This window comes from Ranitomeya variabilis, chromosome 5, assembly GCF_051348905.1.
Source record: "Ranitomeya variabilis isolate aRanVar5 chromosome 5, aRanVar5.hap1, whole genome shotgun sequence".
NCBI lineage: Eukaryota > Metazoa > Chordata > Amphibia > Anura > Dendrobatidae > Ranitomeya > Ranitomeya variabilis.
This window is the reverse complement of record NC_135236.1, coordinates 682,598,620-682,720,515: the sequence shown is the minus strand read 5'-3', so window position 1 is coordinate 682,720,515 and position 121,896 is coordinate 682,598,620. Positions and strand designations below refer to the sequence as shown.

The window sequence follows — 121,896 nt, the reverse complement described above, 5'->3', positions numbered from 1 at the left end:
ACAATCTATCAGGAGGGAGATTTGTGCTGCTGGGGAGTTTCCATTCACTGACTGGAAGCAGAGATCTTACAGGAGGTGAAAGCTGCAGAACTGTCTGCCCTCTCCTGTGTAGGGGGTGGGCATAGGTGAGCTGGGGGCGGGGCCAGGACTGACAGGTGAGCTGGGGGCGGAGCCAGGACTGACAGGTGAGCTGGGGGCGGGGCCAGGACGCACCGGTGTCCCCTCCAGCTCCGCAGTCACATCGTCAGTGCAGGGATCAGTATGAAGATCACCGTCCTCCTCCTCCTCCAGTTCTGCTACATCCAGGAGTCCTGGGCAGGTGAGATGATTACTGATATCTGGTAACCCCTGTAATCTGTGGTACAAAACCGACAAGAACTAAATAATCCAGATCCAAGGTCTGCTGTACGACTGGCGAGTATACACTACCTGCAATATCAAGGTGATATTGTAATCTGACACAACGCAGACCCCAAATCTGATACATTATACCAATGTAATCTGATCTATTCTGCTCCTATAATCTGGGGTATCGCCCCCCATAATCTGATCTATTCTGCTCCTATAATCTGGTGTATCGCACCCCTGTAATCTGATCTATTCTACTCCTATAATCTGGCGTATCGCACTGCTGTAATCTGATCTATTCTGCTCCTATAATCTGGGGTATCGCACCCCTGTAATCTGATCTATTCTGCTCCTATAATCTGACGTATCGCACCCCTGTAATCTGATCTATTCTGCTCCTATAATCTGGGGTATCGCCCCCCATAATCTGATCTATTCTGCTCCTATAATCTGGGGTATCGCACCCCTGTAATCTGATCTATTCTGCTCCTATAATCTGGGGTATCGCCCCCCATAATCTGATCTATTCTGCTCCTATAATCTGGGGTATCGCACCCCTGTAATCTGATCTATTCTACTCCTATAATCTGACGTATCGCACCCCTGTAATCTGATCAATTCTACTCCTATAATCTGACGTATCGCACCCCTGTAATCTGATCTATTCTACTCCTATAATCTGGCGTATCGCACCGCTGTAATCTGATCTATTCTACTCTTATAATCTGCAATATCGCACCCCATAATCTGATATATTTTGCTCCTATAATTGGCGTATCGCACCCCTGTAATCTGATCTATTCTACTTCTATATATCTGGGGTATCGCCCCCCATAATCTGATCTATTCTACTCCTATAATCTGGGGTATCGCACCCCTGTAATCTGATCTATTCTACTCCTATAATCTGACGTATCGCACCCCATAATCTGATCTATTCTACTCCTATAATCTGACGTATCGCACCCCTGTAATCTGATCAATTCTACTCCTATAATCTGACGTATCGCACCCCTGTAATCTGATCTATTCTACTCCTATAATCTGGCGTATCGCACCGCTGTAATCTGATCTATTCTGCTCCTATAATCTGCAATATCGCACCCTATAATCTGCAATATCGCACCCCATAATCTGATCTCTTCTGCCCCTATAATCTGCAATATCGCACCCCATAATCTGATATATTTTGCTCCTATAATTGGCGTATCGCACCCCAGTAATCTGATCTATTCTACTCCTATAATCTGGGGTACAGCACCACTGTAATCTAATCTATTCTGCTCCTATAATCTGGAATATCGCACCCCTGTAATCTGATTTATTCTGCCCCTATAATCTGGAATATCGCACCCCTGTAATCTGATTTATTCTGCTCCTATTATCTGGCATACCGCACCCCTGTAATCTGGACCATTCTGCTCCTATAATCTGGCATAACGCACCTCTGTAATCTCGTGTGTTCTATTCCTCTGCAATGTTTCACTTTTTAATATTGTATAAAATGGCCATCTTACTGTATGGAGCACTGTGGGCACATTATACTGTATGGAGCACTGTGGGCACATTATACTGTATGGAGCACTGTGTGGCCATTATACTGTATGGAGCACTGTGGGCGCATTATACTGTATGGAGCACTGTGGGTGCATTATACTGTATGGAGCACTGTGGGCGCATCATCCTGTATGCAATACTGTGGGCGCATCATCCTGTATGCAATACTGTGGGCACATCATACTGTATGGAGCACTGTGGGCACATCATACTGTAGGGAGCACTGTGGGCGCATCATACTGTATGGAGCACTGTGGGCGCATTATACTGTATGGAGCACTGTGGGCGCATCATCCTGTATGCAATACTGTGGGCACATTATACTGTATGGAGCACTGTGGGCACATCATCCTGTATGGAGCACTGTGGGCACATCATCCTGTATGGAGCACTGTGGGGTAGTGATGAGCGAGTGTACTTGTTGCTCGGGTTTTCCCGAGCACGCTCAGGTGATCTCCGAGTATTTGTTAGTGTTTGGAGATTAAGTTTTCATTGCGGCAGCTGAATGATTTATAGCTACTACCCAGCCTGAGTACATGTGGGGGTTGCCTGGTTGCTAGGGAATCCTCACATGTAATCAAACTGTCCAGTAGCTGTAAATCATTCAGCTGCGGTGATGAAAACGTTTGGAGATATCCAAACACTAACAAATGCTCGATCACCCGAGCATGCTCGGGAAAACCCGAGCAACGAGTACACTCGCTCATCACTACTGTGGGGCCATTATACTGTATGGAGCACTGTGGGCACATTATACTGTATGGAGCACTGTGGGGCCATTATACTGTATGGAGTGCTGTGGGCACATTATACTGTATGGAGCACTGTGAGGCCATAATACTGCATGGAGCACTGTGGGCACATTATACTGTATGGACCACTGTGGGCACATTATACTGTATGGATCACTGTGGGCACATTATACTGTATGGAGCACTGTGGGCATATTATACTGTATGGAGCACTGTGGGGCCATAATACTGTATGGAGAACTGTGGGCACATTATACTGTATGGAGCACTGTGGGCACATTATACTGTATGGAGCACTGTGGGCACATTATACTGTATGGAGCACTGTGGGGAAATAATACTGTATGGAGAACTGTGGGCACATTATACTGTATGGAGAACTGTGGGCACATTATACTGTATGGAGAACTGTGGGCACATTATACTGTATGGATCACTGTGGGCACATTATGCTGTATGGAGCACTGTGGGGCCATTATACTATATGGATCACTGTGGGCACATTATACTGTATGGAGGACTATGTGGTGATTACAGTTGGAGAATCACACTGTGATGGGGTCACCATTCTTTGTCGGGAGGGACTGGGGGTTACAGTAGGGTCATCATACTGTGAGTGTGAAGGAATTCCCAGTGGGGTTGTCATACTGTGTTTGGGGACTTTTATTTGCAATTAATATGTATTTTATGGGAAAACTTCTTTAAAGTGCCCTTGTCAGCAGGATTGTGCACAGTACACATGCGATTATGCTGCAGCGCAGGGGCCACGGCCGGCGCCGCCTGCAGGAGGATTTTTTTTAAAGTCTGTACATATATTAATTATGTAAATTAGGGGGTGGGTCAATGAGGGATCAGTGACCTGTCAGCAGTCTGCATTATGAATACCTAATCAGAGCACCATATAAAGCCCCTCCCACAGCCCCGCCCCGGAGCACGAGCATATCATTAACTCAAAACTGAAAATACAGATTACACAAGAACCACGGATTTCAGTGCCAGGTATCAGTGTAAGGCCGGGATCACACATGTGAGAAATACGGCCGAGTCTCGCATGTTAATACCCGGCATTGCCATTGTCACTCAGGAGCGGAGCGTGCAGCTGCATGTATTCCTATGCGGCCGCACGCTCCGCTCCTGAGTGACAGCGGCAATGCCGGGTATTAACATGCGAGACTCGGCCGTATTTCTCACATGTGTGATCCCGGCCTTATCAGTATAACGGCACCAACTGACACTGCCTGTAGTCACTGAGCACAATCCTGCTGACAGGGGCACTGTTAAGTTTGTTTCCATATGAAAAATGTCATCATTATATTTGATTAGTGAAAACTTCCTCAATTTTAAACATTTTTTTTTTTATAAATATGAAGGTTTGTCGCCACTTTGTCCAAACTTTCAATTTTGACCCGGTGTGTATTAACATCTCAACTCTAATCTGAAAGTGTACCCCATAATCTTACACACTCCACACTAATCCTAAGGGACCCCCTTACTCTATGCCGTCTCCATCCAGGATGGCTCCGATACAATGTATCCAGCAATATTAACCTGTGGGTAACAGTCTCTTCTCTTCTTGTTTCAGCCTCAAATGATACAGTGGAAAGTTTGCTGCAGTGTCCAGGTGAGCGGCTCCATAATCACTCATAGAAATATTCCAAACCCGGCTGCATCTGCTGCAGAACATCTTTACGCCACACAGGAATACAAAAGTGATAGATCCTTTCTCAGGTCAAATCCAAAGAACCCGATGATGTGCAGAAATCACCTATAGTCACCACCAATACAGCAGTATACAGGGAGCCCCCCTTAGTGGTGGCTGCAGACAGGAGCTTATCATGTATCTCTGTATACAGGGAGCTCCCCCTAGTGGTGGCTGCAGACAGGAGCTTATCATGTATCTCTGTATACAGGGAGCTCCCCCTAGTGGTGGCTGCAGACAGGATCTTATCATGTATCTCTGTATACAGGGAGCTCCCCCTAGTGGTGGCTGCAGACAGGATCTTATGTATCTCTGTATACAGGGAGCTCCCCCTAGTGGTGGCTGCAGACAGGATCTTATCATGTATCTCTGTATACAGGGAGCTCCCCCTAGTGGTGACTGCAGACAGGATCTTATCACGTATCTCTGTATACAGGGAGCTCCCCTAGTGGTGGCTACAGACAGGATCTTATCACGTATCTCTGTATACAGGGAGCTCCCCCTAGTGGTGACTGCAGACAGGATCTTATCATGTATCTCTGTATACAGGGAGCTCCCCCTAGTGGTGGCTGCAGACAGGATCTTATCATCTCTGTATACAGGGAGCTCCCCCTAGTGGTGACTGCAGACAGGATCTTATCATGTATCTCTGTATACAGGGAGCTCCCCCTAGTGGTGGCTACAGACAGGATCTTATCACGTATCTCTGTATACAGGGAGCTCCCCCTAGTGGTGGCTGCAGACAGAATCTTATCACGTATCTCTGTATACAGGGAGCTCCCCCTAGTGGTGACTGCAGACAGGATTTTATCATGTATCTCTGTATACAGGGAGCTCCCCCTAGTGGTGGCTGCAGACAGGATTTTATCATGTATCTCTGTATACAGGGAGCTCCCCCTAGTGGTGACTGCAGACAGGATTTTATCATGTATCTCTGTATACAGGGAGCTCCCCCTAGTGGTGGCTGCAGACAGGATATTATCATGTATCTCTGTATACAGGGAGCTCCCCCTAGTGGTGACTGCAGACAGGATTTTATCATGTATCTCTGTATACAGGGAGCTCCCCCTAGTGGTGGCTGCAGACAGGATCTTATCATGTATCTCTGTATACAGGGAGCTCCCCATAGTGGTGGCTGCAGACAGGATCTTATCTATCTCTGTATACAGGGAGCTCCTCCTAGTGGTGGCTGCAGACAGGATCTTATCATGTATCTCTGTATACAGGGAGCTCCCCCTAGTGGTGACTGCAGACAGAATATTATCATGTACCTCTGTATACAGGGAGCTCCCCCTGGTGGTGGCTGCAGACAGGATCTTATCATGTATCTCTGTATACAGGGAGCTCCCCCTAGTGGTGACTGCAGACAGGATCTTATCATGTATCTCTGTACACAGGGAGCTCCCCCTAGTGTTGGCTGCAGACAGGATCTTATCATGTATCTCTGTACACAGGGAGCTCCCCCTAGTGGTGGCTGCAGACAGGATCTTATCATGTATCTCTGTATACAGGGAGCTCCCCCTAGTGGTGGCTGCAGACAGGATCTTATCATGTATCTCTGTATACAGGGAGCTCCCCCTAGTGGTGGCTGCAGACAGGATCTTATCATGTATCTCTGTATACAGGGAGCTCCCCCTAGTGGTGGCTGCAGACAGGATCTTATCATGTATCTCTGTATACAGGGAGATCCCCCTAGTGGTGGCTGCAGACAGGATCTTATCATGTATCTCTGTATACAGGGAGCTCCCCCTAGTGGTGACTGCAGATAGGATCTTATCATGTATCTCTGTATACAGGGAGCTCCCCCTAGTGGTGACTGCAGACAGAATATTATCATGTACCTCTGTATACAGGGAGCTCCCTCTGGTGGTGGCTGCAGACAGGATCTTATCATGTATCTCTGTATACAAGGAGCTCCCCCTAGTGTTGGCTGCAGACAGGATCTTATCATGTATCTGTGTATACAGGGAGCTCCCCCTAGTGGTGGCTGCAGACAGGATCTTATCATGTATCTCTGTATACAGGGAGCTCCCCCTAGTGGTGACTGCAGACAGGATCTTATCATGTATCTCTGTACACAGGGAGCTCCCCCTAGTGGTGACTGCAGACAGGATCTTATCATGTATCTCTGTATACAGGGAGCTCCCCCTAGTGGTGGCTGCAGACAGGATCTTATCATGTATCTCTGTATACAGGGAGCTCCCCCTAGTGGTGGCTGCAGACCGGATCTTATGTATCTCTGTATATAGGGAGCTCCACCTAGTGGTGACTGTAGATAGGATCTTATCATGTATCTCTGTATACAGGGAGCTCTCCCTAGTGGTGATTGCAGACAGGATCTTATCATGTATCTCTGTATACAGGGAGCTTCCCCTAGTGGTGACTGCACAGGATCTTATCATGTGTCTCTGTATACAGGGAGCTCCCCCTAGTGGTGGCTGCAGACCAGATCTTATTATGCATCTCTGTATACATTGAGCTCCCCCTAGTGGTGGCTGCAGGCAGGATCTTATCATGTATCTCTGTGTACAGGGAGCTCCCCCTAGTGGTGACTGCAGACAGGATCTTATCATGTATCTCTGTATACAGGGAGCTCCCCCTAGTGGTGGCTGCAGACAGGATCTTATCATGTATCTCTGTATACAGGAAGCTCCCCCTAGTGGTGGCTGCAGACAGAATCTTATGTATCGCTGTATACAGTGGGTATGGAAAGTATTCATACCCCTTTAAATTTTTCACTCTGTTTCATTGCAGCCATTTGGTAAATTCAAAAAAGGTCAATTTGTATGAAATTGCACTCTGGAAGAGGTTTTCATCCAGGATATCTCTGTACTTGGCCGTATTCATGTTTCCTTCAATGACAACCAGTCGTCCTGTCCCTGCAGCTGAAAAACACCCCCATAGCATGATGCTGCCACCACCATGCTTCACTGTGGGGATTGTATTGGGAAGGTGATGAGCAGTGCCTGGTTTTCTCCACACATACCGCTTAGAATTATCACCAAAAAGGTCTATCTTCGTCTCATCAGAGCAGAGAATCTTATTTCTCATAGTCTGGGAGTCCTTCATGTGTTTTTTAGCAAACTCTATGCGGCTTTCATATGTCCTGCACTGAGGAGAGGCTTCCGTTGGGCCTCTCTGCCATAAAGACCTGACTGGTGGAGGGCTGCAGTGATAATTGACTTTGTGGAACTTTCTCCCATCCCCCTACTACATCTCTGGAGCTCAGCCACAGTGATCTTGGGGTTCTTCTTTACCTCTCTCACCAAGGCTCTTCTCCCACGATTGCTCAGTTTGGCTGGATGGCCAGGTCTAGGAAGACTTCTGGTGATCCCAAACTTCTTCCATGTAATGATTATGGAGGCTGTGCTCTTAGGAACCTTGAGTCCTGCAGAAATTCTGTCATAACCTTGGCCACATCTGTGCCACAATTCTGTCTCTGAGCTCCTTTGGCCTCATGATTCTCATTTGGTCTGACATGCACTGTGAGGTCTTATATAGACAGGTGTGCGCCTTATATCAAGTCCTATCAGTGTAATTACACACAGCTGGACTCCAATGAAGGAGTAGAACCATCTCAAGAAGGAGCACAAGGAAATGGACAGCATGGGACTTACATATGAGGGTCTGAGCAAAGGGTCTGAAGACTTATGACCATGTGATAGTTCAGATTTTCTTGTTTATTAAATATGCAAAAATTTCTACATTTCTGTTTTTTTTTTTCAGTCACGATGTGGTGCAGAGTGTACATTAATGAGAAAAAAATGAACTTTTGTGAATTTACCAAATGGCTGCAATGAAACAGAGTGAAGACTGTAAAGGGGTGTGAATACTTTCCGCACCCACTGTTTATATCACGTTTGTATTTGCAGGGACATATTCCTTGTTATGATGGTTATCTCATCCTGTTATACCGCCAGTGTATTGTAAGCGGCTGTTATAACCTGCCATGCGGTGGATCTGACCTCAGAGCAGAATTTAATATGTCTTTCACCCTCCTCACAGCGGACAGTACGTTCTGTGACGTGGCGAGCCGCTGCTGCATGCCCGGGATGGATAGCTATGGCTGGATCGCGGCCGCCGTGGGCTGGAGTCTGTGGGTTTTCACCATCATCCTCATGTGCGTTGGTAAAGTCATGGACCTGAGGCCGAACGAGCCCAAATACGAACACGTCCAGGGATGAGACAAGACCTCCACACGGACAAAAGATCCATAAACATGGCGTCCAGAGGAAACCATCAATAATAAGACTGTGAAGTACACACGTCAGCCCGGCAACCCTGACACCTGGCCAAGAAAAATGGCGGCCACATATCAGGCCTTGTACATGAAAACAGCCTGGAACAAGGCCTCGTCTCCTACGGCGACCAATCAGATTTCAGCTTTAATATTTTTCACAGCAGGTTAGAACATGAAAGCTGTGATTTGATTGGTCTGTTTCAGCTACAGTTGTGATTTGATTGGTTCTGCTGGTATCATGTGGGAGAAAATAACTGAAATGGACCAATCAAAATCCATCTTTCTACCCTCCTCTGGAAAAATGAAAGTAGAACTGTGGTTGCTATGAGATGCAGCCTAATATTTGTTACCACAGCATCAGCCATAGCAGTGAGAAAGGCGGCCATATTGTGAGGTGAAATAGGAGGCACAACGCCCCCAAACCTCAGAGCTGTAAGGTTGCCGCCATCTTGTATGTAACAAGGAAATAAAATCTTCCATCATTTACTTCTGGAATTCCTTTATTGATATCATGCACCAGTGACACAACCACCAAATACCGGCCACGAGCCCCCGTTACTGGACCCCCACACTACGTGCACACAGTGAAGAAAAAAAAAAAAAGACTAACGTTACAAAAATGAACATAAAAAAATCCCCCCCCAAAAAACCCTGAGGTCACAGCAAATGTCCCCCCCAGACTGGTCCCGCCAGCCCCCCCGACAAAACAACAATACAAAGATGTCTATACACGGCCACGTTCACGGGGCCCACGACTCCCCACAGGTACGCCAGGGGCCCCGCGCACACAAAGGGCCACAGATTAACCCCTTCACGGTCCGGGAGACCGGCACACTGGACCGTGACGAGGGCGACAACATGAAACGGTGCGGACGATAGAACAACGTCTGGGAAATGGTCACCGTCCGCTTTATGCTTTGTTCAGTTTTGCAAAAAGTTTTCTGATTTTCCACAAAATTTCCAGTAAGTTTTTTTTTTATTTGCTGATTGGTGTTGTCCTCCTGGCGACGACGCAGACGAGGTCAGACGCCGGACGCCGCTGCGAGGAGGCGGTGTATATTGCTGCGCGGAAATAGCACCTTATATTAACCCCTCAATGCTGGACGGGTCATCAACATGGGGGAAAGAACCAGGAACAGGCGAGATCATGCGACTGTCGAACCAGTGCCCCAACGTTGTCCCCAGCACCCCCTACAGGCCACACGGGGGCCCTGCACCCCCCACAGATACCACTGTAACCCACCTGGAGCCACTAAGTAGCTGCTGACCCCACAGGTTCTGCAGCTGATTTCTCCACTAATCGCCCCTCTTACTACTAAAACATGTCCCCTCCTTTTATTATTCGGCCTCCGTCCTCTCCTCTCGTTACTCAGCCTCCATCCTCTCCTATCTTGTTACTCGGCCTCCGTCCTCGCCTCTCTTGTTACATGGCCTCCGTCCTCTCCTCACTTGTTACTCAGCTTCCATCCTCACCTTTGTTACACGGCTTCCGTCCTCTCCTTTGTTACTCAGCCTCCGTCCTCCCCTCTCTTGTTATTCGGCCTCAGTCCTCTCTTCTCTTACTCAGCCTCAGTCCTCTCCTCTCGTTACTCGGCCTCAGTCCTCTCCTCTCATTACTCGGCCTCAGTCCTCTCCTTTGTTACTCAGCCTCCATCCTCTCCTCTCTTGTTACTCGGCCTCAGTCCTCTCCTCTCGTTACTCGGCCTCCATCCTCCCCTCTCTTGTTATTCGGCCTCAGTCCTCTCCTCTCTTGTTACTCGGCCTCCGTCCTCCCCTCTCTTGTTATTCGGCCTCAGTCCTCTCCTCTCGTTACTCGGCCTCAGTCCTCTCCTCTCGTTACTCGGCCTCAGTCCTCTCCTCTCGTTACTCGGCCTCAGTCCTCTCCTCTCGTTACTCGGCCTCAGTCCTCTCCTCTCGTTACTCGGCCTCAGTCCTCTCCTCTCGTTACTCGGCCTCAGTCCTCTCCTCTCGTTACTCGGCCTCAGTCCTCTCCTCTCGTTACTCGGCCTCAGTCCTCTCCTCTCGTTACTCGGCCTCAGTCCTCTCCTCTCGTTACTCGGCCTCAGTCCTCTCCTCTCGTTACTCGGCCTCAGTCCTCTCCTCTCATTACTCGGCCTCAGTCCTCTCCTCTCGTTACTCGGCCTCAGTCCTCTCCTCTCGTTACTCGGCCTCAGTCCTCTCCTCTCGTTATTCAGCCTCAGTTCCCTCTTTTCGTTACTCAGCCTCAGTCCTCTCCTCGTTACTCTGCCTCTGTCCTCCCCTCTCTTGTTACTCAGCCTCAGTCCTCTCTTCTCGTTACTCAGCCTCAGTCCTCTCCTCTCGTTACTCAGCCTCAGTCCTCTCCTTTGTTACTCAACCCTCTTCCTCCCCTCTCTTGTTACTTAGTGTCCGTTCTCTCCTCTCGTTATTCGGCCTCAGTCCTCTCTTCTCATTACTTGGCCTCAGTCTTCTCTCGTTACTCGACCCCTGTCCTCTCCTCTCGTTACTCAGCCTCTGTCCTCTCCTTTGTTACTCAGCCTCAGTCCTCTCCTCCTGTTACTCGGCCTCAGTCCTCTCCTTTGTTACTCAACCCTCGTCCTCCCCTCTCTTGTTACTTAGTCTCCGTTCTCTCCTCTCGTTATTCGGCCTCAGTCCTCTCTCGTTACTCGACCCCTGTCCTCTCCACTCGTTACTCAGCCTCTGTCCTCTCCTTTGTTACTCAGCCTCAGTCCTCTCCTCTTGTTACTCAACTCCAGTCCTCTCCTCATTACTCAGCCTCTGTCCTCTCCTCCTGTTACTCGGCCTCAGTCCTCTCCTCTCGTTACTCGGCCTCAGTCCTCTCCTCCCATTTTAGTCCTAAGCCTGTTCTTTTGTTTCCCAGTCCTATAGTCTCTTCTCCTCATTAATTGTTCAGTCTTATTTCTCGTCACTTGGTCCCTTTTCTCATTACTCAGCTCCACTCGGTTATCACTGCTGTCCCGTTCTCTCCTATTTTCTACGCTCCTATCCCCTCATTAATCAGCACATATTCTCTTCTCTCGTTAATGGGTCCCGTAGCCCACTCTTGCTGCTTGGCCCCCATCCCCTCATTACTCGGCTCCGGTCTCTTCCATCCTCTCTTCTTGGGACTGTCCTATTTTCTCCTCTTGTTGCTCAGCCTCCATTGTCTCGGTCCTTGTCCTGTTCTCTCCTCATCTTTCTTGACCCCGGTCTCTTCCCATCCTCTCTTCTCTGCCGGTCCTGTTCTCTCCTCGCTGCTCAGCCCCAGTCCTCTCATCTGCTTGTTGAACACATTCCCTCCTCTCATTTTTCGGCCTTCACTCCATCCACTCCTCTCATTGATTGGTCCCCGTCCCATCCTCTCTTCTTGGCCTTTCCCATCCTCTCGTTTCGCAGCCCCCGTCCCATCCTTTTGTTGCTACGCCCCTGTTGAAGCCCCCCCATCATCATGTTGCTCGACCTGTACCTTTTTTTCTCTCTCGTTTATGTCCACTCCTATCTTTGCTTGGCCACCATCATGTCCGCCCTCCCATCTCATCCTCTTTTTGGCCTGTCCCGCTCTCTCCTCTTGTTGTTCGACTCCCATTCCCTTAGCCCTTGTCACGTTGTTAATCGTCCACAATCCCTTTTCTTTTCTACACCCGTCAAAGCCTCTCCTCTTGATGCTCGGCCCATGTCCCAGCTTCTCCTCTCATTGCTTGACCACCCTCCCATCCTTATGTTGCTCGACCTGTGCCCTCCTTTCTTCTCAGCCTTTGTTTCTCCCACTCCTATCATTGCTTAACCTCCTTCCCGTCCCCATGACACTAGATCACCCCGTCCCATCACCTTCTCTCCTCTTGTTGCTGGGCCTCTGTCCTCTCAACCCTTGTTTCGTCCTCTCCTCGGCCCTGTCCCATCCCCTCTTCTCGGCCTGTCCCAGTCTCTCTTCTTGTTGCTATGCCTCCATCCTCTCTTCTCCTTGCTAGGCCCTGTCTCATCCCATCCTCTCTACTTGGCCTGTTCCGTTCCCTCCTCTCGTTGCCAAGATCCCATCCTGTTCTGTTTTCGGCCTGTCCATTCTCTCCTCTTGGCCTATCCCATTCTCTCCTCTCGTTTGTCGCCCCACGTCCCATCCTGTCTTTGCTAGGTCTCCATCGAATTATCTCAATGTTCGGACCCCGTCGAATAGTCTCCTGATGATGCTCGGCATCCATCCCAGCCTCTCCCCTCATTGCTCGGCCTCCCTCCCATCCTCAATTTGCTCGCCTGTCCCCTTTGCTTTCTTGGTCTTCGTTTTGCCACTTCTATAATTGCTTAAGACACATTCTGTCCATTCCTCTTGTTGCTTGGCCCCGTCCCCTCCTCTTTTCTGCCTGTCCTGCTGTCTCTTTTGCTTGTTAGACCATTGTCCCCTCATGTCGTTGCTTGGACCCGGTCCCATTCCCTCTTCTCGTCCTGTTCCTTTCTCCTCTCATCTCGTTGCTTGGACCCCGTCCTGTTCTCCCTTCATCTCGTTGCTTGGTCCCTGTCCCCTCATCTCGTTGCTTGGACCCCATTCCATTCTCTCTTCTTTGCATGTCCCTTTCTCCTCTCATTTCGTTGCTTGGACCCCGTCCTGTTCTCCCCTTATCTCGTTGCTCAGTCCCCGTCCCCTCATCTCGTTGCTTGGACCCGGTCCCATTCCCTCTTCTCGGCCTGTCCCTTTCTCCTTTCATCTCGTTGCTTGGACCCCATCCTGTTCTCCACTCATCTTGTTGCTTGAACACTGTCCCATTCCCTCTTCTCGGCCTGTCCCTTTCTCCCCTCATCTAGTTGCTTGGACCCCATCCTGTTCTCCCCTAATGTCGTTGCTCGGTCCCCGTCCCCTTATCTTGTTGCTTTGACCCCGTCCCATTCTCTTTTCTCAGCCTGTCCTGTTCTCATCTCATTGCTTAGAACCGTCACTTTCTCCTCTCATCTTGCTGCTTGGACCCATCCCTTTCCCTCTTCTCGGCCTGTCCCTTTCTCCTCATCTCGTTGCTTGGACCCCGTCCCGTTCTCTCACTTCAGCACTTGGCCCCCACCCCTTCCTTTTGTAGCTCGGCCCCCCGTCCTCTATTCTCATTTTTTGGCCCGTCTTGTTCTTTCTTCTCTCAACCTTGTCCTGTTTACAGATGAAACATTCCAGTCACAACCACAAACACGTCCCTCCTGGACCGGCACAATCTGACCTGTTCCACCCATGAAAACCTGCTGGATCCCTAACCCCCGCCCTCATCACCTGCCGCTGTTTCTAATGACCCTTCACTCTCTCCAATGAAGACCCTCACGCTGCTACTGACTGCTCGCATACACTGCTGCCCGATGATGCGCTGCTCTCATTTCTCACTATTTCGGACACTCCTCGCACCCCTCCACTATGGCTTCCATAGGAAGCGGACACTTAGCCGGTGGTGTGCAGACCCTATCAGCTGTGGTAGGTGGGGGCGACCACCTGTTTCTGAGAGAGGCGCAGCAGTTCTTCCCGGATGGCCTTGATGAGTGAGGCGGAAGAGTGTCCAGGGTGGACGTCCTCAGCTGAGCTGGAGGGGTAACAGATGGAAGGGGGCAGATGAGAGCCCGGCTGGCGATTGGGGCCCCTGTTCACAGAGAACATCTGAGGGCCACTGTAGTCTTGGGCTCCATGTGTGTGACCCTATAACATAAATAAATCCCGAATTAAAGAGACAGCTAAGGCACAGCAGGGAGCCACCATCACACGGTGGACCCCCGTTTATGGATCGGGTCACTTACTGCTTCCCTGTGCGCTGCATTTCTTGGTGTCTCTTCTTCGTGACTGTAGTACGAGGGCCACACGGGGCCAGAAAATCCCTGTACAGACCGACTCGGAACCAACTCTGTGGACTGAGCCCCCATGCGACTCGCGATGCCCACCTGCGTCAACTGGTGAATCTGTGCGGGGCCTGAAAAGTGACACTTAAAGGTAATGTTAAAGGAGCCACTAGATATAATATCAGAGCCGCAGGGGCAGGAAGGCCACTGCACTTACCATCAGCCGCACCCTGGCCTGAAATGGCTGATAACAGGGAGTAATAGACAGTGGCTGTACTCACCAGAATTGCTTCCCAGGGGCCGCGGTCTGGCTACGGAGGTCAAGTCCTCGGGGTACATCCGGCCGGGATACTGACCTTCTGCCTGCTGAGACTCCGTGGCTGTTTCAGCCGGAGGCAGGAAGCCGGAACCGAACCCTGGGCTTCTACAGGAAGAAGACGGTTCAGGAGTCAGCGTCCATGACAGGGAAACGGCGGCACTAGGAAAATACTGCGCTCACAGGTGACGGGAATACATGCCACCGCACAGCCTCCCGCCACTAGCCGCACAGCCTCCCACCGCCAACTGCACAGCCTCCAGCCACAAGCCGCTGCCAACTGCACAGCCTCCCACCACCGCCAACCGCACAGCCTCCCGCCACAAGCCACACAGGCTCCCACCGCCTCCGACCACACAGCCTCCCACCAGAGCGCACAGCCTCCCTCTGCCAACTGCACAGCCTCCCGACCACCAACTGCACAGCCTCCCGCCACAGACCGAACATCCTCCCATACTGAGGACCCTCCTCTAACTGCATGCCCTCCCCTGAACACAGACCCTCCTCTGAGTACAGGACCTCCCACCCCCCCGCCAAACACACAGCCTCCCACCGCTGCCGACCACACAGCGACCCACCAGAGCGCACAGCCTCCCGACCGCAGCCTCCCACCGCCGCCGACCACACAGCAACCCACCAGATCGCACCGCCGCCGACCACACAGCGACCCACCAGAGCGCACAGCCTCCCACCAGAGCGCACAGCCTCCCACCACAGAGCGCACAGCCTCCCGAGCGCACAGCCTCCCACCAGAGCGCACAGCCACCAGAGCGCACAGCCTCCCACCAGAGCGCACAGCCTCCCAGCAGAGCGCACAGCCTCCCAGCAGAGCGCACAGCCTCCCACCACAGAGCGCACAGCCTCCCACCACAGAGCGCACAGCCTCCCGAACACACAGCCTCCCACCGCTGCCGACCACACAGCGACCCACCAGAGCGCACAGCCTCCCGACCGCAGCCTCCCACCGCCGCCGACCACACAGCAACCCACCAGAGCGCACAGCCTCCCACCAGAGCGCACAGCCTCCCACCACAGAGCGCACAGCCTCCCGAGCGCACAGCCTCCCACCAGAGCGCACAGCCTCCCGACTCACAGCCTCCCACCAGAGCGCACAGCCTCCCACCAGAGCGCACAGCCTCCCAGCAGAGCGCACAGCCTCCCACCACAGAGCGCACAGCCTCCCGAGCGCACAGCCTCCCGAGCGCACAGCCTCCCACCACAGAGCGCAGAGCCTCCCGAGCGCACAGCCTCCTGAGTGCACAGCCTCCCACCACAGAGCGCAGAGCCTCCCGAGCGCACTGATGGGAGCAGTTTTTGCTCGGATCATGGTGGACTCCGAGGTGTTACTCCACGGTCGGGGGAGGGGACGGCTGTGACAATCTTGGTTCCCACCTCTGCAGTCAGTGGGCCGTGACCGCTGCACCGACCATTAAACCCAACGACCATTAAACCCAACACCAAGAGCACGGATGGAAAATTCCAACCACAGGTCCAAGCCAGCGGCTTTCTGGGTAACTGAAGGAGTGCCAGCTCTGACCTGGAGAGTTTGTTACAATGTGTCGGTGCAGCTGGACCCTTGGACATGAGGGAGGCTTCTGCACTGACGCATTGCAACAAGCTGATCAGCTGTGCGAGCGAGACACGGACTGTTTCCATTTACTGACAGTAAACGGGATTCAAGACAGAAGGAACCGAGAAACTTCCACAACTTTACAGAAAGCAATGACGGAGCCGCAGCGCCCCCCCTGGACAGCGCGATCATTACCTTGTCATAAGGCTGGGAGCAGTGGGCTGCGGACCCCCGAAATCAAGGAATCTCTGAAAAGGAATAGAGATCTCCATGTTATACATCACCAATGCTCCGATCCTCCAGAGCTGCACTCACTATTCTGCTGTTACATCGTGTCTTATCCTCCAGTCACCTCCAGAGCTGCACTTACTATTCTGCTGTTACATCGTGTCTTATCCTCCAGTCACCTCCAGAGCTGCACTCACTATTCTGCTGTTACATCGTGTCTTATCCTCCAGTCACCTCCAGAGCTGCACTTACTATTCTGCTGTTACATCGTGTCTTATCCTCCAGTCACCTCCAGAGCTGCGGTCACTATTCTGCTGTTACATCATGTCTTATCCTCCAGTCACCTCCAGAGCTGTGGTCACTATTCTGCTGTTACATCATGTCTTATCCTCCAGTCACCCCCAGAGCTGCACTCACTATTCTGCTGTTACATCATGTCTTATCCTCCAGAGCTGCACTCACTATACTGCCGTTACATCATGTCTTATCCTTCAGTCACCTCCAGAGCTGCAAACACTATTCTGCTGTTAAATCATGTCTTATACTCCAGTCACCTCCAGAGCTGTAGTCATTATTCTACTGTTACATCATGTCTAATCCTCCAGTCCCCTCTAGATCTGCAGTCCCTTGATTCCTTCATGTCCCTGATGATGTCACAAGGGGTTCCCTGGGATCTCCCCATTTCCCTGGTGATGTTGCAGGAGGTTCCCTTGATTCCTCATGACTTCTCAGGGGATTTCCCCATATTTCTGGTGATGTCACAAGGGTGATCCCCGGGATCCCCCCCCCATGTCCCTGGTGATGTCACGGAGGTGCTCCCCGGGATCCTCCCATGTCTGGTGATGTCACAGGGGTGCTCCCCGGGATCCCCCCATGTCTGGTGATATCACAGAGGTGCTCCCCGGGATCCCCCCAATGTCCCTGGTGATGTCACAGAACACCCGGGATCCCCCCCATGTCTGGTGATGTCACAGGGGTGCTCCCCGGGATCTCCCCATGTCTGGTGATGTCACAGGGGTGCTCCCCGGGATCCCCCCATGTCTGGTGATGTCACAGGGGTGCTCCCCGGGATCCCCCCATGTCTGGTGATGTCACAGGGGTGTTCCCCGGATTCCCCATGTCTGGTGATGTCACAGGGGTGCTCCCCGGAATCCCCCATGTCTGGTGATGTCACAGGGGTGCTCCCCGGGATCCTCCCATGTCTGGTGATGTCACAGGGGTGCTCCCCGGAATCCCCCATGTCTGATGATGTCACAGAGGTGCTCCCCGGGATCCTCCCATGTCTGGTGATGTCACAGGGGTGCTCCCCGGAATCCCCCATGTCTGGTGATGTCACAGGGGTGCTCCCCGGGATCCCCCCATGTCCCTGGTGATGTCACAGGGGTGCTCCCCAGGATCCCCCTATGTCCGTGGTGATGTCACAGAACACCCGGGATCCCCCCCATGTCTGGTGATGTCACAGGGGTGCTCCCCGGGATCCCCCCCATGTCTGGTGATGTCACAGGGGTGCTCCCCGGGATCCCCCCTTGTCTGGTGATGTCACAGGGGTGCTCCCCGGGATCCCCCCATGTCTGGTGATGTCACAGGGGTGCTCCCCCCATGTCTGGTGATGTCACAGGGGTGCTCCCCGGGATCCCCCCATGTCCCTGGTGATGTCACAGGGGTGCTCCCCAGGATCCCCCCCATGTCTGGTGATGTCACAGGGGTGCTCCCCGGGATCCCCCCATGTCCCTGGTGATGTCACAGGGGTGCTCCCCAGGATCCCCCTATGTCCCTGGTGATGTCACAGAACACCCGGGATCCCCCCCATGTCTGGTGATGTCACAGGGGTGCTCCCCGGGATCCCCCCATGTCTGGTGATGTCACAGGGGTGCTCCCCGGGATCCCCCCCATGTCTGGTGATGTCACAGGGGTGCTCCCCGGGATCCCCCCCATGTCTGGTGATGTCACAGGGGTGCTCCCCGGGATCCCCCCATGTCTGGTGATGTCACAGGGGTGCTCCCCGGGATCCCCCCCATGTCTGGTAATGTCACAGGGGTGCTCCCCGGGATCCCCTCATGTCTGGTGATGTCACAGGGGTGCTCCCCGGGATCCCCCCATGTCTGGTGATGTCACAGGGGTGCTCCCCGGGATCCCCCCATGTCTGGTGATGTCACAGGGGTGCTCCCCGGGATCCCCCCCATGTCTGGTGATGTCACAGGGGTGCTCCCCGGGATCCCCCCATGTCTGGTGATGTCACAGGGGTGCTCCCCGGGATCCCCCCCATGTCTGGTAATGTCACAGGGGTGCTCCCCGGGATCCCCCCAATGTCCCTGGTGATGTCACAGAACACCCGGGATCCCCCCCATGTCTGGTGATGTCACAGGGGTGCTCCCCGGGATCCCCCCATGTCCCTGGTGATGTCACAGGGGTGCTCCCCAGGATCCCCCTATGTCCCTGGTGATGTCACAGAACACCCGGGATCCCCCCCATGTCTGGTGATGTCACAGGGGTGCTCCCCGGGATCCCCCCCATGTCTGGTGATGTCACAGGGGTGCTCCCCGGGATCCCCCCCATGTCTGGTGATGTCACAGGGGTGCTCCCCGGGATCCCCCCCATGTCTGGTGATGTCACAGGGGTGATCCCCGGGATCCCCCCCATGTCTGGTGATGTCACAGGGGTGCTCCCCGGGATCCCCCCCATGTCTGGTAATGTCACAGGGGTGCTCCCCGGGATCCCCCCATGTCTGGTGATGTCACAGGGGTGCTCCCCGGGATCCCCCCATGTCTGGTGATGTCACAGGGGTGCTCCCCGGGATCCCCCCATGTCTGGTGATGTCACAGGGGTGCTCCCCGGGATCCCCCCCATGTCTGGTGATGTCACAGGGGTGCTCCCCGGGATCCCCCCATGTCTGGTGATGTCACAGGGGTGCTCCCCGGGATCCTCCCATGTCTCTGGTTTTGCTTCCAGTAGTGACTCACGTTATAGTGGGAGGACTGGTGAGAGGGGTACGGCCAAGGTGCAGACTCCTGACCGCTCCGAGCGGAGGAGCTGTTCCCCACATGCTGTCCTGAAGTGTTTCCAGACTGCAGCGCCCCGGGCCCTTGGCTGCTCGGGGCCACCAATGCGAAGGCGTCATCCAGCAGAGACTGCATAGTCTGCCGCACCTCTTCAATGGACGGCTGAGGGGCCACGTACGGAGCCGGGAGGTGCGGAGCCGGGAGGTGCGGAGCCGGGAGGTACGGAGCCGGGAGGCGCGGGGGGGAGCCGGGATACTGGCCCAGCTCTGACACCGGGGTGGGGTTATCGGAGGGGAGGTCAGGGTCAGACTGGAGAAAGACAAGCAAGTGTAATCTGTTATCAGCCAGACACACGGTGACAGCATATTGTTCTCTGTTATCAGCCAGACACAGTGACAGCATATTGTTCTCTGTTATCAGCCAGACACACGGTGACAGCATATTGTTCTCTGTTATCAGCCAGACACACGGTGACAGCATATTGTTCTCTGTTATCAGCCACATACACGGTGACAGCATATTGTTCTCTGTTATCGGCCAGACACACGGTGACCGCATATTGTTCTCTGTTATCAGCCAGACACACGGTGACAGCATATTGTTCTCTGTTATCGGCCAGACACAGTGACAGCATATTGTTCTCTGTTATCAGCCACATACACGGTGACAGCATATTGTTCTCTGTTATCAGCCAGACACAGTGACAGCATATTGTTCTCTGTTATCAGCCACATACACGGTGACAGCATATTGTTCTCTGTTATCGGCCAGACACACGGTGACAGCATATTGTTCTCTGTTATCAGCCACATACACGGTGACAGCATATTGTTCTCTGTTATCGGCCAGACACACGGTGACAGCATATTGTTCTCTGTTATCAGCCAGACACACGGTGACAGCATATTGTTCTCTGTTATCAGCCAGACACAGTGACAGCATATTGTTCTCTGTTATCGGCCACATACACGGTGACAGCATATTGTTCTCTGTTATCAGCCAGACACACGGTGACAGCATATTGTTCTCTGTTATCAGCCAGACACACGGTGACAGCATATTGTTCTCTGTTATCAGCCAGACACACGGTGACAGCATATTGTTCTCTGTTATCAGCCAGACACAGTGACAGCATATTGTTCTCTGTTATCAGCCAGACACACGGTGACAGCATATTGTAATCTGTTATCAGCCAGACACACGGTGACAGCATATTGTTCTCTGTTATCAGCCAGACACACGGTGACAGCATATTGTTCTCTGTTATCAGCCACATACACGGTGACAGCATATTGTTCTCTGTTATCAGCCAGACACACAGTGACTGCATATTGTTCTCTGTTATCAGCCAGACACAGTGACAGCATACTGTTCTCTGTTATCAGCCAGACACAGTGACAGCATATTGTTCTCTGTTATCAGCCAGACACAGTGACAGCATATTGTTCTCTGTTATCAGCCAGACACACGGTGACAGCATATTGTTCTCTGTTATCAGCCACATACACGGTGACAGCATATTGTTCTCTGTTATCGGCCAGACACACGGTGACAGCATATTGTTCTCTGTTATCAGCCACATACACGGTGACAGCATATTGTTCTCTGTTATCAGCCACATACACGGTGACAGCATATTGTTCTCTGTTATCAGCCAGACACACGGTGACAGCATATTGTTCTCTGTTATCAGCCAGACACAGTGACAGCATATTGTTCTCTGTTATCAGCCAGACACACGGTGACAGCATACTGTTCTCTGTTATCAGCCACATACACGGTGACAGCATATTGTTCTCTGTTATCAGCCACATACACGGTGACAGCATATTGTTCTCTGTTATCAGCCAGACACACGGTGACAGCATATTGTTCTCTGTTATCAGCCAGACACAGTGACAGCATATTGTTCTCTGTTATCGGCCACATACACGGTGACAGCATATTGTTCTCTGTTATCAGCCAGACACACGGTGACAGCATATTGTTCTCTGTTATCAGCCAGACACACGGTGACAGCATATTGTTCTCTGTTATCGGCCACATACACGGTGACAGCATATTGTTCTCTGTTATCAGCCAGACACACGGTGACAGCATATTGTTCTCTGTTATCAGCCAGACACACGGTGACAGCATATTGTTCTCTGTTATCGGCCACATACACGGTGACAGCATATTGTTCTCTGTTATCAGCCACATACACGGTGACAGCATATTGTTCTCTGTTATCGGCCACATACACGGTGACAGCATATTGTTCTCTGTTATCGGCCACATACACGGTGACAGCATATTGTTCTCTGTTATCAGCCACATACACGGTGACAGCATATTGTTCTCTGTTATCAGCCAGACACACGGTGACAGCATATTGTTCTCTGTTATCAGCCAGACACACGGTGACAGCATATTGTTCTCTGTTATCAGCCACATACACGGTGACAGCATATTGTTCTCTGTTATCAGCCAGACACACGGTGACAGCATATTGTTCTCTGTTATCAGCCAGACACACGGTGACAGCATATTGTTCTCTGTTATCAGCCAGACACACGGTGACAGCATATTGTTCTCTGTTATCAGCCACATACACGGTGACAGCATATTGTTCTCTGTTATCAGCCAGACACACGGTGACAGCATATTGTTCTCTGTTATCGGCCAGACACACGGTGACAGCATATTGTTCTCTGTTATCAGCCACATACACGGTGACAGCATATTGTTCTCTGTTATCAGCCAGACACACGGTGACAGCATATTGTTCTCTGTTATCAGCCAGACACACGGTGACAGCATATTGTTCTCTGTTATCAGCCACATACACGGTGACAGCATATTGTTCTCTGTTATCAGCCAGACACACGGTGACAGCATATTGTTCTCTGTTATCAGCCACATACACGGTGACAGCATATTGTTCTCTGTTATCAGCCACATACACGGTGACAGCATATTGTTCTCTGTTATCAGCCAGACACACGGTGACAGCATACTGTTCTCTGTTATCAGCCAGACACACGGTGACAGCATATTATTCTCTGTTATCAGCCAGACACACGGTGACAGAATATTGTTCTGTTATCAGCCACAGTGACAGCATATTGTTCTCTGTTATCAGCCAGACACACGGTGACAGCCACTGAAACAGCTGACACTACATTACAATATGAAGCTCACTGCAGTCGTGTGTTCTCTGTTATCAGCCAGTGAGGTAGTGCCACACTGCACGCTAACAGAATGACCTCCACATCTGTGGGTGATAACAGAGAACAACAGATTATATCCCGGCCATTCACTCACCACATAGGCGGAGTTACTGACGCCGGGGGGCCTCTTGTAGGTTCCCTCGCTGTCTGTGGTAATTAGGCGGTCTCGGTCTGCATCCGGGGGGCTCGAGGACCCCTGCTGCTTACGACGTGGTTTTGGTGACCGTCTGGATCGTGAACTGGAAATTAAAAACACCCCATGCATAATCATTACCACCTGCTGCTCTGTCCCTTCCCCATGCTTTACACTGCAGCTCTGCTCCACAAGACAATGTCTACATCTCAGCTGGAAACATCATCAGTGCCTCGGGGAGGAGCCTCGGCTGGGGGAGGAGCCTCAGCTGGGGGAGGAGCCTCGGCTGGGGGGAGGAGCCCAAATAAAAGCATGAGCCTCAACCGAGAAGGGGGGTTAGGGGCCTGACCGAGAGGGAGGTGGGGGAGGGCGGAGCCTGAACGAGGGGGGCTGGGAGGAGCTTTAACGAGGGGGGCTGGGGGAGGGAAGAGCATGAATAAGAGGAGGGAAAGGGAGGAGCCTTAACAAGAGGGGGGAAGGGAGGAGCCTGAATGAGGGGAGGAGCCTGAATAAGAGGGGGATTAGCCTCAATGAGAGGGAGAAGCCAGAACAAGGGGGGAGACTGAAAGAGAGGGGGAGGGCGAGGAGCCCAAATCTAAGCATGAACCTCTACCATCCAGAAAACCTTAACCGGGGAGGTGAGAAGAGCCTAAACGAGGGGGATAGCAAGGAGTGTGAATGAGAGGGGGAACGGGAGAAGCCTGAACGAGTGGGGGGAGGGGGGGAGGAGCCTGAATGAGTGGGTGGGGGTAGTCTGAATGTAGGGGGGGGGGGGTGTAACTGGGTGGGCAAGGGAGAAAGAAGAGGGTCTAAACAGAAGGCGTGAAAAGGAACAACAAGTGTTTGGGGCTGTTCGCATGTTCGCGGCCTCAGCAGGTGGAGGACGTCAGTGTCACCTCTTGCGCGGCTCTATGAACACCGTTGGGACGCCCAGCACGGGGTCCAGGATCTTATCGAACTGCATCTGTGCCCTGCGGTACATGCGCTGCCGCTCCTTGGTGTCCGTCATTCCCACCACGTCCACCAGCGGGAACTCGTAGTGCCCCTTCCTCTTGGCGCGCAGCCGGATCTTATTGCGGTGATGCTCGATCTCCGACTTGTGCCGTAACGTGGTCTGAATCTGCGCAGAACGGAGAGAGGAGACGTCAGGGGCCCCAGGCGCCACAACTACAGGGCGGCCGTCTCTTGCGCCATGGCTCCCCACTCTGTCAGCTGCAGAGCGTCGCTCCTCTCGGTTTACCTTATTTGCCTCCACTTCCCGCTCCGCCGTGGACAGCCCGTGCATGGGCAGAGCCGCCATCGGCTGCATGGCGATGAGCTGAATCTTGCTGGGCAGCCGCCGGCTGGCCTCGGAGGAACGCGACATGCGATCGACGTGTTCAAAGATGGACGCTGAGGAGTGGTGCTCGGGCCCGCTGCCCAACGCCGGGATCTCTGCCAGAAATGGCGTTACATGTACAGGACGTTACCGGATATCCAGTGATCTCACAAGACCCAACCCACTAAACTTACCCCCTTTACCGGTGGGTCGCAGTCTGGTTTCCTGCGGTGGAGCGGAGGGTCTTGGACCCTCCTCTCCGGACTCCTTCCCGCTGGATGGTTCGCTGGCAGTGGATCCTGCGTCGGAGGGGGTGACCCTACTGGATGAGAAATATCAAAACCATCTGACATCCTGGAGCCCCCCCGAGCAGCCTGAAGCCCCCCCGAGCAGCCTGGAGCCCCCCCCCCCGAGCAGCCTGAAGCCCCCCCCCCCCGAGCAGCCTGACACTCCTCACCTGCTGCGATGGCGACCGATCTTGTTGGGTTTAGTGGAGCACTTGGACCTGGGGGTCGGGATGTCGCCATTTTCAGAGGGGGTGGAATCTTTGAGAGGCCCGTGCAGCACCGGAGGGGGCGGCTCATGCACCACCAGGACCTCATCTTTATTGTGCTGCCCCAGGTGCTGCTTGGCAAAGTCAAAGCCTTTAACGTTGGGAGCCTGGAGCTGCTGACAATCAGTCATGTGATCAGCAAGGACAGAGGCGACCACAGACATTGGGGTGGGACCAGGGACCCCACTCTCACCTTCTGTCTCTGCTGTAAGTTGCTTATGGTGTCGGGCTGGAAGTCCAGCTTGTCCGTGCGGCACAGCTTCCAGTACAAGATGACGATGATGACGGTCACCACCAGCACCGGCACAGCCACCCCAACGATGATCCACAGGTTCTGCGCCTGCCGATCCGCCTCTGCCGGCTGGTTAAGAGCTGCAGAGACAGAGGAGACCTGAGTCCTGGGCGCAGGCAGCTCAGCGCTGCCGGCGCCATCACTAACCCGTCACTCACGTTGTGCCACCACGCCCTGTAGGCGATACCCCAGGATGATGGCCGCTCGCTGGATGTTCACCTCGTTAATCAGACTGGAGGCCTTGTCAGCAGCCAGGCGCACGCCGTACTGATCCTCGATGAAGTACACCAGCTGCACCGGGTCATCCTGACCATCGAGACGGGAGACATTGACCACCTGCGGGAAATAGAGAGTGTGATGAGGGTCAAGCTCCGCCCCCGACGGTGACATCACTGATACCACAATGTCAGCCCCACCCCCTACTGGTGACATCACTCGTATTATGTCACAGCCCCGCCTCCTACTGGTGACATCACTGATGTATTATGTCACAGCCCCACCCCCTACTGGTGACATCACTCGTATTATGTCACAGCCCCGCCTCCTACTGGTGACATCAATGATATAACAATGCCACAGCCCCACCCCTAGTGGTGACATCACTCATATGTCAAAGCCCTGCCTTCATTGGCTGTAAGCCATAATCATCAACATTAACAGAAATAAACCCATGAAATAGATCACTCTGTGTAATGACTCTATAGAACATAGGAGATTCACTTTTTGTATTGAACTGAAATAAATTCACTTTTGGATGATATTTTAATTTAGTGAGAAGCTCCTGCATGTCACAGCCCCGCCCCCCTACTGGTGACATCACTGAGGTATGTCACAGTCCCGCCCCTGAGGATGAAGTCATTCATATAATGTTGTCAGTCTCGCCCCTGCTGATGTTGTCATTCATATAATGTTGTCGCAGTCCCGCCCCTGCTGATGACGTCATTCATATGTTGTTAGTCCCGCCCCTGCTGATGTTGTCATTCATATAATGTTGTCGCAGTCCCGCCCCTGCTGAAGACATCATTCATATAATGTTGTCGCAGTCCCGCCCCTGCTGATGACGTCATTCATATAATGTGGTCACAGTCTCGCCCCTGCTGGTGACGTCATTCATGTTTGCAGTCTCGCCCCTGCTGATGACATCATTCGTATAATGTTGTCACAGTCCCACCCCTGCTGATGTCATCCATATAATCTTGGCACAGTCTCGCCCCTGCTGATGACATCATTCATATGTTGTTACAGTCACGCCCCTGCTGAGGACGTCATTCATATAATGTTGTTACAATCCCACCCCTGCTGATGACGTCATTCATGTTTGCAGTCCCGCCCCTGCTGATGACATTCATATGTTGTCACAGTTCCGCCCCTGCTGACGTCATTCATATGTTGTTACAGTCACGCCCCTGCTGATGACATCATTCATATGTTGTTACAGTCCCACCCCTGCTGATGTCGTCATTCATATGTTTGCAATCCCGCCCCTGCTGATATTCATATAATGTTGTTAGTCCCACCCCTGCTGATGTTATTCATATAATGTTGGCACAGTCCCGCCCCTGCTGATGACGTCATTCATATGTTGTCACAGTCCTGCCCCTGCTGACATCATTCATATAATGTTGTCACAGTCCCACCCCTGCTGATGACATTCATATGTTGGCACAGTCCCACCCCTGCTGATGACATTCATATGTTGGCACAGTCCCGCCCCTGCTGATGACATCATTCACATAATGTTGTTAGTCCCACCCCTGCTGATGATGTTATTCATATAATGTTGGCACAGTCCCACCCCTGCTGATGTCATCATTCATGTTGGCACAGTCCCACCCCTGCTGACGTCATTCATATGTTGGCACAGTCCTGTCCCTGCTGATGACGTCACTCATATAATGTTGGTAGTGTCCCGCCCCTGCTGACATCATTCATATGTTGTCACAGTCCCGCCCCTGCTGACATCATTCATATAATGTTGGCACAGTCCCGCCTCTGCTGATGACGTCACTCATATAATGTTGGCACAGTCCCGCCCCGGCTGATGACGTCACTCATATAATGTTGGTACAGTCCCGCCCCTGCTGACGGCATCATTCATATGTTGTCACAGTCCCGCCCCTGCTGATGACATCACTCATATAATGTTGGCACAGTCCCGCCCCTGCTGATGACATCACTCATATAATGTTGGCACAGTCCCGCCCCTGCTGATGACGTCACTCATATAATGTTGGTACAGTCCCGCCCCTGCTGACGACATCATTCATATGTTGTCACAGTCCCGCCCCTGCTGACATCATTCATATAATGTTGGCACAGTCCCGCCCCTGCTGATGTCATCATTCATATACTGTTACAGTCCCGCCCCTGCTGATGACATCACTGGCTTTCCGCTCACCTGTACTGTGGTGCTCCCAGCGTAGCTCGCCCTCTTCCACCGGCGTTTTTGTGATGTGGCCTCGCTGATGATCTGGGCGAGTTTCCGCTCCATCTCGGTCTGGAACATCTCGTCCTGCAGCCGCTGCTCCTGGACTCCGAGCAGAACTGACAAGAAGAGAGAGATGAGACACGCGGAAGTGACAGGCGCAGCGCTGGTAGATGTGCAGAGAGGGCACCCAGCAGCACAGAGTGTTACAGGAGCGGCGGGTGTGACGCCATGCCACAGAGTTACATAGTAAGAGAACGAATCCAAGCAGCACAGAGTATTTCAGGAAGGGAACGATCTGATATTGCAGGAAGCTCTATACTTAACATTACACTGCAAGCGTAGGGTAGAAAAGCAGCACAGAGTATTTCTGGAGAGGAGTGAGGTGCAGTGACCGTCCTACTTACTTGTCCGGAGCCAGGAATCCTTCAGGAGTGGGGAGATGTCGAGCTGAGGATACGTGGACGCTGGGTGCAAAACACAGAAACAAAGTCACCGACTACCGCGCAGACCGTGACTACTGCGTGTGGTTGTCAGAGCGCCGCCCTCCCATCACTATAGTACCGGTGCTCGTATCTCCGGCCCAGGATCTCTACTTGCTGTCAGTGAATGGGAGCGATCAGCATCACTGACAGCTCTTCTCACACCGCAGGAAGGGGGCAGTAGTCCTGATGGAGGGCGCTGGGGTCCTGATCTAGGGGGCCGTAATAGCCCTGATCGAGGGAGGGTAGTCCTGATCGAGGGAGGGTAGTCCTGATCGAGGGAGGGTAGTCCTGATCGAGGGAGGGTAGTCCTGATCGAGGGAGGGTAGTCCTGATCGAGGGAGGGTAGTCCTGATGGAGGGCGCTGGGGTCCTGATCTAGGGGGCCATAATAGCCCTGATCGAGGGAGGGTAGTCCTGATCGAGGGAGGGTAGTCCTGATCGAGGGAGGGTAGTCCTGATGGAGGGCGCTGGGGTCCTGATCTAGGGGGCCATAATAGCCCTGATCGAGGGAGGGTAGTCCTGATCGAGGGAGGGTAGTCCTGATCGAGGGAGGGTAGTCCTGATCGAGGGAGGGTAGTCCTGATCGAGGGAAGGTAGTCCTGATCGACGGAGGGTAGTCCTGATCGACGGAGGGTAGTCCTGATCGAGGGAGGGTAGTCCTGATCGAGGGAGGGTAGTCCTGATCGAGGGAGGGTAGTCCTGATCGAGGGAGGGTAGTCCTGATCAAGGGGTTACACAGTGGAATGTAAAAGTTTGGGCACCCCTGGTCAAATTTCCTGTTATTGTGAACAGTTAAGTTGAAGATGAAATAATCTCTGAAAGGCCTGAAGTTACAGATGACACATTGCATTTTTATTTTGAGGAAATCTATATTTTTTTATCTTTTACACTGTTAAAATTACAAAAAGTAAAATGGGACAATGCAAAAGTTTGTGCACCCTGCATGGTTAGTACCCCCTTTTGCACATATAACAGCTTGTAAACGCCTTTTGTAGCCAGACAAGAGTCTTTCAGTTCATCTCTGAGGGATTTTCCTCCGTTCTTCCTTGGAGAATTCCTCCAGTTCTGTGAGATTCCTGGGTCTTCTTGCTTCCTCTGCTATTTTCAGGTGAAGCCACAGATTGTCAATAATGATCAGGGGACTGTGAGGGCCATTGTAAAACCTTCATCTTGCGGCTTTTGAGGTCTATTGTGGATTGTGACGTGTGTTTAGGATCATTATCCATGCGTAGAAGCCATCCTCTTCCTCTTTTCACCGTCCACTTTGTTACAGATGGTGTTCTGTTTGATCAAGAATTTGTTAACATTTCATTGAATCCATTCTTCCCAGTACCCGTGAAATGTTCCCCATAACATTGGCTGCAGCACAGCCCCAAAAGCATGATTGATCCACCCCCATGCTTAATGGTTGGCGTGATGTTCTTATCCTGAAATTCTGTGCCCTTTTTTCTACACACATACCTCTGATCATTGTGGCCATAGAGATCTATTTTACCCTCATCGTCCACAGGACTTGTTTCCATAATGTATCAAGCTTGTTTAGATTTTCTTTTGCATACTTCTGACACTGAATTTTATGGTGAGGACGCAGGAGAGGTTTTCTTCTGACGACTCTTCCATGAAGGCCATATTTGTGCAGGTGTCTCTGAACAGTAGGACAATGTACCACAACTCCAGAGTCTGATAAATTTTTCTGACGGTTTTCAGCAGTCAACTGGGGGTTCTGATTTAGCTCTCTAGCAATCGTGCGAGCAGCTCTCACTGAAATTTAGCTTGGTCTTCCAGACATTATCTTGACCTCCACTGTTCCTGGTAACGGCCATTTCTTAATTACATTTCGAACTGTGGAAAGGGCAACTTGTGAACACTATCTTCTTATAGCTTTCTCCTACTTTGTGGGTCTCTGCCATTCTCGGAGTGCTCAGCAGCTGCTTAGAAGACCCCATGGGTTTTTGGAGCAAGGTTAGAGGAGGCTGGGTTTTTATAAAGCTGGGAAATTGCCATCATCTGGCCTTTCCTAACGATGATAGTGAACGAGTCATAACCCTAACAGATAATTAAGGGCTGAACTATCAGTCAAAGTTATTGGAGCACAAAAATCTCCAGGGAAGCTGAAACTTTTGCATCAGCCCATTTTCCTTTTCGGAAATTTAAAAGTGTAAAAAAATGACAATATACAGCTCTGGCAAAAATGAAGAGACCACCACATCAAATCCCTGTCATGGCCGCCCAATCTCCAGACCTGAACCCCACTGAAAACCTCTGGAATGTAATCAGGAGGATGATGGATAGTCACAAGCCATCAAACAGGGAAGAACTGCTGACATTACTGTACCAGGAGCCGTGTGAGAGACTGGAGGGAAGCTGCCGAGACGCAGGAAAGCTGGGATTAACAGTCATGGTTATTCCACAATATATTGATTTCTGAACTCTTCCGGAGGTAAAACATTAGCATTGTTGTTTCTAAATGATTATAAACTTGTTTTTTTGCATTATTTGAGGTCTGTATTTCTTTGTTATTTTGACGATTTCTCATTTTCAGAAAATAAATACAAAATTTATTGCTGGGAACTTTGGAGACATGTTGTCAGTAGTTTATAGAATAAAAGAGCAATTTACATTTTACTCAAAAATATAAAGAGGAAAATCAGACAAACTGAACATTGTGCTCTTCATTTTTGCCAGAGCTGTATATTTATTTTTGAGTAAAATACAAAAGAAATGTGTTCTGCAACCTGCTCATAATAACAGTAATTTTGACCAGGGGTGCACAAACTTTTACATTCCACTGTAGACCTGGAGGAGGGGGTTGTACCCTATCCCTATAGTAGTTCTTGTGCTTTTGGTGTCCATGAGGAGGGGGGAATTACATCACTCCGCAGCGTGTATTCTCCTCCAGTCACCTCCAGAGCTGCAGTCACTGTTCTGCTGTTACATCGTGTCTTATCCTCCAGTCACCTCCAGAGCAGCACTCACTATTCTGCTGTTACATTGCATCTTATCCTCCGGTCACCTCCAGAGCTGCGGTCACTATTCTGCTGTTACATCGTGTCTTATCCTCCAGTCACCTCCAGAGCTGCACACTCACGCTCGGCGATCTGCTTCACAGGAAACCCCAGGAAGAAGCTGAACTCCACCAGGCTCAGGTTGCGGAGTTGGTCGCTGACGTCGGAGCCGTTCATGAAGCCGCCGCGCTCCCGGACAGCGTAGGTGACGGTCACCGGGGCCTTCCAGTTCCCGAGCCGCGGGGCACTGATGTTCACCACCTGAGGACGGCCAATACACGTGAATAGCCCCGGCCCCTGATTGAAGCAGCGCTGCAGGGTAAAGCAGGGATATAACCCAGGACAGGACGCACCTGGACGGTGAAGTTCTCGCTCTCCTGGCGCAGTCTCCGCACCTCGTACAACGCCAGCGTTAACCCTTTCTGGATCTGCTCACTAAACGTACAGAGTCTGATGTCCACAGACTGCGGCACAAACTGCAGCACTGCAGGCGGGAAGATGGCGCTGCCGTCAGAAAGGAGAGACGCAGTGTGGGGCACAGCATGCTGGGAGTTGTAGTACAGTCTTACCCGTCTGGACGTGGAACCTCCGATCTATCCCCATGAATGCGGTCTGCAGGGAAAGGATGGAGGGAAATCTTCCCATCACAAGACCACCCCCACTCAGGACGCCACCAACGGCGCTGGCGGTGTACACGAGCGGCCCGGACGTCACCATGAACGAGTAGCTGCCCGCCATGGAAAAGACCTGCGAGCAAGAGAAAGAAACAGGACATCACCGCGGGGGCACAAACTTATGTCCCTGCAGTACCAGCGCCCGCCTGCAGGGGTCACCGCAGCACCAGCGCCCGCCTGCAGGGGTCACCGCAGTACCAGCGCCCACCTGCAGGGGTCACCGCAGTACCAGCGCCCACCTGCAGGGGTCACCGCAGCACCAGCGCCCGCCTGCAGGGGTCACCGCAGCACCAGCTCCCGCCTGCAGGGGTCACCGCAGTACCAGCGCCCACCTGCAGGGGTCACCGCAGTACCAGCGCCCACCTGCAGGGGTCACCGCAGTACCAGCGCCCGCCTGCAGGGGTCACCGCAGCACCAGCGCCCGCCTGCAGGGGTCACCGCAGCACCAGCTCCCGCCTGCAGGGGTCACCGCAGTACCAGCGCCCACCTGCAGGGGTCACCGCAGTACCAGCGCCCACCTGCAGGGGTCACCGCAGTACCAGCGCCCACCTGCAGGGGTCACCGCAGTACCAGCGCCCGCCTGCAGGGGTCACCGCAGTACCAGCGCCCGCCTGCAGGGGTCACCGCAGTACCAGCGCCCACCTGCAGGGGTCACCGCAGTACCAGCGCCCGCCTGCAGGGGTCACCGCAGCACCAGCGCCCGCCTGCAGGGGTCACCGCAGCACCAGCGCCCGCCTGCAGGGGTCACCGCAGCACCAGCGCCTGCCTGCAGGGGTCACCGCAGTACCAGCGCCCGCCTGCAGGGGTCACCGCAGTACCAGCGCCCGCCTGCAGGGGTCACCGCCTGCACCTCAGAATAAAATGCAACCAGATCATAGGCCGCAATAAGGATCCACTACAGGATCATAATCCAGAACCTCGCTGTAACCCCCACACCGCCCCTCTATAAGGCTACCTCTGTACCGTGCTGTAACCCCCACACGCCCCTCTATAAGGCTACCCCTCTGTACCGTGCTGTAACCCCCCCCCACCGCCCCTCTATAAGGCTACCTCTGTACCGTGCTGTAACCCCCCCACACCGTCCCTCTATAAGGCTACCCCTCTGTACCGTGCTGTAACCCCCCCCCACCGCCCCTCTATAAGGCTACCTCTGTACCGTGCTGTAACCCCCACACCGCCCCTCTATAAGGCTACCTCTGTACCGTGCTGTAACCCCCACACCGCCCCTCTATAAGGCTACCTCTGTACCGTGCTGTAACCCCCACACCGTCCCGCTATAAGGCTACCTCTGTACTGTGCTGTAACCCCCACACGTCCCTCTATAAGGCTACCGTGCTGTAACCCCCACACCGTCCCTCTATAAGGCTACCTCTGTACCGTGCTGTAACCCCCACACCGCCCCTCTATAAGGCTACCTCTGTACCGTGCTGTAACCCCCACACCGTCCCTCTATAAGGCTACCTCTGTACCGTGCTGTAACCCCCACATCGTCCCTCTATAAGGCTACCTCTGTACCGTGCTGTAACCCCCACACCGTCCCTCTATAAGGCTACCTCTGTACCGTGCTGTAACCCCCACATCGTCCCTCTATAAGGCTACCTCTGTACCGTGCTGTAACCCCCACACGTCCCTCTATAAGGCTACCTCTGTACCGTGCTGTAACCCCCACATCGTCCCTCTATAAGGCTACCTCTGTACCGTGCTGTAACCCCCACACCGTCCCTCTATAAGGCTACCTCTGTACCGTGCTGTAACCCCCACACGTCCCTCTATAAGGCTACCTCTGTACCGTGCTGTAACCCCCACACGTCCCTCTATAAGGCTACCTCTGTACCGTGCTGTAACCCCCCACACCCATACCTCTCCGAGGCTACCTCTGTACCTCACTTATCCTCTCCCCCCCTTGGGTGCTACCTCTTCCCCCCTTCGGTGCTACCTCTGCATCTCTCCATCAGTCTCTCTGGGAATAGTTGTTGCTACCAGCGGACACAAAACAGTAACTGCAGAGAACCCGGGAGACGGGAAGGGAAACAGAATCTGCAGCATCAGGCAACAGTCACCAAGAAGGTGGAAAAAAACTATTCCCTGCTGTGACCTCTACAATGTCAGCAAGCACACCGTCTCCTGAAATCCTCTGTGCTGCTGAGAGCCCTGCTCCTCATATGTACCACTTCTCTCCAGATTAGCACGCTCTTCTCCTGACATACTCTGCGCTGCTGAGAACCCTGCTCCTCATATGCACCACTTCTCTCCAGATCAGCACGCTCTTCTCCTGACATACTCTGCGCTGCTGAGAACCCTGCTCCTCATATGCACCACTTCTCTCCAGATCAGCACGCTCATCTCCTGACATACTCTGCGCTGCTGAGAACCCGGCTCCTCATATGTACCACTTCTCTCCAGATCAGAACGCTCTTCTCCTGACATACTCTGCGCTGCTGAGAACCCGGCTCCTCATATACACCACTTCTCTCCAGATCAGCACGCTCTTCTCCTGACATACTCTGCGCTGCTGAGAACCCGGCTCCTCATATGTACCACTTCTCTCCAGATCAGCACGCTCTTCTCCTGACATACTCTGTGCTCCTGAGAACCCTGCTCCTCATATGTACCACTTCTCTCCAGATCAGCACGCTCTTCTCCTGACATACTCTGTGCTGCTGAGAACACTGCTCCTCATATGTACCACTTCTCTCCAGATCAGCACGCTCTTCTCCTGACATACTCTGTGCTGCTGAGAACTCTGCTCCTCATATGTACCACTTCTCTCCAGATCAGCACTCCATTCTCCTGACATACTCTGTGCTGCTGAGAACCCTGCTCCTCATATGTACCACTTCTCTCCAGATCAGCACTCCATTCTCCTGACATACTCTGTGCTGCTGAGAACCCTGCTCCTCATATGTACCACTTCTCTCCAGATCAGCATTCTTCTCCTGACATACTCTGTGCTGCTGAGAACTCTGCTCCTCATATGTACCACTTCTCTCCAGATCAGCACGCTCTTCTCCTGACATACTCTGTGCTGCTGAGAACCCTGCTCCTCATATGTACCACTTCTCTCCAGATCAGCACGCTCTTCTCCTGACATACTCTGTGCTGCTGAGAACCCTGCTCCTCATATGTACCACTTCTCTCCAGATCAGCACGCTCTTCTCCTGACATACTCTGTGCTGCTGAGAACACTGCTCCTCATATGTACTACTTCTCTCCAGATCAGCACCCTCTTCTCCTGACATACTCTGTGCTGCTGAGAACCCGGCTCCTCATATGTACCACTTCTCTCCAGATCAGCACGCTCTTCTCCTAAAATCCTCTGTGCTGCTGAGAACCCTGCTCCTCATATGTACCACTTCTCTCCAGATCAGCACGCTCTTCTCCTGACATACTCTGCGCTGCTGAGAACCCTGCTCCTCATATGTACCACTTCTCTCCAGATCAGCACTCTCTTCTCCTGACAAACTCTGTGCTGCTGAGAACCCTGCTCCTCATATGTACCACTTCTCTCCAGATCAGCACGCTCTTCTCCTGACATACTCTGTGCTGCTGAGAACACTGCTCCTCATATGTACCACTTCTCTCCAGATCAGCACTCTCTTCTCCTGACATACTCTGTGCTGCTGAGAACCCGGCTCCTCATATGTACCACTTCTCTCCAGATCAGCACGCTCTTCTCCTGACATACTCTGTACTGCTGAGAACCCTGCTCCTCATATGTACCACTTCTCTCCAGATCAGCATTCTTCTCCTGACATACTCTGTGCTGCTGAGAACTCTGCTCCTCATATGTACCACTTCTCTCCAGATCAGCACCCTCTTCTCCTGACATACTCTGTGCTGCTGAGAACCCGGCTCCTCATATGTACCACTTCTCTCCAGATCAGCACGCTCTTCTCCTGAAATCCTCTGTGCTGCTGAGAACCCGGCTCCTCATATGTACCACTTATCTCCAGATCAGCACGCTCTTCTCCTGACATACTCTGTGCTGCTGAGAACCCTGCTCATCATATGTAGCACTTCTCTCCAGATCAGCACGCTCTTCTCCTGACATACTCTGTGCTGCTGAGAACCCTGCTCCTCATATGTACCACTTCTCTCCAGATCAGCACGCTCTTCTCCTGACATACTCTGTGCTGCTGAGAACCCTGCTCCTCATATGTACCACTTCTCTCCAGATCAGCACTCCATTCTCCTGACATACTCTGTGCTGCTGAGAACCCTGCTCCTCATATGTACCACTTCTCTCCAGATCAGCACTCCATTCTCCTGACATACTCTGTGCTGCTGAGAACCCTGCTCCTCATATGTACCACTTCTCTCCAGATCAGCACTCCATTCTCCTGACATACTCTGTGCTGCTGAGAACCCTGCTCCTCATATGTACCACTTCTCTCCAGATCAGCATTCTTCTCCTGACATACTCTGTGCTGCTGAGAACTCTGCTCCTCATATGTACCACTTCTCTCCAGATCAGCACCCTCTTCTCCTGACATACTCTGTGCTGCTGAGAACCCGGCTCCTCATATGTACCACTTCTCTCCAGATCAGCACGCTCTTCTCCTGAAATCCTCTGTGCTGCTGAGAACCCGGCTCCTCATATGTACCACTTATCTCCAGATCAGCACGCTCTTCTCCTGACATACTCTGTGCTGCTGAGAACCCTGCTCATCATATGTAGCACTTCTCTCCAGATCAGCACGCTCTTCTCCTGACATACTCTGTGCTGCTGAGAACCCTGCTCCTCATATGTACCACTTCTCTCCAGATCAGCACTCCATTCTCCTGACATACTCTGTGCTGCTGAGAACCCTGCTCCTCATATGTACCACTTCTCTCCAGATCAGCACTCCATTCTCCTGACATACTCTGTGCTGCTGAGAACCCTGCTCCTCATATGTACCACTTCTCTCCAGATCAGCACTCCATTCTCCTGACATACTCTGTGCTGCTGAGAACCCTGCTCCTCATATGTACCACTTCTCTCCAGATCAGCATTCTTCTCCTGACATACTCTGTGCTGCTGAGAACTCTGCTCCTCATATGTACCACTTCTCTCCAGATCAGCACGCTCTTCTCCTGACATACTCTGTGCTGCTGAGAACCCTGCTCCTCATATGTACCACTTCTCTCCAGATCAGCACGCTCTTCTCCTGACATACTCTGTGCTGCTGAGAACCCTGCTCCTCATATGTACCACTTCTCTCCAGATCAGCACGCTCTTCTCCTGACATACTCTGTGCTGCTGAGAACTCTGCTCCTCATATGTACCACTTCTCTCCAGATCAGCACGCTCTTCTCCTGACATACTCTGTGCTGCTGAGAACTCTGCTCCTCATATGTACCACTTCTCTCCAGATCAGCACGCTCTTCTCCTGACATACTCTGTGCTGCTGAGAACCCTGCTCCTCATATGTACCACTTCTCTCCAGATCAGCATTCTTCTCCTGACATAATCTGTGCTGCTGAGAACACTGCTCCTCATATGTACCACTTCTCTCCAGATCAGCACGCTCTTCTCCTGACATACTCTGTGCTGCTGAGAACACTGCTCCTCATATGTACCACTTCTCTCCAGATCAGCACACTCTTCTCCTGACATACTCTGTGCTGCTGAGAACACTGCTCCTCATATGTACCACTTCTCTCCAGATCAGCACTCTCTTCTCCTGACATACTCTGTGCTGCTGAGAACCCTGCTCCTCATATGTACCACTTCTCTCCAGATCAGCACGCTCTTCTCCTGACATACTCTGTGCTGCTGAGAACACTGCTCCTCATATGTACCACTTCTCTCCAGATCAGCACGCTCTTCTCCTGACATACTCTGTGCTGCTGAGAACACTGCTCCTCATATGTACCACTTCTCTCCAGATCAGCACTCTCTTCTCCTGACATACTCTGTGCTGCTGAGAACCCTGCTCCTCATATGCACCACTTCTCTCCAGATCAGCACGCTCTTCTCCTGACATACTCTGTGCTGCTGAGAACCCTGCTCCTCATATGTACCACTTCTCTCCAGATCAGCACGCTCTTCTCCTGACATACTCTGTGCTGCTGAGATCCCTGCTCCTCATATGCACCACTTCCCTCCAGATCAGCACGCTCTTCTCCTGACATACTCTGTGCTGCTGAGAACTCTGCTCCTCATATGTACCACTTCTCTCCAGATCAGCACGCTCTTCTCCTGACATACTCTGTGCTGCTGAGAACCCTGCTCCTCATATGTACCACTTCTCTCCAGATCAGCATTCTTCTCCTGACATAATCTGTGCTGCTGAGAACACTGCTCCTCATATGTACCACTTCTCTCCAGATCAGCACGCTCTTCTCCTGACATACTCTGTGCTGCTGAGAACACTGCTCCTCATATGTACCACTTCTCTCCAGATCAGCACACTCTTCTCCTGACATACTCTGTGCTGCTGAGAACACTGCTCCTCATATGTACCACTTCTCTCCAGATCAGCACTCTCTTCTCCTGACATACTCTGTGCTGCTGAGAACCCTGCTCCTCATATGTACCACTTCTCTCCAGATCAGCACGCTCTTCTCCTGACATACTCTGTGCTGCTGAGAACACTGCACCTCATATGTACCACTTCTCTCCAGATCAGCACGCTCTTCTCCTGACATACTCTGTGCTGCTGAGAACACTGCTCCTCATATGTACCACTTCTCTCCAGATCAGCACTCTCTTCTCCTGACATACTCTGTGCTGCTGAGAACCCTGCTCCTCATATGCACCACTTCTCTCCAGATCAGCACGCTCTTCTCCTGACATACTCTGTGCTGCTGAGAACCCTGCTCCTCATATGCACCACTTCTCTCCAGATCAGCATGCTCTTCTCCTGACATACTCTGTGCTGCTGAGAACCCTGCTCCTCATATGCACCACTTCTCTCCAGATCAGCACGCTCTTCTCCTGACATACTCTGTGCTGCTGAGAACCCTGCTCCTCATATGTACCACTTCTCTCCAGATCAGCACGCTCTTCTCCTGACATACTCTGTGCTGCTGAGATCCCTGCTCCTCATATGCACCACTTCCCTCCAGATCAGCACGCTCTTCTCCTGAAATCCTCTGTGCTGCTGAGAACCCTGCTCCTCATATGCACTACTTCTCTCCAGATCAGAACGCTCTTCTCCTGACATACTCTGTGCTGCTGAGAACCCTGCTCCTCATATGTACCACTTCTCTCCAGATCAGCACGCTCTTCTCCTGACATACTCTGTGCTGCTGAGAACCCTGCTCCTCATATGTACCACTTCTCTCCAGATCAGAACGCTCTTCTCCTGACATACTCTGTGCTGCTGAGAACCCTGCTCCTCATATATACCACTTCTCTCCAGATCAGCACGCTCTTCTCCTGACATACTCTGTGCTGCTGAGAACTCTGCTCCTCATATGTACCACTTCTCTCCAGATCAGCACGCTCTTCTCCTGACATACTCTGTGCTGCTGAGAACACTGCTCCTCATATGTACCAATTCTCTCCAGATCAGCACGCTCTTCTCCTGACATACTCTGTGCTGCTGAGATCACTGCTCCTCATATGTACCACTTCTCTCCAGATCAGCACGCTCTTCTCCTGACATACTCTGTGCTGCTGAGATCACTGCTCCTCATATGTACCACTTCTCTCCAGATGAGCACGCTCTTCTCCTGACATACTCTGTGCTGCTGAGAACTCTGCTCCTCATATGTACCACTTCTCTCCAGATCAGCACGCTCTTCTCCTGACATACTCTGTGCTGCTGAGAACCCGGCTCGCTCCTCATATGTACCACTTCTCTCCAGATCAGCACGCTCTTCTCCTGACATACTCTGTGCTGCTGAGAACCCGGCTCCTCATATGTACCACTTCTCTCCAGATCAGCACGCTCTTCTCCTGACATACTCTGTGCTGCTGAGAACTCTGCTCCTCATATGTACCAATTCTCTCCAGATCAGCACGCTCTTCTCCTGACATACTCTGTGCCGCTGAGAACTCTGCTCCTCATATGTACCACTTCTCTCCAGATCAGCACGCTCTTCTCCTGACATACTCTGTGCTGCTGAGATCACTGCTCCTCATATGTACCACTTCTCTCCAGATCAGCACGCTCTTCTCCTGACATACTCTGTGCTGCTGAGATCACTGCTCCTCATATGTACCACTTCTCTCCAGATCAGCACGCTCTTCTCCTGACATACTCTGTGCTGCTGAGATCACTGCTCCTCTCATGTACCACTTCTCTCCAGATCAGCACGCTCTTCTCCTGACATACTCTGTGCTGCTGAGAACCCGGCTCCTCATATGTACCACTTCTCTCCAGATCAGCACGCTCTTCTCCTGACATACTCTGTGCTGCTGAGAACCCGGCTCCTCATATGTACCACTTCTCTCCAGATCAGCACGCTCTTCTCCTGACATACTCTGTGCTGCTGCGGCCGCTCCGGTGCTGCGCTCCTGGTGAATGGAGCTGGGGATAAGCGGAGACTCTGATCTATAATTTATCTGACATTTTCTGTATCCGTCCAATGATGAATTATAGATGGGAGATGATCTGAGGTTATTCCCCGGCGGAGTGCGGTGAAAGTGCTGTGATCTGTGAGATCGGGGGGCGTCAGGCCGGAGGCGTACGTCTGTTCTGAGGGGTTACAGGGGCATCACCCGCATCTCCTTCCCCGGCCACCACTATGGAGGAAACTTCTGTCACTTTCTTACAGTCTTTACAGCGCCATTGCTCACTATCATCAAGATCTCTGCTTGCTGTCAGTGACTGAAAACCTTTACTGGGGTAAGGCGTCACTCTGCAACGACACAATCCCTCTCCTGCCCTGATAGCCTGTTACAGCAGGATACAGAGTAACGAACCCTCAGCTGTGGTCATGGAGCTGCCCTCTCTCCCCATGCAGATAACTGCGCTGTCACACTGACGCATTTATCACTGGAGCCGTTCTGACACTTCTGACTGTAAATAGAGGCGAAGAGGGGGAGAAACACGGCAGCGACAACTCCAACTTCATACACAAAACCTGTCGCACCAACATCACGGATGATGGGAGTATTCATCACACTGCAATAATCATAACCGATACTGAGGAAAGGAGGAAACAGGAGCAGAACCCCCGCTACTAGACACTACAAGCAGATGTATCACTATGCAAATACCCACTCCAGAGCTGCACTCACTATTCTGCTGGTGCAATCACTGTGTACATACATTACATTACTGATCCTGAGTTACCTCCTGTATTGTACCCCAGAGCTGCACTCACTATTCTGCTGGTGCAGTCACTGTGTACATACATTACATTACTGATCCTGAGTTACATCCTGTATTATACTCCAGAGCTGCACTCACTATTCTGCTGGTGCAGTCACTGTGTACATACATTACATTACTGATCCTGAGTTACCTCCTGTATTATACCCCAGAGCGGCACTCACTATTCTGCTGGTGCAGTCACTGTGTACATATATTACATTACTAATCCTGAGTTACATCCTGTATTATACCCCAGAGCTGCACTCACTATTCTGCTGGTGCAGTCACTGTGTACATACATACATTACTGATCCTGAGTTACATCCTGTATTATACCTCAGAGCTGAGCTCACTATTCTGCTGGTGCAGTCACTGTGTACATACATTACATTACTGATCCGGAGTTACATCCTGTATTATACTCCAGAGCTGCACTCACTATTCTGCTGGTGCAGTCACTGTGTACATACATTACTGATCCTGAGTTACCTCCTGTATTATACTCCAGAGCTGCACAATTTATACTATTCTGCTGGTGCAGTCACTGTGTACATACATTACTGATCCTGAGTTACCGCCTGTATTATACTCCAGAGCTGCACTCACTATTCTGCTGGTGCAGTCACTGTGTACATACATTACATTACTGATCCTGAGTTACATCCTGTATTATACCCCAGAGCTGCACTCACTATTCTGCTGGTGCAGTCACTGTGTACATACATTACTGATCCTGAGTTACTTCCTGTATTATACTCCAGAGCTGCACTCACTATTCTGCTGGTGCAGTCACTGTGTACATACATTACATTACTGATCCCGAGTTACCTCCTGTATTATACTACAGAGCTGCACTCACTATTCTGCTGGTGTAGTCACTGTGTACATTCATTACATTACTGATCCTGAGTTACATCCTGTATTATACTCCAGAGCTGCACTCACTATTCTGCTGGTGCAGTCACTGTGTACATACATTACATTACTGATCCTGAGTTACATCCTGTATTATACCCCAGAGCTGCACTCACTATTCTGCTGGTGCAGTCACTGTGTACATTCATTACATTACTGATCCTGAGTTACATCCTGTATTATACTCCAGAGCTGCACTCACTATTCTGCTGGTGCAGTCACTGTGTACATACATTACATTACTGATCCTGAGTTACATCCTGTATTATACTCCAGAGCTGCACTCACTATTCTGCTGGTGCTGTCACTGTGTACATACATTACATTACTGATCCTGAGTTACATCCTGTATTATACTCCAGAGCTGCACTCACTATTCTGCTGGTGCAGTCACTGTGTACATACATTACACTACTGATCCCGAGTTACATCCTGTATTATACTCCAGAGCTGCGCTCACTATTCTGCTGGTGCAGTCACTGTGTACATACATTACATTACTGATCCTGAGTTACATCCTGTATTATACCCCAGAGCTGCACTCTCTATTCTGCTGGTGCAGTCACTGTGTACATACATTACATTACTGATCCTGAGTTACATCCTGTATTATACTCCAGAGCTGCACTCACTATTCTGCTGGTGCAGTCACTGTGTACATACATTACACTACTGATCCCGAGTTACATCCTGTATTATACTCCAGAGCTGCGCTCACTATTCTGCTGGTGCAGTCACTGTGTACATACATTACATTACTGATCCTGAGTTACATCCTGTATTATACTCCAGAGCTGCACTCACTATTCTGCTGGTGCAGTCACTGTGTACATACATTACATTACTGATCCTGAGTTACCTCCTGTATTATACTCCAGAGCTGCACTCACTATTCTGCTGGTGCAGTCACTGTGTACATACATTACTGATCCTGAGTTACATCCTGTATTATACCCCAGAGCTGCACTCACTATTCTGCTGGTGCAGTCACTGTGTACATACATTACTGATCCTGAGTTACCTCCTGTATTATACTCCAGAGCTGCACTCACTATTCTGCTGGTGCAGTCACTGTGTACATACATTACTGATCCTGAGTTACATCCTGTATTATACCCCAGAGCTGCAATCACTATTCTGCTGGTGCAGTCACTGTGTACATACATTACATTACTGATCCTGAGTTACATCCTGTATTATACCCCAGAGCTGCACTCACTATTCTGCTGGTGCAGTCACTGTGTACATACATTACATTACTGATCCTGAGTTACATCCTGTATTATGTTCCAGAGCTGCACTCACTATTCTGCTGGTGCAGTCACTGTGTACATACATTACATTACTGATCCTGAGTTACATCCTGTATTATACTCCAGAGCTGCACTCCGTATTCTGCTGGTGCAGTCACTGTGTACATACATTACATTACTGATCCTGAGTTACATCCTGTATTATGTTCCAGAGCTGCACTCACTATTCTGCTGGTGCAGTCACTGTGTACATACATTACATTACTGATCCTGAGTTACATCCTGTATTATGTTCCAGAGCTGCACTCACTATTCTGCTGGTGCAGTCACTGTGTACATACATTACATTACTGATCCTGAGTTACATCCTGTATTATACTCCAGAGCTGCACTCACTATTCTGCTGGTGCAGTCACTGTGTACATACATTACATTACTGATCCTGAGTTACATCCTGTATTATACTCCAGAGCTGCACTCACTATTCTGCTGGTGCAGTCACTGTGTACATACATTACATTACTGATCCTGAGTTACCTCCTGTATTATACCCCACAGCTGCACTCACTATTCTGCTGGTGCAGTCACTGTGTACATACATTACATTACTGATCCTGAGTTACATCCTGTATTATACTCCAGAGCCGCACTCACTATTCTGCTGGTGCAGACACTGTGTACATACATTACATTACTGATCCTGAGTTACATCCTGTATTATACTCCAGAGCTGCACTCACTATTCTGCTGGTGCAGTCACTGGGTACATACATTACATTACTGATCCTGAGTTACATCCTGTATTATACTCCAGAGCTGCACTCACTATTCTGCTGGAGCAGTCACTGTGTACATACATTACATTACTGATCCTGAGTTACATCCTGTATTATACTCCAGAGCTGCACTCACTATTCTGCTGGTGCAGTCACTGGGTACATACATTACATTACTGATCCTGAGTTACATCCTGTATTATACTCCAGAGCTGCACTCACTATTCTGCTGGTGCAGTCGCTGTGTACATACATTACATTACTGATCCTGAGTTACCTCCTGTATTATACCCCAGAGCTGCACTCACTATTCTGCTGGTGCAGTCACTGTGTACATACATTACATTACTGATCCTGAGTTACATCCTGTATTATACCCCAGAGCTGCACTCACTGTTCTGCTGGTGTAGTCACTGTGTACATACATTACTGATCCTGAGTTACCTCCTGTATTATACTGCAGAGCTGCACTCACTATTCTGCTGGTGCAGTCACTGTGTACATACATTACATTACTGATCCTGAGTTACCTCCTGTATTATACTCCAGAGCTGCACTCACTATTCTGCTGGTGCAGTCACTGTATACATACATTACCTTACTGATCCTGAGTTACCTCCTGTATTATACCCCAGAGCTGCACTCACTATTCTGCTGGTGCAGTCACTGTGTACATACATTACATTACTGATCCTGAGTTACATCCTGTATTATACCCCAGAGCTGCACTCACTATTCTGCTGGTGCAGTCACTGTGTACATACATTACCTTACTGATCCTGAGTTACCTCCTGTATTATACTCCAGAGCTGCACTCACTATTCTGCTGCTGCAGTCACTGTGTACATACATTACATTACTGATCCTGAGTAACATCCTGTATTATGTTCCAGAGCTGCACTCGCTATTCTGCTGCTGGGGTCTCGGAGTTGCACTGCTCCTTCACATTTCATTACTCACCTCCAGCTCCACAGATCGGTTGAAGTGCACGGTTAGTGTTTCCTTGATGGTTTCGGTGACGTTCTCAATATTTGATCCTCGCGATAAAACTGAAATGCAAATACACAGGATCGTTAGTGCTGCAGAATACACGACAGATGCAGAGCAGGAAAGTGTGAAAGAATTAAGAATTTAGCTCTGGAAGAGCAGTATAATCCTGGCACAACCGGACTCACCGACAGTCACCAGATAAGGTTCCGGATTGGACACATCACACACGAAGCTCGGCCTTGTGGTGGCCACTGTGGTTGTAGCTGTGAGTCCAGAAGGATGAGTCACCGGTGCGGTCAGGGTGGAGGTTACTGTCGTAGCTCCCGGAGTGATGATGGTGGTGGTAGTTACTTGTGGAGTGGTTGTGTCTAGGATGTTATGGGTGATAGCTGCCGGTGTGGAAGAACTTGGTGGGGTGGTGGTGAAGGGTTGGGCACTTGGCGAGGCAGTGGTCCCTGTAGTGGTGACAGGTAGAGTTGGGGAAGGGTGGGCACTTGGCGAGGCAGTGGTGCCTGTAATGGTGATGGGTAGAGTTGGGGAAGGGTGGGCACTTGGCGAGGCAGTGGTGCCTGTAGTGGTGATGGGTAGAGTTGGGGAAGGGTGGGCACTTGGCGAGGCAGTGGTGCCTGTAGTGGTGATGGGTAGAGTTGGGGAAGGGTGGGCACTTGGCGAGGCAGTGGTGCCTGTAGTGGAGATAGGTAGAGTAGTGCCTACAGTGGTGACAGATTGGGATGGGGAAGGGTCAGCACTTGGTCTGGTGATGGCACCGATAGTGGTGACAGGTTGGGTTGGTGATGGAGAAGGCTGGACGTCTGGAGTTTGTGGAGTAGTCGGAAGGAACACCGGACTTGAAGACGGCTGTGAGCTCCACGGCACACTTACTGTAGACGTTGGATATGTGGACGTTTTGCTGGCTGTGGCCACATAGTCAATAGTAGATTCCAAACTCATAGCAGAGGTGGGTGGCATGCTCGGGGCAGCAGTAAAATCGGGTGGCACCAAAGTAGTAACTGAAAAGAGTGAAGTAAAGAACGGCGAGGAATCTGACTCCGGAGGTAAAGTCATGCTTTGAACCAAGGTGAATAAAGAGGTCGGAAGAACTTCCTCAACCAAAGCACTAATGGTGTGATCAAAACCAAACGAAGAGGTGGGCAAGGCATATGTGGTGGCATTCAGTGCAGATGACGACGGTAAAGGCAGCAGAGAGGTAGCACCGGTACTTGAGGTATAAATGACGCTCGACGTCATGATGGTGGACTCCCAGAACTCCGTGAACTCAGACGAAAAGTTCTCAGTCCAGTCAACGCTCGATGGTGATGGGAAGGAAGTGGAATTCAATGGCATGACCTCCATGCTTATCGTTTCACGTATGGTGGTAGAGTAAAACTCCGACAAGGGAGTACTGAATATGGATTCAGATATTGAAAGTACAGACGATGAGTCCTGAGGTTCATATGCAGATACGTGACTGGACGCCAATGGTGAGGAGGACACTGCCATTTTTTCCACTGATGAAGAGAAGAGGCCATCGGGCTCCAGGGTGGATACTAAGGTAAAGTATTTAGACTCCACAGAAAGAGATGCGGTTGGAGGGAAGTACATGCCAGACTCTGTTGGCACAAATGCGGGAGCTTCAACTGTGTTCAAAGGTTCATACATTGAACTTTCTAGCAGGTACGGGGAAGATATTTCTGTAGTAGAAAAATTGGCCAGAACGATAGAGGTCATTGATGAGATATGCAATGAAGGCATTATAGTAAACTCTAATGAAGAAACCCAACGGGTCTCATTTTCTGAGCTCGGGACTGAAGACACCAAGGTTGCGAGGACTTCAGTAGAATCAACAATGTTGGTGAGATCTACAGAAGAGTCCGTAAGCGCTGTATAAAGTGAAGAGACGAAGGGAGTCGGGAGAGAAGACAAAACAGAATCCAGAACATCAACTAAAGAGGTCTTCTGGCTGGTGATGAGGCTGGTCGGAAGAAGATCTCCAGGAAACCCTGAGGTTTGAATGCTGATGGTTTCCACATAATCCTCCGACCACCACTGAGTGTAGGTAACGTCGGTGCCTGTGGTGGACCACATCTCAGAAATGTCAGTAGGCACTGAGCTTTGGAGAGAACTAGACGAGATTTCTGGGTCATGAAAGTATGACGTTTCATATAATGGAGATGTGACGGATATAGCCTCGTTGGGGCTGGTGGTGGAATCCTGCATGGTAAGAAAACCTAAATCCGAGAAGATACTAGACAAAGGATATTTGGTAGCAGTGCTGGTAACCTCTTGAGTATCGGTCATACTTGGCAATATACTCTCCACAGGGGTAGCCGGCCAAGATGTGGCAGAGATGGCTGGTGTACTACGTGAAACCATTGACACTTCTATCGAGGACCCAAAGTAGGAATCTGTAGGGGGCTGCCCAGATTGCGTGCTTTTCAAGGTGAAGCCCGAGTTGACGCCTTCTCCATCTTCAATGAATATTGGAAGCGTTTCCGTGGCCCATGGAGTTTGGTAGAAAGTATCTGGCGGTGGAACCGTCACATCATCTTCTATAGGACCTTGCGATGCCACATTTACACTCTGTTCCAGGGCAACAGAAGAAGTTGTGATGTAAACACCAGAAGACAGCTCCGCGGCATCAGAGCGGGCGTCGTACATCTCAGAAAGCTGAGTCGTTGCGGGGTCTCCCAGAACCGAAGCCAAGGATAACAACAAAGAGGTGGAAAGGCTCGGACTTAAGAAGACGTCATCAGGCAAAGGCCACGGGGTCCGGGTGGGTTCAGTCTCGGGTTGTGAATCTGGGAGCTGATGGGTGATGGTTTCTGAAGGTGCCAGGTCATTTGAAGAAATGGTTACGGGATAAACGTCCTGGACTCTCTCTTCTGGGACTGAAGCATTTTTGGTTACGGTGGAGTCTTCATCCACTTTCAGGAGCAGGGGACCGAAGTGGACGACTGCAAGAAAAGCAAAAACACAATGAGGAAATCGTAATAATAGAAAAAAACAAGTAACATCGATACCACCCCACTACTCTTATCCTGTCTCTGGGGTCCCCACTGGCCTCCAAGCTTCCTTCCTCCACTGTAGACTGGTATGTGACCGCTGCAGTCAATCAATGGCGACTGTAGCCAGTGCTTGGGTGGAATGGTCATGTGTCTGGTCTGTGCCACCAAAACGCGATGTACAAACATCTATTCCGGTCTTATGAACTGCTGTAGCCAATCACTGGCCACGATGGAGATGAAAAGGTCATTGCTGTAGGAAGTGATTGGCTGCAGCAGTCAAATGCCTGTTCCAGGTGGAAGAAGCTCAGAGATCGGTGAGAAACCCAGGTGGCAGTACACAAGGACCTACGAAAAACCGGTGGTGAGTACACTTGGTCATGCTGAGGTGCACCGCCCCTTTAAATTTCAATCATTAGAATAGTAAAAAACATTGAGAAAAGTAAAGAAATAAATATAAGAAATATAATACAATAATTGATCATCACGTAATAATAATGCTTCCCTATCATTAAAAAAATGGTGACGTCCTGTCAGATGCAATTACCAACATTTTACCCACTGTTATCCTGTCAGATTAATACGCCAGCGCGTTTCACACAACCGCCGCTGCTTCATCCTGTCAGGTTCATCCTCCAGTGCGTTTCACACAACCACCGCTGCTTCATCCTGTCAGATTCATACTCCAGTGCGATGCACACAACCACCGCTTCATCCTGTCAGATTCATACTCCAGTGCGATTCACACAACCACCGCTGCTTCATCCTGTCAGATTCATACTCCAGTGCATTTCACACAACCACCGCTGCTTCATCCTGTCAGGTTCATCCTCCAGTGCGTTTCACACAACCACCGCTTCATTCTGTCAGATTCATACTTCAGCGCGATTCACACAACCACCGCTGCTTCATCCTGTCAGGTTCATCCTCCAGTGCATTTCACACAACCACTGCTGCTTCATCCTGTCAGATTCATACTCCAGTGCATTTCACACAACCACCGCTTCATCCTGTCAGATTCATACTTCAGCGCGATTCACACAACTACTGCTGCTTCATCCTGTCAGATTCATTCTCCAGTGCATTTCACACAACCACCGCTGCTTCATCCTGTCAGGTTCATCCTCCAGTGCGTTTCACACAACCACTGCTTCATCCTGTCAGATTCATACTCCAGTGCGATTCACACAACCACCGCTGCTTCATCCTGTCAGGTTCATCCTCCAGTGCGTTTCACACAACCACCGCTTCATTCTGTCAGATTCATACTTCAGTGCGATTCACACAACCACTGCTTCATCCTGTCAGATTCATACTCCAGTGCGATTCACACAACCACCGCTGCTTCATCCTGTCAGATTCATACTTCAGCGCGATTCACACAACCACCGCTGCTTCATCCTGTCAGATTCATACTTCAGCGCGTTACACACAACCACCGCTGCTTCATCCTGTCAGATTCATACTCCAGTGCGATGCACACAACCACCACTGCTTCATCCTGTCAGGTTCATCCTCCAGTGCGTTACACACAACCACCGCTGCTTCATCCTGTTAAATTCATCCTCCAGTGCGTTTCACACAACCACTGCTTCATCCTGTCAGATTCATACTCCAGTGCATTTCACACAACCACCGCTTCATTCTGTCAGATTCATACTTCAGTGCGTTTCACACAACCACCACTGCTTCATCCTGTCAGGTTCATCCTCCAGTGCGTTTCACACAACCACTGCTTCATGTTATATTCATACTCCAGTGCGTTTCACACAACCACCGCTGCTTCATGTTGTTATATTCATCCTCCAGTGCGTTTCACACAACCACCGCTGCTTCATCCTGTCAGATTCATTCTCCAGTGCGTTTCACACAACCACCGCTTCATCCTGTCAGATTCATCCTCCAGTGCGTTTCACACACCTCATTCCCTCTCCAGTTGGACTCATACTCCACACATGCATTGCTTTGTCCTGTCCGATTCACGTCATCATGTTTCTCATATTCTGCGGGGCGTTTTAGTAATCTATTTATCTGACCTCTCTAACTCATATTCCAGTGCGTTTCATACATATCACTTTATTTTGTCTGATTTATACTCTACATTGTGTCACATTCAGCTTCCCCGTCAGTTTAATTTCCAGCGCATTTCACACAGCTTCGTCCTGTCTAAGTTATACTCCAGCAAGTTTAAAACATCCATTGCTTTGTCCTGTCCGATTCATTCACCATCACTTGGCCCTGCTCGCCACATTTCATACAGCAGACACTTTGCCTGAAAAATATGCCAGCACATTTCATACATCCATCGCTCCACCCTGACCAATTTATTCCCCAGCGCACTTTACACCCCCATCATTTCTTCCTTCCAATTCATTCAAAGTGTTTCTCAAACCCATCACTTCGTCTTGTCCAGATTCACACTCGCGGTTTTGTCACTCCCGTTGCTGCTTCCTGCCCTATTCACACTCTGGAGTGTTTGATACCCAGCGCTGCGTCATGTCCGATTTAGTTTATCATGTTTCTCACACCAATCTCTGCGTCCTGTCAATCTACCATTGCGTTTCTCATCCTTCGCTGCGTTCTTTCAATCCATCGCATTTCTCACCCATTGCTTCTTCCGGTTAAACCACCAGCACGTTTCTCACACCCATCGCTGCGTCCCGTCCGGTTAATCCACCAGTGCGTTTCTCACACCCATCGCTGCGTCCCATCCGGTTAATCCACCAGCGCGTTTCTCACACCCATCGCTGTGTCCCATCCAGTTAATCCACCAGCGCGTTTCTCACCCATTGCTTCTTCCGGTTAATCCACCAGCGCGTTTCTCACACCCATCGCTGTGTCCCGTCCGGCTAATCCACCAGCGCGTTTCTCACACCCATCGCTGTGTCCCATCCAGTTAATCCACCAGCGCGTTTCTCACCCATTGCTTCTTCCGGTTAATCCACCAGCGCGTTTCTCACACCCATCGCTGTGTCCCGTCCGGCTAATCCACCAGCGCGTTTCTCACACCCATCGCTGCGTCCTGTCCGGTTAATCCACCAGCGCATTTCTCACACCCATCGCTGCATCCCGTCCAGTTAATCCACCAGCGCGTTTCTCACACCCATCGCTGTGTCCCGTCCGGCTAATCCACCAGAGCGTTTCTCACACCCATAGCTGCGCCCCATCCGGTTAATCCACCAGTGTGTTTCTCACCCATTGCTTCTTCCGGTTAATCCACCAGCGCGTTTCTCACACCCATCGCTGCGTCCCGTCCGGTTAATCCACCAGCGCGTTTCTCACACCCATAGCTGCGGCCCGTCCAGTTAATCCACCAGTGCGTTTCTCACACCCATCGCTGTGTCCCGTCCGGCTAATCCACCAGCGCGTTTCTCACACCAATCGCTGCGTCCCGTCTGGTTAATCCACCAGCGCGTTTTTCACACCCATAGCTGCGTCCCGTCCTGCTAATCCACCAGCACGTTTCTTACACCCATAGCTGAGTCCCGTCCGGCTAATCCACCAGCGCGTTTCTCACACCAATCGCTGTGTCCCGTCCGGTTAATCCACCAGCGCGTTTTTCACACCCATAGCTGCGTCCCGTCCGGCTAATCCACCAGCACGTTTCTCACACCCATCGCTGTGTCCCATCTGGCTAATCCACCAGCGCGTTTCTCACACCCATCGCTGTGTCCCATCTGGCTAATCCACCAGCGCGTTTCTCACACCCATCGCTGTGTCCCATCTGGCTAATCCACCAGCGCGTTTCTCACACCCATCGCTGCCTCCCGTCCGGCTAATCCACCAGCGCGTTTCTCACACCCATCGCTGTGTCCCATTTGGCTAATCCACCAGCGCGTTTCTCACACCCATCGCTGTGTCCCATCTGGCTAATCCACCAGCGCGTTTCTCACACCCATCGCTGCGTCCCGTCCGGTTAATCCACCAGCGCGTTTCTCACACCCATCGCTGTGTCCCATCTGGCTAATCCACCAGCGCGTTTCTCACACCAATCGCTGTGTCCCGTCCGGTTAATCCACCAGCGCGTTTTTCACACCCATAGCTGCGTCCCGTCCTGCTAATCCACCAGCACGTTTCTCACACCCATCGCTGTGTCCCATCTGGCTAATCCACCAGCGCGTTTCTCACACCCATCGCTGTGTCCCATCTGGCTAATCCACCAGCGCGTTTCTCACACCCATCGCTGTGTCCCATCTGGCTAATCCACCAGCGCGTTTCTCACACCCATCGCTGCCTCCCGTCCGGCTAATCCACCAGCGCGTTTCTCACACCCATAGCTGAGTCCGGTACGGCTAATCCACCAGCGCGTTTCTCACACCCATCGCTGTGTCCCATCTGGCTAATCCACCAGCGCGTTTCTCACACCCATCGCTGTGTCCCATCTGGCTAATCCACCAGCGCGTTTCTCACACCCATCGCTGCGTCCCGTCCGGTTAATCCACCAGCGCGTTTCTCACACCCATCGCTGTGTCCCATCTGGCTAATCCACCAGCGCGTTTCTCACACCCATCGCTGTGTCTCGTCTGGTTAATCCACCAGCGCGTTTCTCACACCCATCGCTACGTCCCGTCCGGTTAATCCACCAGCGCGTTTCTCACACCTATCGCTGCGCCCTGTCTATTCTATTTTGGGCCATGCTGTCATTTTTAGCTGGCTGAATTCGGGGCTTTCTGTGGCCGCCACAGATGCGTCCGATGTCTATAATCCCGGACTTATGACGATCCATTCCTGGCATTTCTGATATTTCTGACCACCAGCTGTGACGCCGACATTTTTTGCCATTTGCTCAACAACGTGTGAACATTTAGGATTTTCACTGGACGACATTTTTATTTTTTTTTTCAGAAATTGATCTGCTCTCGGTGATGAGGGAGATAAATGGCAGGAAAAGACGGAGGGGTCATTAATATTCATCCGATCGTCTCCTGGAAACCGCGCTCCCCCAGAGGCCTCTTCAGGGGGCTGAGATGGCGGCGCAGCAGAGACAGCGAGAGACGCCTCACCTTGGACCGAAAAAATCCTCAGAAGGAATCGCCAAAAAAAAGCAGAAGATGTGAGGAAACGGGTGAGATGGGCGAGGAGGGAGGGGCGAGAAGGGCCACACGAGGCGGGAAGGGCCACGCGGGGGCGGGAAGGGCCACACGGGGCGGGAAGAGACACACGGGGCGGGAAGAGACACACGGGGCGGGAAGAGACACACGGGGCGGGAAGAGACACACGGGGCGGGAAGAGACACACGGGGCGGGAAGAGACACACGGGGCGGGAAGAGACACACGGGGCGGGAAGAGACACACGGGGCGGGAAGGGCCACACGGGGCGGGAAGGGCCACACGGGGCGGGAAGAGACACACGGGGCGGGAAGAGACACACGGGGCGGGAAGAGACACACGGGGCGGGAAGGGCCACACGGGGCGGGAAGGGCCACACGGGGCGGGAAGAGACACACGGGGCGGGAAGAGACACACGGGGCGGGAAGGGCCACACGGGGCGGGAAGGGCCACACGGGGCGGGAAGGGCCACACGGGGCGGGAAGAGACACACGGGGCGGGAAGAGACACACGGGGCGGGAAGAGACACACGGGGCGGGAAGAGACACACGGGGCGGGAAGAGACACACGGGGCGGGAAGAGACACACGGGGCGGGAAGAGACACACGGGGCGGGAAGGGCCACACGGGGCGGGAAGGGCCACACGGGGCGGGAAGGGCCACACGGGGCGGGAAGGGCCACACGGGGCGGGAAGGGCCACACGGGGCGGGAAGGGCCACACGGGGCGGGAAGGGCCACGCGGGAAGGGCCACGCGGGGCGGGAAGGGCCACACGGGGCGGGAAGGGCCACACGGGGCGGGAAGGGCCACACGGGGCGGGAAGGGCCACACGGGGCGGGAAGAGACACACGGGGCGGGAAGGGACACACGGGGCGGGAAGGGCCACACGGGGCGGGAAGAGACACACGGGGCGGGAAGAGACACACGGGGCGGGAAGAGACACACGGGGCGGGAAGAGACACACGGGGCGGGAAGGGCCACACGGGGCGGGAAGGGCCACACAGGGCGGGAAGGGCCACACGGGGCGGGAAGAGACACACGGGGCGGGAAGGGCCACACGGGGCGGGAAGGGCCACACGGGGCGGGAAGGGCCACACGGGGCGGGAAGAGACACACGGGGCGGGAAGGGCCACATGGGGCGGGAAGGGCCACATGAGGCGGGAAGGGCCACATGGGGCGGGAAGGGCCACACGGGGCGGGAAGAGCCACACGAGGAGGGAAGGGCCACACGGGGCGGGAAGAGCCACACGAGGAGGGAAGGGCCACACGGGGCGGGAAGAGCCACACGAGGAGGGAAGGGCCACACGAGGCGGGAAGGGCGAGACACTGCTGCGGTTTGTGATGGATTTAATATTTCCTCTTTGTAATAATCCAATAAAAAATAATCGCACGTAAAGTCTGAACACTCTTGTTGCCCACGGTAACGTGTCAGTGGCGTCCATTTTGTCAGTAAATGAAAGCTAAATTTTGATTGCTTGCTTGTTGTCTATAGCAACCAATGGGAAATCGTCTTTCATATATTGGGCTTCCCTGAAAAAAATGAAACCTTTCTTCTGATTGGTTGTCTTCTCTTAAGAGCAGGTTACCATAGATATAAGGCTAAATTGCAATATAACGACAGTAATGGCGGCCACGCAATAAACACTTAACCCTCGCACAGCTGGCGGTGTGCGGACACCTCCAGTTACAGCGTTTCAGGGGGGGGGCAGTAAATATCGGTTTCCTCCTAGTGACAGGTGGCCGGTGACAGGACTCGCATTCTCCGGGGTGGCGAGAATTGTGTCCACAACAAAGACCCCGAGGAGAGGCGGCACACGGCGTGATGCTATCCGCCCGCCGTAATGCTATCCGCCCGCCGTAATGCTATCCGCCCGCCGTAATGCTATCCGCCCGCCATGTCTGATGCCGTCAGGCTCAATCCTGCAAATTCTGAAAAAAACGGAACCGTCACAAATTGTGAAAAACTGATGCGACGGATACGTTTTTTCGCCAGATCCGAGTAGCTGATCCGGCTAATTGGATCCTAAGGGGGGAGGGAGACCAGAATAGAAAACGCAATCTGAGCATGCTCAGTTAGACGGAATCCGTCGCCATCGGTTTCCAATGTAGCCAACGGCGATGGACACAAAAATCGATCCTATGTCCGTTTTCTCCGGAAAACCAATTTTCGATGGATCCAGCAGAAAACGGATGAAATGTGAGGACATTCGTCGCTAATACAAGTCTATGATAAAAAACGGATCAGGCGGCAACTTTTGCCGGATCCGTTTTCTTTTTTTTTTTTTTTTTTTCACAATTCGCCGGATTGTGCCTGACGGCAAAAAACTGATGTGTGAATGCAGCCTTAAAGGGCCACACACGGTGCCCACAGCCTCCGGACTCTGAGGGTTACCGGCCCTTTAAATCAGCTTGTGTTCTACATAAACCATGTCCGACATCTCCGGTGGATGACACTCGCTGCGTCGCCATAACAACCTGATCATTTGCGGAGCGACGTCCTTATTTTACACGGTAACATCGCCGCCGCTTCGCTGGTTTCCTGATGATTTCAGTCTGGCGGTCGCACTTCACAGCGGCTGATTATATCTGAGGTGACGGCGCAATGTGCGAACACCGCCGCACGGATTTATGGGACAGTCACAGGATGAGGGGCCACCACCCTAGGAGAAGAGACCGTGCAAGTGTGATAATGAAGGGCGAAGATTCCCGACCTCTAAATACGGTCAGACAGGACTCCACACCTCCAGAGCAGCGCTCATAATTCTGCATTCACATCAGACCTTGTACTCCAGGAACCTCCAGAGCAGCGCTCATAATTCTGCATTCACATCATACCTTGTACTCCAGGCACCTCAAGAGCAGCGCTCATAATTCTGCATTCACATCAGACCTTGTACTCCAGGAACCTCCAGAGCAGCGCTCATAATTCTGCATTCACATCATACCTTGTACTCCAGGCACCTCAAGAGCAGCGCTCATAATTCTGCATTCACATCAGACCTTGTACTCCAGTCACCTCCAGAGCAGATCTCAAAATTCTGCTTTCACATCAGACCTTGTACTCCAGGCACCTCCACAGCAGCGCTCATAATTCTGCATTCACATCAGACCTTGTACTCCAGTCACCTCCAGAGCAGCGCTCATAATTCTGCATTCACATCAGACCTTGTACTCCAGGAACCTCCAGAGCAGCGCTCATAATTCTGCATTCACATCAGACCTTGTACTCCAGGCACCTCCAGAGCAGATCTCAAAATTCTGCTTTCACATCAGACCTTGTACTCCAGGCACCTCCACAGCAGCGCTCATAATTCTGCATTCACATCAGACCTTGTACTCCAGTCACCTCCAGAGCAGCGCTCATAATTCTGCATTCACATCAGACCTTGTACTCCAGTCACCTCCAGAGCAGATCTCAAAATTCTGCTTTCACATCAGACCTTGTACTCCAGGCACCTCCACAGCAGCGCTCATAATTCTGCATTCACATCAGACCTTGTACTCCAGTCACCTCCAGAGCAGCGCTCATAATTCTGCATTCACATCAGACCTTGTACTCCAGGAACCTCCAGAGCAGCGCTCATAATTCTGCATTCACATCAGACCTTGTACTCCAGGCACCTCCAGAGCAGCGCTCATAATTCTGCATTCACATCAGACCTTGTACTCCAGTCACCTCCAGAGCAGCGCCCATAATTCTGCATTCACATCAGACCTTGCACTCCAGTCACCTCCAGAGCAGCGCTCATAATTCTGCATTCTCATCAGACCTTGAACTCCAGGCACCTCCAGAGCAGAGCTCATAATTCTGCATTCACATCAGACCTTGTACTCCAGGCACCTCCAGAGCAGAGCTCATAATTCTGCATTCACATCAGACCTTGTACTCCAGGCACCTCCAGAGCAGAGCTCATAATTCTGCATTCACATCAGACCTTGTACTCCAGGAACCTCCAGAGCAACAATCATAATTCTGCATTCACATCAGACCTTGTACTCCAGGCACCTCCAGAGCAGAGCTCATAATTCTGCATTCACATCAGACCTTGTACTCCAGGAACCTCCAGAGCAGCGCTCATAATTCTGCATTCTCATCAGACCTTGTACTCCAGTCACCTCCAGAGCAGCGCTCATAATTCTGCATTCACATCAGACCTTGTACTCCAGGCACCTCCAGCGCAGAGCTCATAATTCTGCATTCTCATCAGACCTTGTACTCCAGACACCTCCAGAGCAGAGCTCATAATTCTGCATTCACATCAGACCTTGTACTCCAGTCACCTCCAGAGCAGAGCTCATAATTCTACATTCACATCAGACCTTGTACTCCAGTCACCTCCAGAGCAGCGCTCATAATCCTGCATTCACATCAGACCTTGTACTCCAGAGCAGAGCTCATAATTCTGCATTCTCATCAGACCTTGTACTCCAGTCACCTCCAGAGCAGAACTCATAATTCTGCATTCACATCAGACCATGTACTCCAGGCACCTCCAGAGCAGCGCTCATTCTGCATTCACATTAAAGGGCACAATTCTAAAACCAGCACTTGCAATCTGCCAACAAGGGGCAGACACTTTTCCTACATGAGATCACTGCCCGGCCACCTCACCCCCCCCCCCCCATGGCTCCATCAGGCCGGAGCTGCGTCCCCCCCATATTACAGCCACAGGACGAGGTTTCTGCTGCGGTTTTACTTTTTTGTATCAGAAATAAAAGACTTTTCATCAGAATTTGAGCCTGAATTCATCTTAACAAGAGCCGTCCCCCATAATGTGCAGACGAAGGAGCGGGGGAGACCCCCGCAGTCACACACTGTCTCATCGGGTTTGTAAGAAAAGTCACAGAGCGGAGAAAACAGCGGAGCCGGAACCAGGACGACAGATTCCCCGGAGCCACCGAGAAACCGAGTACACGGCGAAGATCCGCACCAAGAACCGTATACACTGCACAGTACCACTCCTCCTGTATATATACACTGCACAGTACCACTCCTCCTGTATATATACACTGCACAGTACCACTCCTCCTGTATATATACACTGCACAGCACCACTCCTCCTGTATATATACACTGCACAGTACCGCTCCTCCTGTATATATACACTGCACAGTACCACTCCTCCTGTATATATACACTGCACAGTACCACTCCTCCTGTATATATACACTGCACAGCACCACTCCTCCTGTATATATACACTGCACAGTACCGCTCCTCCTGTATATATACACTGCACAGTACCACTCCTCCTGTATATATACACTGCACAGTACCACTCCTCCTGTATATATACACTGCACAGTACCACTCCTCCTGTATATATACACTGCACAGTACCACTCCTCCTGTATATATACACTGCACAGTACCACTCCTCCTGTATATATACACTGCACAGTACCACTCCTCCTGTATATATACACTGCACAGTACCACTCCTCCTGTATATATACACTGCACAGTACCACTCCTCCTGTATATATACACTGCACAGTACCACTCCTCCTGTATATATACACTGCACAGTACCACTCCTCCTGTATATATACACTGCACAGTACCACTCCTCCTGTATATATACACTGCACAGTACCACTCCTCCTGTCCTGTATATATACACTGCACAGTACCACTCCTCCTGTATATATACACTGCACAGTACCACTCCTCCTGTCCTGTATATATACACTGCACAGTACCACTCCTCCTGTCCTGTATATATACACTGCACAGTACCACTCCTCCTGTATATATACACTGCACAGTACCACTCCTCCTGTCCTGTATATATACACTGCACAGTACCACTCCTCCTGTATATATACACTGCACAGTACCACTCCCCCTGTATATACACACTGCACAGTACCACTCCTCCTGTATATATACACTGCACAGTACCACTCCTCCTGTATATATACACTGCACAGTACCACTCCTCCTGTATATATACACTGCACAGTACCACCCCTCCTGTATATATACACTGCACAGTACCACTCCTCCTGTATATATACACTGCACAGTACCACTCCTCCTGTATATATACACTGCACAGTACCACTCCTCCTGTATATATACACTGCACAGTACCACTCCTCCTGTCCTGTATATATACACTGCACAGTACCACTCCTCCTGTATATATACACTGCACAGTACCACTCCTCCTATCCTGTATATATACACTGCACAGTACCACTCCTCCTGTATATATACACTGCACAGTACCACTCCTCCTGTCCTGTATATATACACTGCACAGTACCACTCCTCCTGTATATATACACTGCACAGTACCACTCCCCCTGTATATACACACTGCACAGTACCACTCCTCCTGTATATATACACTGCACAGCACCACTCCTCCTGTCCTGTATATATACACTGCACAGTACCACTCCTCCTGTATATATACATTGCACAGTACCACTCCTGTATATATACACTGCACAGTACCACTCCTCCTGTCCTGTATATATACACTGCACAGCACCACTCCTCCTGTATATATACACTGCACAGTACCACTCCTCCTGTATATATACACTGCACAGTACCACTCCTCCTGTATATATACACTGCACAGTACCACTCCTCCTGTATATATACAACTGCACAGTACCACTCCTCCTGTATATATACACTGCACAGTACCACTCCTCCTGTATATATACACTGCACAGTACCACCCCTCCTGTATATATACACTGCACAGTACCACTCCTCCTGTATATATACACTGCACAGTACCACTCCTCCTGTATATATACACTGCACAGTACCACTCCTCCTGTATATATACACTGCACAGTACCACTCCTCCTGTCCTGTATATATACACTGCACAGTACCACTCCTCCTGTATATATACACTGCACAGCACCACTCCTCCTGTCCTGTATATATACACTGCACAGTACCACTCCTCCTGTATATATACACTGCACAGTACCACTCCTCCTGTATATATACACTGCACAGTACCACTCCTCCTGTATATATACACTGCACAGTACCACTCCTCCTGTATATATACACTGCACAGTACCACTCCTCCTGTATATATACACTGCACAGTACCACTCCTCCTGTATATATACACTGCACAGTACCGCTCCTCCTGTATATATACACTGCACAGTACCACCCCTCCTGTATATATACACTGCACAGTACCACTCCACCTGTATATATACACTGCACAGTACCACTCCTCCTGTATATATACACTGCACAGTACCACTCCTATAAATATATATATATATACACTGCACAGCACCACTCATATATATATATATATATATATATACCCTGCACAGTACCACTCCTCCTGTATATATACACTGCACAGCACCACTCCTCCTGTATATATACACTGCACAGTACCACTCCTCCTGTATATATACACTGCACAGTACCACTCCTCCTGTCCTGTATATATACACTGCACAGTACCACTCCTCCTGTCCTGTATATATACACTGCACAGTACCACTCCTCCTGTATATATACACTGCACAGTACCACTCCTCCTGTATATATACACTGCACAGTACCACTCCTCCTGTCCTGTATATATACACTGCACAGTACCACTCCTCCTGTATATATACACTGCACAGTACCACTCCCCCTGTATATATACACTGCACAGTACCACTCCTCCTGTATATATACACTGCACAGTACCACTCCTCCTGTATATATACACTGCACAGTACCACTCCTCCTGTCCTGTATATATACACTGCACAGTACCACTCCTCCTGTATATATACACCGCACAGTACCACTCCTCCTGTATATATACACTGCACAGTACCACTCCTCCTGTATATATACACTGCACAGTACCACTCCTCCTGTATATATACACTGCACAGTACCACTACTCCTGTATATATACACTGCACGGTACAACTCCCCCTGTATATATACACTGCACAGTACCACTCCTCCTGTCCTGTATATATACACTGCACAGTACCCCATCTCCTGTATATATACACTGCACAGTACCACTCCTCCTGTATATATACACTGCACAATACCACTCCTCCTGTATATATACACTGCACAGTACCACTCCTCCTGTCCTGTATATATACACTGCACAGTACCGCTCCTTCTGTATATATACACTGCACAGTACCACTCCTCCTGTATATATACACTGCACAGTACCACTCCTCCTGTCCTGTATATATACACTGCACAGCACCACTCCTCCTGTCCTGTATATATATACTGCACAGTACCGCTCCTCTTGCCTTGTATATATACACTGCACAGTACCACTCCTCCTGTATATATACACTGCACAGTACCACTCCACCTGTATATATACACTGCACAGTACCGCTCCTCCTGCCTTGTATATATACACTGCACAGTACCACTCCTCCTGTCCTGTATATATACACTGCACAGTACCGCTCCTCCTGCCTTGTATATATACACTGCACAGTACCACTCCTCCTGTATATATACACTGCACAGTACCACTCCTCCTGTATATATACACTGCACAGTACCACTACTCCTGTATATATACACTGCACAGTACCACTCCTCCTGTATATATACACTGCACAGTACCACTCCTCCTGTATATATACACTGCACAGTACCACTCCTCCTGTCCTGTATATATACCCTGCACAGTACCGCTCCTCCTGTCCTGTATATATACACTGCACAGTACCACTCCTCCTGTATATATACACTGCACAGTACCACTCCTCCTGTATATATACACTGCATAGTACCACTCCCCTGTATATATATATATACACTGCACAGTACCACTCCTCCTGTATATATACACTGCACAGTACCACTCCTCCTGCATATATACACTGCACAGTACCACTCCTCCTGCATATATACACTGCACAGTACCACTCCTCCTGCATATATACACTGCACAGTACCACTCCTCCTGTATATATACACTGCACAGTACCGCTCCTCCTGTATATATACACTGCACAGTACCGCTCCTCCTGTATATATACACTGCACAGTACCACTCCTGCTGTATATATACACTGCACAGTACCACTCCTCCTGTATATATACACTGCACAGTACCACTCCTCCTGTCCTGTATATATACACTGCACAGTACCGCTCCTCCTGTCCTGTATATATACACTGCACAGTACCACTCCTCCTGTATATATACACTGCACAGTACCACTCCTCCTGTATATATACACTGCATAGTACCACTCCCCGTATATATATATACACTGCACAGTACCACTCCTCCTGTATATATACACTGCACAGTACCACTCCTCCTGTATATATACCCTGCACAGTACCACTCCTCCTGTATATATACACTGCAAGTACCGCTCCTCCTGTATATAAACACTGCACAGTACTGCTCCTCCTGTATATATACACTGCACAGTACCACTCCTCCTGCATATATACACTGCACAGTACCACTCCTCCTGCATATATACACTGCACAGTACCACTCCTCCTGCATATATACACTGCACAGTACCACTCCTCCTGTATATATACACTGCACAGTACCGCTCCTCCTGTATATATACACTGCACAGTACCGCTCCTCCTGTATATATACACTGCACAGTACCACTCCTCCTGTATATATACACTGCACAGTACCACTCCTCCTGTATATATACACTGCACAGTACCGCTCCTCCTGTCCTGTATATATACACTGCACAGTACCGCTCCTCCTGTATATATACACTGCACAGTACCGCTCCTCCTGTATATATACACTGCACAGTACCACTCCTCCTGTATATATACACTGCACAGTACCACTCCTCCTGTATATATACACTGCACAGTACCACTCCTCCTGTCCTGTATATATACACTGCACAGTACCACTCCTCCTGTATATATACACTGCACAGTACCACTCCTCCTGTATATATACACTGCACAGTACCGCTCCTCCGGTATATATACACTGCACAGTACCACTCCTCCTGTATATATACACTGCACAGTACCACTCCTCCTGTATATATACACTGTACAGTACCGCTCCTCCTGTATATATACACTGCACAGTACCACTCCTCCTGTATATATACACTGCACAGTACCACTCCTCCTGTATATATACACTGCACAGTACCACTCCTCCTGTATATATACACTGCTCAGTACCCTTCCTCCTGTCCTGTATATATACACTGCACAGTACCACTCCTCCTGTATATATACACTGCACAGTACCGCTCCTCCTGTATATATACACTGCACAGTACCACTCCTCCTGTATATATACACTGCACAGTACCACTCCTCCTGTATATATACACTGCACAGTACCACTCCTCCTGTATATATACACTGCACAGTACCACTCCTCCTGTATATATACACTGCACAGTACCACTCCTCCTGTATATATACACTGCGCAGTACCACTCCTCCTGTATATATACACTGCACAGTACCACTCCTCCTGTATATATACACTGCACAGCACCCCTCCTCCTGTATATATACACTGCAAAGTACCACTCCTCCTGTATATATACACTGCACAGTACCACTCCTCCTGTATATATACACTGCACAGTACCACTCCTCCTGTATATATACACTGCACAGTACCACTCCTCCTGTATATATACACTGCACAGTACCACTCCTCCTGTATATATACACTGCACAGTACCACTCCTCCTGTCCTGTATATATACACTGCACAGTACCTCTCCTCCTGTATATATACACTGCACAGTACCTCTCCTCCTGTATATATACACTGCACAGTACCACTCCTCCTGTATATATACACTGCACAGTACCACTCCTCCTGTATATATACACTGCACAGTACCACTCCTCCTGTATATATACACTGCACAGTACCACTCCTCCTGTATATATACACTGCACAGTACCACTCCTCCTGTATATATACACTGCACAGTACCACTCCTCCTGTATATATACACTGCACAGTACCACTCCTCCTGTATATATACACTGCACAGTACCTCTCCTCCTGTATATATACACTGCACAGTACCACTCCTCCTGTATATATACACTGCACAGTACCACTCCTCCTGTATATATACACTGCACAGTACCACTCCTCCTGTATATATACACTGCACAGTACCACTCCTCCTGTATATATACACTGCACAGTACCGCTCCTCCTGTCCTGTATATATACACTGCACAGTACCTATCCTCCTGTATATATACACTGCACAGTACCACTCCTCCTGTATATATACACTGCACAATACCACTCCTCCTGTATATATACACTGCACAGTACCACTCCTCCTGTCCTGCATATATACACTGCACAGTACCACTCCTCCTGTATATACACTGCACAGTACCACTCCCCCTGTATATATACACTGCACAGTACCACTCCTCCTGTCCTGTATATATACACTGCACAGTACCTATCCTCCTGTATATATACACTGCACAGTACCACTCCTCCTGTATATATACACTGCACAATACCACTCCTCCTGTATATATACACTGCACAGTACCACTCCTCCTGTCCTGCATATATACACTGCACAGTACCACTCCTCCTGTATATACACTGCACAGTACCACTCCCCCTGTATATATACACTGCACAGTACCACTCCTCCTGTCCTGTATATATACACTGCACAGTACCTATCCTCCTGTATATATACACTGCACAGTACCACTCCTCCTGTATATATACACTGCACAGTACCACTTCTCTTGCACTGGACACAGTTGTGTGATAAAGTATTTGCCCCCTTCCTGATTTCCTATTCTTTTCCATGTTTCTCCCACTTAAATGTTTCCGATCACCAAACAAATGTAAATATTAGCCAGAGATAACACAAGGATTCACAACATGAAGTTTATAAACAAAGGTCTTTATTATTAAGGGAAAAATAAACCCAAACCTACAGGGTCCTGTGTGAAAAAAATGATTCCCCCCTTAAAACATAAATTATCTTTGGTTTATCACATCTTTGGGAAGCGGAGCTCACACTCCCCAGCTACCCAGGCCTGATTACTGCCACACTTGTTCTCCATCAAGATATCACTTAAATAGGACCTGCCTGACAAAGTTAAGAAGACCAAAAGATCCTCAAAAGCTAGACATCATGCCTCGATCCAAAGAAATTCTGTAATACATGAGAAACAAAGTAATTGAGATCTATCAGTCTGGAAAAGGTTATAAAGCCATTTCTAAAGCTTCAGGTCTCCAGAGAACCACAGTGAGAGCCATTATCCACAAATGGCAAAAACATGGAACAGTTATGAGCCTTCCCAGAGTGGCTGGCGGACTAAAATTACCCGAAGAGCGCAGCGCAAACAAATCCAAGAGGTCACAAAAGACCCCACAACAACATCCAAAGAACTGCAGACCGCACTTGCCTCAGTTAAGGTCATGACTCCACCATAAGAAAGAAACTGGAAAAAATGGCTGCATGGCAGAGAGCCAAGACGAAAACCACTGCTGAGCAATAAGAACGTAAAGGCTCGTCTCAGCTTTGCCATAAAACACTTTGATCACCAAGACTTTTGGGAGAGAATACTCTGTGTACTGACGAGACAAAAGATGATCTGTTTGGAAGGTGAACGTCCCATTACATCTGGCGTAGAAGTAACACAGCACTTCAGAAAAGGAACATCATACCAACAGTAAAATATGGTGGAGGTAATGTATGATGCAGCTCGGGATCTGTACAGGATCAGTAATGTAATGTATGTACACAGTGACTGCACCAGCAGAATAGTGAGCGCAGCTCTGGGGTATAAAACAGGATGTAACTCAGGATCAGTAATGTAATGTATGTACACAGTGACTGCACCAGCAGAATAGTGAGCGCAGCTCTGGGGTATAAAACAGGATGTAACTCAGGATCAGTAATGTAATGTATGTACACAGTGACTGCACCAGCAGAATAGTGAGCGCAGCTCTGGGGTATAATACAGGATGTAACTCAGGATCAGTAATGTAATGTATGTACACAGTGACTGCACCAGCAGAATAGTGAGTGCAGCTCTGGAGCTCTGGGGTATAATACAGGATGTAACTCAGGATCAGTAATGTAATGTATGCACAGTGACTGCACCAGCAGAATAGTGAGTGCAGCTCTGGAGTATAATACAGGATGTAACTCAGGATCAGTAATGTAATGTATGTACACAGTGACTGCACCAGCAGAATAGTGAGTGCAGCTCTGGAGCTCTGGAGTATAATACAGGAGGTAACTCAGGATCAGTAATGTAATGTATGTACACAGTGACTGCACCAGCAGAATAGTGAGTGCAGCTCTGGGGTATAATACAGGAGGTAACTCAGGATCAGTAATGTAATGTATGTACACAGTGACTGCACCAGCAGAATAGTGAGTGCAGCTCTGGGGTATAATACAGGATGTAACTCAGGATCAGTAATGTAATGTATGCACACAGTGACTGCACCAGCAGAATAGTGAGTGCAGCTCTGGAGTATAATACAGGAGGTAACTCAGGGTCAGTAATGTAATGTATGTACACAGTGACTGCACCAGCAGAATAGTGAGTGCAGCTCTGGGGTATATAATACAGGAGGTAACTCAGGATCAGCAGAATAGTGAGTGCAGCTCTGGGGAATAATACAGGATGTAACTCAGGATCAGTAATGTAATGTATGTACACAGTGACTGCACCAGCAGAATAGTGAGTGCAGCTCTGGGGTATAATACAGGATGTAACTCAGGATCAGTACTGTAATGTATGTACACAGTGACTGCACCAGCAGAATAGTGAGTACAGCTCTGGGGTATAATACAGGATGTAACTCAGGATCAGTAATGTAATGTATGTACACAGTGACTGCACCAGCAGAATAGTGAGTGCAGCTCTGGGGTATAATACTGGATGTAACTCAGGATCAGTAATGTAATGTATGTACACAGTTACTGCACCAGCAGAATAGTGAGTGCAGCTCTGGGGTATAATACAGGATGTAACTCAGGATCAGTAATGTAATGTATGTACACAGTGACTGCGCCAGCAGAATAGTGAGTGCAGCTCTGGAGTATAATACAGGATGTAACTCAGGATAAGTAATGCAATTTATCTACACAGTGACTGCGCCAGCAGAATAGTGAGTGCAGCTCTGGGGTATAATACAGGATGTAACTCAGGATCAGTAATGCAATGTATCTACACAGTGACTGCACCAGCAGAACAGTGAGTGCAGCTCTGGGGTATAATACAGGATGTAACTCAGGATCAGTAATGCAATGTATCTACACAGTGACTGCGCCAGCAGAATAGTGAGTGCAGCTCTGGGGTATAATACAGGATGTAACTCAGGATCAGTAATGTAATGTATGTACACAGTGACTGCACCAGCAGAATAGTGAGTGCAGCTCTGGGGTATAATACAGGATGTAACTCAGGATCAGTAATGTAATGTATGTACACAGTGACTGCACCAGCAGAATAGTGAGTGCAGCTCTGGAGTATATACAGGAGGTAACTCAGGATCAGTAATGTAATGTATGTACACAGTGACCGCACCAGCAGAATAGTGAGTGCAGCTCTGGGGTATAATACAGGATATAACTCAGGATCAGTAATGTATGTACACAGTGACTGCACCAGCAGAATAGTGAGTGCAGCTCTGGAGGTTGACACCAGGTATGTTATGTGTTGGGTGGGTGTGTTGCCGGACTGTGTTATGATCGTTAATCTCGGACCCCCGCCCGTTTGGGGGGATACACACGTTTAGCCCTCGGAGTTCGGGTTTAATATGAAATGTGTGAGAATTATATTACTAGATTAGCGAATGAGACGGAGATGTGGAGTCCGGGGCTGACAACCTCTCACAGGTAACCAGGCAGGTTGTCAGCAGTGACAGACGAGGGGCGGGGTCTCATCATTATATCAGTGATGTCATCACCAGGGGGCGGGGCTGACAACCTCCCACTAGTTTCCATGCTGGTTGTCGGCGATGCGGGGGAGGGGCAGCAGAGCTCGCAGAGCAGCACGTCCCTCGGCGCGGCACAGAGCAGTAATTACGGAGCTTTGTCAGGCAACGTGGTGGTAAACAGACAATAACAAGCTCTGCCTCCGGGGAGCCGCCAGTGACCGCAGCGAGGGCGACCTGCAGAGCATCACACCCCAAAGCCCGACCCCGCGGGTGAGGCAGCGTGATGGGGGAGGGGTCGCCTGCACAGATCCATTATGTGACCCCACACAGACCCCGTTACAGAGCGGGGGTCCGAGTGCTGAGGACATTACAGCCGCCCCCGTAACTGCAGAGTGCAGCCCTCCTGTGGTACAAACACCTGCTGCAGCCGTACATCACCAAGCACAATGCCGAGCGCCGGACGCAGTGGTGTAAGGCCGCCACCAGTGGACGCCGCCTACGGATGGGAGGATGCGGGGGGCTCAGACATCTTCATATATCGAGTATTATAGACGCCCGTCACTCCAGGGATGGGAGTGGCGACATTTATGCCCACCCTGGAGCAGCGCAGCCATCAGCACCCACCTGTCCGGGGCAAATACTAGCATCTCGCAGAGCCTACTGGAGACCCCCAACACAGGGAGGGACACAGAGACCCCCTGCAACAGGGCCATGATAAGGAGAACCCCAAAATCAAGGGTGCGACCCCCGACGTCAGGCGACACAGAGACACCCCCGGCGTCAGGCGACACAGAGACCCCCGGCATCAGGCGACACAGAGACCCCCGGCGTCAGGCGACACAGAGACACCCCCGGCGTCAGGCGGCACAGAGACCCCCGGCGTCAGGCGACACAGAGACACCCCCGGCGTCAGGCGACACAGAGACCCCCGGCATCAGGCGACACAGAGACCCCCGGCGTCAGGCGACACAGAGACCCCCGGCGTCAGGCGACACAGAGACCCCCGGCATCAGGCGACACAGAGACCCCCGGCGTCAGGCGACACAGAGACCCCCGGCGTCAGGAGGCGCAGAGACCCCAGAGTCAGGCGACGCAGAGACCCCAGAGTCAGGAGGCGCAGAGACCCCCGGCGTCAGGAGGCACAGAGACCCCCGGCGTCAGGAGGCACAGAGACCCCAGAGTCAGGCGACGCAGAGACCCCAGAGTCAGGAGGCACAGAGACCCCAGAGTCAGGAGGCACAGAGACCCCAGAGTCAGGAGGCACAGAGACCCCCGGCGTCAGGGGGCACAGAGACCCCCGGCGTCAGGCGACACAGAGACCCCCGGCGTCAGGAGGCACAGAGACCCCAGAGTCAGGCGACGCAGAGACCCCAGAGTCAGGAGGCACAGAGACCCCCAGAGTCAGGAGGCACAGAGACCCCAGAGTCAGGAGGCACAGAGACCCCAGAGTCAGGAGGCACAGAGACCCCCGGCGTCAGGAGGCACAGAGACCCCCGGCGTCAGGAGGCACAGAGACCCCCGGCGTCAGGAGGCGCAGAGACCCCCGGCGTCAGGCGACGCAGAGACCCCAGAGTCAGGAGGCGCAGAGACCCCCGGCGTCAGGAGGCACAGAGACCCCCGGCGTCAGGAGGCACAGAGACCCCCGGCGTCAGGAGGCACAGAGACCCCCGGCGTCAGGCGACACAGAGACCCCCGGCGTCAGGCGACGCAGAGACCCCAGAGTCAGGAGGCGCAGAGACCCCAGAGTCAGGAGGCGCAGAGACCCCCGGCGTCAGGAGGCACAGAGACCCCCGGCGTCAGGAGGCACAGAGACCCCAGAGTCAGGCGACGCAGAGACCCCAGAGTCAGGAGGCACAGAGACCCCCAGAGTCAGGAGGCACAGAGACCCCAGAGTCAGACGACGCAGAGACCCCAGAGTCAGGAGGCACAGAGACCCCCGGCGTCAGGCGACACAGAGACCCCCGGCGTCAGGAGGCACAGAGACCCCCGGCGTCAGGGGGCGCAGAGACCCTTGGAGGTACCAGTGTCACCTGCAGACAGTATGGGGCACGTCCTGGCTCCCGGGCAGCGACCACCGGCCTCGCATCCCCCCATCCTCAGCCGCAGGACCCCGCACCTACCTTCCGCCGCCACCCGGTGCAGCTGGAGCCAGACCCCCAGGAGGAGGATGGTGCAGGCGGCCGGAGCTGCTCGGAGCCCCCGGTCCATGTCCCCCGTCCTGCAGTTACCGGGGAGGAGAGCGCGGCATCATCCCGGGGTCGGCCCCGCACACCGACCGCAGCCGCGTCCCCTCTATCCGCTGCTTGGTCCCCGGGGTCAGAGAGCGACACCTGGTGGCCAGCAGCGGCACTGCAGCAGCGGGAGGAGACAAAGCCGCTACTAGAACAGCAAGCGGGGACATCTAGCGGCCAAGGTGAAAATGACACCTAGAGAAGAACGGGAGACACCTTGTGCTCAATGTGAGATCTACATCCGCGGGCTGAGAACAGGAGACACCCAGAGGCCAAGAGCAGAACTACATCTGCAGGTGGAGACACCCAGAGGCCAAGAGCAGAACTACATCTGCAGGTGGAGACACCCAGAGGCCAAGAGCAGAACTACATCTGCAGATGGAGACACCCAGAGGCCAAGAGCAGAACTACAGGTGGAGACACCCCCAAACTCCTGTGGGGTTTTTGTGGTATACGGAGGGTCTTCTGGGGTGTTCCCGGTATACGGCAGGTCTTCTGGGGTGTTCCCGGTATACGACGGGTCTTCTTGTGTGTCCCCGGTATACGGCGGGTCTTCTGGTGTGTCCCCGGTATACGGCGGGTCTTCTGGTGTGTCCCCGGTATACAGCGGGTCTTCTGGTGTGTCCCCGGTATACGGAGGGTCTTGTGGGGTGTTCCCGGTATACGGCGGGTCTTCTTGTGTGTCCCCGGTATACGGAGGGTCTTCTGGTGTGTCCCCGGTATACGGCAGGTCTTGTGGGGTGTTCCCGGTATACGACGGGTCTTCTTGTGTGTCCCCGGTATACGGCGGGTCTTCTTGTGTGTCCCCGGTATACGGCGGGTCTTCTGGTGTGTCCCCGGTATACAGTGGGTCTTCTGGTGTGTCCCCGGTATACGGAGGGTCTTGTGGGGTGTTCCCGGTATACGGCAGGTCCTCTGGTGTGTCCCTAGTATACGGCGGGCCTTGTAGGGTGTTCCCTGTTTACAGTGGGTCTTGTGGTGTGTCTCCGGTATACGGTGGGTCTTGTGGAGTGTTCCCGGTATACGGTGGGTGTTGTGGGGTGTACCTGGTATACGGCGGGTCTTGTGGGGTGTTCCCAGTATACAGTGGGTCTTGTGGGGTGTTACCGGTATACGGGGGTCTTCTGGTGTGTCCCCGGTATACGGCAGGTCTTGTGGTGTGTCCCCGGTATACGGCAGGTCTAGTGGGGTGTCCCTGGTATATCACGGGTCTTGTGGTGTGTCCCCAGTATACAGCAGGTCTTGTGGTGTGTCCCCAGTATACAGCAGGTCTTGTGGTGTGTCCCCGGTATACAGCAGGTCTTGTGGGGTGTTCCCTGTATACGGCAGGTCTTGTGGGGTGTTCCCGGTATATGGCAGGTCTTGTGGGGTGTTCCCGGTATACAGCAGGTCTAGTGGGGTGTCCCTGGTATATCACGGGTCTTGTGGTGTGTCCCCAGTATACAGCAGGTCTTGTGGGGCGTTCCCGGTATACAGCAGGTCTTGTGGTGTGTCCCCGGTATACAGCAGGTCTTGTGGGGTGTTCCCTGTATACGGCAGGTCTTGTGGGGTGTTCCCGGTATACAGCGGTTCTTGTGGGGTGTTCCCTGTATATGACAGGTCTTGTGGGGTGTTCCCGGTATACGGCAGGTCTTGTGGGGTGTTCCCGGTATACGGCAGGTCTTGTGGGGTGTTCCCGGTATACAGCAGGTCTTGTGGGGCGTTCCCGGTATACAGCAGGTCTTGTGGGGCGTTCCCGGTATAAGGCAGGTCTTGTGGGGTGTTCCCGGTATACGGCGGGTCTACTTGTGTGTGTCCCCGGTATACGGCGGGTCTACTTGTGTGTGTCCCCGGTATACAGCAGGTCTTGTGGGGTGTTCCCTGTATACGGCAGGTCTTGTGGGGTGTTCCCGGTATACAGCGGTTCTTGTGGGGTGTTCCCTGTATATGACAGGTCTTGTGGGGTGTTCCCGGTATACGACAGGTCTTGTGGGGTGTTCCCGGTATACGGCAGGTCTTGTGGGGTGTTCCCGGTATACAGCAGGTCTTGTGGGGCGTTCCCGGTATACAGCAGGTCTTGTGGGGCGTTCCCGGTATAAGGCAGGTCTTGTGGGGTGTTCCCGGTATACGGCGGGTCTACTTGTGTGTGTCCCCGGTATACGGCGGGTCTTCTGGGATGTTCCCAGTATACGGCGGGTCTTGTTGGGCGTTACCAGTATACGGCAGTTCTTGTGGGGTGTTCCTGGTATACAGCGAGTCTTGTGAGGTGTTCCCAGTATACGGCGGTTCTTGTGGGGTGTTCCTGGTATACGGCGGTTCTTGTGGGGTGTTCCTGGTATACAGCGGGTCTTGTGGGGTGTTCCTGGTATACAGCGGGTCTTGTGGGGTGTTCCCAGTATACGGCGGTTCTTGTGGGGTGTTCCTGGTATACGGAGGTTCTTGTGGGGTGTTCCTGGTATACAGTGGGTCTTGTGGGGTGTTCCCAGTATACGGCGGTTCTTGTGGGGTGTTCCCGGTATACGGCGGTTCTTGTGGGGTGTTCCTGGTATACAGCGGGTCTTGTGTGGTGTTCCTGGTATACAGCGGGTCTTGCGGGGTGTTCCCAGTATACGGCAGTTCTTGTGGGGTGTTCCCGGTATACGGCGGTTCTTGTGGGGTGTTCCTGGTATACGGCGGTTCTTGTGGGGTGTTCCTGGTATACGGCGGTTCTTGTGGGGTGTTCCTGGTATACAGCGGGTCTTGTGGGGTGTTCCCAGTATACGGCGGGTGTTGTGGGGTGTTCCCATTATATAGCAGGTCTTGTGGGGTGTTCCTGGTTGTGGAGACTCAAGGACAGTGAGTGTTCTCGTCCGCTGGTCCGGCTGTCTTTAGAAAGACCGCATGGACCAGGGATCCTCTCACCGACGCCCGCTCTCCTTTCCCCATGAGTATAATACTAATCAGACAACAGAGGGTGAAGGTAAAACAGTGTGGCAATAATTTATTGAACCATAAATCAGGCAGCTAACTCAGAAAAGTCCCAGCAAAATTCACCAAGATGGTGCACATTACAGAGTCTCACCCTGACTTGCCAGGATAATGGTAGATAATGGTAGCTTCCAGGGTGGCTACCCCACCTGTGGCACGCACACAAAGAGGAGGTAACGACAAGCGTAGGAAGCGGACAGTCCATTGAAGTACAAGGCCAGGTGATCGGAGGGTCACAACCTGGCTTCTCCGAACATCTCCATGGAGCCAGGTGACCGGTGGGCCCCAATCCTGACTACCCCAAACGTGGGCTCAGTGATGGTCAATGCAGCAGATCTGTGCTCTTCCATCCAGGGTCTGTGGTCCCCTAAGCTGGCATCCTGTAGAATGACACATTTGTGCCCCTCGTGATGGAGCCATGATGTCCTGGCTGATGTCTTATAAAGTGTTCCTGGCTGTGGTTTTCTAAAGAGTCTCTGGTTCTTTGGATCCCTTGTTATAGAGGAATATCCCACTTATATAGTTCACAGTTATTGTCCTTCAAGTCATCATCCAGAGGTCAAGATGAAGATGTGATGAGATTAACTTGCATTGTTTGAGTATTTAATCAAGTTGAATAGCTTTTACTCCTCTGTTTTGTAAGTCAACAAGCCACAAGACCCACACAATGGTCAATCGACATATTATCAAACATCGATTGTTCAATGACCATGCATCACTGTCTTGGAAAGATAGCACAAAATAAGCTTTAGAAGCTGATATAAGAGGCAAACATCAGCCATTAAAAAATCTTTAAAAAAAATCAACATTTAAGACTTATATAGTTCTTGACAAACTGAAGAACAAACACATAAATTCAAAAGTCAACATAAAGATAACAGTCTATGCCTCCTAGCTTACTGAAAATAGACGTCGGGATAATTAAGATTAAATTAAGATGAAATGCTGTGTTGTCACAGTCTCTATTTGGCCAGGTGACCGGATGGTCGCAACCTGGCTTCGCCGACCTGACCTGACATCTGTCCTTCATCATCCACAGGTCAAAGGGAAGGCGGGATGAGGTCAACTCCCATTGTTTGAGTATTTAATCAATTTGCATAGTTTATTTTTCAATTTTTATGCAGGTCAACAAACTGCATGGTCTGGTACAATGGGTAATCAGCATATTAGCAAACATCGATTGTTCAATTACCAGCATCCCTGTCCTACAAGAATAGCAACACAATAATCAATACAAGAGTCAACGTTTAGGCTCATATGAACAATGGCCTATGTCTCTTACCTACCAAAGAAAAACACATCAAGAGTCAACATTGAGACTCATATGAACAATAGTCTATGTCTCCAGGCCTACTGAAAAATATGTCTGGCTTAATTAAGAATAAATTCTATGTCGTCATACTGGTATATGGCAGGTCTTGTGGGGTGTTCCTGGTATACCACAGGTCTTGTGGTGTGTTCCCAGTATACACTAGATCTTTTGGGATGTTCCCAATATACGTCAGATCTTGAGGTGAGTTTGTGGTATGCATCGGGTCTTGTGGGGTGTTCCCGGGGTGTACGGCGGGTCTTCTGGAGTGTTCCCAGTATATGGCGGGTCTTGTGGGGTGTTCCCGATAATACGGCAGGTCTTGTGGGGGGTTCCCAGTATACGGCAGGTCTTATGGGGGGTTCCAGGTATACGGCGGGTCTTGTGGGGTTTTCCCGGTATACGGCGGGTCTTGTGTGTTCCCAATTATACGGCGGGTCTTGTGGGGAGTTCCGGCATACGACGGGTCTTGTGGGGGGTTCCCGGTATACGGCAGGTCTTGTGGGGGGTTCCCGGTATACAGCAGGTCTTATGGGGGGTTCCAGGTATACGGCGGGTCTTGTGGGGTTTTCCCGGTATATGGCGGGTCTTGTGTGTTCCCGATTATACGGTGGGTCTTGTGGGATGTTCCCGGTATACGGTGGGTCTTGTGGGGAGTTCCGGCATACGACGGGTCTTGTGGGGGGTTCCCGGTATACGGCAGGTCTTTTGGGGGGTTCCCGGTATACGGCAGGTCTTGTGGGGGGTTCCCGGTATACGGCAGGTCTTATGGGGGGGTTCCAGGTATACGGAGGGTCTTGTGGGGCTTTCCCGGTATACAGCAGGTCTTGTGGGATGTTCGCAGTATACGGCAGGTCTTATGGGGGGTTCACGGTATACAGCGGGTCTTGTGGAGTGTTCCTGTTATACGGCGGGTCTTGTGGGGGGTTCCCGGTATACGGCAGGTCTTGTGGGGGGTTCCCGGTATACGGCAGGTCTTATGGGGGGTTCCAGGTATACGGCGGGTCTTGTGGGGTTTTCCCGGTATATGGCGGGTCTTGTGTGTTCCCGATTATACGGTGGGTCTTGTGGGATGTTCCCGGTATACGGTGGGTCTTGTGGGGAGTTCCGGCATACGACGGGTCTTGTGGGGGGTTCCCGGTATACGGCAGGTCTTTTGGGGGGTTCCCGGTATACGGCAGGTCTTGTGGGGGGTTCCCGGTATACGGCAGGTCTTATGGGGGGGTTCCAGGTATACGGAGGGTCTTGTGGGGCTTTCCCGGTATACAGCAGGTCTTGTGGGATGTTCGCAGTATACGGCAGGTCTTATGGGGGGGTTCACGGTATACAGCGGGTCTTGTGGAGTGTTCCTGTTATACGGCGGGTCTTGTGGGGTGTTCTCGATTATATGGCAGGTCTTGTGGGATGTTCCCGTTATACGGCCGGTCTTGTGGGGTGTTCCCAGTGTACGGCGGGTCTTCCTGATTATAAGGCGGGTCTTCCTGATTATACGGAGGGTCTTGTGCGATGTTCCTGGTATACGGTGGGTCTTGTGGGGAGTTCCGGCATACGACGGGTCTTGTGGGGGGTTCCCGGTATACGGCAGGTCTTGTGGGGGGTTCCCGGTATACGGTGGGTCTTGTGGGGAGTTCCGGCATACGACGGGTCTTGTGGGGGGTTCCCGGTATACGGCAGGTCTTGTGGGGGGTTCCCGGTATACGGCAGGTCTTGTGGGGGGTTCCCGGTATACGGCAGGTCTTGTGGGGGGTTCCCGGTATACGGCAGGTCTTGTGGGGTGTTCCCAGTATACGGCAGGTCTTATGGGGGGGTTCCAGGTATATGGCGGGTCTTGTGGAGTGTTCCTGTTATACGGCGGGTCTTGTGGGATGTTCACAGTATACGGCAGGTCTTATGGGGGGTTCACGGTATACAGCGGGTCTTGTGGAGTGTTCCTGTTATACGGCGGGTCTTGTGGGGTGTTCTCGGTATACGGCAGGTCTTGTGGGGTGTTCCTGGTATACGGCAGGTCTTGTATGGTGTTCTCGGTATACGGCAAGTGTTCTGAAGTGTTCCCGGTATACGGCAGGTCTTGTGAGGCCTCAGTATATGACGAGTCTTGTGGGGTGTTCCCGGTATACGGCGAGTCTTGTGGGGGATTCCCGGTATACGGCAGGTCTTGTTCCCTCGATGACGAGTCTTGAGGGGTGTTCCCGGTATATGGTGGGTCCTGTGGGGGATTCCCGGTATACGGCAGGTCTTGTGGGGAGTTCCCGGTATACGGCGGGTCTTGTGGGGCCTCTATATATGATGAGTCTTGTGGGGTGTTCCCGGTATATGGCAGGTCTTGTGGGGGGTTCCCGGTATACGGCAGGTCTTGTGGGGAGTTCCCGGTATACGGCGGGTCTTGTGGGGCCTCTATATATGATGAGTCTTGTGGGGTGTTCCCGGTATACGGCAGGTCTTGTGGGGGGTTCCCGGTATACGGCGGGTCTTGTGGAGTGTTCTCCGTATACGGCGGGTCTTGTGGTGTGTTCCCCATATACGGCGGGTCTTGTGGGGTGTTCCCAGTGTACGGCGGGTCTTGTGAGGCTTCAGTATATGACCAGTCTTGTGGGGGATCCCGGTATACGGCGGGTCTTGTGGGGGATTCCCGGTATACGGCAGGTCTTGTGGGGAGTTCCTTCGATATGACAAGTTTTGTGGGGGGTTCCCGCTATATGGTGGGTCTTGTGGGGGATTCCCGGTATACGGCGGGTCTTGTGGGGGATTCCCGGTATACGGCAGGTCTTGTGGGGCCTCTATGACGAGTCTTGTGAGGTGTTCCCGGTATACGGAGGGTCTTGTGGGGTGTTCCCGGTATACGGCGAGTCTTGTGGGGGATTCCCGGTATACGGCAGGTCTTGTGGGGAGTTCCCTCGATATGATGAGTCTTGTGGGGGATTCCCGGTATACGGCAGGTCTTGTGGGGAGTTCCCTCGATATGACGAGTCTTGTGGGGGGTTCCCGGTATACGGTGGGCCTTGTGGGGTGTTCCCGGTATACGGCAGGTCTTGTGGGGGATTCCCGGTATACGGCGGGCCTTGTGGGGTGTTCCCGGTATACGGCAGGTCTTGTGGGGGATTCCCGGTATACGGCAGGTCTTGTGGGGGATTCCCGGTATACGGCGGGCCTTGTGGGGTGTTCCCGGTATACGACAGGTCTTGTGGGGGATTCCCGGTATACGGCGGGTTTTGTGGGGAGTTCCCGGGATATGACGAGGCTTGTGGGGAGTTCCCTCGATATGATGAGTCTTGTGGGGTGTTCCCAGTATACGGCAGGTCTTGTGGGGGATTCCCGGTATACGGTGGGTTTTGTGGGGAGTTCCCGGGATATGACGAGGCTTGTGGGGAGTTCCCTCGATATGATGAGTCTTGTGGGGTGTTCCCAGTATACGGCAGGTCTTGTGGGGGATTCCCGGTATACGGCAGGTCTTGTGGGGAGTTCCCTCGATATGACGAGTCTTGTGGGGGGTTCCCGGTATACGGTGGGCCTTGTGGGGTGTTCCCGGTATACGGCAGGTCTTGTGGGGGATTCCTGGTATACGGCAGGTCTTGTGGGGGGTTCCCGGTATACGGCGGGCCTTATGGGGTGTTCCCGGTATACGACAGGTCTTGTGGGGGATTCCCGGTATACGGCGGGTTTTGTGGGGAGTTCCCGGGATATGACGAGGCTTGTGGGGAGTTCCCTCGATATGATGAGTCTTGTGGGGTGTTCCCAGTATACGGCAGGTCTTGTGGGGGATTCCTGGTATACGGCAGGTCTTGTGGGGGATTCCCGGTATACGGCGGGTTTTGTGGGGAGTTCCCAGGATATGACGAGTCTTGAGGGGGCTCTGTGTACTTTGTAAGCACGGTCATAATTCTTGCGCCAGGGTGATGGGGGGTTTACGGCTGATTGATGTGGGAGGGGGGTGCTGATGCCGCCTGGCGCTGCCCCTTCTCCTAATATCGGGGGGCTATATTAGTTACCCCAGTTATTTCGGTTGCCACAGTCGGTGACACGGGGTCACGTATTTCTGCGCCTCTCGTACACGAGGAGGCAGTTGGCGGCACAGCTCCCCTCCCCCGCCGCCCGGCTGAGGTTTCATTATACGGGTAGATGACATTACCGCTGCCGGCCGAGCCTGAAATATTAATGATCTGAGCCAGAGGAATGTGAGAGCCACGATCTCCATCTTCTGTCTTAACTCCGCTCCTGTCAGTGAATGGAAGCGTTTCTGGTTTACACTGAGGGTGTCGTTACAGTGGGTCAGTGCAGACAGTGCCCGGTCCCGATAATGGACGACCTGCAGGATTGTTCTGCCTCTGAAAGGAAAACTTCACATTCTGACCACGTCCGGAGTCAAAAACAGAGAGCGTGAAAAATGGGAGACGAGCACGGAAACCACACGGGAGCCCTAGAGGGGTCCCAGCACATAATGTGAAGGGTTGTCAGCCCCGCCCCTTGGTGATGACATCACTGATATGACAGCAACATACGAGCCACGCTCTGTGATGTCATCGCTCCCAGATTCTCTCCTGCTATTTCCACCATTCTTAAACTTCTCCAAAGAAAAAAATAATAATTTGTGGACAAATCTCCCGGGTGACTGGTCTTTTGTTCAGTTTTATTTAGTTTTTCGACCTCTTCATCACTGAAAGGGTTAAAGTCGCCCCCGTGGAGGAACGCTTCCCCCCATGGCGAGCGAGTCGGGATTTGTACAGTTTTTTAAAGTTTTCTTTCTTCTCTAAAATAAAATCTCACAGGAAAAGAAACTGCTCCGGCACCTCGACAACTGCAGCGTCTGGGCTTCATGGATGCTCTTCTTCCCGGGCAGGTGGCTCCCTCTATTCCACCCTGTGCAGAGTTCACCCATTTAGAGGTCACCCCCTCCACCCAACCACGCCGCTCCTCCCCTGCGCCACATCAGCCCCTCTTCCCAACCGCGGCACTCCTCCTCTGCGCCACATTCACCCCTCCTCCTAATTGTAGCGCTCCTCCCAACTGCGGTGCTCCTCACCTGCGCCACATTCACCCCTCCTAATTGTAGCGCTCCTCCCCTGCGCCACATTCACCCCTCCTCCCAACTGCAGCGCTCCTCCCCTGCGCCACATTCACCCCTCCTCCCAACTGCAGCGCTCCTCCCCTGCGCCACATTCACCCCTCCTCCCAACTGCAGCGCTCCTCCCCTGCGCCACATCAGCCCCTCTTCCCAACCGTGGCGCTCCTCCCCTGCGCCACATTCACCCCTCCTCCTAATTGTAGCGCTCCTCCCCTGCGCCACATCAGCCACTCTTCCCAACCGTGGCGCTCCTCCCCTGCGCCACATTCACCCCTCCTCCTAATTGTAGCACTCCTCCCCTGCGCCACATCAGCCACTCTTCCCAACCGTGGCGCTCCTCCCCTGCGCCACATTCACGCCTACTCCCAACTGCGGCACTCCTCCCCTACACCACATCCGCCCCTCCTCCCAACTGCGCCCCTCCTCCAAACTGTGGCACTACTCCCCTGCACCACATCTGCCCCTCCTCTGCACTTCACCCCCTCCTCCCAACCACAGCGCTCCTCCCCTGCGCCACATTCACCCCTCCTCCCAACCGCGATGCTCCTCCTCTGCGCCACATCCGTCCCTCCTCCCAACCGCGATGCTGCTCCTCTGCGCCACCTCACCCCCTCCTCCCAACCACAGCGCTCCTCCCCTGCACCACTTCGGCACCGCCTCTTAACCGTGGCGCTCCTCCCCTGCACCACTTTGGCACCGCCTCCCAACCGTTGCGCTCCTCCCTTGCATCACATCCGCTCCTCTTCTGCGCCACTTGGTCCCCTCCTCCCAACCACGGAGCTCCTCCCTTGCGCCACACTCACCCCTCCTCCGGGCCACGGCGCTCCTCTCCTGCTCCACATCTGACCCTCCTCCCTACCGCGATGCTCCTCCTCTGCGCCACCTCACCCCCTCCTCCCAACCGTGGCTTCTCCTTTGCACCACATCTGCCCCTCTTCTGCGCCACTTCACCCCCTCCTCCCAACCGCGGCGCTCCTCCCGTGCCACATTTGCCCCTCCTCCCAGCCACAGCGCTCCTCCTACGCGCCACCTCACCCCCTCCTCCCAGCCACAGCGCTCCTCCTACGTGCCACTTCACCCCTCCTCCCAACTGCGGCACTCCACCCATGCGCCATATTCACCCCTTCTCCCAGCCACAGCGCTCCTCCTCTGCGCCACGTCAACCCCTCCTCCCACCAGCGGCGCTCCTTCCCTGCCCACCATCCACCCCTCCTTCTACCTGCGGCGTTTCTCCCTTGCTCCACATGTGCCCCTCCTCCCAATCGTGGCACTCCTCCTCTGCGCTACGTCACCCTTCCGCCCACCCTTTCCTCCCCGGAGCACCACCCTCTTCTCCTTGTTGCGATACTCTTCCACTCCAGCATGTCACCCCCTCCTTCCGCCATTTCCTCTCCCGCACGTCAACCACCCCCTCCTCACCACTGTGCTGCTCCACTCCGCCACATCACTCCCTACTGCGATATTGTTCCTCTCCGACATGTTAATCCCTCTTCTCTTCATCTTTCAGCACGTCTCCCCCTCTTCCCTTCCTCTCCAGCACGTCCCCCTTCTCCATTCCTCTCCGGCACGTTTCCCCTGCTCCCTTCCTCTCCAGCACATCCCCCCTTCTCCCTTCCTCTCCAGCACGTCCCCCTCCTCCCCAGCACGTCCCCCCTCCTCCCTTCCTTTCCAGCATGTCCCTTCTCCCTTCCTCTCCAGCACGTCTCCCCCTCTTCCCTGTCTCTCCAGCACATCTCCCCCTCTTCCCTTCCTCTCCAGCACCTCCCCCTCCCTCTGCAGCACATCCCCACTTCATCATCCCCTCCGCCCTTCCTCTCCAGCACGTCCCCTCCCTTCCTCTGCAGCACATCTCCCCTCTTCCCTTCCCCTCCAGCACATCTCCTCTCTTCCCTTCCTCTTCAGCACATCTCCTCTCCTCACTTCCCCTCCTCTCCAGCACATCACCCCTCCTGCCTTCCTCTCCAGCAAGTCACCCCCTCTTCCTCTCCAGCACGTCCCCCATCCTCTCCCCCTCTTCAGCACGTCTCCCCTCTTCCCTTCCTCTCCCTCTTCCCTTCCTCTCCAGCACGTCTCCCCCTCTTCCCTTCCTCTCCAGGGCGTCCCCCCTCTTCCTCTCCAGCCCGTCCCTCCTCTCCAGCACGTCCCCCTCCCTTCCTCTGCAGCACATCCCCACTTCATCATCCCCTCCTCTCCAGCACGTCCCCCTCCCTTCCTCTGCAGCACATCCCCACTTCTCCATCATCCCCTCCTCCCTTCCTCTCCAGCACATCCCCCCTCTCCAGCATGTCCCCGTCCCTTCCTCTGCAGCACATCTCCCCTCTTCCCTTCCCCTCCAGCACATCTCCTCTCCTCTCTTCCCTTCCTCTCCAGCAAGTCACCCCCTCTTCTTCCTCTCCAGCACGTCCCCCATCCTCCCCCTCTTCCCCAGGATGTCCCCCCCTCTTCCCTTCCTCTCCAGCATGTCTCCCTTCTTCCCTTCCTCTCCCCTTCCTCTCCAGCACGTCTCCCCCGCTTCCCTTCCTCTCCAGGGCGTCCCCCCTCTTCTTCCTCTCCAGCACGTCCCCCTCCCTTCCTCTGCAGCACATCCCCACTTCTCCATCATCCCCTCCTCCCTTCCTCTCCAGCATGTCCCCCCTCCTCTCCTGCACGTCCACCTCCCTTCCTCTGCAGCACATCTCCCCTCTTCCCTTCCCCTCCAGCACATCTCTCCTCTCTTCCTCTCCAGCACATCACCCCCTCCTCCCTTCCTCTCCAGCAAGTCACCCCCTCTTCTTCCTCTCTAGCACTTCCCCTCTCTTCTTCCTCTCCAGCACTTCTCCCCTCTTCCCTTCCTCTCCAGCATGTCCCCGCAACTACAGTACATGGATAAGCAGTAAGCCACACACCGTTGATTATTACAGGTTTTATTCTTCCCACATTTTGTGACAACTAATACTGGACGCACACAGACGCGGATGTCACCCCCAATCTCAGCGGGGAAAGAACAGAAGACTGAGGATCTGTGAAGCTTCAGCACCGGGGGTGGGGGAGGGTGACCCCCTGACAACCTAACGGGGGGGGGGGGGGGGGGCAATGTTAGAGAAACGACAAGGACCAGACACGTTCAGCGGTTTGTAAGGCACTAGGAGCGGAGGACAGAGTGGCTGGGGACACACACACGGGCGAGCGCGCGGGTATCGGGACATCACAACGTCACATGCCGGTAACTTTACGGTTAGAGTCTGGGACGACGGGAAAAAGAATTAAAAAAATGAAGTCGGAATCTATTGTGCAACCTGAAAGTAAAAAGGAAGTGAATATATATATTATATATACTGGTGAGTCTATGGGAGGCACGGAACACGGCGAGCGCCGCGCGGAACACAGCGAGCGCCGCGCGGAACACAACGAGCGCCGCGCGGAACACAACGAGCGCCGCGCGGAACACAGCGAGGGCCGCACGGAACACAGCGAGCGCCGCGCGGAACACAACGAGGGCCGCACGGAATACAGCGAGGGCCGCACGGAACACCGAGCGCCGCACGGAACACAGCGAGGGCCGCACGGAACACAGCGAGGGCCGCACGGAACACAGCGAGGGCCGCACGGAACACAGCGAGGGCCGCACGGAACACAGCGAGCGCCGCGCGGAACACAACGAGGGCCGCACGGAATACAGCGAGCGCCGCACGGAACACAGCGAGCGCCGCACGGAACACAGCGAGGGCCGCACGGAACACAGCGAGGGCCGCACGGAACACAGCGAGGGCCGCACGGAACACAGCGAGGGCCGCACGGAACACAGCAAGCGCCGCACGGAACACAGCAAGCGCCGCACGGAACACAGCGAGCACCGCGCGGAGCTACATTGTAGCGCGGGGGAGGAGCTAATAAAGTGACTTGGAATAGAGATTAGCAGCAGTGTCCAACTCAAGTCCTTCCAGAAGTTTCCACGCCTTTTCCCATCATTCCTCTGGTCTTTATGTGCCGGCTCCTTGCTCCACGTAGCCACGGTCGTCCTTCCTCGCGCCCCCTTAACAACATCCCAGATCCCTCTTCACAAAGTAAAACCTTTCTCTCCCCATTTATTATTGATTTTTTTTTTCTTTTTTTCTTTTTTTTGGTATTTTTAAAAATGGCGTCCGCCGCCGTCCTGTAAAACGTTAAAAATGCCGAGTGTCTAAAACGTCATCGCTATCGACACTGAAGGAGGCATAAAACTAAAAGCGGTGCAAACATTATCAGAGGTATCCAGAGTGGCCCCTCCCCTTATACCAAAAGGGGGCGGGGTTTAAAGGGGGGAAACAAAACTAAGTGGGGTCTCCCTTTGGCGCAGAGTGCAAATACACATCAACCTCTCTGCCAATATTAAAACCAGAAATTAAAATCTAGAATGATCCAGAACCCTAACTCTATAGACTCTGCATAAGCTTCTAGGTCTACGGCACCAGATCCTGGCGATCTACGATCAATAAATACAGCATCTCCAGGCGGCTCCTCGGGGGCGGGGCCTCCAGCAATGCCCACCCCCTCCAACAGTCCAGGGTGAGAGTGAGGGGCACTCGAAATGTGGGCAAGGTCCAAACCTAGATGGTGGAAGATTCCAGGGGTCCCATCCTCAGCACCCCTGTGCCCCCTCTTGTCCTGGCTGGGTGGCATCAGATGTCCACAAAGGAAGAAAGTTGTCAGCAGGGGCGCACCTCCATGTTTAGTCTGTGCTTCCCCTCAGTCCCCCCTCCACCTCCGGGGTCTAGATGTAGGAGTACTGATTAACCTTTGGCGGACTCAGGGGATATCCAGTGTAGACCGTGGAGGATGGAGATGCCGGGATGTAAGTCTGATGGGCGAACTGCGCCTGGTACTGACTAGGGTGAAGACTTGGAGATGGAAGCAGTCGGGGAGCCATGCTCACAGGGACGATACTGGCGGGGTAGGCTGCATGGCGTGCGGATCCTTGAGATGCCACTAGATGAGCCACGGTGCCGGTGGAGCCCAAAGCAGCTGGTGCCGTGTAGGTGTAGAGGTGCGGCTGGCTGGGCAGGTGGGCTGTAGCCGCCAAGTGAGGGTGGACCGCCCCGTGGCTAGGACTATTGTGCGGGAAGGAGTACGGAGCCTGGGCCAAAGTGGGGGTTATATACGCCTGCTGCCTCCGGAGGCCTCCGGATCGTTCTGTGCTAATGTGCTGAGACACCTGAGAAGGAGGACGACAGAGACAGACATTATCGGATGTGACAGTCTACAGTGACCAGAGGAAAACCACCGTCAAATTTACATAGGGCTAATTAAAAGCAGAGCGCCGGGGCGAAGCGAGCCTCCCACAGCGCCGGGGTGACGCGAGCCTCCCACAGCGCCACGGCGACCCCAGCCTCCCACAGCGCCGGGGCGACGCCAGCCTCCCACAGCGCCGGGGCGACGCCAGCCTCCCACAGCGCCGGGGCGACGCCAGCCTCCCAAAGCGCCGGGGCGACGCCAGCCTCCCAAAGCGCCGGAGCGACGCCAGCCTCCCACAGCGCCGGAGCGACGCCAGCCTCCCACAGCGCCGGGGCGACGCTAGCCTCCGAGTGCCGCGGGGGACGCCAGCCTCCCACAGCGCCGGGGCGAAGCCAGCTTCCCACAGCGCCGGGGCGACGCCAGCCTCCCACAGCGCCGGGGCGACGCCAGCCTCCCACAGTGCCGGGGCGACGCCAGCCTCCCACAGCGCCGGGGCGACGCCAGCCTCCCACAGCGCCGGGGCGACGCCAGCCTCCCACAGCGCCGGGGCGACGCCAGCCTCCCACAGCGCCGGGGCGACGCCAGCCTCCCACAGCGCCGGAGCGACGCCAGCCTCCCACAGCGCCGGAGCGACGCCAGCCTCCCACAGCGCCGGGGCGACGCTAGCCTCCGAGAGCCGCGGGGGACGCCAGCCTCCCACAGCGCCGGGGCGACGCCAGCTTCCCACAGCGCCTGGGCGACGCCAGCCTCCCACAGCGCCGGGGCGACGCCAGCCTCTCACAGCGCCGGGGCGACGCCAGCCTCCCACAGCGCCGGGGCGACGCCAGCCTCCCACAGCGCCGGGGCGACGCCAGCCTCCCACAGCGTCGGGGGGACGCCAGCCTCCCACAGCGTCGGGGGGACGCCAGCCTCCCACAGCGTCGGGGGGACGCCAGCCTCCCACAGCGCCGGGGCGACACAATCCTCCCACAGCGCCGGGGCGACGCCAGCCTCTCACAGCGCCGGGGACAACATGATCCCATCCCACCCCGTGCTTTACCTGGCTGAGGTTGAGTGGCTGCTGTTGGAAGGCATGAGCGGCAGCTCTAGGCTGGCGATACGTGGCTGACGTGGTACAGTTGCTGGAGGAATGTGTAGCGGAAATCGCTATGGAGGACGAGGATTTGGGCTTGTAGGAGTGATGACTTGTTGTATCTACAGGTGAAAGAAAGAAGAGTGAGTGCAATCACCCCCCAACGGGGACAAGGTGTAAAAAGAAGCCAGTTTTACCCCCCTACCCCATGGTGCACTTACCCGGCTGCCTGCGCTCACATTCCAGTCGCCCCTCACTCTGTTGGATCTTCAGGGGCGGCACAATGATGGTGCGAGAGTTGGCGGGGCAGGGGATATCAGGCTGGCATTTGGTCTCGTGTGCGGTGGTGTTGGGCGCACGTCGGTGCCTGGTGGCCGCGTAGGTGCTGGTGTTCCTTGAAGGCTCAGAGATCGGAGAATCGTGCACCGTGACGCAGCTGATGACGTTCCGCCGCTGCTTGGGCAGGCTGTGGGGGTGGAAGAACACAAAGAGTTAATAATACAACAAGAGTTATCAAGCCTCCAGGGGGCGCTCCGCATGGGTGTGACCACATCAGAGGGGACAGGAAAAGTCACATGAGGCAGAGGGCGCCGGAGGGTCAGAGACAAAGGAGACCATTAGTTACACTTCTCCCCAGGCTGCGGTGTCAGTGCGCCCTTCGGACAGTAGAGGGAGGTTTGGCTCGTCCTGTTTGTGCCGCCTTCATCATATGGAGGCCCCAGTGTGGACGGTTTGGGTCCCCCCCAGTCTCCCAGTATCCCGAGTGTATCGGGGCTGACCTGGGCGCCTCGTGCTTCTGCTCCTCCTCTTCGTCGGTGTCGCTGCTGATGGTGATGACGCTGACCGCTGGGCTGGGAGTATCCGGGATGACGATTGTTTGCCGCTGATGGTCAGCACGCAAATGGCCCAGCGAGCTCTCGCCCCAGCCGCAGGTGATGGAGGGGACGCACGGAGCGGAGCTCTGCGGGATGGAACAGCGAGGGGGCGTGTTCTCCTTCACCCGCTTGGAACGCTGGGGGGAGTTGTGGGATTGGCTGGATGACACCTCGTAGGAGGAGTTATTTCTGCAGAGGAGGAGTCAGATATGGAAAAAAAAAAAAGTAACAAAATAAATTATGAATTTTTTTTAAAAAAATTGTTAACAAATAAAATATAAAAGGATAATATAGCAGAATATTGAGTGAAGCTCTGGAGTATAATACAGGATGTAACTCAGGATATGTAATGTATGTACACAGTGACTGCACCAGCAGAATAGTGAGTGCAGCTCTGGGGTATAATACAGGATGTAACTCAGGATCAGTAATGTAATGTATGTACACAGTGACTGCGCCAGCAGAATAGTGAGTGCAGCTCTGGAGTATAATACAGGATGTAACTCAGGATCAGTAATGTAATGTATGTACACAGTGACTGCACCAGCAGAATAGTGAGTGCAGCTCTGGAGTATAATACAGGATGTAACTCAGGATCAGTATTGTAATGTATGTACACAGTGACTGCACCAGCAGAATAGTGAGTGCAGCTCTGGGGTATAATACAGGATGTAACTCAGGATCAGTAATGTAATGTATGTACACAGTGACTCCACCAGCAGAATAGTGAGTGCAGCTCTGGAGTATAATACAGGATGTAACTCAGGATCAGTAATGTAATGTATGTACACAGTGACTGCACCAGCGGAATAGTGAGTGCAGCTCTGGAGGATAATACAGGATGTAACTCAGGATCAGTAATGTAATGTATGTACACAGTGACTGCACCAGCAGAATAGTGAGTGCTGCTCTGGAGGATAATACAGGATGTAACTCAGGATCAGTAATGTAATGTATGTACACAGTGACTGCACCAGCAGAATAGTGAGTGCAGCTCTGGAGGATAATACAGGATGTAACTCAGGATCAGTAATGTAATGTATGTACACAGTGACTGCACCAGCAGAATAGTGAGTGCAGCTCTGGGGTATAATACAGGATGTAACTCAGGATCAGTAATGTAATGTATGTACACAGTGACTGCACCAGCAGAATAGTGAGTGCAGCTCTGGGGTATAATACAGGATGTAACTCAGGATCAGTAATGTAATGTATGTACACAGTGACTGCACCAGCAGAATAGTGAGTGCAGCTCTGGAGTATAATACAGGATGTTGCTCAGGATCAGTAATGTAATGTATGTACACAGTGACTGCACCAGCAGAATAGTGAGTGCAGCTCTGGGATATAATACAGGATGTAACTCAGGATCAGTAATGTAATGTATGTACACAGTGACTGCACCAGCAGAATAGTGAGTGCAGCTCTGGGGTATAATACAGGAGGTAACTCAGGATCAGTAATGTAATGTATGTACACAGTGACTGCACCAGCAGAATAGTGAGTGCAGCTCTGGGATATAATACAGGATGTAACTCAGGATCAGTAATGTAATGTATGTACACAGTGACTGCACCAGCAGAATAGTGAGTGCAGCTCTGGGATATAATACAGGATGTAACTCAGGATCAGTAATGTAATGTATGTACACAGTGACTGCACCAGCAGAATAGTGAGTGCAGCTCTGGGATATAATACAGGATGTAACTCAGGATCAGTAATGTAATGTATGTACACAGTGACTGCACCAGCAGAATAGTGAGCGCAGCTCTGGGGTATAATACAGGATGTAACTCAGGATCAGTAATGTAATGTATGTACACAGTGACTGCACCAGCAGAATAGTGAGTGCAGCTCTGGAGTATAATACAGGATGTAACTCAGGATCAGTAATGTAATGTATGTACACAGTGACTGCACCAGCAGAATAGTGAGCGCAGCTCTGGGGTATAATACAGGAGGTAACTCAGGATCAGTAATGCACATGCGCAGTTCAGTCTTCCCCTCCCCCGGGGCGGACCTCTCACCTCACTGTGGAGTGATGCTGCTTTTTGCGAGAGGAGGAAGCACTGCTGATTGGCTGCTGTCTCATGACATGAGCCACGCCCACATTCAGCGGTTGGGCGGACGGTAGGGTCACGTGACCCGCGAGGAGCGCCGGCTGCTGCATTATTGGGTTGTAGTGGCCGCCGTGAGCGTGCGTGTTCCTGATGGGATGGAAAAAAATTAATAAGAAGGTAAAACAAAAATATCATTTAATGAACTATGAATTACCCTACCCCGGGACAGGCCAGTCCTGCCCGTCACCACCAGGGGCGCTGTGGTACAGCTGAAAGGACTACCACTTGAGCAGACCAAACAAAAGCCATGTACAGTGGCCCCTCACCTCCAGTCCGCCAGCTGCTGGCTGCCAGTCATGCTGTCGGGGATGACCGCGGCGTGCTGCACAGAGGTATGAGCTGCCACTCCTGCCAGCTGCTGCCAGGCCGGGGGCAGCAGTATCTGCTGAGTGCCGCTGGGCCACGCCTGCTGCAGAGATACACAATGTCACTGTCCTGCATAGACTGCAATGTAACAGTGCCCCCTAGAGGCAGGGCAAGAGGGAAAAACGTGTAAGCCGTCTGCACTGGAGCCCGTACCTGAGCCAGGAGCCCGGGCTGGATCTGCAGAGCCGGAGCGCCGGCGGCCTGTGTCACCAGGGGCACAGTGTTATCCATACGCACAGAGTAGCCGCCATGTTTGGAAGGAGAGGCCTGCAGCCCTGCGGAGAACCATGGACACATTACATTGTGCAGGAATGGCGGTAATGATCGGACTACACAATCAGCGCTGTTCCTGCAGGCCCTATAGTCCTCCACTAACTGACAGCAAGCAGAGATCTTGCAATGGTTGGGATTGTGACTGTTGAGCCTCCTGCAGACTATACGCTGTATACACGGAGCGTATCAAGCCGCTGGACACTTACCTTGGAAAGCTGGAGGACAGACGATCAGGGCCTGCTGGAAGGGGTCCGGCCGGGCACAGATCTGCGTGGCCCCGCTCTGCAGGGGCATGCTCCTCTGGGCAACGGCCGCCATAGAGGCCGCAGAGGTCTAGAAGAAGAGGAGGCCGTGAGACAAGTAAATGAGGCGCTGACGGCAGCACCGGGAGGAGCAGGGCGCTCACCTGGCTGTGCACAGTACTCAGCTGGTTGCTGAACGTCATGGTGAGGTTGGTGGAGGTGCTGGGGGCCACGTGCGTGATAAACGGGGTCTTGCTATGGTTCACAGTGTCGTACATATTCACCCGTCTCTTGCAGATCTCCATATTCTGGAAGCAAGACTTAACACTGTGGAGAGAGAGACCGGGAATGAAGGAGGGGGCAGAGCGAGCGGGGGCGAGGATCAGGATGGGACAGAGCGAGCGGGGCCGAGGAGGAGGAGGACGGGCCAGAGCGAGAGGGGCCGAGGAGGAAGACGGGGCAGAGCGAGCGGGGCCGAGGAGGAGGACGGGGCAGAGCGAGCGGGGCCGAGGAGGAGGAGGAGGACGGGGCAGAGCGAGAGGGGCCGAGGAGGAAGACGAGGCAGAGCGAGCAGAGCCGAGGAGGACGACAGGGACGGAGCAGAGCGAGCGGGGCCAAGGAGAAGGAGGGGGCAGAGCGAGCGGGGGCGAGGATCAGGATGGGACAGAGCGAGCGGGGCTGAGGAGGAGGAGGACGGGGCAGAGCGAGCAGAGCCGAGGAGGACTACAGGGACGGAGCAGAGCGAGCGGGGCCAAGGAGAAGGAGGGGGCAGAGCGAGCGGGGGCGAGGATCAGGATGGGACAGAGCGAGCGGGGCCGAGGAGGAGGACGACGGGGCAGAGCGAGCAGAGCCGAGGAGGAGGACATGGACGGGGCAGAGCGAGCGGGGCCGAGGAGGAGGACGAGGCAGAGCGAGCGGGGCCGAGGAGGAGGACGGGGCAGAGCGAGCGGGGCCGAGGAGGAGGACGACGGGGCAGAGTGAGCGGGGCCGAGGAGGAGGAGGACGGGGCAGAGCGAGCGGGGCCGAGGAGGAGGAGGACGGGGCAGAGCGAGCGGGGCCAAGGAGAAGGAGTGGGCAGAGCGAGCGGGGGCGAGGATCAGGATGGGACAGAGCGAGCGGGGCCGAGGAGGAGGAGGACGGGGCAGAGCGAGCAGAGCCGAGGAGGAGGACATGGACGGGGCCGAGGAGGAAGACGAGGCAGAGCGAGCGGGGCCGAGGAGGAGGATGGGGCAGAGCGAGCTGGGCCGAGGAGGAGGACGGGGCAGAGCGAGCGGGGCCGAGGAGGAGGACGGGGCAGAGCGAGCGGGGCCAAGGAGGAGGACGGGGCAGAGAGCGAGCAGGGCCGAGGAGGAGGACGGGGCAGATACTGAAAACCTTCCATCCCAGACCTGATGAGGGCGACACTTCTCACATTACACCTGTTCTGACAACTCCATCCCCTTCTTAAACAAATTGTCTGACAACTGATCCTAATGTGACAATCCAGATTAGAGACCGGTTTAGGACTAATAGTAGGGAGACATCTGTCCTGCAGGGGGCGATATAACATCAGGGAATTGCTGCAGCACCTCCCATGCCCCCCATCCCGTCCCTCTGAGGCCCTAGGAAGACGCCGTACTGTGAGCTATGAGGGAAGTCCAGGAGATGGGTCATGGTGACGAACGGATGGTTCAGGGTCTCGATGGGGGTTATCCTCTTGTCGGCGTCGATGGTCAGCATTTTCTTCAGCAGGTCGATGAACTCTCTTCTGTCCGCCTTCTCCACCAGCATGTCACTGCCTTCCAGATCCGAGGTCATATTCACCTGCAGGGACGGAAGCGGTCAGTAAGACTGGACACACGACCACCAGCAGCAGTGGCCGGTCCATGGAGACCACGACGGCGGCCATAAAGCTGCAACGCCACAAATTACTGCTAAATGTGACATTCTGCAATTTTCTAACAAGCCATGTGGAAAAGATGACAAATAAACACTATCTCCGCTTACTGACAGTAAACCGAAACATGCTAATTCTTATCCTAGAGATATGAATGTAAATAATAAAGGATCCATTCACGTACTGGATGAGGATTTGGATTCGTGCAAAAGGCCAGTGGACTGACCAGCGCCGCCGCCGGCCAGACCCGTCCCCAGCGCCGCCGCCGGCCAGACCCGTTCCCCAACGCCGCCGCCGGCCAGACCCGTTCCCCAGCGCCGCTGCCGGCCAGACCCGTTCCCCAGCGCTGCCGCCAGCCACACCCTTTCCCCAGCGCCACCACCAGCCACACCCGTTCTCAGCGCCGCTGCCAGGCAGACCCGTTCCCCAGCACCGCCGCCGGCCAGACCCGTTCCCCAGCACCGCCGCCAGCCAGACCCGTTCCCCAGCGCCGCCGCCAGCCAGACCCGTCGCCACCCCGGACCGTTCCCTCACCTGTGCCATATCATCCAGGCAGTTGAAGATGTACTTTCTGGCCTCCTTGGATTTGATTCCGGTCTCAGATTCATGATCATCAGGGGTCTACATCAAGAAAGAAACAAGTCTATTACTCCCTGTTATCAGCCATTATCCAGACAATCCATATAACATATTGAACGTCATGGCCCCGATGGGCCGGCTGTGGTGGTGCGAGGCCTGATATACTCAGATCCTTGCGGCAGCTTTATATGTCACAATTTGTGGCGCACATCACTACTGGGAAGGGGCATGGCAAAGCCACACATAACGAGCCCGATTGTTGGCGTTCATCGGCTTTATTTGGGGACCAGGGCTGGAAATCATTTTGTGGTTTAACTGATGTCATAAAATTTATGTCAGAACCTGAAAGTCACAGCCGAAAACTACAAGCGCCCATAGTGAGGAAGGTTCGCCTTTTGTTGGCACACCGAGGTATTGTACCACCAGCGACTGCGGCTGGCACAAAAAAATGTCACCCTCAATGCTGTTAATAATAGGCCTGTATGTGTTACCCACAGCAACCAATCACAGTGCAGCTTTCTTTTGTCCAGAGCAGTTTCAGAAATGAAAGGTGCTTTCTGATTGGTTGCTATGGGTAACAGAAACTGTTTTACTACTGACAGGCTTTCATTGACACCTCTAGGCCGCCATATGCATAACAATTTTTTCCATTTACGAGGATTAATTAATGACCGATAACGTATTTATCATGGACCCCCCCCGCACACCTTCAACCTCCACAGAGGATACGGAGAGTCGCCATCACGATTAAAGAACCTGGTGGTCTTCGTCCCGGAGCTGAGCAGATATTCAGCAGGTAGACCCTGAGTCTGGGAGATGTACCGGATCTGAGAGGAAATAAAGCGCATCTTATAATAGCGCCGGAGCGAAATCACACATGGACCCTCTCATTTATACCACCCATGGCTGATACCAGGGAGCAATAGATTGTGCTCGCCTAATGTCTCCAGGCTAGATGGCTGATAACAGCGAGCGGACGTACAGAAGATATATATATATATATATATATATATATGGCACAGCGGCTGAGAACGACGCAGGCGCCATAGAAAACAACTCACCTGATCATACTCAGACGCCCCGGGGTACAGAGGCCACCCCAAAAACAGCTCGGCAATCACACACCCCAAAGACCACATGTCGATGGCTTCACAGAACGGTAATCCCAGAATAATCTCCGGAGCCCTGAAATAAGGAGAAATCATAGATCAGGCGACGCGAGAGAAATTGTAATCAGTGTTCATTATAACAGGGACCACAAAAGGGTTAATGATGCCTGAGAGAACGGATTCACAGGGTACACAGACCCCTGCACCCACCTTCCCAGGTGCCTAAGAGAATGGAGCAGTGTTCTGTCACCGCACACTCTTGATAGAGGCCTGTGAGGACTTTAGTGTACAGATATAGATGCAGCGATAACACAGTTCATGAATAAGGAATTGGTGCCAGGATAGAGAAAATGGTGAGGCGACAAGAACCGAACGTTTCGACCCTCACAGGGTCTTATTCATAGTCGCTGATGGCAAAGTTCACTGGACGGTGTAAAGGATCTCCTGCTGGCAAAGGAACAGCTGGGTCCAGGGTAGGTCCAGCACACCGGCGCCTTGGATTGTAGGCTACAATGAGAATGGATTCACCGGGTACACAGACCCCTGCACCCACCTTCCCAAGTGCAAGGGGTTAATTCCGCATCCCACTTCTAGAAGGTGATAAACATGGTTCCAAGCCAAATTCAGCTCTGATGCATCATTATAACTACATTGATCTAGAACATCCCCGTAATATACACCGTGCCGATCCATAACATGCCTGTAATATACACAAGGCCGATCCAGAACATCCCCGTAATATACACCGTGCCGATCCATAACATGCCGGTAATATACACCGTGCCGATCCATAACATGCCGGTAATATACACCGTGCCGATCCATAACATGCCCGTAATATACACCGGGCCAATCCATAACATCCCTGTAATATACACCGGGCCGATCCATAACATGCCCGTAATATACACCGGGCCGATCCAAAACATCCCCGTAATATACACCGTGCCGATCCATAACATGCCTGTAATATACACCGGGCCGATCCATAACATGCCTGTAATATACACCGGGCCGATCCATAACATGCCTGTAATATACACCGTGCCGATCCATAACATGCCTGTAATATACACCGGGCCGATCCAAAACATCCCCGTAATATACACCGGGCCGATCCATAACATGCCCGTAATATACACCGGGCCAATCCATAACATCCCTGTAATATACACCGGGCCGATCCATAACATGCCCGTAATATACACCGGGCCGATCCAAAACATCCCCGTAATATACACCGGGCCGATCCATAACATGCCCGTAATATATACAAGGCCGATCCAGAACATCCCCGTAATATACACCGGGCCGATCCATAACATGCCCGTAATATACACCGGGCCAATCCATAACATCCCTGTAATATACACCGGGCCGATCCATAACATGCCCGTAATATATACAAGGCCGATCCAGAACATCCCCGTAATATACACCGTGCCGATCCATAACATGCCTGTAATATACACCGGGCCGATCCAGAACATCCCCGTAATATACACCGGGCCGATCCAGAACATCCCCGTAATATATACAAGGCCGATCCAGAACATCCCCGTAATATACACCGGGCCGATCCATAACATGCCCGTAATATACACCGGGCCGATCCAAAACATCCCCGTAATATACACCGGGCCGATCCATAACATGCCCGTAATATATACAAGGCCGATCCAGAACATCCCCGTAATATACACCGGGCCGATCCAAAACATCCCCGTAATATACACCGGGCCGATCCATAACATGCCCGTAATATATACAAGGCCGATCCAGAACATCCCCGTAATATACACCGTGCCGATCCATAACATGCCTGTAATATACACCGGGCCGATCCAGAACATCCCCGTAATATATACAAGGCCGATCCAGAACATCCCCGTAATATACACCGGGCCGATCCATAATATGCCCGTAATATACACCGGGCCGATCCAGAACATCCCCGTAATATACACCGTGCCGATCCATAACATGCCTGTAATATACACCGGGCCGATCCATAACATGCCCGTAATATATACAAGGCCGATCCAGAACATCCCCGTAATATACACCGGGCCGATCCAAAACATCCCCGTAATATACACCGGGCCGATCCATAACATGCCCGTAATATATACAAGGCCGATCCAGAACATCCCCGTAATATACACCGTGCCGATCCATAACATGCCTGTAATATACACCGGGCCGATCCAGAACATCCCCGTAATATATACAAGGCCGATCCAGAACATCCCCGTAATATACACCAGGCCGATCCAAAACATCCCCGTAATATACACCGGGCCGATCCAAAACATGCCCGTAATATACACCGGGCCGATCCAAAACATCCCCGTAATATACACAAGGCCGATCCAGAACATCCCCGTAATATATACAAGGCCGATCCAGAACATCCCCGTAATATACACCAGGCCGATCCAAAACATCCCCGTAATATACACCGGGCCGATCCAAAACATGCCCGTAATATACACAAGGCCGATCCAGAACATCCCCGTAATATACACCGGGCCGATCCAAAACATCCCCGTGATATACACCGGGCCGATCCAGAACATCCCCGTAATATACACAAGGCCGATCCAGAACATCCCCGTAATATACACCATGCCGATCCAAAACATCCCCGTAATATACACCATGCCGATCCAAAACATGCCCGTAATATACACAAGGCCGATCCAGAACATCCCCGTAATATACACCAGGCCGATCCAAAACATCCCCGTAATATACACCGGGTTGATCCAGAACATCCCCGTAATATACACAAGGCTGATCCAGAACATCCCCATAATATATACACCGGCCCGATCCAGAACAGCCCCATAATATACACTGGGCCAATCCAGAATATCCCCGTAATATACACCGGGCAGATCCATAACATGCCCGTATTATACACCGGGTTGATCCAGAACATCCCCGTAATATACACAAGGCTGATCCAGAACATCCCCATAATATATACACCGGGCCGATCCAGAACAGCCCCATAATATACACTGGGCCAATCCAGAATATCCCCGTAATATACACCGGGCCGATCCATAACATGCCTGTAATTTACACAAGGCCGATCCAGAACATCCCCGTAATATACACAAGGCCGATCCAGAACATCCCCGTAATATACACCGTGCCAATCCAGAATATCCCCATTATATACACCGGGCCGATCCAGAACATGTCCATAATATACACGAGAATGATCCAGTCTGCCCCCCGTAATTTATATTCAGCTGTTTATATCTGTGTCTGGGAATGACTGATGACAGCTGTTACAGCATGTACTACAAATCCCATCAAGGATATTACTCGGATTTCACAGTGTCACATATCAGGGGAGATCCGTCATTCACAGCTGAATTTGGAGATTTGGACACCACATACATACACAGGAGAGAGGGGGCACAGATAATTCCTGCAGGTACAGAACCTAAATCTCCAAAACTACAGAACAGCAGATGTCTCCAGAGAAATCCCACTGTAATGCAGGCAAATCAAAGGCCTGCGCCATCATCATCAGTGGGACCGATCAACATGAAATCCAGATCAGTGTGGTCGTATACAGGAGTATCCAAGGCCTGTGCCATCATCATCAGTGGGACCGATCAACATGAAATCCAGATCAGTGTGCCCGTATACAGCAGGAGTATCGAAGGCCTGTGCCATCACCATCAGTGGGACCGATCAACATGAAATCCAGATCAGTGTGGCCGTATACAGCAGGAGTATCCAAGGCCTGCGCCATCATCATCAGTGGGACCGATCAACATGAAATCCAGATCAGTGTGGCCGTATACAGCAGGAGTATCGAAGGCCTGTGCCATCACCATCAGTGGGACCGATCAACATGAAATCCAGATCAGTGTGGCCGTATACAGCAGGAGTATCCAAGGCCTGTGCCATCACCATCAGTGGGACCGATCAACATGAAATCCAGATCAGTGTGGCCGTATACAGCAGGAGTATCCAAGGCCTGCGCCATCATCATCAGTGGGACCGATCAACATGAAATCCAGATCAGTGTGGCCGTATACAGCAGGAGTATCCAAGGCCTGCGCCATCATCATCAGTGGGACCGATCAACATGAAATCCAGATCAGTGTGGCCGTATACAGCAGGAGTATCGAAGGCCTGTGCCATCACCATCAGTGGGACCGATCAACATGAAATCCAGATCAGTGTGGCCGTATACAGCAGGAGTATCCAAGGCCTGCGCCATCATCATCAGTGGGACCGATCAACATGAAATCCAGATCAGTGTGGCCGTATACAGCAGGAGTATCGAAGGCCTGTGCCATCACCATCAGTGGGACCGATCAACATGAAATCCAGATCAGTGTGGCCGTATACAGCAGGAGTATCCAAGGCCTGCGCCATCATCATCAGTGGGACCGATCAACATGAAATCCAGATCAGTGTGGCCGTATACAGCAGGAGTATCCAAGGCCTGCGCCATCATCATCAGTGGGACCGATCAACATGAAATCCAGATCAGTGTGGCCGTATACAGCAGGAGTATCCAAGGCCTGTGCCATCACCATCAGTGGGACCGATCAACATGAAATCCAGATCAGTGTGGCCGTATACAGCAGGAGTATCCAAGGCCTGTGCCATCATCATTAGCAGCAGCTATGGGAGAGACCATACTAAAACAGCAGCATGGCCACTTGGCAGGGGAATCCGATCATCAATCAATCAATAAGTAATCCTCACCAGTATGGACGGTGTACATGAGGCCGGCACCACCATTATCAACTGTGGGAACGAACAAGACACAATCCACAACAGTACTGCAGGAGCATACGAGGCCTGCGCCATTATCATCATCTATGGGCCTGGCCAACAATTCCTCCCCAGTACGGCAGGTGCACATCAGGACTGCGCCGCCATCATCATCATCAACATCATCGGGGAGAAGGTAACTTTGCAGAATGTTTGTTATTAAACGGTGAAAAATTATTTCACTCCTCAGTGCGAATGTCGAGTATTGTCCGCTCCGCACCATGCAAGTGACAGCATAAAAACACACAAAACTGCGCCAAAATTATCCCGACGGCCACTGGGCAGGTGTGCACAGCTTTCAGGCTCAGAGCAGACATGGAGGTGACGGCACAGATCCCCCATCTGGGAGCCACCTACAGATCTGCTCATCCTGAGCCACCTGTTTCCTAAATAGCAATTTTTGACTACGGTGAAGACTGACACATGCTGTAAGCATGGGAAACAAAGAGTGAGACAGGAGCCCGGCGGCTGCTACAATGCATCCTGCGCGCCCCGCCACCACACATGAAGCCGATGGCTTCCAGATATACAGGACTGGGGTGTGTGAATGAGGTCACATTGGGGAGACATCTCTGCTGCCACATCTGTCTTCTCCAGGCGGAACAGCTGCCAGCAGGGGGAGAGCCACTACCACCACTGCCGCCAGCAGGAGGAGAGCCACCACCACCACCGCCAGCAGAAGGAGAGGCACCACCACCACCCGCAGGGAGAGAGCCACCGCTGCCAGCATGGGGAGAGCCACCACCACCACCGCCGCCAGCAGGGAGAGAGCCACCGCTGCCAGCATGGGGGGAGCCACCACCGCCGCCAGCAGGGATAGAGCCACCACCACCGCCGCCAGCAGGAGGAGAGCCGCCACTGCCAGCAGGGAGAGAGCCACCGCTGCCAGCATGGGGGGAGCCACCGCCGCCAGCAGGGAGAGAGCCACCACCACCGCCGCTAGCAGGAGGAGAGCCACCACCACCGCCGCCAGCAGGGAGAGCCACCGCTGCCAGCATGGGGGGAGCCGCCACCACCACCGCCGCCAGCAGGGAGAGAGTCACCACCACCGCCGCCAGCAGGAGGAGTGCCGCCACTGCCAGCAGGGAGAAAGCCACCGCTGCCAGCATAGGGGGAGCCACCACCACCGCCGCCAGCAGGGAGAGTGCCACCACCACCGCCGCCAGCAGGAGGAGAGCCGCCACTGCCAGCAGGGAGAGAGCCACCGCTGCCAGCAGGGAGAGAGCCACCACCGCCGCCAGTAGGAAGAGAGCCGCCACCACCGCCGCCAGCAGGGAGAGAGCCACCACCACCGCCACCAGCAGGAGGAGAGCCGCCACTGCCAGCAGGGAGAGAGCCACCGCTCCCAGCAGGGGGGAGCCGCCACCAACAAAGCCGCCAGCAGGGGGAGAGCCACCACTGCCAGCAGGGAGAGAGCCACCACCACCGCCGCCAGCAGGGGGAGAGCAGCCACCACCACCAGCAGGGAGAGAGCCACCACCGCCGCCAGCAGGGAGAGAGCCACCACCGCCGCCAGCAGGGAGAGAGCCACCACCGCCGCCAGCAGGGAGAGAGCCACCACCACCACCAGCAGGAGGAGTGCCGCCACCACCACCGCCAGCAGGAGGAGAGCCTCCACTGCCAGCAGGGAGAGAGCCACCACCACCACCGCCGGCAGGAGAGCCGTCACCACCGCCGCCAGCAGGAGGAGAGCCGCCACTGCCAGCAGGGAGAGAGCCACCGCTGCCAGCATAGGGGGAGCCACCACCACCGCCGCCAGCAGGGAGAGTGCCACCACCACCGCCGCCAGCAGAAGGAGAGCCGCCACTGCCAGCAGGGAGAGAGCCACTGCTGCCAGCAGGGGGGAGCCGCCACCACCACCGCCGGCAGGAGAGCCGTCACCACCGCCGCCAGCAGGAGGAGAGCCGCCACTGCCAGCAGGGAGAGAGCCACCGCTGCCAGCATAGGGGGAGCCACCACCACCGCCGCCAGCAGGGAGAGTGCCACCACCACCGCCGCCAGCAGAAGGAGAGCCGCCACTGCCAGCAGGGAGAGAGCCACTGCTGCCAGCAGGGGGGAGCCGCCACCAACAAAGCCGCCAGCAGGGGGAGAGCCACCACTGCCAGCATGGAGAGAGCCACCACTGCCAGCAGGGAGAGAGCCACCACCACCACCGCCGGCAGGAGAGCCGCCACCACCGCCGCCAGCAGGGGGAGAGCAGCCACCACCACCAGCAGGGAGAGAGCCACCACCACTGCCCCCAGCAGGGAGAGAGCCACCACCACCGCCCCCAGCAGGAGGAGTGCCGCCACCACCACCGCCAGCAGGAGGAGAGCCTCCACTGCCAGCAGGGAGAGAGCCACCACCAACAAAGCCGCCAGCAGGGGGAGAGCCACCACTGCCAGCAGGGAGAGAGCTACCACCACCACCACCGCCAGCAGGAGGAGAGCCACCACCACCAACGCTGCCAGCAGGAGGAGAGCCACCACCACCAGAGCCGCCAGCAGTGGGGAAGCCGCCGCCACCACCGCCGCCAGCAGGGGGCGAGCCACCACCACCACCAGCAGGGGGAGAGCCACCACCACCACCAGCAGGGGGAGAGCCACCAATCACCACCAGCAGGGGGAGAGCCACCAATCACCACCAGCAGGGGGAGAGCCACCAATCACCACCAGCAGGGGGAGAGCCACCAATCACCACCAGCAGGGGGAGAGCCACCAATCACCACCAGCAGTGGGAGAGCCACCATCACCACCAGCAGGGGGAGAGCCATCATCACCACCAGCAGGGGGAGAGCCATCATCACAACCGCCAGCAGGGGGAGAGCCACCACCACCACAACCAGCAGGGGGAGAGCCACCGCCGCCAGCGGGAAGGGGGGGGGGGGGGGGAGCCATCACCGCCGCTATCCGCACTATGCTGCAGAATCTCAGAGAAAAAATTCCAGCATCAGCCGACAGTCGTGACCGGAGAGTACAAACAGCCATGACAATGGGGGGACGGGAGGGAGGACGGCAGCATGGAGGCTCCGAAGAACCCAGATCACTGCATGCAGAGAGGAGGCCTGATCCACTGCAGCACAAGAAGGGTTGCAGTCCGAAAATCAGAGATAATGTACAGAAGCTGCGTATCTAATCCTCTCGTGTGATACTGACTGCTGAGCCGTGTATCTAATCCTCTGCTGTGTGATACTGTCTGCTGAGCCGTGTATCTAATCCTCTCCTGTGTGATACTGGCTGCTGAGCCGTGTATCTAATCCTATCCTGTGTGATACTGACTGCTGAGCCATGTATCTAATCCTCTCCTGTGTGATACTGACTGCTGAGCCGTGTATCTAATCCTCTCCTGTGTGATACTGACTGCTGAGCCGTGTATCTAATCCTCTCCTGTGTGATACTGACTGCTGAGCCGTGTATCTAATCCTCTCCTGTGTGATACTGACTGCTGAGCCATGTATCTAATCCTCTCGTGTGATACTGACTGCTGAGCCGTGTATCTAATCCTCTGCTGTGTGATACTGTCTGCTGAGCCGTGTATCTAATCCTCTCCTGTGTGATACTGACTGCTGAGCCGTGTATCTAATCCTATCCTGTGTGATACTGACTGCTGAGCCGTGTATCTAATCCTATCCTGTGTGATACTGACTGCTGAGCCGTGTATCTAATCCTATCCTGTGTGATACTGACTGCTGAGCCGTGTATCTAATCCTCTCCTGTGTGATACTGACTGCTGAGCCGTGTATCTAATCCTCTCCTGTGTGATACTGACTGCTGAGCCGTGTATCTAATCCTCTCCTGTGTGATACTGACTGCTGAGCCGTGTATCTAATCCTCTCCTGTGTGATACTGACTGCTGAGCCGTGTACCTAATCCTCTCCTGTGTGATACTGTCTGCTGAGCCGTGTATCTAATCCTCTCCTGTGTGATACTGACTGCTGAGCCGTGTATCTAATCCTCTCCTGTGTGATACTGACTGCTGAGCCATGTATCTAATCCTATCCTGTGTGATACTGTCTGCTGAGCCGTGTATCTAATCCTATCCTGTGTGATACTGTCTGCTGAGCCGTGTATCTAATCCTCTCCTGTGTGATACTGACTGCTGAGCCGTGTATCTAATCCTCTCCTGTGTGATACTGACTGCTGAGCCATGTATCTAATCCTCTCCTGTGTGATACTGACTGCTGAACCGTGTATCTAATCCTCTCGTGTCATACTGACTGCTGAGCTGTGTATCTAATCCTCTCCTGTGTGATACTGTCTGCTGAGCCGTGTATCTAATCCTCTCCTGTGTGATACTGTCTACAGAGCCGTGTATCTAATCCTCTCCTGTGTGATACTGTCTGCAGAGCCGTGTATCTAATCCTCTCCTGTGTGATACTGACTGCTGAGCCGTGTATCTAATCCGCTCCTGTGTGATACTGACGCACACGGCACAGTATATACAGCATGCACTCACTGTATGGCGGTATTATCCCACGTTCCTCGCTCCTCTGTGCGGTTATATAGGAGCCGTGCGGTTTGTAGGCCGGTGTCTCGCACACGGCACAGTATATACGGCATGCACTCACTGTATGGCGGTATTATCCCACGTTCCGCGCTCCTCTGTGCGGTTATATAGGACCTGGGCGGTCTGCAGGCCGGTGTCTCGCACACGGCACAGTATATATGGAATGCACTCACTGTATGGCGGTATTATCCCACGTTCCGCGCTCCTCTGTGCGGTTATATAGGAGCCGGGCAGTTTGTAGGCCGGTGTCTCGCACACGGCACAGTATATATGGAATGCACTCACTGTATGACAGTATTTTCCCACGTTCCGCGCTCCTCTGTGCGGTTATATAGGACCCGGGCGGTCTGCAGGCCGGTGTCTCGCACACGGCACAGTATATACGGCATGCACTCACTGTATGGCGGTATTATCCCATGTTCCGCGCTCCTCTGTGCGGTTATATAGGAGCCGGGCGGTCTGGAGGCCGGTGTCTCGCACACGGCACAGTATATACAGCATGCACTCACTGTATGGCGGTATTATCCCAACTTTTGCGCTCGCGGCAGTGATTACGGTCTATTTTTACCTGTGTGGCACCTCGCAGGATCAGCGGTGACATTAATGCAGTCAGAGATCCGGCAGATTAGGAGACATGAGGACGGCCGCCGCTGATCCCCACAGGTGATTCCGTTAAAGGGAACCTGCGCCCCCAGTAACAGGCCTTTATCACAGGTCACATGACCAGGACTCACCTGTAATATCTGGACTGCAGGTAGGTGGAGCACACGGCTTTGGACACGTGACTTGCTGAACCAAAATCGATGACCTTGACCCGGTACGGCTGCCGGGAGGGGTCCACCAGCATGATGTTCTCCGGCTTCAGGTCGGCGTGGATGAGGCCGAGGCTCTTGAGCTTCATGAGCGCGGTGCCCACCTGCTGCAGCACCGGCCGGATGTACTTCAGGGGCAGCGGGCTGAACTTGTTCTGCTTCAGGAAGTCGTAGAGGTTCTGCTCCATCATCTCGAACACCAGGCAGGTGTGGTTCTTGTGCTGGAAGCACTCGTACGCCCGCACAAAGTTGTAGTCGTCGGCGCTCTCCGTGCTGAGCCGCGCCAGGATGCTCACTTCGATCTGCCCCTGCCGGGCGTAGGACGGGTGGTTCTTCAAGATCTTGATGGCCACAATCTCGTTGGTGCCCCTTTTCCAGCACTTGACCACCTGGCCGAAGGTGCCGCGTCCCAGGAACTCCAGCACCTCGTAGGTGTTGGTCATGGAGCAGAGGACCTCGTGCTGCACCAGCTGGTAGTCTCCTTCGCTGTTGGAGCCGCTGTTCTTGGAGGTGGCGGTGGAGGTGGTGGCGGCCGTGGCTCCGCTGGCATTGTTCTGGGTCATGGGAAGATGCTCGTCTACGATCTGCACGCTGCTGTTGTCCAGCTCCTCGCACTTCCTCTTCAGGCCGCACTTCTGGTAGGTGTCCAGAAGGCTGACCGTACTGCGCCGCATCAGGTTGGTCTGGGGGCCGCTGAGCGTCAGACCGCTCGCTGGTGCCGCTGAAGACCCACTACTGGAAGAAGAGGTCACCACAATGTGACCAGCACTGGTGGGGAAGATGACCGTCTGCTCGTAGGGTGCCTGGAGGAGGGCCGCGTGGGAGAGCACCGGCTGCCCGGACGCGGAGCTGCTCTTGCCTGGGTTATAGACCTTGCTGTGGCAGCCGTAGCCGGTCATATCCCAGGTGGGCCGCACCTCCAGCTTCAGCTTCTTCACACTACAGAAGGAGGAGGACGGGAGGACGAGGGACGAGAACATGGACAAGGAAGAGGCCATACCTGCGGGGAAAGCACAAGACACGTCAGGAGCTAGCCGAATCCATCACCGGGGGTATATACAATGTCACCCCCTACAGGGGGGCAATGGCAAGACCCCCAGATAATAGGGACGGGGCGAGGGGACAGTCATTAATAAACCTCACCACACTAAGGGAATGGACTGGCTGATAACAGGGAGCAATAGATGTGTAGGATGTAGTGTAGCAGGTCACCTCCCTGGCTGTGTAGTGACTGGCCACCACTGGGGGGCGCTGTCTGACCATAGCTCTCTGCTCAGATCTTCCATTACCAGCTATGTGTAGACAGAACATTCTGTACATTAACCCCTTGTGGTAGGTGGTGGTGACATCTGGACCCCCCTTCACCACCACCCTCGGGGCCAGGAGCCATCAATCACCGGCCGGTGATGTCACGGTGATGTCATATGACTCAGCCGGTGACTCACCACGACATCACCCGGAGGAGCCGCATCCGGCAGCAGCTGCGGAATATTCTGTTACCAGAATTATAGAATGTTCCCTGGAAATGTGAATGTCCTGATCAGTTTACAGTCCCTATTAACCCCTAGGGGGTGACTGAGCCTTCTGCAGACTGTGGAGGACACGGAATCCTAGAGACACAAATGTAACTATCTGCAGGAAACAAACGTCACTTTCAGTACATGAACCAGGAGGCTCAGGATGAGCAGAGGTCCCGGCTGCATGGATCTGACAGCACAGTGTAGTCTGAAGCTCCCGGGCCCTAATAAAACATCTGCATCAAAGATCATGTATGGAGGGGCCAGGCCAGACCGGTCTGTGGGGTCATAGCAATCTGGGAGGGGGGGGGGGGTTGGGGGTCACAGCGGGGATGGTCTCCATTAGGGTATGTGTCCACATTCAGTTTTGCTTCAGGCTTTGGTCAGGATTTTATGCAGGTAAAATCCTGACCAAAACTGCACCTGAGGTCACTGGCAGGTCACCTGCGGTGTTCCTGCGTGTTTTGCTCATAGTAGCAACATGCTGCGTTTAGAAAAAACGCACAACGCATGCGTTTTTTAACGCATAGTGGAGTCGGGATTTCATGAAATCCCCCCACTATGCTGTAACATCTGGACATTGCGTTTTTGACGCTGCGGAAAAACGCAGCGTCAAAAACGCAGCGTTTCCTGAACGTGGAAACAAACCCTTAGAAGCTAGTTCCTCCCTCTCGGGCCGTGAATTACAGCTTTATTCAGCACATGAGTGCGGGACACAATATGGGAATACAATCAAGACGGAAACGTCAAGATCCTGTGGCGACCAAGAGACGGTAAGGAAAGCTCCAAGAATACCAAGGAGGGAGCGACAGAGGGCCCAAGAAGGGAGCGACAGAGGGCCCAACAAGGGAGCGACAGAGGGCCCAACAAGGGAGCGACAGAGGGCCCAACAAGGGAGCGACAGAGGGCCCAACAAGGGAGCGACAGAGGGCCCAACAAGGGAGCGACAGAGGGCCCAACAAGGGAGCGACAGAGGGCCCAACAAGGGAGCGACAGAGGGCCCAACAAGGGAGCGACAGAGGGCCCAACAAGGGAGCGACAGAGGGCCCAACAAGGGAGCGACAGAGGGCCCAACAAGGGAGCGACAGAGGGCCCAACAAGGGAGCGACAGAGGGCCCAACAAGGGAGCGACAGAGGGCCCAACAAGGGAGCGACAGAGGGCCCAACAAGGGAGCGACACAGGGCCCAACAAGGGAGCGACACAGGGCCCAACAAGGGAGCGACACAGGGCCCAAGAAGGGAGCGACACAGGGCCCAACAAGGGAGCGACAGAGGGCCCAACAAGGGAGCGACACAGGGCCCAACAAGGGAGCGACAGAGGGCCCAACAAGGGAGCGACACAGGGCCCAACAAGGGAGCGACAGAGGGCCCAACAAGGGAGCGACAGAGGGCCCAACAAGGGAGCGACACAGGGCCCAACAAGGGAGCGACAGAGGGCCCAACAAGGGAGCGACAGAGGGCCCAACAAGGGAGCGACACAGGGCCCAACAAGGGAGCGACAGAGGGCCCAACAAGGGAGCGACAGAGGGCCCAACAAGGGAGCGACACAGGGCCCAACAAGGGAGCGACACAGGGCCCAACAAGGGAGCGACACAGGGCCCAACAAGGGAGCGACACAGGGCCCAACAAGGGAGCGACACAGGGCCCAACAAGGGAGCGACAGAGGGCCCAACAAGGGAGCGACAGAGGGCCCAACAAGGGAGCGACAGAGGGCCCAACAAGGGAGCGACAGAGGGCCCAACAAGGGAGCGACAGAGGGCCCAACAAGGGAGCGACAGAGGGCCCAACAAGGGAGCGACAGAGGGCCCAACAAGGGAGCGACACAGGGCCCAACAAGGGAGCGACAGAGGGCCCAACAAGGGAGCGACAGAGGGCCCAACAAGGGAGCGACACAGGGCCCAACAAGGGAGCGAAAGAGGGCCCAACAAGGGAGCGAAAGAGGGCCCAACAAGGGAGCGAAAAAGGACCCACAAGGGAGCCACACAGGGCCCAGGAGGAAGGGGGGGGAGCGACAGAGGGCCCAACAAGGGAGCGACAGAGGGCCCAACAAGGGAGCGACAGAGGGCCCAACAAGGGAGCGACACAGGGCCCAACAAGGGAGCCACACAGGGCCCAACAAGGGAGCCACACAGGGCCCAACAAGGGAGCCACACAGGGCCCAACAAGGGAGCCACACAGGGCCCAACAAGGGAGCCACACAGGGCCCAACAAGGGAGCCACACAGGGCCCAACAAGGGAGCCACACAGGGCCCAACAAGGGAGCCACACAGGGCCCAACAAGGGAGCGACACAGGGCCCAACAAGGGAGCGACACAGGGCCCAACAAGGGAGCGACACAGGGCCCAACAAGGGAGCAAGAGAGTGCACACAGGGGCTGCACAGGCGGAAGAGACAGTACACAGTGCCTGCACGCCGTCATGTTCTACTGTAGTAACTTATAATCGTCGCTCTTGGCTCGTGGACCCCCATAATGCTGCGCTCTCATTTCCAGCCCCTCTCGTGCCGTGATGACTAATGTGACAACATATAATCTGTAGACGGAAGTGGAAGCTGCAGATCCTGGAAAGACGCCCGACTCCACGAGATAATCACACGGCAGAATACGGGGTCCGGAAATCTGGCTCCATCCTTGGGGGCAGCAGGTTGTAATGTATCATCACTTGTTTGTATTTTTGTTGTATTATGTTGCACCATTAATATATTACAGTTTTGACTTCCGCCACCTTTTATTACGCTCTTACCACTTTTCTGTACATTACTCTGTATTCTATCACACCTTTATATTTGTGGCTACATTACGTTGCACTATAGATAACTTTTTTTTTTTACATTTTTTACAGTAACGTTACATTTTATTACTTTTTTATTTGGGGCGATCTAATGTTCTGTTACACCATATTATATCACTTCTGTGTATATTACACTATATTATGTCATGTGGTTTTACAATACACCGTTTATCAGTTTTTTCTATTTTTGGCTATATGTGTTTTATCATATCATCTTTTAGTATTTGTGACAAACGTTACATTTTATTACCTTTTTGTACATGATTTTTTTTTTTTTTTTAACTTTGGGCTTTTTTTTTTATGTCCTATTACACTATATTATATCCCGTTGTCGCACCTTACACCGTCTTCTATTACTTCTTTGTATTTGTGCCGGTTACGTTACACTTTATTACACCACTTTCCATCCGACAACGGCCCGATGCCTGATTACGCTCCATAATGATGTGCGATATACGGTTATATTAGGTCCTGGTTCTGTGCCAGCGCAGGGCGAGTCTCGGAGAGGCAGTCAGGCATGTAAGCGCTGAATACGGGTTCACCAGCTAATGTTTTTTTTTTGTTAGAATTTAGGTCACCGGCTTCGGATGGGAAGGAAAATACATGTAAAAGAATTATATTAAAAAAAAAGAAGGAAAGTGGGGCGCGGTGAGATGGCGGCCGTCTCTGATGTGCGATCCTGGACACAAGGGCGAGAAAACAAAACAAAAAAAAAATCACAATCTAATTGGTTTAACAAAACAAACAAGAAGATGAGTCTCAGGCCGGGTCCAATAAGTGACGTACAGGCGGCAGTTTATGGTGCCGAAACCCACCGCCATGACAGGCGCTTTAGTAGGGTTATTAGGGGCCTCTCTGACCTGTCCTGCCGCCTGTGCACTGCAGGACTTTGCTCTTCACGATGTCGGGGAGCCATGAAGCAACAGGAGGGCGCGATCATAAGATGGGAGGCCCGGACCACTCATTGGACCGGACCGCCCCCCAGGTGAGTATAATAAAACTTATTTTTCTGATCTTTTAGGTCGGATCGGGGGCTTATCTGCAGCATTATAGAACAATGTATATCAGCCTGAAAGGAGATGGCCGTATCATATCAGCCAAACCTGGGGACAGGTTCCCTTTAACGTCCACTGCACCCCATCTTGGCTGAAAAGAAACAGAAATGTAGACATTTTTCAAATTCATTAAAAAAAACAACTGAAATATCCCATGGCCATAAGTCTTCAGCCCCTTTGCCCAGTATTGAGTAGGAATGATGTAACAAGTTTCCCCCCCCTGGATTTGGGGATCCTCGGCCATTCTTCCTTGCAGATCCTCTCCAGTTCCGTCAGGTTGGATAGTGAACGTTGGTGGACGCCATTTTCAGGTCTCCAGAGATGCTCCATTGGGTTTAGGTCAGGGCTCTGGCTGGGCCGGTCAGGAATGGTGGTCACAGTTGTTCTGAAGCCGCTCCTTTGTTATTTTAGCTGTGTGCTTAGGGTCATTGTCTTGTTGGAAGGTGAACCTTCGGCCAAGTCTGAGGTCCAGAGCACTCTGGAAGAGGTTTTCATCCAGGATATCTCTGTACTTGGCCGCATTCATGTTCCCTTCAATGACAACCAGTCGTCCTGTCCCTGCAGCTGAAAAACACCCCCATAGCATGATGCTGCCACCACCATGTTTCACTGTGGGGATTGTATTGGGCAGGTGATGAGCAGTGCCTGGTTTTCTCCACACATACCGCTTAGAATTATCACCAGTACGGTCTATCTTCGTCTTATCAGACCAGAGAATCTTATTTCTCAGTCTGGGAGTCCTTCATGTGTTTTTAGCAAACTCTATGCGGCTTTCATATGTCTTGCACTGAGGAGAGGCTTCCGTCGGCCACTCTGCCATAAAGGCCCGACTGGTGGATGCTGCAGTGATAGCTGACTTTGTGGAACTTTCTCCCATCTCCCTACTGCATCTCTGGAGCTCAGCCACAGTGATCTTGCGGTTCTTCTTTACCTCTCTCACCAAGGCTCTTCTCCCACGATTGCTCAGTTTGGCTGGACGGCCAGGTCTAGGAAGAATTCTGGTGGTCCTAAACTTCCTCCATTTAAGGATTATGGAGACCACTGTGCTCTTAGGAACCTTGAGTCCTGCAGAAATTCTGCGGTAACCTTGGCCAGATCTGTACCTTGCCACAATTCTGTCTCTGGGCTCCTTGGCCAGTTCCTTTGGCCTCATGATTCTCATTTGGTCTGACATGCACTGTGAGGTCTTATATAGACAGGTGTGCGCCTTTCCAAATCACGTCCTATTAGTGTAATTACACACAGCTGGCCTCCAGTGAAGGAGGAGAACCATCTCAAGGAGGATCACAAGGAAATGGACAGCTTGTGACATATATGAGTGTCTGAGCAAAGGGGCTGAACTTGACTTATGGCCATGGGATATTTCAGATTTTCTTTTTGATACATGTACAAAAATTTCGACATTTCTGTTTTTTTCAGTCACGATGTGGTGCAGAGTGTACAGTAATGAGAAAAAATGAACTTTTAGGAATTTACCAAATGGCTGCAATGAAACAAAGACTGGAAAATTTAAAGGGGTCTGAATACTTTCCGTACAGCAATGTATATGGGGGCAGCTCTCCGCCTGGCACTGTATATGGGGGGGGCACTGTATACGGGGGAACTGTATATGGGGGCAGCTCTCCGTATGGCACTGTATATGGGGGGGCACTGTATACGGGGGAACTGTATATGGGGGCAGCTCTCCGTATGGCACTGTATATGGGGGGGCACTGTATACGGGGGAACTGTATATGGGGGCAGCTCTCCGTATGGCACTGTATATGGGGGGGGCACTGTATACGGGGGAACTGTATATGGGGGCAGCTATCCGCCTGGCACTGTATATGGGGGCAGCTCTCCGCATGGCACTGTATATGGGGGGGCACTGTATATGGGGGAACTGTATATGGGGGCAGCTCTCCGCATGGCACTGTATATGGGGGGGGCACTGTATATGGGGGCCGCACGTGTCGCACACGTGTGAATACTCAGCCATGATGTACAGACTGCGTCACTCGCGTCCTAACGAGGATTAATCCCTAATCTCAGGTCACAGCAGATTATTAGGAGAATGGTACAAGGACACGGGGTCTGAGCGGTCCGGCAGGAGCAGCCATCACCTGCGCACTGACACCGCCACCGCTGCTGCTCACGGTGTATACAGAATCTACCACTCGCAGGACTGTCTGGCCTCGGCCATCCAGGGACGTTTACAATGAAAAAAAATGCGCCCACACACGGCACCAAAAACCCAGACATGGTGCAGTCAGTAACACATGGCGTCAGTCCAATCTAAGCACCAAGAGCAAAATATCCCTCTGCCAATAATACTCAGCAGAAGATGGCGGTATTATTATGGTACCACCCTATGGTGCAAAGATAATACTGCTCTGATGGTAGCACCCTATGGTGCCAAGATAATACTGCTCTGATGGTACCACCCTATGGTGCAAAGATAATACTGCTCTGATGGTACCACCCTATGGTGCCAAGATAATACTGCCCTGATGGTACCACCCTATGGTGCAAAGATAATACTGCTCTGATGGTACCACCCTATGGTGCCAAGATAATACTGCTCTGATGGTACCACCCTATGGTGCCAAGATAATACTGCTCTGATGGTACCACCCTATGGTGCCAAGATAATACTGCTCTGATGTTACCACCCTATGGTGCCAAGATAATACTGCCCTGATGGTACTACCCTATGGTGCCAAGATTATACTGCCCTGATGGTACCACCCTATGGTGCAAAGATAATACTGCTCTGATGGTACCACCCTATGGTGCAAAGATAATACTGCTCTGATGGTACCACCCTATGGTGCAAAGATAATACTGCTCTGATGGTACCATCCTGTGGTGCCAAGATAATACTGCTCTGATAGTACCACCCTATGGTGCCAAGATAATACTGCTCTGATGGTACCACCCTATGGTGCCAAGATAATACTGCTCTGATGGTACCACCCTATGGTGCCAAGATAATACTGCTCTGATGGTACCACCCTATGGTGCCAAGATAATACTGCTCTGATGGTACCACCCTATGGTGCCAAGATAATACTGCCCTGATGGTACTACCCTATGGTGCCAAGATAATACTGCCCTGATGGTACCACCCTATGGTGCAAAGATAATACTGCTCTGATGGTACCACCCTATGGTGCCAAGATAATACTGCCCTGATGGTACCACCCTGTGGTGCCAAGATAATACTGCTCTGATGGTACCACCCTATGGTGCCAAGATAATACTGCCCTGATGGTACCACCCTATGGTGCCAAGATAATACTGCTCTGATGGTACCACCCTATGGTGCCAAGATAATACTGCTCTGATGGTACCATCCTGTGGTGCCAAGATAATACTGCTCTGATAGTACCACCCTATGGTGCCAAGATAATACTGCTCTGATGGTACCATCCTGTGGTGCCAAGATAATACTGCTCTGATAGTACCACCCTATGGTGCCAAGATAATACTGCCCTGATGGTACCACTCTATGGTGCCAAGATAATACTGCCCTGATGGTACCACCCTGTGGTGCTACTATAATACTGCCCTGATGGTACTACCCTATGGTGCAAAGATAATACTGCCCTGATGGTACCACCCTATGGTGCCAAGATAATACTGCTCTGATGGTACCACCCTATGGTGCCAAGATAATACTGCTCTGATGGTACCATCCTGTGGTGCCAAGATAATACTGCTCTGATGGTACCACCCTATGGTGCCAAGATAATACTGCCCTGATGGTACCACTCTATGGTGCCAAGATAATACTGCCCTGATGGTACCACCCTGTGGTGCTACTATAATACTGCCCTGATGGTACTACCCTATGGTGCAAAGATAATACTGCTCTGATGGTACCACTCTATGGTGCCAAGATAATACTGCCCTGATGGTACCACCCTGTGGTGCTACTATAATACTGCCCTGATGGTACTACCCTATGGTGCAAAGATAATACTGCTCTGATGGTACCACCCTGTGGTGCCAAGATAATACTGCTCTGAAGTTACCACCCTATGGTGCCAAGATAATACTGCCCTGATGGTACCACCCTATGGTGCCAAGATTATACTGCCCTGATGGTACCACCCTGTGGTGCCAAGATAATACTGCTCTGATGGTACCACCCTATGGTGCCAAGATAATACTGCTCTGATGGTACCACCCTATGGTGCCAAGATAATACTGCCCTGATGGTACCACCCTATGGTGCAAAGATAATACTGCCCTGATGGTACCACCCTGTGGTGCCAAGATAATACTGCCCTGATGGTACCACCCTGTGGTGCCAAGATAATACTGCCCTGATGGTACCACCCTATGGTGCCAAGATAATACTGCCCTGATGGTACTACCCTATGGTGCCAAGATAATACTGCTCTGATGGTACCACCCTATGGTGCCAAGATAATACTGCCCTGATGGTACCACCCTATGGTGCCAAGATAATACTGCTCTGATGGTACCACCCTATGGTGCCAAGATAATACTGCTCTGATGGTACCACCCTATGGTGCCAAGATAATACTGCTCTGATGGTACCATCCTGTGGTGCCAAGATAATACTGCTCTGATGGTACTACCCTATGGTGCAAAGATAATACTGCTCTGATGGTACCATCCTGTGGTGCTACTATAATACTGCCCTGATAGTACCACCCTATGGTGCCAAGATAATACTGCTCTGATGGTACCACTCTATGGTGCCAAGATAATACTGCCCTGATGGTACCACCCTATGGTGCCAAGATAATACTGCTCTGATGGTACCATCCTGTGGTGCTACTATAATACTGCTCTGATGTTACCACCCTATGGTGCCAAGATAATACTGCCCTGATGGTACTACCCTATGGTGCCAAGATTATACTGCCCTGATGGTACCACCCTGTGGTGCCAAGATAATACTGCTCTGATGGTACCACCCTATGGTGCAAAGATAATACTGCCCTGATGGTACCACCCTGTGGTGCCAAGATAATACTGCCCTGATGGTACCACCCTATGGTGCCAAGATAATACTGCCCTGATGGTACCACTCTATGGTGCCAAGATAATACTGCCCTGATGGTACTACCCTATGGTGCAAAGATAATGCTGCCCTGATGGTACCACCCAGTGGTGCTACTATAATACTGCCCTGATGGTACTACCCTATGGTGCAAAGATAATACTGCTCTGATGGTACCACCCTATGGTGCCAAGATAATACTGCTCTGATGGTACCACCCTATGGTGCCAAGATAATACTGCTCTGATGGTACCATCCTGTGGTGCCAAGATAATACTGCTCTGATGGTACTACCCTATGGTGCAAAGATAATACTGCTCTGATGGTACCATCCTGTGGTGCTACTATAATACTGCCCTGATAGTACCACCCTATGGTGCCAAGATAATACTGCTCTGATGGTACCACTCTATGGTGCCAAGATAATACTGCCCTGATGGTACCACCCTATGGTGCCAAGATAATACTGCTCTGATGGTACCATCCTGTGGTGCTACTATAATACTGCTCTGATGTTACCACCCTATGGTGCCAAGATAATACTGCCCTGATGGTACTACCCTATGGTGCCAAGATTATACTGCCCTGATGGTACCACCCTGTGGTGCCAAGATAATACTGCTCTGATGGTACCACCCTATGGTGCAAAGATAATACTGCCCTGATGGTACCACCCTGTGGTGCCAAGATAATACTGCCCTGATGGTACCACCCTATGGTGCCAAGATAATACTGCCCTGATGGTACCACTCTATGGTGCCAAGATAATACTGCCCTGATGGTACTACCCTATGGTGCAAAGATAATGCTGCCCTGATGGTACCACCCAGTGGTGCTACTATAATACTGCCCTGATGGTACTACCCTATGGTGCAAAGATAATACTGCTCTGATGGTACCACCCTATGGTGCCACATGCATAAAACCAACATTTAGTGTCAAGATAAAAATGGCCACATAGCAGCAGCACATAGTGCCAACACACTAGTGCCACACATCTATCTATACAGATAAATACATATATGTATATAGCGGTATTATCCTTGACACTGCATGGTGAGCTTTGGAGCATTGCATATGGCAGTATGATGTCGGCACTATGTGGCGGCATTATGTGACCTGCGTATGCCATTTTTATCTTAGCACTAAATGTTGCTGAATGTGGCAATATTATATAAGTCCACTATAATGTGCCAATAAGTGCTGTATATGGCAGCATTACCTTGGCACTATGTGGCGGTATTACATAGGATGAAAAATAATTTAAAAAAAAATAGAAATTGCTGCAGTTTGGATTTGTGTCGTCTTCTGTAAGATTCAATATGTGATAGATTGTTACCAGACGACATCCCCCCTACAGGGAGCGGCCAGTGGGGTCCAGGCACCGAGCAGCCGCTCCTGACTGCTGGGGATGGGGGGTGCAGGGCCCCGGGCGGCCGCTGGGGATGGGGGGTGCAGGGCCCCGGGCGGCCGCTGGGGATGGGGGGTGCAGGGCCCCGGGCGGCCGCTGGGGATGGGGGGTGCAGGGCCCCGGGCGGCCGCTGGGGATGGGGGGTGCAGGGCCCCGGGCGGCCGCTGGGGATGGGGGGTGCAGGGCCCCGGGCGGCCGCTGGGGATGGGGGGTGCAGGGCCCCGGGCGGCCGCTGGGGATGGGGGGTGCAGGGCCCCGGGCGGCCGCTGGGGGCGCCGCTCCTGTCTGTTCTCCCCAGACACAGAGGATGAGCCAGAAAACGGCCACAGTATCCACACTATGTCACCTGTGTCTGAGGAAACAAACCGAGGGGTGGGAGACCCCCGGGAGCGGCGCCCCCCACAGCCCTCCTCATAGACTGCGCGCTATAGGGAGGGGGTGGGGATGGGCGGCAGCGGAGGGGTTAAGGAACTTCAGCTCCCAGCAACTCTGTACAGATCCGAGCCATAGGCGGATACAGAGGGCCCCACAGAGAACGAAGGGCCCCGAGAGAGAAAGGGGCCCCACAGACACAGAGAGGGGCCCCGAGAGAGAAAGAAGGCCCCCCCCCACACACACACAGAGGGGCCCCCACAGAAAGAGAGGGGCCCCACAGAGAACGAAGGGCTCCACAGAAAAAGAAGGGCCCCGAGAGAGAAAGAAGGGCCCCCCCACACACAGAGGGGCCCCCACAAAAAGAGAGCGAGGGGCCCCCACAGAGAAAGAGACCCACACATACACAGAGAGGGGCCCCCACAAAAAGAGAGAGGCCCCAAGAGAGAGAGAGGGCCAAAAAGAGTGGTCTATATATAGAAGAGCCCACAGAGGGCCCCGTCCTCCGGCCATGCCGGGGTTAATGCTCTGCCCCAGCACAGGATGGGGGGGGGGGGGGGGGATCATGGGGCAAGTTCTGTATAATATTTCTGGAGATAACATACACAATGGCGGCTCTCCTCCTCCTCCTCCTCCTCCCATCCTTCCTCCATAGGGTCGGGGAAAAGTCATGTACAGTTCAGGTTAACCCCCTCCGGCCCGGAAGGAGAAGAGGAGCCGAGCAGAATGCAGGGGACTGTATGGAAGACCTCTATCTGTACCCCCCTCTGTATACAGCCCCTGGCAAGTCCCCCCCCTCTGTATACAGCCCCTGGCATTTCCCCCCCTCTGTATACAGCCCCCGGCATGTCCCCCCCCCTCTGTACACAGCCCCCGGCATGTCCCCCCCCCTCTGTACACAGCCCCCGGCATGTCCCCCCCCTCTGTATACAGCCCCTGGCATGTCCCCCCCCCCTGTGTATACAGCCCCTGGCATGTCCCCCCCCCATGTATACAGCCCCTGGCATGTCCCCCCCCGTGTATACAGCCCCTGGCATGTCCCCCCCCCCCCGTGTATACAGCCCCTGGCATGTCCCCCCCCCCGTGTATACAGCCCCTGGCATGTCCCCCCCCCCGTGTATACAGCCCCTGGCATGTCCCCCCCCCGTGTATACAGCCCCTGGCATGTCCCCCCCCCCGTGTATACAGCCCCTGGCATGTCCCCCCCCCTCTGTATACAGCCCCTGGCATGTCCCCCCCCTCTGTATACAGCCCCTGGCATGTCCCCCCCTCTATACAGCCCCTGGCATGTCCCCCCCCTCTGTACACAGCCCCTGGCATGTCCCCCCCCCTCTGTACACAGCCCCTGGCATGTCCCCCCCTTTGTATACAGCCCCTGGCATGTCCCCCCCTTTGTATACAGCCCCTGGCATGTCCCCCCCCCTGTGTATACAGCCCCTGGCATGTCCCCCCCCCCGTGTATACAGCCCCTGGCATGTCCCCCCCCCCCGTGTATACAGCCCCTGGCATGTCCCCCCCCCGTGTATACAGCCCCTGGCATGTCCCCCCCCCCGTGTATACAGCCCCTGGCATGTCCCCCCCTGTGTATACAGGCCCTGGCATGTCCCCCCCTCTGTATACAGGCCCTGGCAATGTGCCCCCCTCTGTATACAGCCCCTGGCAATGTCCCCCACTCACAGCCCCTGGCATATCCCCCCCCCCTCTGTATACAGCCCCTGACATGTCCACACTCTGTATACAGCCCCTCACATCTATATATAATGTACAGGAGCAGCCCCTTCTATACTTCTATTTCCTGCATATACAGCGGCCTCTTACCCCTATTGAACTTGTATATTCCCCAGTAGCCCCCTCTATCCATAGCCCCTGTACACTCTGCAGCCCCCTCTATCCATAGCCCCTGTATACACTGCAGCCCCCTCTATCCATAGCCCCTGTACACTCTGCAGCCCCCTCTATCCATAGCCCCTGTATACACTGCAGCCCCCTCTACCCAGTCCCTGTACACTCTGCAGCTCCCTCTATCCATAGCCCCTGTATACACTGCAGCCCCCTCTATCCATAGCCCCTGTATACACTGCAGCCCCCTCTATCCATAACCCCTGTATACACTGCAGCCCCTCTATCCATAGCCCCTGTACACTCTGCAGCCCCCTCTATCCATAGCCCCTGTACACTCTGCAGCCCCCTCTATCCATAGCCCCTGTACACTCTGCAGCCCTCTCTATCCATAGCCCCTGTAGACTCTGCAGCCCCCTCTATCCATAGCCCCTGTATACACTGCAGCCCCCCTATCCATAGCCCCTGTACACTCTGCAGCCCCCTCTATCCATAGCCCCTGTATACACTGCAGCCCCCTCTATCCATAGCCCCTGTACACTCTGCAGCCCCCTCTATCCATAGCCCCTGTATACACTGCAGCCCCCTCTATCCATAGTACCTGTATACACTGCAGCCCCCTCTATCCATAGCCCCTGTATACACTGCAGCCCCCTCTATCCATAGCCCCTGTACACTCTGCAGCCCCCTCTATCCATAGTCCCTGTACACTCTGCAGCCCCCTCTATCCATAGTCCCTGTATACACTGCAGCCCCCTCTATCCATAGCCCCTGTATACACTGCAGCCCCCTCTATCCATAACCCCTGTACACTCTGCAGCCCCCTCTATCCATAACCCCTGTATACACTGCAGCCCCCTCTATCCATAACCCCTGTATACACTGCAGCCCCCTCTATCCATAACCCCTGTATACTCTGCAGCCCCCTCTATCCATAGCCCCTGTATACACTGCAGCCCCCTCTATCCATAGCCCCTGTATACACTGCAGCCCCCTCTACCCATAGTCCCTGTACACTCTGCAGTCCCCTCTATCCATATCCCCTGTATACACTGCAGCCCCATCTATCCATAGTCCCTGTATACACTGCAGCCCCCTCTACCCATAGTCCCTGTACACTCTGCAGTCCCCTCTATCCATATCCCCTGTATACACTGCAGCCCCATCTATCCATAGTCCCTGTACACCCTGCAGCCCCCCATGTCTATAGGTCCTGTACACCCTGCAGCCCCCCTGTACACTCTGCAGCCCCCCTGTACACTCTGCAGCCCCATGTCTATAGCCCCCTGTACACCCTGCAGCCCCCCATGTCTATAGCCCCCTGTACACCCTGCAGCCCCCCATGTCTATAGCCCTCTGTACACCCTGCAGCCCCCCATGTCTATAGGTCCTGTACACCCTGCAGCCCCCCATGTCTATAGCCCCCTGTACACCCTGCAGCCCCCCATATCTATAGCTCCTGTACACCCTGCAGCCCCCCATGTCTATAGCTCCTGTACACCCTGCAGCCCCCCATGTCTATAGGTCCTGTACACCCTGCAGCCCCCCATGTCTATAGCCCCCTGTACACCCTGCAGCCCCCCATGTCTATAGCCCCCTGTACACCCTGCAGCCCCCCATGTCTATAGCCCTCTGTACACCCTGCAGCCCCCATGTCTATAGGTCCTGTACACCCTGCAGCCCCCATGTCTATAGGTCCTGTACACCCTGCAGCCCCCCATGTCTATAGCCCCCTGTACACCCTGCAGCCCCCCATGTCTATAGCTCCTGTACACCCTGCAGCCCCCATGTCTATAGCCCCCTGTACACCCTGCAGCCCCCCATGTCTATAGCTCCTGTACACCCTGCAGCCCCCCATGTCTATAGCTCCTGTACACCCTGCAGCCCCCATGTCTATAGCCCCCTGTACACCCTGCAGCCCCCCATGTCTATAGCTCCTGTACACCCTGCAGCCCCCATGTCTATAGCCCCCTGTACACCCTGCAGCCCCCCATGTCTATAGCTCCTGTACACCCTACAGCCCCCCATGTCTATAGGTCCAGGCTCTTACATAACAGGAAGTATTGATACAATGTAACAATTTAATATCAAACACACGTAGAATAAACAACACATTAACCCTTCCCCACCCGCTGCCTGGAGGATAATGGGGGCTCTTACCTCCACAGATAGGGGGTGCGGGTGCCGGATCTGGGGGGCTTCATGGCAGTGACCCCAGTGATTGACAGGCTGACAATCTTCTGCAGTCTTCGGGTTCAGGGCCCCCTCCTCCTGGCTCCTGACATTTCTGGAGAGTGGGGCAGCAGGGAGATTGGGGGCAGCTGTCAGCTCAGCGCATCAGTCAGACAGCAAGACCCCCATGTCTGGTGCATCCCACCCAGTGCACCCTAATACTGGGGAGCAGGGCCTAGCTGTGTGTGGGGGAGAGGGCTCTGCAGGATTTAGGGTGACCCACAGCCCCAGAGGAGGGGCCAGAGATCCAGGAAGACAGATCCCCCAGGGCAGTAGTGCAGCCCCCTGAGAGGTCCCCCATGCAGGAGCCCTGCACCCAACCTTCCTGCAAGCTGCAAAAAGTTCAATTTAGAAAAGAGAAAAGGCAGCAGCAGAAGGAGGAGGAGAAGGAGGAGGAGGAAGAGGAGGAGGAGGCCCTGGGTCTTTCTTTCTCCAGCTCTTGCAAAGCAATCAAACGCCCATCGCATAGATGATGTGCGGGAGGGGAAGCCCTGGGTGCTGGAGCCCCCTCCTCTGCTGGAGATGGTGGGGGGCCTCTGTTTAACCAACACATTTCAATCAGGAATGAAGGGAAGGGAGGGGGTCGTTATCTCATTAACCCTGCAATCCCCAGGCAGGCTGCACTGCAGATTGTCAGCTCTTCTGACCCCAACTGTAGCTCTGACCCCAGGCCAGGGGTGGACTGCAGCAGATACAGACTCGTCCCTTGTGTCCTACATACATGTCAGCCCCCAGCACAGCCAGGATGAGGATAGTCAGCTCCTCTGCCCCATCAGACCCCAGGCCAGGGGTGGGCTGCAGCAGATACAGACTGGTCCCATGTGTCCTACAGCACAGCCAGGATGAGGATAGTCAGCTCCTCTGCCCCATCAGACCCCAGGCCAGGGGTGGGCTGCAGCAGATACAGACTGGTCCCATGTGTCCTACAGCACAGCCAGGATGAGGATAGTCAGCTCCTCTGCCCCATCAGACCCCAGGCCAGGGGTGGGCTGCAGCAGATACAGACTGGTCCCATGTGTCCTACAGCACAGCCAGGATGAGGATAGTCAGCTCCTCTGCCCCATCAGACCCCAGGCCAGGGGTGGGCTGCAGCAGATACAGACTGGTCCCATGTGTCCTACAGCACAGCCAGGATGAGGATAGTCAGCTCCTCTGCCCCATCAGACCCCAGGCCAGGGGTGGGCTGCAGCAGATACAGACTGGTCCCATGTGTCCTACAGCACAGCCAGGATGAGGATAGTCAGCTCCTCTGCCCCATCAGACCTCAGGCCAGGGGTAGGCTGCTGCAGATACAGACTGGTCCCATGTGTCCTACAGCACAGCCAGGATGAGGATAGTCAGCTCCTCTGCCCCATCAGACCCCAGGCCATGCAGATTCCTCCACTTGTAAAGTCAGGGGTCATTGGGGGGTGCAGCGGTGACAGTTGCACCCAGACCCTGGAGTTTGAGGGGTCTAAGCCTCCTAAGCCCCTACAGATAATCCCGGAGCTCTGCTTGCCGTCAGTGAATTGTAACATTCCTGAAGGAGGATGAGAACCTGTCACTGCTGGATTTGTTACAATGTGTCGGTGTCTCTAGGAGTCCTGGATAATGGCGGCTTTTCTCTGTCAATTGATGATGATGATACATTGTAACAAATGTATCAGAGCAGGAGATGTTCTTACTTTCCCTTTGGATATAATAACAGTATTTCCATTCACTGACAGCAGGCAGGGATCTTCAAGGTGGCGTCCGGCTGGTGGCATCGACCCGATGAGCTGCGGCACATTCTGCTCCACCTGCGCTGAGGACATCATACATGGAGGACATCATACATGGAGGACCATACAGCAGCATGGAGGACATCATACATGGAGGACATCATACAGCAGCATGGAGCACATCATACATGGAGGACATCATACATGGAGGACCATACAGCAGCATGGAGGACATCATACATGGAGGACATCATACAGCAGCATGGAGCACATCATACATGGAGGACATCATACATGGAGGACCATACAGCAGCATGGAGGACATCATACATGGAGGACATCATACAGCAGCATGGAGGACATCATACAGCAGCATGGAGCACATCATACATGGAGGACATCATACAGCAGCATGGAGGACATCATACAGCAGCATGGAGCACATCATACATGGAGGACATCATACAGCAGCATGGAGGACATCATACATGGAGGACATCATACAGCAGCATGGAGGACATCATACTGCAGCATGGAGGACATCATACAGCAGCAAGGAGGACATCATACATGGAGGACATCATACATGGAGGACCATACAGCAGCATGGAGGACATCATACATGGAGGACATCATACAGCAGCATGGAGCACATCATACATGGAGGACATCATACATGGAGGACCATACAGCAGCATGGAGGACATCATACATGGAGGACATCATACAGCAGCATGGAGGACATCATACAGCAGCATGGAGCACATCATACATGGAGGACATCATACAGCAGCATGGAGGACATCATACAGCAGCATGGAGCACATCATACATGGAGGACATCATACAGCAGCATGGAGGACATCATACATGGAGGACAT

General features: G+C 52.9%; 3 protein-coding genes across 10 annotated transcripts; 1 reads left to right on the top strand and 2 right to left on the bottom strand.

Moving 5' to 3' along the window:
- Positions 1 to 202: 202 nt before the first annotated feature.
- On the top strand, positions 203 to 9,082 carry TMEM213 (transmembrane protein 213). Its single transcript, XM_077267175.1, has 3 exons — positions 203 to 319; positions 4,240 to 4,278; positions 8,362 to 9,082. Exons 1-3 carry the CDS (start codon positions 262 to 264, stop codon positions 8,538 to 8,540), a joined length of 276 nt encoding a protein of 91 aa, XP_077123290.1. The 5' UTR covers positions 203 to 261; the 3' UTR covers positions 8,541 to 9,082.
- Positions 9,083 to 12,320: 3,238 nt separating this feature from the next.
- KIAA1549 (KIAA1549 ortholog) lies at positions 12,321 to 70,075 on the bottom strand. 7 transcript variants are annotated; one of them, XM_077267168.1, is made up of 20 exons: positions 69,848 to 70,075; positions 44,948 to 47,716; positions 44,733 to 44,821; positions 31,473 to 31,650; positions 31,257 to 31,387; positions 30,987 to 31,164; positions 27,822 to 27,881; positions 27,388 to 27,533; positions 25,148 to 25,325; positions 24,891 to 25,069; positions 24,602 to 24,813; positions 24,339 to 24,466; positions 24,067 to 24,260; positions 23,723 to 23,946; positions 22,788 to 22,932; positions 19,443 to 19,790; positions 16,450 to 16,502; positions 14,650 to 14,792; positions 14,330 to 14,499; positions 12,321 to 14,231 (listed from the first exon to the last, which is right to left on the bottom strand). In XM_077267168.1, the coding sequence occupies exons 1-20, from the start codon at positions 69,933 to 69,935 to the stop codon at positions 14,004 to 14,006; spliced, it is 5,841 nt and encodes a 1,946-aa protein (XP_077123283.1). In that variant the 5' UTR covers positions 69,936 to 70,075; the 3' UTR covers positions 12,321 to 14,003. The 7 variants fall into 7 exon arrangements, with proteins under 7 accessions (XP_077123283.1, XP_077123287.1, XP_077123285.1 ...); XM_077267172.1 differs by having other exon boundaries at positions 24,348 to 24,466; XM_077267170.1 differs by having other exon boundaries at positions 24,339 to 24,463.
- Positions 70,076 to 83,373: 13,298 nt separating this feature from the next.
- On the bottom strand, positions 83,374 to 119,749 carry HIPK2 (homeodomain interacting protein kinase 2). 2 transcript variants are annotated; one of them, XM_077267167.1, is made up of 15 exons: positions 119,244 to 119,749; positions 103,006 to 104,083; positions 92,927 to 93,050; positions 92,573 to 92,692; positions 91,821 to 91,907; positions 91,029 to 91,213; positions 89,575 to 89,737; positions 89,375 to 89,501; positions 89,049 to 89,170; positions 88,796 to 88,935; positions 88,437 to 88,616; positions 86,314 to 86,598; positions 85,756 to 86,000; positions 85,502 to 85,656; positions 83,374 to 84,442 (listed from the first exon to the last, which is right to left on the bottom strand). In XM_077267167.1, the coding sequence occupies exons 2-15, from the start codon at positions 104,079 to 104,081 to the stop codon at positions 84,002 to 84,004; spliced, it is 3,450 nt and encodes a 1,149-aa protein (XP_077123282.1). In that variant the 5' UTR covers positions 104,082 to 104,083; positions 119,244 to 119,749; the 3' UTR covers positions 83,374 to 84,001. The 2 variants fall into 2 exon arrangements, with proteins under 2 accessions (XP_077123282.1, XP_077123281.1); XM_077267166.1 differs by having other exon boundaries at positions 88,796 to 88,938; positions 119,244 to 119,381.
- Positions 119,750 to 121,896: the final 2,147 nt, after the last annotated feature.

Excerpts from the sequence above, each read along its gene's own strand:
- KIAA1549 (XM_077267168.1), bottom strand. The coding sequence starts at position 69,935 with ATGGACCGGGGGCTCCGAGCAGCTCCGGCCGCCTGCACCATCCTCCTC. Across the intron at positions 44,822-44,947 it reads ACCTTATCTGGTGACTGTCG|TTTTATCGCGAGGATCAAAT; the intron begins GTGAGTCCGGTT and ends TTTGCATTTCAG. Across the intron at positions 19,791-22,787 it reads TCAGTAACTCCGCCTATGTG|TCTGACCCTGACCTCCCCTC; the intron begins GTGAGTGAATGG and ends GTCTTTCTCCAG.
- TMEM213 (XM_077267175.1), top strand. The coding sequence starts at position 262 with ATGAAGATCACCGTCCTCCTCCTCCTCCAGTTCTGCTACATCCAGGAG. Across the intron at positions 320-4,239 it reads CATCCAGGAGTCCTGGGCAG|CCTCAAATGATACAGTGGAA; the intron begins GTGAGATGATTA and ends TTCTTGTTTCAG. Across the intron at positions 4,279-8,361 it reads AAGTTTGCTGCAGTGTCCAG|CGGACAGTACGTTCTGTGAC; the intron begins GTGAGCGGCTCC and ends CCCTCCTCACAG.
- HIPK2 (XM_077267166.1), bottom strand. The coding sequence starts at position 104,081 with ATGGCCTCTTCCTTGTCCATGTTCTCGTCCCTCGTCCTCCCGTCCTCC. Across the intron at positions 89,738-91,028 it reads GACTTCCCTCATAGCTCACA|TGTTAAGTCTTGCTTCCAGA; the intron begins GTACGGCGTCTT and ends CTCTCTCCACAG. Across the intron at positions 86,599-88,436 it reads CAGCATCACTCCACAGTGAG|AAATAACTCCTCCTACGAGG; the intron begins GTGAGAGGTCCG and ends CCTCCTCTGCAG.